Below are 121925 nucleotides of genomic sequence, written 5' to 3' on the forward strand. Positions count from 1 at the left end.
GATTTAACGGGATCGGTATTGGTACAGATCAACGAAGTGCCTTATTCATCCTTTATCCTGTGACAATCATGAGTTCCCGGGAAAAGGAGAAATATTAACTCGCAGCTGGAGCATTTCTGGCAGCGCAGCGGCCTAGCAAAGGCCGGTCCGGGCAGGGGCGCAGGCCGCCGCCCGGCGGAGCCTGAGGCCGCGCCGAGGGCCCGGGGGCAGGCGGTGAAGGCGCCCGGCACCGCAGCTCCAGCCAGCCCAGAGCAGCGGGGCTGCAAGAGGCCTCGCAGCCGACGCGCCCCGGCTCACCGGCCGGGCCGGGCCGGGGGCTCCGAGGCGTTTGGGCCGAGGGACGCCAGCCCGCAGCCCCCCTTCCCGCGCGCCCCCGCCGCCATGTCGCGGCGCCGCGGCGGCCATGTCGCGACGCCGGCTGGCTCTACCGGGCCGGGCCGGGCCGGCTTTCCTGAGGAGGCGGCGGGGAAGGCAGAGCCTGCGGCTGAGTGACAGCAGCCGCGACTTCCTGCGGGCGAGCCGCGGCGGTGCCGGTGCCTCTGTGTGGGAGCTGCGGGGGGTGCGGGCGGGAAGGGGTCCCCGCGGCTGCCCCGGCGCGGGCGGGCGGGCGGGGAGGCAGCGCCGGCAGCGAGGGGAGGAGGCGGCGGCGGCACTGCGGATACTGGGAACCCCCCCCCCCTTCCTCCCCCTTCCTCCATAAGGGAAGGCGAGAGGAGCCGCTGCCGCCGCTGCTGCTCTCCCTGCTCCAGCGACGCAGGTATTTATCCGGCCCCCTCCTCCCCCACAGCCCCCCCGGTTCGGCTCCCGACCCCGCTTCCCTTCGCCGCTCCCTCCCGCGCCTTCCCAGCTGCTCTCCAGCAAGGGCTGGGGCTCGGCTGGGCGCGGAGCCCGGCGGGGGCTGCCCGGCCGGCGGCTCCCCGCGGCGCCCGGGGGGGGATGCTCTGCCTCAGGCCGGCAGCCGCGGCCGAGGGCGCCTCTGCGGCCTCCCGGGGCCCCCGCGCAGCCCTGCCCCGAGCCGGGCAGGCTCCAGAAAGTCCCTTGCGGGGAACCGCTGGGAGGAGGAGGAGGAGGATTTCCCCGGCCTGCCCGGGGGATGCTGCGGCGCTGCCGCCCGCCCCTCCGCGCTCCTCTGCGGTTTAAATTGCCCTGAGACACCCCTGAATGCTGCCAGCAGATACCCGGGGTGCCCTGAAGGGGAAGAGGGGGGAAGAGCTGGGAGACGTTGGAAATAACCGGCTTTAAGCGAGAGTAGAAGCTATTCGGCAGTAAGCGTCGTCGCCATAAACATGCCTTTGTGTTCCGCAGTGAGCGGTCACAAGCTCGCCGGCGGAATTAGAGAGGGTTTTTCCTCAATTACCGCACTGACCTTTGGCGCAGATCTGCCCCCTCCTTCCCTGCCACGGTAGGGATGGGGAAGGGTGGTTCGTTTTTAAACGGGGAGGTGCTACAACTTACCCGAGCCCCAAATCCTTCTGGTGTTACAGAAATCTAGGTTTCTGGTGAAGGGGAGGCAGTCTACAGCTGGATAGAAACACAAGGCTTTGAGCGGGCATTTAATGACTGTCTTTGAAACTCATGGCTCTGTACGATAAACTGCACCGTTATTTCCAAAGTCTAGTAATTAAAATGCTCTATTTATACTTATGTGTTGCTCTTACAAAGATGACATGGTTCAGTATTGCCACGTACAAGTCCCAGAATATTAAAATGTCAGGAATTGATAGCTCTTGAATGGCCAACAGGCAATATTAAAACACCTTATTTCTTTCAGAGTTCTCTGGTAACGGATTTGAGGTTTGTCTCTTTTCTCTTTCTTGCACCATTTTCTTACCTGGGTTTGTTTTGTGTTTACAAGCCTGAAGATGGCTGCTGCTTCTTCCTGCAATGTGGAAGAAGATGAGAGCCTGAAGGGATGTGAACTTTATGTTCAGAAGCACAACATCCAACAGATTCTAAAAGAGTGCATTGTAAATCTTTGCATAGCAAAGCCAGACCGACCCATGAAATTCCTCAGAGAACACTTCGAAAAATTAGAAAAGGTCAGTGATTTTCAGGTGACTTATAGTTTTCTGTTTTTAGACTGAAAAGATGGTTTAAAAAGTTTCAAATATGTTGGTACCTTTTTCCTTTAAAACTTTAAATTAGCAAGCTACTGTTAAAAAAATAGAGGCTATCAGAGAAAAACCCAATCCTTTATTTGCTGATGTATGCTCTAATATTAGATATAATATAGAATTCTTGTGTCTAGCACAAGGATTGTAATTTGTCCTCAGACTGCATTTTTTAAAAATGACACAAAGAGTTAAAAGCATGTTTTGAATTATGATACATAGTGTCCTGAACTCTCATCTGTAGGAAGAACCTGCCTACAGGAGCAAAAGATGCTGTTCCCTTTTCATTTCAATGTCAGGTGATACGGTTTTCTCTTGCCCCTAAAGTTGAATAAAGTTAGGGAACCAGCAAGTTTGGAAAAGCATTGGAACAGTTTGCTGCTTAATTTTACCAGTCTTGCCTGTCTCTCTTGTCTATCCTAGGCTCCTTCCAACAAGAGATGTGTTTAGAGAGACTTCTTATGCCATGACTGTCTGCAAAAGCAGGGTAGAGGAGAAAACATGTTTTAAAACGTTCTCAGCCAAGTCCTCACTGAAATGTATTGATGTCTTTTTTTTGAAACTATCAGGAAGAGTGTGTTGCATGGGCACAACTTTTCTCTAGGGATAGAATTTCTCTCGATAGGCAAATGAGAGCACAGGGCTGCAAGTTGTTAGTTATACGAGACCTCAGTTGATATTAGAGATTTTATTCATGTACTTAAATTAAGAAGAGGATTATTTGCATTCTTGAAGGAAGCACCTGAAGTTTGTAGGCTTAAGATCTAAGTTTCATGTAGTTTAAATATTTTCCTTTTAGAGACAGAATTTTGTAAGGATAGAGCAAGAACAATAATAGTAAGTGAGCAGTACATGCAGGTGATATGTTACAGGTAATATAAACAGTGTATACATCTCTAGTTGTCTGTTTTTCAGATATATTTTTTTTATATAGGCTAGCGTATGCCAAATTTGTGTAGCTATCAAAAACTACAAACGTTATTCTGGAAACTTAAAAAATAAGAACATCTAGAAGACCAAGGAGGGGTAGGAAGTACAATACTTTTTGAATTGTAATGCTCATTATTTAAAAAAAAGAAACAAGCCTTTCAGTTCTGCTAAACTTCTGAAAGCCAAGGCCCATTCCACGAGAATGAAATCTGTTCAATTTCCTTTTTCTGTTCCTACCCTTGAGAAATGATATTTGTTCCTACAGTCTCCTTTTATCTGTCAAAGAAGAGCAGATATCAGTATTCTATACTAGAATATTGATCAGGGTGCAAACATGCAAGCCAATGCCTATCGTGTGTCTCAAAACAAAAGGAGATGTTGAGAAACAGCCAGTCCCAAGACAACAAATTCAGTGAATATCATGCTTCGTATGGAAGGGAGCAATCTTGCCACTAACTGCTGTAGAACAGCCAGAGAGCTAAGCCTTGTGAATCTGCAGACTTTAGGATATTGGAGGAAATCAGTGAGTTTTCAGAGGCTACTTGTAGAATCAAGGTTTAATTATTCAAATTTGGGGGATTTCTGCATTTTGATTGGCTTATAAAGGTAGAGAAATTCTTTCAATATGTTTAATCCCATTTTTAGAAGACTCTTATCAAAGATAGTCCTCTGAAGAATCTTAAATTTGTCTTGATGGAATTGAGAGTTTAATAATTGTTTGTTACAGGTTTTTTTGTATAGGAATGAGCAGTACCTTGATATGACATGCTCATAGTTAGCATGATGCATGTCCATTCATTTTATCTTATATAGGGAGAGGAGCGAAAATGTTTGGGTTTAAGCACAATTTTCTAAACAGAGTCCTGATTTTTTTTTCTGCCAAAGTATGATATTTTGGGTTATTTTCCAAACTCATTAAAATAGACAACAGAGTTTTGCTGAAGAGACCAGCAGAATAACAATGTAGCTATCAAAAAGTCATGTGGGCGGTTCAGAGGTGAACTGAGGGATAGTTCTCAAATAATTAAAAAGGAGCTTATGGAAAATACGTAGAGCTCAATACACAACAACACCAATTTAATGGAGCTACCTCAGAGATGAATTTAAAAAAAGGTATATTTCGTTTTGCTAATTCTTTCTGCATCTCATAAAATATGAAATAAACTCTGAAAAGCAAAATTTATTGTCATATGAAAGGTCAGACAAGATCATAAATACTACCAACCTTACTTTTTCTGATGACATCAGAGTTAAGTTCATTGCCTTCAGCCTGCATCTGTACTGCTAAACGAAAAAGGGCCAGGGACTAACCCCTGACCTCAAGACACTGACTGGCCTCAGTCAGGAGTTCTGAGGGCTAGCGCATTAAGAACAGGTTTGTTATGGAGGGAGCAAAACAGAGCCAGGGAATAAGCTAATACTTAAGAGATGTGGACTGTCTTGGGCTAGTATTCAAGCCTGTGGCTGGGCCCTTTTTTATTTCATACTATAGAAAGAGTCTGAGAGGGGACTTAAAGTGAGAACATGAATAACTACTTGGGAACAAAGTACTAAAGATTAAAGTTTGTTATTTGATTCTGTAATCATGGTTTTCAGTTACTACTTAGGGAAAAGTCAAGGTTGGAAAGAAACTTTTTTTGTATCAAATATCATATTAAAAAACATAACTTTGAAAATAATTGTTAGAAGATCCTTAATAGATGTTTTCCTGTTCGGTTAATACTGTCAGGACCTGCATGTCTTAAGATGAAATTACTTGTTGGGAATCAGCCTAAATTTCTGTATTCTGAAACTGCAGTTAAAAAATCAGTTTTCATATGCAGTGATATACAAACTTCAAAAAGTCGTCCACTCTGATCACATTAACAGTTACTTTGTAAAAATCTTTAACGTTCCATTGAACACGGAACAGATTTGAAAACAGTTTAGGTTATTCTTTTCAATAATTTGTTTTACATTTCCCCGTGACTATACAGAACTTGTTGAGGAGGTGGGGAAAATCTTTGCCTTAATGATATGGCTTTTTTGGAGGGGGGCATATCTATTAGTTTGCTAAGAAACTTTGGAATTATTTTAACAGCTATAATCAAGTCCTATGAACTTGAGAACTAAAGAAAACATAGCAGAAAAAACAGGGAGCCTATCTTTTATATCCAGTTCTTACCTTATGTAAAAGAGTTATCACTAAGAAATTTACAGGCCAAGCCTTACATTTTCAAATATACTGAGACTGAAAAAAGTTTCATTAGTGTCAGGCTATTTAGTGCCATGATTCTGTGAGCAAAGGTGGGGTTGTCCTGCCAAGCTAGGCGATAATTCTGCTCATCAGAAAAATGATTTATTAGTAAGGAGTAGAACTAAAAGAAAATAACACAAAAGGGAAGGAAGGAGTAGGAGCCAATAGTGCATTGTTAGGCATTACCTGATCTTTTGCTGAAGCTACTTTGCATGTACTGTATTTCAGCGCAGTGGCTTTTGTGCCTGGCTGATAGCTGAGCCAGGTAGTCTTTGCTGTACCTTCTGATGTTATTGCTCTCCTGCTCCCTCTTATTGCCCTGTGCACTTATAAGAAAAGATGCGTTATCTGGCGCTATTGAACATAATGCCATGGATTGCTGTGGACTGGCAGTGGTTTTATGGACCCAAGCTGGTGCTGCATGTCTTAAGGTGCCGTCCAGAAAGTAAGTTTTGGAAAACCCTGGGCTTCACTGTTTGGAACTAAATAGTGCAAAATGAGATTATCTGGGTAGCTCCACCTTGTGGTATTAGAGAGAATTGCACATAGACTTGATCTGCAGAAAAGTAAAGGCAGGTTTAAGACTGCTTTACTGTAAACAGTGCTGAAAAGAAAGTCAGTAATACACTGAAAATTTATTCACGGATAGTTAATTATAGTTTATTTAAAACGAAGGGTTTCAGAACCAAAAGTATATGAGCATCAGGCTTTTCTGCAAAAACAGTCTCTAACGGTAATTACATTTTATCAAAAAAAGACCCTTTTCAATCAGTAACTTCCACCAGAGCCAGGCCAGGACAATGAAATTCATTCTTAGAAGAAGTGTAGGTGACTGTTATGTGTGTGCATTCTAGAGTAAGTGTAACTCATTCCTTTAAGATAAGCTGGAGAGAGGTTATGGTTGGGAAGAAAAACCTACAGAGGAAAAGCTATCTAAAAAATGCATTAACAGAGCAGTATGATACAGAAATATTTTTCATATTAACCTTTATCTTTTAAAGCTTGAAAGGCAGCTGGGTGGTGTCTGCTCTGTGGTCAGAAATACTGCTAAAGCATGTGCGAACATACCTGAGCTACCCCAGATGCTGATAGCAGTGAAATGGTGAGAGCACTGGCTGCACTTGCTGTGTGTCTGTGGTTCTGGGTAGGCTTAGGCAGGCTGTACTACTGCCACTTCACTGATACCAGTACCTAAGAGAGCTAGATTGAAATCAGCTCAGGTCGTTCTGTGTGAAGAAGTCATGCCTCTGATTACTGTAGTTGGCCTCAGGCATTGTTATGGTTGTCGACAGCTTTAGATTTGGAACAGATAAAGGAAAAAATAGCTGAATCTTTAAGACCCCTTGAGCAAGCTTTCCAAAACATAGGAGATTTACGGGAAAGGTTTAAGAGAAAGAGTTTGAAAGAGGAAAGAGAACAAAGGTTTTCCTGAGAAATAAAATTGGTTCTAATTGAAACTGTGCTCTTAAGAACTTGTGCAGACACATGAGAGAGTCATTGAACTCCGTTTGCTTTGTGTGTCCTCAAGTACCAATAGCTTTCCAGTCTTCAGAGTCAAAAACTGACAAAAATGGAATGCAGTGATGGAATTTGAAGGGAACTCAGTCATTTTCTTCCTTGACTCCGTCTAGATGTAGTCTTTGTTTCTCATTTCAAGCTATCATGTTTTGCATTCATCAGGATACTTAATCACATGTTAATCTTTAAGCATATAAGTGACTTTAAAGAAACAGGTCCATACTTAGCTTTAAATATATGAATGGAGTGCCTTGTCAAATTGGTGTAAAGTTAAAAATTGTGCTAATCAGTCCCTATCTGATGAGAAAATTCACTAGACCGTAATCAGCTTTGGGAAAGCTTGTTTAAAACCACACTTCTGTTCGGAAGAACAATCTGTTGTGGCCAAATCACTTCATGGACAGCGCTTTCATTTCTCTTTCTCAGAAGTGTCATACTGTTTTTAACACGCCCTTTGTTCAGGACTGTGCCGGTAATAACCAGCGTATTTGAAGTGAAAATCTCTTTCTGTTAGAACCTATTTGATTTCCTAATGGAAAAGTGGCTGTAATTTAAGGAGTAGGATATTGATAGAGAAAATATTTGTATGCACCTGTGTAAAGCTACGGTGCACTACTTTCCTGTGTACTTTGTATAGTTTGGTCACCTTATTCCAAACAGTTAAAACAGCTACAGAGAGGGGTGACAGAGGTTCTGTACGAGGACAGATTGGAATAACTGGGACTCTTAAGGCAGAAAAACGAGGATTAATGGAATGTATGATAGAGGCCTATAAGGTCAGGGAATAGTTGTTCTCCATTTCTCAAACAGAATGACTGGCTACAACCCATTGAAACTGTTGGACCTCAGTTTTTAAGAATAAAAAAAGCCCAAACAGTCATGAAAAACATACTTTCAGGTGCATTGGATTTGCAGACCTCACTGTCAGGACAGTGTCGAGACCCAAATTATGTGCAGATTCTAGAACGAATTAGACACTTCTGGAGGGAACATTCATTGTTAGCTATTAAAGTCGGTGGTTAGAATACAACATCCCTTTTGGGAATGCCCTAAACTATTGGTTATTAGAAGCTGGAAGGATCACTCTGCTTGACAGGTTCCTCTTTCCTGAAATGACCACTAACGCAGATTGGATATAAGGCTAGGCGGACCTTTGATCTCACCTAGCAAAAGAGTTGTTGTGTTGTACAACTGAGAATTTAAATCTTTATTTGGAAAAACTATTGGCAGTGTCATCTGTTTGCAGATGCTTAACATCTGTCGGTTGAAGTACAAACTCATTTCTGAGTAGAATTGTGTACAATAATGTTTATCAGGGCAAACCTCTGAACCTTACACCCTTAACATCTAGCATGTTAAGGGTGTAAGCATCAATTAAAGAATATGTAATGACTTAAAAAGTATTATTTCCTTTTCTGTAGAGAGCCACATGCTCACGTTATTATTTCAAATTCACATGATCTTTGCTTATAGCCAGCTTGCGGATGTTCAGATGCGACTCACCATCATTAAGATTTATAGCACAAGCTCACATCTCTGTGCTGTTAGTTCATTTTGTCTTGTTGAAGACTCAGTAGGATGACAGTATTTTGATTTACAATGAGATAACTATTTTTTTGCCCCTAGAAGTTTTTCTTAAAAAAAAAAAAAAAGAAGAAGAAGAAGAAGTGATAGCTGGAACTCAGGAGAATGCAGAGTAACTTAGGAAGAAAGTATAATGCTTTATGACATTATGTTGGGGAAGAACTTAAGTACACAGGGTCAGTACGGGGGTAATCTACTCAGTTAGCAATACTTACAGTTGATGCTTTTGAAGATGCAGCTACTCCGTTTACCCACTAAAAAACCCTGGTAGCCCTGAAAATATTCAGTGCCTTATCATTCTCTAGATTTTTGACTGTAACTGAAAACCCCTGCTTCTTTTTTAGTCCCAGAATAAGCTGAAGCATGGGCTAGGTATGACTGGTTTTACTACCATGGGTAAGTGTTACCACAAGAAAGATCCTCAGTTTATATGAAAATAATAACACCACCTGTTCATATCACATCAGTGGTGCCTAATCATAGAATAGATGTAGTTTCCTGTTTTTAGCGTCTTCGCACAAGGTAGTGTTACGACTGCCTGCTGAGAATGCCGGCTCAGGTACTGGAACGGCTCTCTGTCATGGGCAGTTGCTGGTAGCCTGGCTACCAGCACTGTCACCACTGACTTTGTAGATAACTATGCCACTACAATTCCTTTTTCAAACTCTTCTTCCTCTCTGTATAGGACTTGATTTAAGCTACAACACCAAAGTAAGGTCCTTGCCTTTAACAGAACAACCTACCCCTCTTCTCTTGATATTAATGGGCCTTTACAGTCAGGAAAAGGTATATCCTTTCAAACACATGTATGTATCTGCCTGTAGCTGACTGCAGCCTTTTCTAACCTCCCGAACAGATTACCAGGACTGTCAGGTGCCTAGCTCTTAAACCAATTTGGGGGCCCTCAAGCCTTGATTCTGTTGGCTGATTTTTCCCCGATTGGAATCTGTGATTCCAGAAGTGGCTGAATATCTAGCCCCAAATTTTTCTCTGTAGATCAGCAAGTTCTTCTCTAATTTAGCTTGCTCTTGAGAAGTCTCTTGGACTACATAACAGCTCACCTCATATAAGGCCAAACTTTAGATTATGGGAGATGAGAAAGTTGTGACCATGCGCCTGCAATTCATCCTAATTCTTTCTCTGTGTTTTGCTGTAGTCAGTGCGTTGGGCAAGGCGTTCTGAGAACTGTTGACCCTTTCAGTTAAGCCAGTTGCTTATCCAAGGCTAGGCAGTAGCTTTTCTCAAAGACACTAAGCTATCTTAAATTATTTCCTTTTATTCCCTTTCATTTGTAGAAGGTACTTTGAGGAGAAGAGCTGGTCAAGCTTTGTCACTCTCCCCGCTGTAATAATTTTAAACTGCGGGGCATGCCAAATAGGAGTGATAGTAAGGAAAAAGGCTATGTAAAAAATGATACAAGTCAAAACGTATTTCCGATATGAGGGTGACTTTTGCTTTTTCTTTTGTTTTTAAGTTAAATAGATGCAATTAGCTACTTCCAAATAATTTTTCATTAATATTATGCTAAATGTAGAAAAAGATGGCTCTTTTATTTTTAAATATCTTCTTTATGCTGAATGAATCCATTTTAATTTGGCACACAGAATGGGGGTTGAAAATGTCCACATGGGCACCAGTAAGACTGGGTGGAGAACTGCAGTTTTCACAGAGGATTTAAGACTATTTCAGAATTGGCTTCATTCCAATTAAGCAAAGAACCTTAGATTTTGAAATTTTTGAATGACAGTGGAACTATTACTTCTCTCTGCGCTCTGCTGCGGTCTGTGACTCCTATGACTGCCTGCTTGGCAGCCTGTGTTGGAGCTGCACCCTGAGAGCTTTGTAAGCTCAAGCTGTTGAGGATCTGTAGCTCCTGGGGAACTCAGCCTGCCAGCTCCAAATAACCCCTAAGCAAGACACCAGGGAACTGAGAAAGTGAGCTATGGGAGACTTGACATCAACATATTTCTGTAGATAGTTTAATTTTGATGTACTAGAAAATTATAATGAAAAAAATATTTAATGAGCTCTGAGCATCCCACCCAAAGGTTAAGCCAAAACATAGATTCTTGTGTGAGCATGCAGTTCAAGTTACTATAGAGCCTTAATTTCACTATATCAGTCAAAGCATAACACACAGAAGTTATTTTAGGTTTCAAAAACAACCGTCTTTCCTGTAACAATGAAATGTATGTGGAGGGAAGGAGGATGAAAGAGGTCAAGAGAGAGGAAGAAGTTATACTCTCTTTCTTAGAACACAGTACAAATTGAACAGAATTTTCTTGAGGAGTGAAAAACGTAGAGCTGTTTCAAAGACAAATTTCCAGTCTGAAATGATGTAGGGAACGCATCCTTGCCTTCAGTAGCATATTTGATCAAAGATACCAGTATGCTTCTAAATGTTAAGGAAGCCTCCACAATGGAAGTATTTTGAGGAGCAAAATGGCATACCGGCATTTATGATTCCCTGTTTACTGATAAGCTCAAGTGTTAACTATCTCTTCCTATGCTCTAATGGTCAATTTCTGCCTCTTACCTGCAATAAGCCTCACTGAGTTAGGTGAAATTTCCCCTGGATTAAGGTACGACTGTGTTACAAGGCTGGGATAAAAAATATTTAGTGAGCGTTGGCAATATATATATCTGGCTATTAAAAACTGTGAAGCAACTTAGGTGTTCTGATTGTTGCTGAAAAAAGCAGCGTAATATTTTTGCATTTTAGTTTAAATTATATGTATCTAGTAGAAATAGAGCTTTTCTGTGGGCGTGTTTCTTCTTATACAAGGTAGGAATACATACATTGTTATTTGGCTTGTATTTTAAAAATCAGAAATGTTGGCTATGGTTCTCTATGATTATGTAAGCTTTTAAGCATCAAAAATAGGGTCTATGTTTTGTAACATAACCTCACTTTATACTGAGGCATATGTAAGAAAGTAGGGAAGAGGTAGCACTGGGCTGAGATACTGCAAGACATGAAGGCTAAGACAAGAAGCGTTAACGTGTTGCAAGAGGTAAAAAGAGGCCAGTAAAGGGATTCAAGAAGGCGAGTGATATAGCCAGAGCTGCAGAAGAATAGGTGGATTTTTGGCAAGAGACTTTTGCCTACACTTGAAATTGGGAATGAACTGACTTGCAGAGAGGCCACAGAGGACGCTAATAGTAATGGAAGGGGTAGATAACTATGAAGTGGATAAATACATTAGTAGGAGGGCGAGGACGCTAAATATATTTCTTAGGGATGCTGTGGAAGAAAAGATGGCATTGAACATCCAGAAGGCAGTGGAACAATAGTTAGGATTGTGTAAAAAGTCTAGGCTTACAAGCCTGAATGATCAAAAGGATAGTAGAGTTGTCTACTGTGACAAAGGCAAGACTGGAAAAGGCATTAAGACCTCCCAGATTTCTCTCGCTTTCAGTGATGGAATTGGTCAGTTCTGTGCTTCCAACAGCATGGAATAGTTTCCCTTTGTTAGTCGTTACAATTCGTAGTGTCAGTCTCCAAAAATGTTGGGATGGTGTTACAGGCCTTCCTATACTGAAAACGTCTCCTCTGGGTCAATTCCAGTGCAAAGAGAGATTTGTTACTTAAGTACGAACTACGCTATTCATCATCTCTGAATAAATAGAAAGTAGAATTCAAGCCTGTCAGTCAGCAAACTTTATGAGCGTGCTTGAAAAAAAGAGAAAATATTTCATTTAGTGTGCACTTTGTGTTGTGACTTTTTTGAGCACAGTGAATAAATTGTAGGGAGCAGAGATAGTGAGCAGTGATATCTAATGGCAGATTTGCTCTTGAAAAGTCTTCTTGAAATGCTGTTATAAAGCTATACAGGGCTTTGGAGCCCTGTCAGGTGTTCCTTAAACTTCAGCGTTGTGAGTTTCCAGACGAAGACAAAGCCTGAAAGGAGAGACTGGGAGAGGAACTACTGAAAATGAATTTCTGTTTGGAAATGCTCCAGCTAACAGAGAAGAAAGCTTCCGAGTCAGGAAGCGTGCTCTTGAGCAGTAGTATGAAAGGAATTGTAAACCTGAAAAATTGCTCCCCATTGTGTCCGCTTCATTTGCAGTATTTGAACTCATTAAAAACACATAAAAATGTTAATCAGGAAAGGAAATGATCCCATACGCTGAAGACACAGCTTGCTAAATTCCTGTGTTTTGTACGCTAGCCTCTTGTAGCACAAATGTCTTAGCCAGAAGTGAACATTCAAAGGATAAATCAGTTACTACAGGTGTATTTATTTATTTTTTTTTAATTTGAGGCGAAGATGGTAGATCTTTTTTCCTTTCTAATTTATGGCTTGAGTACCCTACCCATTGGAGCCAACCATGGCATTCCAGTTTGACAATCCGTCTCCCACAGAGACCACAGGAAAGACTTTTTTACAGCCTTGACTTTAGCTAGCTTTTTGGTCAGTTGCAAGATGATTTTAATAGAAGTAAGATTAGATTATTTATGTGTGAAATAAGGTATTATTACGATATTGCAATGTTGGTTTGTAGATTGTGGATGTGTTGTTATATCATAGTATGGGATCACGGCAATGACTTTGGAGGTTTGACTCAGTTGCCAACACGTAGCCTCTGCTGCCATTTAAGATTCCCTGAGTTATGTGAGATGTCCCCTGCTGGTGATAGATATGACACAGGACTGTGTGAAACCCTTCTGAAAAGGTAGCTGAAAGCCAAGCGAGACCCTAGGTCATCCAAAATGGCACTAGATGCTTAAGTGTGGATGACTGAATCAGACCATACAAGTTTGAGAGCCAAGTCTGCCCTTACTGCACAAGTCAGGAGCAGCTCCACTGAAGCCACTGCAGTTACTGGTATGAAGGAAAGGTTTGGTTTGCCCCTGAAGAGTCATACTGTTTCACAGTTGTCTCAGTTTCTGAGAAGTGCCTCATTTTAAGGTGGACATGATTAGGAAATATGATTTCTGTGCCGTTGTCAATTATCTGTGCCATCTGACTAGAGAGTGAGAAAGCTTGTTGTCATGACAACAAAAGATGGTGAGGTGTTTACTTGAAAGTGAGTTCTGCACAAGCGTTCACATCAAGCTATGTCTGAAGATCAGTGTTTGAAGAACTGTTCTTAAGAGAGTCCATTCCTCCTTTAAAATGTTTGCTATGTTTCCCCAGGATATATGGAAGACGTCTTTTTGAAAGCATAGCCCAGGACATAGTGTACGCTTTTATTTTCAAAAGGCACTCTTTAGTTCAGTAATGGAAATCCTACCTAGACTACAAATAGCGGCATATGGAAAAGCCAGCCAGTCAACTGTCTGCTGTTTATATAAAAGGAGTTTGTAGCGAAGAGACTTCCTTTTAAAATGAATCATATGGTAACTCACTTTTATAATCCTTTGATATCTTTTTGGCTTTGAAAGATATTTGGGTTTAAGAGCATGCTTTGTGATATTAATTTTATCTCTCTGAGCTTTCTTGTATAAATCTGTGCTGGGGCAGAGGAGATTATTAATTCTTTAGAAGTGCCTTTTATACCATGTATACTGAAAAATTAAAGTGTATGTTTGATATTCAAATGGGGCAAGCTATTGGTTTTCTCTATGAGTAAATATACCATGTATAAAAAGAACTATATGAGTGCAAGATACCATTAAATAGTTATCTGATTGCCTCTTGTAGTAGTTGCCTTTTAGTATACTTTCAACTGCTTACTTTCTAGAGAGGTCTTCATTACCTACTTAAGCATATGATGAAGGTGCATTTGGTTGTTTTAACTTAGAGTAAGCAGAGAGTGTTATACTGTCAAAGAGATGCATGAGCTGAAATGTCCAGTAATATTATTTGAATTTCTTTACTCACAGGTTTGGTTTTGATGAATAGGTACTAAATATAATGAAAACAGATCCTTTTATTTTAAATGTTTGTATTTCTGCAAGTGCATAATTGTAATTAAGAAAGCTAGAGGCAGTCAGATAGGAGTTGCATGTGGGGAAGAAGTTGATCAATGCTTAAGGAGGACTTGCAGTTTTTACACAATAGGAAAATCTAGCTGAGTCATTTCTTATATATTCAGTGCTATTAATTGAAATTTGAATTGGAAATGAAGAAGTTTCAATAAAGATTTAGTACATCTGAAGTCAGCTTTGGTTTCTGTTGTACAGCAGCTAGTTCAACTGTGTTGTGGCCCAAGAGTAGTATTATAGTAACTCCCGATTAAAATCAATATTGATAAGAGAGAGAACCTGACACTTTGAGGCAGATCAGGATCTTGAAAAACCAAATCTCTAGTTAGCGCTCTAAACCATATCTCTGTGTTTGTCTCTTAAATATTTCAATAGTCCTTTAACTAAAACAAGAGTATGTAAATTGTTACTTTGAATTATGCAGCATGGGAGATAACTATCTTTTTACTTATTTCAACTAGCAGTAATACGTCAAAGATCGTTATAAAAGGCTGCTTAGGTTAATAACAGGGACAGTGTCAGTGATGGTGCAGAAAGCAACTGGAATAAGACCAGAAGAGACTAGTGGCATGACTGGATTTGTCAGACATTTGTAAACATCAATGGCAAAACATATATTAATCATCTGTTTTTCTTGCAAGCTTAAAAATTGTAGACTTGTGCCAGTTTTCTGTACCACTCTCTTCTAGTGTCATACCTGATGAGTTAACTATAACTCATTTCCTGTGTCAATAAGACCAACTGGCTGTGTTGGTAATTTGCCACACGTCTAGCACTGATACTCCCTCGTCCTTCCTCCTTTACTGGCTCTACTTGTTAGCTCCAACTGTTAGGTCTTACCATAAATTGGTTGTATAAGACAGCAGCCAGCTTCTGGTGTCGCTGTCAAAAGGCTGTTGATTTTATTGGGTGTCTTGAGGCCTTAGGAATACAGACATGACTGCATTTTCTTGCCTGTCGCCTGCAACTTGGCTAATCTGAATTCTCTTAAAAATATTAGGCTTGCTTTGTCAATAGTCAGATAACGGCTGACTATATGAGCATTCATATACATAACCTTGAGGCTATATGAGAGTGAGGGTATGCGTATGAAGATGTAATAGATGACAGCAAACAAATTACTGGACTTCAGCTGCCCAGATCAGTTTGCCTCCCTATGCTGTTCCTGTCTTTCCTGCACATCTACTTCAGTTTCCTGTGTCAGACAAGCTGGGGACTGGACGCATGGTCCATCCCATTTCCATTTCTCCTGCCTTAAGCGTGATCGAGGAAGGCTGGAAGGAACAAGGTAAGAGGGCACCAAAGAGATAGGTGGTGTGGTGAGGTGTGAGCAGGATGCCAAACTGGGAATGAAAAGACAGGCCTTGTTTACTTTGGCTGTTAGACATGGGTGATGCAAAGGGAATTTTACTCCTGTGTGCTTTCCCTAGAGTCCCAGAAGGCTGGAGAATAGGAAATGGGGCTCTGACATAAACTTCCGCTTGCATTGGCCACATGCGTATGAAACCACTAGTAATGCTAAATAGTAGCTTTTTAACATATAACTTGCAGGTTTTGTGCATGAAGATACTATAATTATGAGTAATCTTATTTGTCTCCACTCTTCAAAAGTCAAATAATTCAGTGTATGAATTGACAGAATGTCTTACAACTCTGACATCCTTTCTCTAAGATTTTCTGTACTGTTTCCTGTTCTTACCTCTGTGGGGATTTCCCTTCTTACTGTACTACTCTCTGTGCCATGAGTGGAATTTGGAGAGCAACCTCTCTATTGGCCAGCTGGTACTAAGCCAGCCGTCGTCTTTCATAGCCCTCTGGAGCCTACCTTGGATCTTTTTTGCTTGGAAATTGTCCCATTGATTGTAAATGTGCTAAATGGCAGAAATTCTGGATAGGGAGCCTCTTTGTTCTCTCTGGTGATAGCAGCCGGCAAAGCTGAGCAAGAAGAAGCATATCTGATGTATTGACATGTGACTTCTGGTACGTTCTCTGTACAAAAGACAAAGATATGTACAAAGTCAGTTCCTCTTGCTCTGCAATGCTCAAAGCTTTCAGAAGCCAACTGAGAAAATGACAGCTGTGATGTTGGAGAGTAAGCAGAAAGAGCCTTGTTCTTTTCCCTTCTCAGCCAGGAGCAGCTGCAATGAAATGTCTACAGTTTATAATGCATTGGTTTCCATTACAGGCAAGAAAGAGACGGCCAGGTCAAGTACCAGAGTAATGGTACCTGTACATAGATTGTATTTGATGTTAGTCCTTCCTACTGCTCACATCAAATATTTAATTTTCTTTGGTATGTAAGCATACGTAAGCTGATAAACAGTCATCCAAATGTAGAAATGAAGGGATTGCTGAGTGTCATAAAAAAGGAGTGTGTTAAGTGTATCCAGGAAGTTAGGTATATGGGTAAGGGATGCTTCAGTATCTCTTTTTGCCTTACAGGAAGAATGCAAACAAATACTGGCTCGGCAGAAATCCAGTTCCCAGTCTGATTCTCATGATGATGAGATTTCCCCTCCTCCTCCCAACCCAGTGGTGAAGGCCCGACGCAGGAGAGGGGGAGTCAGTGCAGAGGTGTACACAGAGGAAGATGCTGTTTCTTACGTTAGAAAGGTAATGTGCTGCTCTCTTATCTGATTCTAAGATGTACAAGGCAATCAAGTAACTCGCTCTCGTTTGCTCGTCATTTGGAACGCTTGGAGTCATGGGTCAGGCCGTAGGTAGTGCCCTTGTGCCAGCATGTCCACAGCTTGATCACTTCCCTCTGGCTCAGGTTCCTTTGCTGCCCCCTGGTCTAAGGACTTTCCCCATCTATGTTGCTGCAGCGTTCTGTGTCCTTTCCTTTTTTTGAGATGTGTGTTGCTAAGCCATTTTCCCCTTTAACCATGTGGCTATTTCTCAGTCATTCTGTTGATATTCACAGACCCCTGCAGTTTCTGAGTTTTGGCAGAACCTCACAGTTTCAGCATGTAGCCCTTTTTATTGCTGCGTTTCCTTCTTCTTCCCCCCAAGTCATTTCTAGCTCAGTTTTTCTCCTAACCTAGGTCGTTCACGTTTTCCTAGACAATTCAGATATATGGTTCCCGTGTTGGTTGGGTACTGTTTAACCCAATGGTTATGGGAAGTCTGTTGCCCTAATTTGGGTCATTTTATACGGCCATTGTCTTTGAAGAAATGCCAGCCGTGAATTAGGTATAAATGCAGCACAAATTGGAATATTGCAGTAAAACAAACATTATTGAAACAAGATATTAGAATATAAGAGATACACGAGGGAACTAATGGGAGAGGAGAAATTTGCTCAGAGCTTGCAACTGTTTATTGAGTTGTTCAGTTTGGGACTTGTCTGTGTATGTCATTGGCAAAAATAGAAGCGCTAGCACAGACCAGGGTCTGACATTAGCAAAGCCTCCATCTTTCAGCAGTTGTTAGATCTGCTCCTCGGTTATTGACATGAAAATAAGTGCTTCTTAAAAATAATATGTAAAGTATACATTTGTGAGCCATATGAAATATTTAGGTTCCCTAAAAATGCATTTCAGCTCAAGGAGAATTTTCTCTTTGGAAGCCCGGCATCTAGTTTAACAAGTCCTTTCAAATGGATATTTTGATTGGGTCAGAAGCATTTATTCCGTTTGAATATGATTAATCTTTGGCTTTAAGAAATCATCATCCAGCATCTCCGATGGGACGCTTGCCAACAAATTTTCAGAAGAGCTGTGCGTTTGGTGAGCCTGTGTAGCAATGCTGGCCTTGCTTTTGGAGGCTGAACCCTTTCAAAAAGCTTGATCTGCAAAGTAAAATAGAGCTGACCTCATGCTTAACTACAGTAGAAGTTTGAGCATCCATTTTCATTTAAAAATAAACCATTCTCCGTAAACTAAACGAACTGTACTTACGATCATTGCCATGGGAAGATGCGTAATAAAATGTTCTAAATTTGGTCTCTGTTGCACAAAGAGCTCCCAGGGCATAGCTCCCTCCAAAAGAGGAAATCCCATAAGCAGTAGAACCCATGAATCCTGATTTTCCATGGCACGCTCCTGTATGGATTCTCTGCTGTTTAATAAATGGTGACTAAATGTTGCAATGTAATTTATGCTTCTCGTCTTTAACCACCTATTTCACAAAATATCTAGCTACTTTATATCCTTGCTATTTCTTAATAACTCTGTAGAATTGGTTGCAATTGGCCAAAGGTTTCATAGCTTATTAAAAGAAGGACAAACAGGCATTACAATAGTGTATCTCATATTTCTTTAAGGAGCTAGGCAAGAAATGCGTTTCGTAAGGTTGACAGATTCTACTAATGTGCTTTTGCACATGCCTGGAATAGCTTTAAACCAAAAAGCTTTTTCTTTATGAGAATACATTTTGTCAATCACTGTTTTCTGGCAGAATACTTTTTCCCTTTGCAGTCAGACGTGCTTTTGTCATCTACTTATGTTACAAATTCATTGGCCACTCTGGGGTTTTCTATCCCAAGAAACAAAGAATTAGGAAAGCCTTTCATCCGAAAATCAATTAGGGAAGAGTATTCTTGTGGCAGTTAAAAATGCTTGCAAGTATCCAGTAAATTTTAAAAACACTGTGGTCAAACTATTAATGCCCTGTACTGTTTAAAAAATACTTGCGTGACATTTTAAATGCTGCTTTGAAATACTTAATAGTATCCCTCGTAAAAACTTGTAAAAGAAGGTAGCATTTGTCTCTGTTTAATATGGGCTCATCTGACTCTCCTGAAAATCGATGGCAGTATTCCTTCTTACACCTGCGGGTAACTTTTTTAATGTTCCTAATGGAACCTGAAATTAACAACTGTATTTCCTTTGTTCTTTCAGCAATGATGTCAGTAAGCCCTGGCAGTAGGATTGATAGGCAGGAGTTGATCTAAAGTCAGAAGAAGCAATACAGATCGTAACCTGCGTGTTCTGTGACTGCGGCTGCTATGATTTTAAGTTCCTAGGAACTGACTGGGTTTAAGTAATAATGGGGATGATTTCCTGTCAGGCTGTAGATGCTGTAAGGAGCATAGAACTAGCATTGGGAGATTTTTGCCTCAGTGCTCCATCTTCTGCCATCAGCACGTGAATCCCATGATGTTGCAGATGTGCATTTGTGACAGAGATTTCTGGAATATAGAAATAAAGGGAGACACTAGGAGGACAAATCATGAAACTAATTTTAAATATGTAAAAAACAAGGCAAAGGATGTACTAGACTATTGCAAACCGATGGATTTTTAGATAGTAGCCAGCCAGAAAGGATCACCAGCTTGAAATCAGATTTTGGATAGAAACATATCTGGGTGATAATCCAATTCAAAAGATGCCTTGAAGGGCTGAGCAATAGGATGAATAGTGCTAATGGCAGTGCAATGAGTTATGTCACTTGAGAGAAAATCAAAGTAGATTTAACTTTGTGATCTGCATAAACATCAGGCATGGTTCCATTTTGAAGGAGCACAGAGAAAGATCTCCATGGAGGGTTATTTGATTGCTTCGTTCCTGAAAGTAAAGAAAGCGGTATTTGTCAACGCATCTGACGTAGGCTGTAGTTACCATCTAACAGGAAAAGAATCTTGTTGTAAAGATGATTATCTGCTTGAAGAGAATGTGCAGTGGTTACTTAAGTGTGATATAAAAAACGATCAAGTGATTATCCCTGACTTTACATTTTGATTGGATGCCTGGTTACTGTGATGCCTAGAATCTTTCCTATGTTTCCTGATTCCCTGTCCCAACAGACCCACCTGGATCTCTCCCTCTTGGCTTTCCCTGCTACTGATTGAGACTGAGAAAGGCTGGTCTATACCATGCTATAATCATCCAGAAAAGCAGGAGTTGAATGACTTAATGATTTAGATTATTTACCTATTTAGCTCATCAGGAGTAAGCTGAACAGCTAGGGTATTTTTAACATAGCAAGAGTTCAGGACTGCAAGTCAGTCCACGGTTTGTATGATGCGAGAAAACCCTAAGAATAAGATACTAGCTAAATGCTCATTTTATTTAACTTTGAGGAATTTGAACTTTTAACTAAATTAGATTACATATGTCACTCTAATACAAATATGCGGTTTATACATACAAACTTATTTAGACTTTATTTTGAGTAGACTAAAGATAGCAACAGTCAATACAAGCAGTGTCTGTGAAGCTACAGTTTAACTCTGGGGCTTTTAGGTCTCCACAGTGCAGTATTTTTCCTTAAAATAAATCTAGATCAATTTTTTATTTGTGAGACTTGATTCTCTATCAGTTTCTTCATTTGAGACATCCTTCCTCTGGTTGGATGGGTAATATCTTTCCAGGATGAGGAGAGCAACAAACGCAAGAACAGGAACTGGCCAAGAGAATTGCCCGCATTAAAGAATCCTCTCTTCTTTTCCTTCCTTCCTACTCCCTTTCTCCAAAACACTAACAAAAATTCAAACTAAAGGTGTGTACTCATTCAGAGACCCCTGGGATTTTCTTGGCATAATTCAAAGGTTAAAAACAAGAATAATAAAACATTCAGTTATGCTGCCTCTTGTTCTGTAGGTCAAAAATGCTAAAGCAGAATGAAAAGAGACTAAATCCTTGTTTATATTTTGGAATATAATATATATATTTATATTTTCCTTCTTTGAATTTCCTTTATAGACTTTTTTTTTTTTTTAAATAGAGAGAATGGTTATTTTCTGCAAAAGGACTTAAAACTACCTTTCCATCAGCATATGTAGTAACTGAAATAAGGTAGAAATACTATTTCTTTCACAAGAAAATGTCCATTATCAGACCTTTTTTGTACAGTAATTAAAAAAAAGCAAACATATGTTGACCTTTAAATAGAAGCAAGGTTTATTTAACACGTAATAGTTTTCCTAGGTTTGATTCTGACCAGCCATAATAAAACTATAAAAGAAAACATGTTACTTACGCAGAAGTTAAGAGGCAATGTTCACATTCCTTATTACTAATGTCAAAGAACATCTTTTACAAATCATAACCTTGTTAGAAATTTTTTACATCATCATAAAGTCTCTGATTGGCAGAGCAAGATACTTGACATACACAGAATATTAGTGTCTTTACTAGCATCTTATGAAAATGCTTAGCATCTGTTCAATCTAACATTGCAAAAGTCTGATTAAAAAAAAAAAACTTCACCCACTACCAAAACATACCTCTGAATTTCCGTGTATGTTCTGACCAGACAAATTCACACATAACAGGGCTTTTACCTTCTCCTCAATTAACAAATAAAAATGCCTCTTCATTCTCAAATGCAACTTCTTATTTTTTGCTGTGAAGCTAACGCACAGAATTTTGACCCAGGTGGGCCTCTCAAGAGCTCAGTTCTTTCCACCACCACAACCATTACTGAAATGCTTTATGTATTTAACACATTCTTACTTTTTACCTAGAGAAATTTTGCTCATTCTCTGGTTTCAAGAGTGGGTTGCTTCTGATACTGTTTGGGGAGGGGAAGAGTATGAAAAGTGTTCCCTTCAGTTTGAGAGATTTGAAAGGAGAGTACATAGCTGCCAGTGCCTGCTAATTATTTCCCCTTGTACTGTCAATGGTATTTTATGGATACCCTTCTCTCCGTTCACCCTGGATCTTATATATCTTTTCTGGTTGTCATATTGGGAATATCAAGTCTTACCCTAACATTATCAAAACTGTAATTTATTTCTTTCCTAGTGGCTTTATATTAAATCCTAAATCTGTCTCACTGTTTGAAATCAAGCTGCATCCATCATCTTGAATAATGGATTTTTTTTTTTATAGATTTCAAGATCTGTAAAGAAATACAATCAGACATGTAATTTCCCTTCCTTCTTTTCCCCTACAGGTTATTCCCAAGGACTATAAAACTATGACTGCTCTGGCAAAGGCCATCTCCAAGAACGTGCTCTTTGCTCATCTTGATGACAATGAACGAAGGTATGAGGTGTTTTATGATTTAAAGGATCTTGTAGCTTGACCTGAAGACAAGAAATTGTATTACATTTTAGATTAGAAAGCTCCTCAGGGATCAGAACTGGTCTCATTGATGTGTTTGAAGCCCCCAACGCTCACGATATTATAACAAAAGGTAGAATCACAAGCTAAAAAAGGGAAAGAACAGATTAGAATTATTTAGACACATTAGATGTTTTCAGCAGCTGGTGTCCTGATGAACTTAGTTCTAGGGTACTTATAGAATTGGTTAAAGCAATCTCAGAAGTATTTGTAGCTGTTTCTGAGAACTCAGATTAGACAGGTCAAGTACTGGAAGAGAGGGAAAGAAAAAAATGTGATATCTATAAAGGGATAGAAGAGAATTACAGATAAATCATTTTGCTCTTTGAAAAACTTCTGGAACAAACAAATTACATTTAAGCACCTGAAAGAGACCAAGGAGTTCAGTAACAGCCAGCATGATTTTTCAAAAACTTGAAAATGTCTTTGTATAGCAGAATAGCAAGTCTGGTAGATGGGGAAGGCACAACGGAGGCCGAACAGCTTGTCTTTAATAAGGTTGTTGACGTTAATCCTTATGACAGTTTCTAAACAATCTAGGGAGACATGATTTGAATGAAACCACTGTGCAATCTATGCAAAACTGATTGGATAGCTATACCCAAATAGCAACTATCAATGGTCCATCATTATAATGGAAAGGTATATTAAGGTGGTGTTTGTTTTGGGTCTGATTTTCTTAATTATTTTCATTAATGGTCTCAGTGGTGGCATGGAGTGTGACTGTTGAATTTTTAGATGACAAAGATGAAAAGGATGGCTAAAATATTGGGAGGAGGCAAGACAAGAATTCGGAATTATGTTGACAAATCGGACACGTGATCTAGTAAAAACAGGATGGATTGTTGCTGTGCCAAGCACAGAGAACTATACTTAGGCAGGAAGAACATCTGTATAACTATATCAGAAACAACAGTTTGATAGTTCTTTGAAAAAGGATGCAGAACTTATTGTGGATCACGGTCTGAACATTAAGTCACTAATGTCAAGCTATTGTGAAAAAGGGTAACATTTTACTAGGAGTGACTAAACAGGAGAATATGCAAGACATGAGAAATGATCTTTCCTGTCTGGCTAGCGCTGGAAAGATTTCAACTGGAATACAGTGTTCCATTTTGGGTGCTGCGCTTCAAGAAAAAACAGTTGGAGGAAGTTCAGAGAAGAGCAATGGGAATGATCACAGATATAAACAGCATGACTTCTGAAGAAAGAATGAGATTGGCTGGCCTGCAGAAGAAAAGTCAGGAGCAGAGGGACATGATAATAGCTTATAATTGTGTATGAATAATGGTATATGAAGAGGAAAGGAATAAACTGGTCTCTGTGCCAAGGGTGGGTAGGGTAAAGAACAGCACATTTAAAATACAGTAAGAAAGAGTCAAGTCAGATGCTAGGAAAAACTCTCTGATTGCTTGGGTAGCTTGTGGAATGTCCACCACTTGAGGCCTTTAAGAACAGATTAGACTACTGTCTGCCAAAAATGACATAAGTAGCGTTGGTCCTGCCTTGCAGCAGGGGGATAGACTAAGTGGTGGGGTGAGGTTCTTCCCAACCCTACTTTTCTGTGCTTCTGTGATTACAAAGAGCAAAGATTTTGTCTACGCTGACGTTTTAGTACCGGGTGCGTAGCATCAGCGATGTAGTCCTTTGATGGGACTAATTCTATGCTTTCAGTCAAGCACGTTCTGAAGCATGCAAATTTTGCTCCCTCTTGCAGGCATTTACACACTCTAATTACTTTGAAATCCTTATTGTTATGATATCCCATTAGCATGCAGATTAGTGGAGTAATTGGAAGGGGATTAACTTTACACATTTTTTTTCTAGCTTTTCCACCCACAACAGAGAATTCTTACACAGCACTACTGTAAATCGTAGTTATACCATTGGGATGTTAACATGACAAGCAAGGGAAGGGTAGATTTTCTGGATGGAGAAGGGACGTTTCAGTAATATATCATCAAAATAGGGTGAGAGAGAAAGAGGAAAGGAGAAGTGTGTTTTTCCTGCACTGTTGTTTGTACATCGTGGTCGTGGTCTCTCCTCACCTTTTCCCATGTCTCGTTTACTTCTGTCAATCAGACTATCTTGTTATGGGTACATGTAAGAAGGGAAGGGAAGGGGTATGTACAGTGTCCCATGTGTGTGCTGTAGAAGGGACACAGACTATCTGTTTTTGTAGTCCTCAAACTATTGCTTGGGCGTGTCTGCTATGTCTGCTGTTGAAAGCTTTGGAAGCCTCTTGGTTTCTGGATTCTCCACTGGGCACATCCAGCATTATCCCATCTCCCTTGCTCAGGGACTTGCATAGGTGCTGCGTTCAAACCTGATGACAAGCGTAGCAACCTGTTGCCCACGTTGGAAGAAAAAACCCACTGAAGGACACATGCCTCCTGCTTTTGCAGACAGAATCACAATGAACAAAGAAATTAGTAAATATTACTGAACCCGCTCTCGACATCATGCTATTGCCTTTGTCTGGTCCTGTTTGTCAAGTGTGGAAAAGTCAGCAAGTTGGAGTGTACTGCTGTGATCACTTCCAGTTTGCGTCTGGTTGATGCAGATATGTAGTTCAGCAAATAACTGGTGTATGCCTTTATTTAGGGTTCCCTGCATGCTGTCTTGTTGGAATGGTAGAAAACTTGATGAGGATATTTTGTTTTCTGTGCTGCAGTGGTGCGTTTGTTTGTTTGTTTGTTCCCCCCCCCCCATTTGTAATGGTTGCCTCTTAAACTTCTCTTTCTTCTCTGAAAAGATACTTGCATTAACCTGCTCTATGCCTGTGTAGTTCATGAGACTTATATTGCATTTGCTGTTTAACAACTGTGAAGGTCCTTATGTCTGACATAAGCACTTATTTGTCAAGGCAGTGTGTGATACATTATCTTTATGTCAGATATTCCAGATGGTTGACTAATCACATGAGAAGTCATGCTGAAGTTAAGGTAAATAAGTATCTTTTTGCACTGGTGTCTGAAATAGTTTTATTCAAATTTATATTCACAGTCTTATTTTGGATAGCATCTTTTTGTGGCTTAGAAAGTGTGCTATTTATCACACATGCACATGCACACACACACGCACATGCGCACACACACACACACACACACACACACACACACAGAATCTGATGTAAAATTATGTGGAAAATAACAGTAAAAGAGAAAATGACTTTGTCAGTACTTAAAGCTACAGAGTTGATTTACCCACACAACTATTGTCAAAATGTTCTTTTCAATAGTACCTAGTAAAAGGATAGTGCAGCTCTGAAAAGTGATGTAGCAGTCAACTGTGTTCTTTTGGGTCTTTTTATTGACTTCAGTCTTGATTAAATTCTGGAGTAATGTCCTGGTTTTCTCAAAGTCGGTGGCACAATGCCCATTGTCTTAAGTGGAAACGTGCTTTTAACTGTAAGGGGGCAGTTCTCATTTGCAAAATCAGGAATGCATGGCTTTTAACTGTGTTTATGCACACATGCACCTGATGTATAATTTATGTGTATTCTCCTTTGCCTACAGCTGGTCTGTTTACATGCATGCTGACAACAAAATCTCCAATTTACATTAATGTATCACAGACTCCTTCTCACTAATTCAAAAAACGTTGAGTAAACTGACAGTAAAAAGTTAAAGCGATGCCAGGGCTTCACAAAACCCTTCTGTTACTGGGCTTTAGTAGGGGTAGTTTAACTTTCATTATTTATTAGAATATTGCACATCTAACAAAAACATTGGGCTATAGTAAAAAATTATATGAAAATAATCATAGGCAGGGTGACGTCTGACATCTGAAATCTTTGAGAGCTCGGGGGAAGAGATGGATGTTTTGGGGGTGAAGGGCTTAATTGCAAACTAAATAGAGTTGCAGAGAGTACACTGGAATGTGTCAGTATGCCTATGCTGTGGGCTCATCCCTATTTCTTACCTTGCTATTAGCCCAAACTCAATAACAATCTTCTCACAGAAGCCTCATGCCTGGGGTTATATATATATTAAAAATATGCTTTGACTGGGCTTGCTTTGCTAGTTGGGATGTGTGGTAAAGCTTGACCCTTTCACTTTGTTTCAGGCTTTGATGCATCTACTTTACAGTTAGGATGTATCTAATGCCTGGTAGTTGAGCTTGGTTTCGGTAGTCCTGTTTTATCGTACTGCAGATATGCACACCACATAGGCACGCGTGCTTTAACTCTTCCCTCTCCTCCTCTCCCTGCCCCCACGTGACAACTTACTGGCTGACATATGTTCACATGGGGGTTTTGCCCTTAATTCTGTGTTTCCTCCATACTCCACTTACTTCATGACTTCGCTCAAAAACTCTTAGAAGAGACTGCTTGAAGGGTTTTATTAGCTGGGCAGTTAAGCATGCTGGTTAAACTCAGATGTGAGTGCAGCAAGATTTTTTGGAAGAGCATAGTAGTGTGAAAACATCATGCAGAAGCTGTGGAGGTGAGGATCAAGAGAGCAGTTTTCCAAGGCAGAGAGTACTCTAAAGACCTGCTAGTTATAATCACTGCAAGATCAGCAAATTTGTGCCCACCTGGTCCTGACTTGATGCTCTCAGAAACCTCACGTATATATGCACAGTCCTTCAAAACAGATTCTCGTGGGACAGCTCTGAAGGAGATCCTTGCAATATAGAACAACTTGTGGTACAGATGACAGTGCTGTGCAAGATGTGCACCCAGAAGAACTAGAAATTGTTCTGCAGTCTGTTCAAGGACGAACAGCCTTGAGAGAAGATGTCAATGGAACGAGACCTACAGCTAGGTAAGACGCTTTCGCGCTGACTTTCATTATCCTGGGGAAAGTGCAATGGCAGCATTAACGCTGTGAGGGATTTTTGCATCATAAACATGAGTTTACTTTTTATAGATGATGTTCTTAGCAACACGTTATCTTTAACTTCATTGAGTGCAGAAACCATCTTGTTTCTCAGCTCTGCCTTTCTGCATTGCACCTGTGATCCAAGATGAACTCCTAGTACAAAATACATTAAATAAGCCACTGCAAATCCTTGCTTATGGAATTTGTCCCCTAATAACAAGAACTCAAAGATGCGATTAGACTTGATGGAAGTACATATTTCAGAAAGTGCGTCTTGCTTTGTAATTTGTTCCTCCAAAACGGTGGTGGGAAGTTATACTGTTTATAACCTTCAGACATTGTCTGAGGTGGCCTGTGCTATAGATTCTAATGGCTGAATAAAATGAAGAAGTTCTTTGCTGATCTTGCTTCTCCTGCTCCCAACATGATCTCATGGTTCAGGTCCAGCAGTGCTCCTGTTAGAGCCTGTTAGAGAGTCTGTTAGAGTTCACGTAAACTTTCCTCCTTTTGGTATGTGACGCTTGAGAATTTTGCATATGGGAGAAATTAGCAAGGCAGGGGTGCGTTATATTGATGCCCTCTCCGCTGCTTTATTTTTGTTCAGTCAGCAGGCAGTGAGTGATTTCTATCTATGCAGAGATGGAATTACATCCCTAGCTTTGCAACATTTTATTTCCTGTCCCACTCTTGGATTTCCAGCAGATTAACAACCTCTAAAGCTTCCTAGTTGTGAAATGGTGTGTAAAGTCAGAACTGGTGACAAGGGGCTGGTCTGATTGTCCTAATCTCTTCTAACCTGGCAATATAGCTAGCAAGGATTTTTTATCATTTCAGCATATACTACTGGAATAAAAGCACACACACTTGGCTTTGCCATGATGTCGAATTGTAAGGGGGAAAGAAAGGAGGAGATTTGTTCATTTTCCCTCTGTGGATTAAAAAAAAACAGTTATTTTTTCATCATTTCACTGACAGGATGTTCAATCTTTATGGGACAGAGGCAACCACTGAGAACTCTGGCCTGAAGGGGGAATTGAGAAGGTTCAGAGGTGATCTGCTGCAGGAACAGGAACTGGACCCAGAGCTGACAGTAGCCAAGGAGGAGGAGAGAGAAATTTGACTCAAGCATGACCAGTGGGTGAGAGAACAGGACTGAGAGCAGCAGGACTGTCAGTCTTGACTCCAGGACATCACCAGTGTCTGCCTCTTCTACTGTGAATCGTGAGCCACATCGTGCAGTCCTTGCTCAGAAGCTTAGCGGACTCCTAACCACATTGAAGAAGTAGAACGGGTAGATGTTCACCCTATTTATATGTAAAAGCTATGTAAAACTTGTTCATCAAGGAGTAAAGGGAATAGGTAGCTATTTAACATGCAGTTTCAGTAATTATGACACTCCACAGTTAGCACTTAAGCTAATAGCACAATTTTTACAAGCATTTGTACTTCATTACTTGTGTACAGGCAGCTGCAATGAGCACAATAGCTTTCAAAATACTTTTGTGTATTTTATTACTTGGGTTAATAATAAATTTGTTTGTTTGGACAGTATACTGCTGTGAAAGTGCTTTGGAAAGAAGAGTTAGGAAGCTATTTAATGCTTTTACTAAAATATTGTACTCTTTTGTAAAAAGTCACAAAAAGCAAGCAACAACAAATGACCAAAACAGTAGACAAACTGCAATTTATTGCAGCAGTGCACAGCATTGCATTTAGTCAGGTATTGCCTGGTTGGCAAAGATATGAGAATTAAGGGTATTTTTTTTATTTTCTTTCCTTGTCGGAGCCCAGACCTATTGATTAAAATCGGTTTGCTTGCCCAGTGCAAATGCCAGTCAAGAGTTTTCTCCAGTCGAAAATTCTTACCCTTTTCTCAGCACTCTCCCAAACATATTGAAGGGCACACCCTACGATGATACTGTGGATAGAATTGGAGACAAGACATCTTAATAGTGTTGTAGATATCTTGCCCTTACATTTCAGAAAAATATTTTACTACCTTCCTACAGATATGCTGTAATTAACCTGTGTTCTGCAACATGCTCTGCAGTTTGGGTTGTTTTGTAAGCCATGGTTGGTGGCTGAGTCAGATTTCCTCAGCACTGAGACACAATAACATTCTTAAAATGTATTAAGGGTTGCCACACAGGTGAGATGAATAATTGTGTGCTTGTGTCCCTTGAAGACAAAACTAGCAGTGCAAAACTAGGCTTAAATTGTACAAGATGGATGTACACTAGACACGTGGAATTAATTTCTAATGGTAAGGAGACTTAAATAGATCATAGAATCTATAATTGTTTAGAACAGGTTAGACAAATCTCTTTCAACCAACATAATACAGTTAATCCTCTGATTGAATGACAGAAGTCTCCTGAAGTCTTCTGAAGAACAGAATTCTCTTAGCTCTCTTTCTGTAATCCTTGGATCCTCAGTGGGTGGTGACAATAGTGTATTTACATCAATATTTTATGTATTTGAAGGGTTATTATTACTTCTCACATCTATTTTCTCAGATGGATGAATCTAATCCTCCCCATCTTCCTGTGCAGACCAGGTTTCTCAGACCGCTGACCTCTTTTGTTGTCCTTCTCAGCTTTCTTTAGCTGGTCCACCTCTTTCTTGTTTGTTTACATTTTTCACAGCAATAGGATGTTGTTGACCCCTACTTAGCATGGGATCACTGTAGTCATTGGATTCTTTTCTGTAGAAATGCTGCCTTGGCAGCCAGTCTTCGTGGTGTGTTTGTGCCTTTGATTATTCCTACCCAAATATAACACTTAGCACCTCTGCCTTTATTGACAGTGAATCTATTTTCTCAGACCATTTCTTCAATTTGTAATTGTTCCTAATCCTGTTTTTTGAAGTCCTTGCAGCTCCTTTGCATCTGGGTATTGTCTTCAACTTCAGAAAACGCACCCTTTGTTTCATCATCCAGGTCGTTAATGACTTGGATACTTATTTCAGTATAGGCATAATCTAGTGTGAGAACAGTGGTTTTCCATAGCTAAGAGATGATTTTTAGTTACTGTCCTGTTGATCTCATATTAAAATCTTTTTGAAACTTCTGGTGATTAGTGAATTTCAAGGATATTATTAGTGCTAAAAGCTTTATTTACTTCATAATACCACGTTTTATTAAAACATTGGCTACAGGCCAGCTGGAAAACTTCATATATGTGGAAGAAACCTAAGACGGCCCCATTCAGGAGCAAGATATTTAAGAAATAGGATGCCACAGCTATGACATTGATTACGCATCCTGTATTTTCCTTGCGTTTATAACTTGACCCTTTTGCTAAAAAACAAATATACATAGATGTAGATTTGATATGTGATTCATGCCTACAGTGATGCAGAACAGTGCAAGAAAACTTCCCTTTGCCTGGTACTCCCTTGTTATTTCTATAGTTCCTGGAGTCCACATTGTGCTAAAACCACATGGATGTTTAGGGAGGATGTTTACTCTGCCAGCTGTAAGCTGGCTGCTGCTCAAAACACCTAAGTTAGGAGCTTCCGGATATGAATTTACAATTGATTTAAGCCAAACTAACTCTGAGCTGCTACCAAAAGAGGAAGTAACACAGTTATTGCCATGCCTTGGCTGCACGTTTCTATTGCTGTTCTTGTGCTGGCACTAGCGCTTGTGCGGCCAGGGTTAGCCAGATCTCCCCTGGCCCTGGGTTGGTTTTGAGTCAGATCAGTTCCTTCCACGCACCCCCTACCTGGCTGCAGAAATACTTTCGCTAGCCTAAGGGAGGCAGTGGAAACATGTAGCTGAGAGATGAGGGCAGGCCAGGACCTCCCCTTTTGGCAGCAGCAGCGACTAGAATCAAAATAAGTGAGGGCAAAACTGTTACCTTAAGTTCCCATGGTAGTCAACAGACAAAGTCAGATAATTGAAATAGATGGCATGAATACCCCTATAATGAGTAATTTTGGCCAAGAATGCTCTAAGTATAAAGAGATAAGCCGGTCAGAAGGTGAGAGATGGAAGAGAAAGAATAAGAAGATGTGAGAGAAATTACACAGCAGAGCATGGCAAAGCCAGGAGACAAGAGGGCTTTGGTGACTCAGTGATGTAGTTTCTCCATGTTATATTCTAATTTTTTATATGATCAAAGAATTGAGGACTTCTTCCCTCTCTTTTTTGGAAATAGCAACAGAGAGAGGAGAAGGATGAGAGCATCATCCCAATCTGCTTTGAACAGGGCGCACAGAGGAGCGGGCTGCATTTTGTGAAGGTTTGTAGAGATGTGAGTGTCCAGTTTATGCTTGAAATCTAGGAATTCCCCCCAGCATCCATCCCCCCCCCCCCAGCAAATGGGGGGAATTTGGGTGCAGAAGAAATATGTATATGCAAATTATATATATAATTATATATAAATATATACCTACCTACCTACATATATATATATGTACGTATCATTTAGGGCATAGAGAGAGAGAGAGAGATGCCGCCTCCGAAGTGCTGTCCCTTGATGGTTATTAGTAGCAAGCTTGATCTGATTGTAGTGTACTCCTACATTTAAAATGGATCTGTGGCATTTCTGAGGTCTTGTGAATTGATTTAAATGCTTCACAATTCCGTTCTAAAAATGAAATTTATGAAAGCTGAAAGCAGCAGGTGGCCTGCTTGAAAGAGAATTAATCTTCAGCCCTGCACTGAATCTTTCCTTTTATTAGGGGGTACTGGCATTTTGCATAAGGCTAGTCATCTTTTTTGTTTAAGTAGTAAGTATTAATTTACAAAAGTAAATACTTTTGTTTAAGTAATTGTTTTAGCACACAAACATCAGTGAGGATGAAGTTACTTGATTATGCCTGAAGCCAAATGTAACATGTTTGGTACTAAAGAGACTGGTGCAAAAACTTCTGTGTGAGAGGGACTTTGTTCTGATGCTCAGTCGTATTAGATACTTAGGCTGTCCTTCAAATTCTACTTGTAAGCAACCAGGAAAGAGGAAACTCATCTTTCAAACAAGCCAAAGCATACTAAACAAAAGCTTTCCTTCTCTGGATAATACCAAGGTATTGTGCAGGTAAACTATCTGGCAATCCAGCTTTTCTTTGTGTCTTTTATGCCTTGTTTATGGCCTTGATTCAGCATGGTATTTAAAAGTGCATGTTTAACTGTAAGTGTGAGTTGTTCCATTGGCTATCTGTGGATGTCAAAGGAACTATTCAAGTGTTTAAGTTAAAGCACTTTCAGTCTTGCCGAATTGGAGCTTGCCAATGAGAAATACTACTCAAAACCAGAAAAAGTTAGGGATTTTGGAGACAACAGTCATCTGGCAGCAGAGATGGAAATGAAATCAGTTAGAATTGCCCAGCCATTTGGAAAATAAATGATCCAATTCTCCATTCAAGGGTTAGCAATGAATTTAACACTGACTTTATTTTCCAGTACATCCGTCTCCTTTACCCAAGAAGTATTGTCTTTAATTACCATTGTGGTGCCTGCAGGCAGCAGTCTTTAAATTAGTTATGCAAAGTTCTTCTCTCAGCAGTCATCAGGAGACTGTATCTACTTTACTATCGATCCCTTTACAGCAGTCTGACAGCATACATATTTTGTACAAGAGACCTTTTTGTGATGTCAAAATTTTGGCCTGGTAGATAGGTTATTCTCTTAAACATAACTATAAGCATGCACATTTGGTATTCCTGTATATTTTTATCTTTAGAAACAAATGCTGTCAGTTTGTAGCTTTTTAGAGGTTTGATTTACCCTGAGTGTTTTGTTAGGCCATTTATTTTCCTTATCACAAATACTAATGGCACCATTCCTAATGGGAATTATTTTTAATTCTGTATGAAATAGTGGCTTACATATAGCAATATGTCATCCATTCTGAAAAAGAGGGTTAAAGTGGAGAAATAATTTACCTAATTCCTTTTTAGATCTAAAGACCCTGAGACAAATAAGATTCATGAATACCCATGAAAATATCTTTAGTCTAAACTTATCTTTGTCTCTATATATGTAAAATAGAAAATTAAGACTGTTTACTGCTGAATTTAACAGGCCTGGTAAAATCTTTCTAACAGTCCGGTATATATTACTGTGCGTTTTTGTGCTTCTTTACACAACAGTTAGCTGGCTGTGGTTCTTAAAATGTATTACTCAATATTAAGGCTTTCCAGAATTAAACACAAAGGTTGAGTAAGGGAATATCCGCTCCTCTCAGCAAGTCTTTGTCTTTTGCATCAGAACAGCTGGAAGCTTGTCGGGAGCAGTAATTTGTCTTTGTGCAGGGAAGAGCAATGGTTTATTTCAACTAAAGCTCTTCAAAGTGATGCTTACTTTTTTTTTTTTTTTCTTTCCAGAAAGGTTGTAGGTAACCTGTCAACAGTTACTCCTACTCTAATAAGTCTTGATTAGGTGACTGATCCTCCAACTTTCCACATCTTCCAAAGCCTACGTGTCTTCAAGTGGGAGTATTACCGGTACTGGTACTGGAGGATCAACTGTATGACTAAGTTCCTTAGTTATGCATTTAGAATAGGATCTTTAAAGAGCCTAAAGGAACTAGGTATTCACACTGATTGATATGTAGTGGGAAGTGAGAATTTAACTCCTATTAAGTTCTCTTGAAAATCCCCACCTTATATTCTGAATGTTAGGCCTATAGATTTATATTACAAGATGACATCTGCTTAGCAGCACCACCTTTGGAAAGAAGGAAAGAAATTGACCTAATAACAAATATAATCTATAATAAAATGGCATTTAGTGTTTTTTTTTTTTCTTACAGAAATAGAAGGTTCTGCTTAGCAACCAGATGAAGTTTCTCTGTCATTCCAGTGCACTGAGTGGAAATACTGAGTGTAAGTTAATTTGACTGTGAAGCTTCTAACTCTATTTTAATGAAAAAAAATCTGACAAACCTAAACAATGATTTAGTTCTTGTTTTACAAGTTCCTTACTAAAGGATTTGACCTGAAGTACATTGCATCTTGTGAGGTAACAGCTGGTCTATCATTGTCTTTGGAAAAAAGTAACAGTTGCTAAGATTTCAAGAAACAAAGATGGTCTTTGAATCAATTGGAACAGCTGTAAGAGACTGACACACCATGCACTGTCAGCTGCTAAATTCAGATATTCAGACTGACCGAAACGGAATACTTTAACCCTTTGGCACCATCAGATTCTTTCTCTCTCTCTCTATTTTTTCTAATTCTTCTTCTTCTTCTTTTTTTTTTTTAAGAATGACAGAAAACTGAATTTGTTTTTCATTTTGACATTTACTTTCAGAAAGAAAATTTACCACTTTCTGTTTAGGGTTTTTACTTTTTTTATATATTCAACTTCTACATTATACGCCATATGAAAACAAGTTTGCTGACCGATGGAATTTCCATAGAAAGGTGTAACAAGCTCCTCTGCATGGTGTGTTAATTAGAAAATAGAACATCTCAACATCTTCCGATTTTGAGTGTATTTAGCCTAGCAAAGCAGAATAAAAGGTAGTTTGCTCACGATCTAGAAGAGAAAGGTGATAGCAAAGATCTCTTTAACAGACAGAAGCATGTGGTATCCAAAGCTGGTGGCTGGAGCTGGGCAAATTCAGATTGGAAAAGCTTAGTTTTTGCTTTTTAAAATAATCAGGGAACTGATTCATAATCTAAATTAACTCTGGATGTGGCAGATTTTCCACTGCTTGAAGTCTTCAGATCAAGCTTGGCTCTCCACTGTTGCTAGTTTTCACAGAGGTTTCTTAGATAATCCAGAATATTGTGAGTTTTTTCAAACGTGGCAACATATGAGGTCATGGCAAATTATTTAACTTAGTGAAGAATCAGCACCCCTCACCTGTGAATAAAACCCTCGAAAATATGACTTTTGTATACCTGAATGACAAACTGTTATAGCTTGGGGCCTGACTGTGATTTTTGGATGCCTGAAATAGGCACATATTGGGTATCTTTCTAAACTATTGTTTTAGTTCAATTACAAATCATTGGGTATTATTCAGAAGCCTCTAAATGAAATTCTGTAATCTATGTTAGACAGTATCATGAAGGTTGTTGTTGCTTTCACATCTGTTTATCAGTTGACTCTTACTGCTGCGCATCAGGGCTGATGCCCATGTCAAGTGGTACCCCGAGCCCTCTCCTTAGCTTTTGCAGAGCACTCGCATAACTGCTCCAACAGCCTGATGTCTCAGCACTGCAGGTTGTGTTTCCTTGCACAAGCCGTGCTTGTTGAAACTTGCTCCCTAAGTCATTTGCTTCAGTATTTCCAAGCTAGCGGTGCTTAGCGGTGTCTTCTCATAAAGAGAAAAATTCTTCTGCTAAAATCACATATAATCTTCTTTCTTGTGTCCTGTATTGTGCTTCTAGGCCCTAATCCTGCATCATCTGAGTAACTAAAAGGTTTGCTATTATGATCACTGTTTGCAGGATCAGTTTTATTTTATTCTTCTGTTTGTGGATATGACAGCCTGAAAAAAGTAGATTTGTATCATGACCCCAGAGGATTTGAAAGTGCTTTGCTAACATGAATGAATATCCTAGAAAAAAGGCCAACAAGAATAGAATTATTTTCCAGATGTGATAACTGAGGTAAGTAGAATAAACTGCACAATCTAGAGCCTTAATTCTTCTTAGCAGGAAAGCACTTTACTCTCCTGATAGTCTGTTTTATATTTACAGTTACCATAAGGGCTGTGTAAGGCTAGACCTCCTGACATCCAGCTCTGCGTTTGCAGTGAAACACCATGTTTTTTTTTCATTAAGCCTAATTCCACCCAGGTTTCCACATCTTGGTTTTCATATGTCTGATATTTTGTGAGATCTATTCATCATGAAAAATCTGTTGTATAAGGATTAAAAAGACAAGGAAAAACAACAGAAACAATATATTTACATATTTTCTGAATTCAGTTTTCTCACTTTTTTATTTTTTATTTGAAAGATTTATAAGAAGACTTTACTGCTGCATTTGAAATGTTCATATTTTTTCTCCTGTTCCTTCTCCAATTGATAAACTTTAGTCCAAGTCCTTTTCTAAGAGAGGCACATCCTGATCTTGTGAATGGGAATTACTTTTTTATAGCCAGAAGCAGAGCTTGGCCTTTTGACATCCTAATAATTCCCAGAACAGCCAACTGAACCTTCACCATGATAGAATGGATTTATTATATTAAAATATTGTGGTACTGCCATGATTCCAAGTCCTGGCAGTTTCATCACCGCAGTTGACTTGTGTTCCTTGTGTACAGCTGCTTTCTGCAACATGGTTACAACCTCAATGCAAATTTTTCATTTCTTTTAGAAACGTGATTTAAAATAGTGATTTGGCATGAGTTGTGTTTTGTCCAAGTTTACTTGCTATTCCTTAATGGTTTGTCACAGATCATGTTTCCTCTTTTACTTACTAAATCCTGTATTTTGATTAGAACTTATTTCCAAGAATACGAAATTATTGTTCTATTATTAGAATACACAGCTTGATGCCTTGACAAGCTGAGAATAGCTTTGCAGCGCTTTGCAGGAGCAGTCCTTCCTAATCAAAACTGTCCTTGGGAATGTCAGTCAGTTTACCCTGAACCTTCAATACTTCTGGTACTAAAATATAGCTGAAATAGAGCTGCTCAGGCAATATGTTGTGACATCTGGGACTTACACCTCTCCTTTTCAACTCAACCCACCCTCTGATACTGACAGTGTCATCTCCCAGAGCAGGAGCTTGGGAAACGTGCCTTTTCAATGTCTGATTGCTTGCATACATATCCTAATCGAGTTCTTCATAGGTGTTAATGCGTGCAAAGTTTTCTTCTGCGTGTTGTACCATATTAATTGCATTCATACTCATATGACTCCTCCATATTTAAGTAATAATAAATAATAAGTAACTTGTATTTAGAATAAAATAAATACAGCGCTCCTTAGGACCTTCCTTACGTGCAGGGTTCATTCGCTAGTTTCTAAGTGTTTTCATTTACTGTGCTCTTTGGCTTTGGGACTTCCTTCATCTTATGATTTAGGATTTTAGCCAAATTCAGCACTTGAAATCTGATCTTCACTTTGACTTGTTCAGTGCAGATTTTTTTTAATTTTCTGGGCTATGTCTCATTATGTCATAAAATTTAGATTTCTTTTGCAGCAACTCCTCTTAAAAAATTGCCTGCCAAATACAGTTATTGTGAATGTGAACGATTTGTATTTAGAATAGTTTCATTTTCAAATGCTGTTTTCATAGAAAACAAGGTTTAATTGTGTGGGAACAGTGGAGATTCTTCAAATAGCTCTAATAGGTACAGTTCCTTTCTTCTTTCTAATGCTTAGTTTTATAAATTGGATCAGGACATGAGAGAGACAGTGAGAAAAAGAAAATACAGAGTTTTATCATTCTTAGACTCTAGAACCATATTCCTAATGCCTGTGAATGAACAATTCATGCAAAGCTTACTTAAGAGTTATTTCTACTAAAGATCTCCATGTTTCTTATTTATCGATTTTATTTGTTTTGTTGCTTTGTTTTAGTGCCGTAGTGACACCCTCTGGCAATGGCAGGGCAGCTCTATTTCCATTAGGGAACACTTTCCCAGTTGTTCAGTAAGCTAACTGGGAAAGCTTTGATGTATCCTGTGCTTCCTTCTCTCTTGGAGCTAGTTTGGCTCAAGAGTAAAAATCACATATGTGAGGGTAATCAACATTGTATGCAGATGTGACAGCTAATTGATACAAATTGAAGTACTCTGCAATAAACAATGTTAGTCAGCTTTTTTTTTTTTGGGGGGGGGGTGTTAAATGGCTTGAAAAATCTCCCCTTGTACATAAATTAATTTGTTTACCCCCACTCTGGAGCGTGCTGTTCTCTTCTGGAGTGATGCTTTGAGCAAAGCCTTGCTGGCTTACTGGCAACTGCTCTGGCTGCTGAGAGGCTTGGGGCTTGCACCAGACCAGAGAAGATGGTTCACCAATCTATCCTACCTGAGAAATAAAGTAGATTTTTAAAAATGGAAAAGCTACTGTGAGTTGCTGGTCTGCTGTTAATTTTGTATTTTGCGCTGGTGATGCTTTTCAGTGTGATGTTTTAAATGATGTTGTTATGGGTCACAGAATGCCATCTTCTTGCAGTTGAAAAATTTTCCAGGGATATAGTGAGGAGAAGCAGTAAGCTGCTGAGGCACTTGGGACACACTGAAGTAGGGAGGCTAAAGTTTGGAGAATGGCTGAAGAGGCCTAAGTCCTATTAAAATCAAGGAGATGGAGAATACTTCATGGATTTTTTTATAAGCAACTTTGTGCTTGTCTACAGGGCAAGCTATGATGTAGAACAGAACCGCATGAGGTACCTAAATGATCAAGTCTGGGCAATGCAAACTGCCTAGCTGGGGCAGTGCGAGGATCCATGCAGGGTTATTTACTTGGCATCTCACCAGTGTAAACTAGGCCACATGGAGGTTGGTGCTGCTGGACCCTTTTCAATGCTCAAGCAAAGCTGAAGGCTACGCTGTTAGAAAAACTTCCATTCAGAAGTAAGGAATGGTGGTTTTGAAACAAAAACCTTAACAGACCCTATTGCTCTATCCCACATGGACTGTTCCCCACCTCCAGGGAATGAGCCCTCCCCAGTTCATGGCAGGGATAGAGCTGTCCTGGCCCAGGGTTGGGGTCTCCTGGTGAGGGTGTAGGGACTTCTTAGCCTGTAGATGAAGGGTGCAGGTTTGGCTCAGCTTCTGAAAGCAGCTGTCGTGGTATCTGCCACCTGGGGTCACTGTGTTCAAGGTTATTAAAAAGGAGAAGTATAAAGTAACAAAGAAAATACAAACAGTGAAAAAAAACCCAAACCCAAATCCCTGAGGCTGAATTTTAGATTGCCATAAGTATACAAATTACTTGAAATTTTAATTGTGTATGAAAAACATGAAACTCTGTATTTCAATGCATAACCAGAAATCTGCTCTAAAAAGTTGTAGTTTTGTGTAACGTAAGAGAGAAACTAACACAAGAAAGCACTGTCTCTCATAGACCTTTTCGTATTACAATTTATCTTGGCTCTTCTGCCTGTTGGCTAGCACAGTGTACTACGACTGACTTTAAAGATTTTTGTAGCTGTGTATTTTGTGATTGAAAAACATCCAGTGGTCTTGATGCTGAGCTGCTGAGCTCTACGTCAGAGTCACTGCACATATTTCAGTAGATTTTTTTTTATTTACGCACATGTAAATGTGAGATGATAGGCGAGTCCGGTATATATTCTGAATATGCACCCATCTTGTAGTATTTCTTAAGTGTGCGATTATTTAAACCTTTGTCTCAGTTAACCCCACATGATGTATTATGTTCCAGTGTTACATCTTATAAGCACTTTAGCTGAGTTTTCAAGCTGGCTAGGCTTAAAGTTGTCAAAATATATATTTATTTAAAAACTCCTCAGAAGGTTATGTGGGTGTAATTTTTCTGTAGAGGTGCTACGCTGCGAGAGGGAAAGGACTGGTTGTGCTCTGGGAAAAGAGCAGCTCCAGATGATACAAGGGCTACTTCAAATCCCATTTATCGTCGGAGCAGCGTCGGCAGCGTGTGCTGGTGCGAAGCGGCACGTGCCTAGTGCTCTGTGAGAGCTGCCGGTAACATCAGCCGCACAACTGCTGCCTGGCAGCCTCACGTAGAGGGTCAATGCTAAAGCAATAAGGCACTGAAACCCGTCTTCCACTTTCTTCTGCTCGCAGCTTCTTGTATAAAGAGCTGTGGTTAACCGAAGAATATATTTCTACTGCTGTACCTGGCCACTGGGTGGCCTCCATTACATATGAAGCAGATACGTATGTCTGTGGATTATATCTCTTTTTCTTAGCTAAATATTGCCGAAACTTCTAGGTAATGGGACACAAGATATTTTGTGCTGTTCAGGCTGTGGTTTAGTGTGGAGAATGGGTAAATGGATATTTTGACCCTTTTTTGTCATTAATATTTGGAAGGTGTGTATATAGTTTACTTAATCTCTTTGTTGAGGTATCTTGTGCATTCAGTAGATCAGAAGTACTTTAGTTATAGGTATAGCTGAAGGAGATTAAGTGTGGTGAAAACAGTACTGCACATAGTAACGTTTGCTCTGTGGCTTTTTGCAAATGGAAGTCATACATTCTTTGCAATACAGAGAGATATAGTTTGCTGCGTACTGCAGAATTTCCTTACATAAAACTTGCTCCAGCGCCTTTCCAGAAAGAACTTTGCATTGCCCACACCACCTCTAAATAAAATTATTTATCCTTTTTTTAATTACAGGATCTTTAAAGCATATGTAAGAAACACATTTTGATTTTATGATAACCAGGATTCTTTGGAGTAATTCATTATTTCTGTCATCAGGAGATCAGAATTGGAACATTATGTGTTTGTCTCTTACAGTGAGATACCTCCTCACAGAGGTATCTATCATGTTCCTGTGCACATAATTTGTAGTATATGAAGAATGTAAATTAAAATGTTAGTAAGGATGTGAATGGGGATGAGGTTAGAAAGGCACCATTAATATGCTCGGTAGTGCAAGATAATGCTTCCGATTTTAATTGGCTTTGCTCTTCCTTCGGAATTCAGCTAGTTAAGCGAAATATATGGCACAGCTGATTTCTTTTTACACAAGTGAAAATGCACGGAATGTGCAGTACGGGAGAGAATTGCAGCCGTTTGGGCAAGATAACACCATGTTCAGTGCTGAGACACCAGTCTCCCTGTCGGATCGTGTGAGCATGCCGCACAAAGCGAAACCTAGGGTTCAGTGCCACGACTTGCTGTTGTAGGAACCAGCAGGATGAGTCCTCCCAACATCAAGAAGCAGGAGAGCTACCATAGATTTCGTTACTAGTTTATTAGGCTGGAGATGTGTTGTTAACTGCACTTGTTCTTCTCTGTGGCCTAAGTTCTTTTGAGCACTGTTGAACAGTCCGTAGAAAGCACATGACCGAGTCATCAGTTGGTTGCTGCTAATGGATCAGAGAGAAGATTAAGGCAGAAATGGAAGATCTTTATGGATGTAAGTCAATATTCATTAAAGACATCTAACTGTGTTAAGTCTCAGGAGAAAAGAGAATCCTGGCTATATGATCTGTAGCTCGATGGAAAGATGTACAAGACACCAGTGGATGTTAGTAACTTGATAACTGAAAAGCAAACAGTGGAAAGCTTTGTGAAATGTATTTATAATAATAAAACTTGATGCTTACAAGGGTAAGAAGGGTAAAGTAACTATTACCTGTGTTAACACTTTTTGGATATTCTATGTTTTTGTGATTGATGGATAAAATTACAAAGCAAATACCTGATCCTGTAAGTGGATCTATGCACACAAGCTCCTGTGGTCCTGAGGAGCTCAGTGGACCTCAGTGGGAGCCACTACAAGCAGGAGGATTAATAGTTTTAAATGAGTTCAAAAGAGCTTTTAGTAAAGGAGCTGTGGACTGTAAGCCAAACAACAGAAGATATTGGAAGAAGAGATTTAAGTTGTGCCCTTTAGACAGCTCTTCTGTAAAACTAAGTTAGAAAGTCAGTAATTAGTTTTTACAAATTCCAGGAGCAGTTTAGATTTGGCCACCTTTCAAGTTTACTGAAACTGTCACACAAAATAGAATATGTATCTAATGTGATTGAATTAATGTTGTCTTTGCTATTGAAGTCTGCTTTTGCCTTTCCTTATTTTTGATGATTTAATCTGTAGGAGCGTAGTCTTGCATCAGCACAACACTGCATGGATCCCAAGATAACAGGACTTTAAAAACATGTATTTCCCTAAATGTCATTTTTAAAGTTGCTGTTTTTTCTTTTTTTTTTTTTTTAATGCTTTTGAGGTTTTTTTCCTCTCTGATTCTGCTTCTGGGTAATAAGAGGTGTGAAAAAACAAATCACAATTTAAAAAAGTTATTAAAACAAATTTATAGCAGTTTACTTATCTAAATGCAAATGAGATATAGGATAAGACTCACCTGTGTTTGCTATATATGTTGATTGGCACAGCCTGTCTATTGCGTTTGGAGATTTGGTGATTGGTAGGATTCTGTGGTTATTTTTATTGAAAATTCTGGGTTCAACTCAGTGCATATTTTTAGTTCTTGATTTCTATTACTGATTATAATTTCTGGTCAATTTTGCCTCCTCTTACTACCTCCGTCCCCTGGTATTGACAGCGCTGCCATTCTGCAGCTCTCTCTTAAATTTGCCAGTTTTAAGTTTTAGTCATTTTTTACTTTGCTTCTCCTGCTAGCCCTTGGGCCCACTGCCTTCCATCTCCCCCTGCTTTGTAATTTCTGCTTTATTTCTGGCATCTGACCAATTGCAGGAAAAAAAATCTAGCCCGTGAGTCTAGAGAGGCAGTATAAAATCCATTTTTATCAACATCTGTCAATTAAAATCAGATATTACTAAGCCTTTTTCAAACATACATTGATAATATCGTGTACCATTTTATATATATATTTTATATATATATATATAAACACTTCATATGGCAGATGAGATGTTTCTGTGAGACCATATACATTTAAAAGTACAGAAATAAAATCCATTGATTATACCCCAGTGTTGTCACACTCACTGTGTGTATGTTTATACTTATACACATGTGCAGATAAGTCACTTTTAAGGATGAACTTGTGTAGGAATATCTGATAAGATATGAAATTGAAGCATGAAATCTGGGCTGATCCCTTGAGTTTTGGTTGAAGGCCAGGTGCTGGAAAATGATTTGAGTTCAGATTCAGCCAAAAACCCTTAAGTAAGTTTTTCTGGCAATATTTTTGAGAACAGCTGATCTTTTCACATTTTTTCCATTTGGGTTAAGAGAGTAACCAAGATGCCACTGAAATACTGCTGTTTGCTAACTACTAACTGTTCATTGAAAAAAAAAAAAAAAAAAAGCAACCCATATATGTGGTGCCAAAACTTTGGCATTTTCCTTTGGTGTATCTCAAAACTCTAGGTGATAGATAATGACATTAAGGAGAGTGAGTTGAAGTTAATTGCAAAGCATTGCTTATTAGATTTAAAAGAGATATAATCATAGGGCATTCTAATTTTTTAAGACACTGATTAATATAACAGCTACCTAAAAAAAACTGGCAGTGAATGTGTTTCTAGGGAGTTTGCAGGATTACTGGTTTATGCATTTTCTTTTACAGCCTACACAGTTGGAGATAATTCAGAATCTAACTGTTTAAGAGTAAGCCAAGTATCTAAAATCTTGTGACCATATTTAGGGATGGATGAAATGTTTTGGTTAAAATAGCTCACACTCCCCTACACACGTCCGTGTTCCTGTCCTGTCTTCAGATTGGTGAAAGGAAGAGACAGGGAGGCCTGGGAGATCTCCTTTGTGTTTCTTTTAAGCCATCAGCTGGGTGTTAGTGATCTCCCACGGCCTCTTCCAGTACCCCAACTCCTGTCTTGCATCTTGACCCTTCCCAGTTACTGTATTAATCCACAACTGCATTTTGGCTTAATCATCCCATTAGTTGAAGCTGGAGAAACGCTTTGTGGCAGGTGGCACTGGTGCATTCTGGATTGCATCCAGCATGGTTCTGGGCCATGATAAGTAGTGTTGTCTCCTGACAAGGGCAGAGGAATAGAGGGAAAATGCCAGAAGATGTGGGAAGGATAGCAGTACTTGGAGCTTACGTAGTTTTCCTTGCTGTCCCACTGCTACTGACCTTCCTCAGTTACTGTCAGTCCCTGTCCATATGGCATGTTTGTCTGGATAAAGGCTGTCTTCATCTCTGTTAGGAATGTGCAAAGTATGGAGAGGGCTACTGCAGTTTAAAAATAGCATTTATTAGCAGATAGATTAAAGGCTAAAAAAGGATGTTTGGTGGAACAGTGAGAAAGGCAGTCCCAAGCTACATCTGTAATAATGAAATTTTTACAGTAGTCGTAGATGATCTGTTCCTACAGTGTACCAGGACGTACATTAATACCTATGGGTGTGCCAAGAGGCTGAACTTCACACATCTCCTGAGAGTCGGTAATTCAGCACAACACACGCAGATAGATGGATTCTCCAGCTCTAATTTGCAGACAAAATCTAGGGGGTGCTAGGAAAATTTCTAAAGCGGGCGAAATTAAGCAGGCTTCAGATATATAGGAGATGGATTCTGAAAGCTACCAGTGGCAAAATGGGAGATTGTTTTTGAAGAACAGCTTGTCTCATTCCTGACCCTGCAACCTTCCATGCGAGCCAGGGGGAGAGCTCTGATGCCAATCCAATAGGCATGCTCAGCAGATGTCCAAGTTTCTGTTTTATATCCAGTGATACTAAAGGTTGTTTATAAAGGCAAGACGTTATTGTTTTGAGTGTTTGGCACTGCCTCTCATCTTTTAAAAGTTGAGAGGAACAAATCTGATGAGGTTTCCAGCTATTTCATCTCAGTTACAATAGCGGGCTGTCAGAAATCAGTGTGTCTTCTCTGACAGTTATCCTGCACTTGCTTTACTCTTCGTTGCCGTGTTAGGAAACTGTTTTTTCTTGTTCTTGGGAATACAATCTGAAAGGGCTCTCTTGAATCATTGAGTTCAGTCATCTGATACTGTAGAAAACCAAGTCACATTATCCCTTGGATAACCTGAGTGAAGATATTTTTATATTCCCCAGTTTATTGGGCTACAGTTGTTGGAATGCTGTTCCATAGCACCACTGTTCCCATGGCAAGAGAGCATCTCCTTTCCAGACAAAGTGTTTATATGTGGTGATTCTTCATGCCCTCATTGTCCATTAGTTAAAATAGCTCTTTTTCAGCTCGGAAAAAGCTCCTCCCATCCCAATGTATTTATAAACTACAGTGATATCTTTTCTTCTACTTTATTTTACTGCCCTAAACAATTCAAACTCTTCTTATCTTCCCTTATAAAAGATGGGGTCTCCATTTTGCTGATTATTCCAGAATACCTTTTTAAACATCGCATTCATTCAAGTGGATTTTCTTCTTTTTTTTTTTCAGTTCTGTTTTTGTTTTGTTTTGTGCATGGGTGACTAGAATTGTGCACAATGTTGAAGTGAGATTGTCCATAGAAGTGTTTTTTACAATAGCATTAACACTTACCTTGCTCTGTTGGAAGTGACTCAGTCTATAGTGGTACTACATATTTTTGCCTTTTTCCCAGGCACTTGACAGGGGTGGCTTATAGTCATCCAGTGATTAAATAAATTCTCAGATTGAAGCAGAAATTGTTGTTATAACTTCAACAGGCATGGCCTTTCATGCTAGATTATTGAATTTCATTCCATTTTTTTTTTACTGCAATCATCAAAAGCATCAGTTTTTTTTAGTCTTCTACTCTTTGCAATATCTCCCAATACAACATCTTCAGTTCTTAAGACTGGTCCCTGAAGTATTTTTATTAAAATTACCTCTGGTCTTGTTCTTCCACTTCCAATATGAACTGTTGCTAATCTCCCTTAAATCTTTGCTTTACATGTGTTACAGTTCTTCCTTCTTTCCCATTTTAAGCAGCAATTTATCTCACAGCACTAAACATGCTTCTATGAAGAACTGATTGATTTATTTTGTCTAGAATACAGTTATCCTACCAAATAAAGGGTGTAAACAGATATTGCACTGTGTCTCGTTTTCCAGTTACCTTTATGACTTTCATTATTCTTTCCTTCAAAATTTGTTTTTAAGCTTTGCATCATTGAAGTTAGGCTAATGGACAATCTATAGCTACACAGGTTACCTTGGGATGACATTGATATAGAGCCACCAAAGGAGATGAACAAAGTGCGTTGTAGTTCAGTCTTTTCTTCGTTGATTAATAAAAGGTCAGACATTTAGCAATACGTTCATTAGTTCAAATCAGAAAAGCTATACCTGCATGAAGCTTTCTGAATAAGAATTTCAGCCTGTGGGAGTGTCCAACAGATCTAATTTTCAGCTTCATGAAAACTAACTACTGGGCTATCTCCTCCTGTAAATACTAGTGAGGTAGACATTATTTTTAAAAACCTCCATTTAAATCTCTATTTCTAATTAAAAAATCAAACTGAATGAAGTTTGTGCTTCTCCATTCGTTGCTCTTCAAGCAGGCCACTGAGTTACTTTTCTTAGAATGTCATCTGAAACTTTTCTCTTGATTTCCTCATTATTTTGTATTTTTTGTAATTTTTATATATTTGTGAAATAATTACCTGTGGGGTTCACCATATAAAATATATACTGTGTTGCATTAAGAGTCCATAATGGACTCTTTACACCAGCCAAAAGGACTTACATTTTAAGGGTGAATTTTGGGACTCTTTCAGAATCTTATGGATGACATTAAAATGTAAATTCTGAGCACTGCAGTTGTTGTCACTGTTCAGCGATAGTCCCTTTTGTGAGCATCCCCACAGAGGAAAATACGTTGCAAGAAACAAGACCTCCCTAATTTTTAGAACATCCAATGACAGGCATGTTCTGGACCTAGCCTCCGCTCTGTGGAGACGGTAGTTCTTCAGCCTAGCGGTTCAAGGTTATGCTCATTGAATAACTCTATTTTGGCATTATATTTTCCTGTACAGGACTGTCCTGAAATTACCAGTGCTTCTGAAAACCCAAATGTGGATTTTTGGCGTCTTAATTTTGAAAATCTTGGCTATGAGTTTTATATAGCAATTCTGTTTGTCTCTCGAGAGAACACTTAGCACGAGACCTCATCTGGCTCTAGAAAAGAAACTACAGAGACATTTTGCCTTTATGCTTGTCAGTTTATTAATTATCTTCCTTCCATGTTCCAATTCTTTTACAGTTGGAAACCACTTTGCTTTGTACGCTAAGAAATAAATGCTGCTCAAGAGTGCAGCCATTCTGACATTCTTTGAATTACTAAGAACTTGCATAAGATTTAATGAAATATAAAGTGTTCATATTAATGAGACTTCAGAGACTTCTAAAATGTTTGGAACAGTATTTCACGGGTTGTTTTGCAGTACTCTCTGTAGAGGTCAACTGTGATACGATCACTGAAACCAGTGGCTATAATGTAGCTTTAGGAAACCTGTGTAAAAATAAACCACATCACTTTGATAGACCAGAACAGTAAACAGGAAATTAAGGCAGAACTATCCCACAGAAAACCAATGACATAAGAGAGGTCATTAAAACAAATAATATAAATTAACTTGAGACAGCTATAAGACCTATAAAATGATTAATGTCTGTGGTGACAAGTTAGAGGCATAGAAGTAGATTAAAGATTAAGTTAAAGGTAACAGTGCTAACAGGCCTTTTCCTGTCCAGCAGTTCTAATTGTTCTTGCTTCCTGCAAATTCAGTAGACAGCGCTGTAGATGCAGCCCTGCATTCTGCCCTGAGAGCTGTCACACTGGTAGAATGAAGTTTTTTAAAAAGACTTTGTTCTGTCTTTTCTTCCTTTTTTTTTTCCCTGTTCTTTTTGTTATCCTCTGGGCGCATAGGAAAAAATCAGGGGTAATGCGTAAGCTGCCCCTTTTGAGTTTAGACAGTGTCCTCCACTGGGACGGTAGGTATATGTTGTTCTAAAGGCACTCACACAGCCCAGGGTGGTAACAGTTTACAAAGCAGAGGCCACCAGGAGGCACAGGTAAGGATTGCACATTTCTGTCATTTGCCTTTCTGAAACAGTTGCTCAAAGAACAAGAACAACCTATAGCAATCAGAAAAGCCTAGTCTCTTGAACCATTAAGGCTTAGTTGTAGTGTATCTACTACCTTATTTGCAGAAGGTATTAACACTTGACCTGAAAAGTCAACAAAGGAATCGCCATCTCCCATCTTAATAAATTAAGTTCTATCTTCTCTAATCACTTCCTACAAACAGACAAAGTCATCTGTTTCCTTTTGGCTTAGATCTTGTATACTGTTTGGAGGAAGAAGGTCTACTTTTGTCAGCACCCCTGTTAAATTTATTTGCTTTTCTAGTTCAAGGAAAAAGCCTATAACTCTGAAAGTCATCCAATGCTTTTATTTATTTATTTTGTTCAGTTTGATTGATAAGTCTTTGTTCTAGGTGCACACAAAATTGACCTTAACTACAATAGAAGTAGAAGTGTGCTCTTATTAAAACACTTCCAGAATATCCATGTGTCCCCTTCCTGTGCTTGTCTTCTGTAGGAAGAAACTTGACCTTAGATGAAGCCGCACTGAATTCGAAAGGGCTCTGTGCAAATGATTTTGATGCTCTGTCAGAATCAGTCCATAAATTGTTTCTTGCTTATAAGTTGTTGAGTTTTTTCTAGAGCTGGACGATTACTCAGGTTAGTTTGCTGTATATAACACCATTTCTTTCTCAAGCAAAGATGGAAATGGAGCAGCTAACTTCCACTGAGAGACTCGGGGGTCCTGACTTCCCTTTGTGCCTTAGAAACGTTTCGCCCAGCTCACTGGGCGAAGGGGATCACTTGGAAAAGCAGTAATGTTGCTCTTAGATATCATCAGTGCTGACATGTGCAAATAGTTGCATCCAGCAGTGGTTCATAGTTGTCACCGATTCTTTCTAGCGTAATTAAGAAATTATACTTTAAAAATGATGTTGATCATTTTTCCAAATAATTCATGTAAATGTATGTAGATACACTTGTGTGTATGTACACACACACATATATATTCATTTATTTAATGTTTCATAGGCCATCAAGATTTATTGTCCTTGGTAGTAAATATTGACCTTGGATTTATCTCAGTCAATGTTTACCTCTTAGGCCAATAAATCTCGAGGTTCACCTTAACAGAAGTCAATATCTGCTTAGTGTTCTGCTCCATCATTAATATAAATATTTTAGTGACCTTTGCATGTATTAGTCTATTTTTTAAAGTCAGCCTAGTGTTACAAATCTTATGGCACATTGTTAGTTTGTTTTTCAGATGGGTTTATTCATTTAAGGATTTTTTAATAACGTCTGATATTACTATAGTGTGTGCTATGGCAGAAAGTTTGCAGTGCATTTTTCTAAGGGAATCTCTGCAATGTGAGTGTGCATTGCTATTTCAAATAGGTAGGGAAGTGACCCATAGTATAACATTGTATATTTGACTGTGTGGTTCATCATACATTTATCTACTAGCAGGATATAAGTGTTACTTTGATAGCTTGTTCTTTTCTGAAAAGATAGGCACTGCTCTTTTTTTCAAGACTTTCTTTGTATGAGAAATCTCTGAGACCAAATGTTTGCTTTCCTGTATCTTTCACTGAGTTTAGGGTTAGCAGGGACCTTTAGACCACCTAGTCTGACCTTTTTATCTCCTGCCATTTTTATCTCCTCTGTTTAAGAAACACTTTTTGCCTTCTTCCTCCTTCCCTCTCTTTTGACCATCCCCAACGTGAAAATTGCGTTCTTATTTAGAGTTTCTTTTTAAATTGCATTTGATTTGGTGTGATTGCCCTTTGCACAGCGGTTGGGAATTTACCAGTCTAGATGCAAACTGGAGCGCCCCAAAGCTTGGAGTTTGGCTTTGTGAGTCTCTTTAGACAGCGATAAACAAGCACAAACATTGCCCTTTGCTGCCTCCAAGTTGGCCGTGGTGTATAATTAGACATAAGCAATGCATCTCAATATTATCCCAAGCCATTTGGTCATGGACTCTCTTAGTAGCTGCTGACTCTTCTCCCTCAAAAGTAAGATGCAAAGTGGGCTCCAGTGGCCTACGATCTAGTGCCCCTTTCCCTCTCCATGAGGAACATGCAGAGGAAGCTTGCAGGCTGTGTCCACGAGTCCCAAAACCCTGCCTTTTCCATAAAGCAGCCCAAAGGCAAGATTTTACAGGATCCAGGACAGTTACTTAATTCAGGCACTGAGCTCAAAATTTTCCTTGTTATTATTACTGCATTACAAAGTACATATATAATAGTCTCGATTACATGCCACTTCACAAGCACAGATAAAAGAGATGTTCTTTGTCCCAGAATGCTCTCGCTCTAAATCCCTGCTTCCACAAACCCGTTTTCATTAAATTATTCCTTTTATTACAAGTATGAGCGGTGGCTGTTCACTTGGATGAAAGCTTGCAGGGTTAGACCCTTTGTTAGTCTATAGAAAATGCACTGTGAATGTAGAGAGATTTCTATTATTCATTACAAAGGTGCACAGTCAGGCGGTAGGGGTAAATGGTTTGAAAATGTTATGCTGTGGAGGGTTCAGATCCCTGTCACATGAAACAGCATAAATGTCAGACTGTGGACTTGCGTGAATATTCCTTGAAGAGAACCAAATACAAGGAATTAGTTGTTCTCTTGTCCTAGTTATTCTTTTTAATTGGATTTATTCTAAGCGGGCTTCGATATAGAAATTACTGCTTCATTTCTTGATTTTATTTTGGAATTGCATATCAACACAAAAAGAGCTTGTTTACCCCCCCCCCCCCATTAAGAAGAGTATTTAAATCAGCAGAGATAGGTTTCTTAAACAGTGAGCAAAATCTTCTTTTGACTGTTTTTTTGAACCTAACCTAAATCAGTTCCTTCCTAGTTTACAGGCACTGTTTTCAGATGCCTTTGCTGAAGTGGTTCGTGGATACCAAATGTATCCAGTTAGGATTCAAGGTTCTGTTTGGAAGAATTATACACAGTGCTTTTTTTGCTATCATTGCTTTATATTCAGAAATAAAAGTCAAAGCTGTGTTTGTGTTGAGATAATTTGGTTCGGCCGTATATCAAGTCTTCAGGATAAGGAATTGTGAGGCATTTTTTCTCCCTAAAGTTAACATTTAGAGGCATTTGTATGCTACAGGCCATATTATAAGCTGGTTTATGTGTGAGGCCTGATAGAGCAAGCACAGCGCTTGGCTGTTTTTCTGTGGTGCATGCCTCTAAGTCAGGCTGAAGAGCAGCTTACTGTTGTCAACATTTGATTCATAGAGTTGTGTAAATGGGCAAAAAATTCCTTTCTGTCATGCCAGAGGCCAAATTAAACAGAAATCTGTGAACTGGGAGAGTTACTTGGTTGTGAGGAAACAACATGACTTGCATGATAATGCATTGGTGCGAGTTTTTGCAATTTGTTTTGCACTGAGTTTTTGTCCTGTTTTACGTAATGCCATAAAATACAATTCTTCCTGCTGAAAAACTGCTGTAAACATGATACTAGCAGTAAGGCGAACACAGAGTTACTGGAGACAAGCAAAAAGATGTCTAAACACTGTGTGCAGTAAGGGTGAGTGACCAAAAAAATCTGTGTTAATAATGTTCTACCAGCCTGCCTGAAGAATCCTTCCAGTTCAAACAGGCATTTAAAAAATGCACTGCAGATAGGCAGTAAGGCATATACAATAGCGCTTTTCCCCCTCGCTCATCCTAGCAATGCTAGTGAAAGCCCAGCATAGTTGAGATTTATGGATTTGCTATCACAGTGGACAGATAAAGTGGACCAGCGCACGCTAAATTGCAGAATCTAAAGTTACGCAGCTTTTGTTTTTTAACGTTTGCAGCAGAACGCGAAAGAAATAATTAGATTAGTGACATGTTTACTAGGCAGATTTTAAAAACACAGCAAACTGATAGTAAATTAGTGCTCTGAGGTTAGAAGTAGCAGGTGTTCCTGCCAGTAACATTACGAGGTGTCTTGAAGATGGCTTTGCTGCACATGTTAGTGGTTAGGGAACATTGTGAAAGAAAATGACTAAGAAAGATGGAACAAAGTAGTATAGTTGTGTCTGAATTTATTTTTATATATATATATGAAGAAAGTGTGCCCTCAGGTCTGTATGTGTACATTCTATAGATTTAAACAGCTCTGCATGCTTAAAAAGCTCCCTTTTATTCAAATCTCTCCAAATACGGATCACCTGAGAAAAAATACATGTATCATCTGATCTCATTGATCTTGATTTTCTTGTTCTTTGAATTAGTGAAGCTGTAAAAGAAAAGAATCTGCTTAATTGTGGTATTTTGCTAAAAACTTCCTACAAAAGAAGTATTTATTGTCTAGCGAAATTTTATCTCTAGTTCATTTTTCTAGTGTAAAAGATTCTATCTCAGAAATGCTGTGAATCAGAGATGAAGGAGAGTAATGATAAACTTAGGGAAAACATAAGGAAAATGTGTGGGTGTAGGAGTTTGCACGTGTCTGTGTGCCATAATAGCTATGCAAATATAAAATCAAGTGCTTGTGGACATGTGGTTTTGTGTCAGGCATGGTTTTTATTCATTAGCTTTTTAACACTAGATTTACACAGTTTTAAAAAATAATTCTGACTCCCTCTAGATAACCTTTATCAGCTGTTTTATAATGGTTTCAGTTACTGATCCAGTTATGAACTAAATGGAATCCTGCCCACTAACATGGGTTAAAATATTTTTATTGTATGCAGCTGCTTGATAACTCCAGGTGTGGGAGAGCACAACAAGGATGGAAACTAATTAAGCGAGATGTGGGAGATGGTTGCAACCGTGTGTTGTGTGCGTGTCAGCCAAGGGAGACGCATGTCAAACGCTGGCTGATTAGTTGCAGCATGCGTTTCTCCGACATGCATGAGACATGCTGCTGAGTGACTTGGTGGCTATGGCTCTGCAGAGGCTTGGCTTCGCTCACTGATCACTTCCTAGCTTTTACAGTGGCACACATGTTGGTACACCTATCACATGAATTATCTTAGGAATTTCCTGATATCAAAAATGGTTTTACATGAAGCTGATAAAAACCCCCTCTGACTGCATTTATATTTAGCATATAACCACTAATTATTGCAGTATCCTAATTTTATGATAACAGCAAGGGCTACGTGGCATAAAAAGGAAAAGATTTTAACTTAATACCCGATGCTTCTTATCTTTTATCTGTTTCTGTGCTGATATAGGTGCCAGGCACTGATGCTGTCTTGTGGCACTCAATCCTTTCTTTTAGGTGCCGAAGTTACGCTCCTAAAAATAGTGTGTAGGAGCAGTAAGTATATGAATTGAAGGAATGATCACAATTATCGAATACTATTTAATTTTCACATACTTACAGAGAACTATTTAGAAGTGCATCTTGCAGAGAGTGCAAAAAAGTAAAATGAAAGAAACTAAAATAAATGAAAAGTACATTCCTGCCTAAGTTCCTACAAGCTCAAATAATAGTTTGTTCATGAGCACGCTCTGAGTAGGAAAATTGCATGAATACTTAGAACAAATCTCTCTCTGTCAACAGTTTGCTCATCGTAGAGTTGCAAGAAAATATAAATACATATCATTTCTTTCTCATGAGAGAGTGTCCTCTCCATCTCAATCTCAAAGGCAAAACAAACCATGTTGTTAGTGGTGAGGAGGAGGTATTTCTCTTCGCTGCTTCTCTTTACCGTTCATGTGAACGATTGGGTAACGTGCATAGTATGTCTTTGTTCATATTTACTTATATACATGTGCAGTATAATTTATCATAGTTCCTTATTTAGAATAATGTCCTACATCCTTATATAGGGCTATCCCTAGAGATATGTCCCTGTATCCCTATGTTGAGCATTTACTCAGTGAGGTAACAGAGCAGGATATTTTGTATCTATAACTGCAAATATCTGCGAGCACTTTAAATCTCAGCATACACTAATATATTTTCAAAGAATTTTAGGTGTAGTAACCATGAATTTGGAAACAATGAATAGCCATCTATATCAGTGCCATTTTCAAAGGGCATTTTAAACTGTATTACCTGAATGCAAAAGTAAGGATGACGAGTAACGTAGAGTAACTCTCTAGCTTAATGGGGACAGTCCAGAAGAGGGAGCTTGAAATTAAAGAGTGAATCAATTTTAAAGCACCAGAATAAATTGTTCAAATATGGGAACTTTGTTTTGGTCACCCTTTATCATTGGTGGAATTTCTTTCATATTCATAACAACAGAGATTTGGTTTGGGAGTGGTAATTATTTTAATGTTGTGTTTCTGTCCCGCCAGAATCAATATTCTGTCAGCTATTAAATTAAAATACTTATTTTTTGTTGTGGTATCCATTATTTCTTTTCTAGAATGCTTGAGAAAGAGACAAGTAATTAACTGTGTGGTGGAGGTTACCTGAAAAAAAAGTAAATCATATATACTCATCTGTGACTTACTTATAGGACCATCTTTCTTATCAGTTGGCTCAAATATACTGACCTCGTTTGGGTTGCATTAGAAGTGAATTTGGTCCACTTTGTGTAAAGTACGTGTGTTTTCCTGGTGATAAGCATTTCCCCAGGTCTGTTGTAGAATGCTGATGCATACAAACAATGGCTTTGATTTTGTTACAGTGCCCTTCTATGCTTCTAGTAAGAATGGATTTGGAGCCTTCTCAAAAGAAAAGCTGCCGTATGTTATGCCTGCACCAATTTTGTATTCTTATAGTGTATAACCTCCGTAATTGCCTCTGCCTTTACATTAGAATCCTGTATGTACTGGCTAAGGAATGAGTTTCTAATCATTATCCTATATCTAATAAAGCACAAAGAAGCCTGTACAGTCTAGTATGTGCATTCCTCTGTGTGTATATATATATATATATATATATATATATATATATATATATATATATATATATTTGTTGATCACCATGTGGAAAGTGTATTTTCTTGCCCCAAGTTTATGTCTTTGTTTCTTTGATGTTTTTTATTTTGTTTTTCATTTGGCATTTAATTTTTTTCTCCACCTTGAATCTTAGTTCCAAGATCAAAATCTTGAGAATACTTAAAATCTGAACAGAAACAAACAGATATGATTAACTGAAAGATCATTTTACACTATCTTATTTTGATTTTAACATTTTACTAAGAAAATAAATTTTGAAACAATTTCATAGTGAAAAGTAGATCCTCTGAAAATATCACAGTAGGACATTTAGATGATTTTGAACCTTTAAAATAAACATTTTGAATGAGAAATGATATCAGCCATTTTCCACCAAAACTTTTGGTTCCAGTGAAGTGGTATTTTTCTGCAGAAAAATACGCTGTTACCAAATATCTAAGCAAGGCCTTCTGATATGCCCTGAATTTTATGATGAGAGGTGATATGAGTGATGAGAAGTCAGTATATAGTCTTACTGCAGTTATTTATGCAGAAGTGCATGCCTAGTCATGCATGCATACACACAGAACGTATTTTCTGTGCATTGTGCATGGAGTTTCCTCCAGCTGCCTGCAGGCTTGTGCTCCCCTGCTTCTACTCACTCTGCAGCTGAGCACAGTCGCACTTCATCTCGCCTGCTGAGGGAGGGAAGCTCTGTGCCAAGTAGGGTGGAAGGGGCTTGCGGAGGTCCCTAGTGCAACTTCTTGCTCAGAGCAGGTCCAGGTAGAGCAGGCTGCTCAGGGCCTTGTCCAGGCAAGTTATGAGATTTCCCTCCCTCTTGTGGGCCCCTGTGCCAGTGTTTGACCACCCTCATAGTAAAAACTTTTTTCTCTATGTCAGGTCAGAATTTCCTTTGTTCCCACTTATGCCCGTTGCCTCGCATCCTTCTGCTGTGCACCTCTAAGAAAAGCCCGGCTCAGCCTTCTCTACACCTCCCATTAGGCAGCTGTAGACAGCAGTAAGGTCTCCCCTAACCCTTCTTTTCGCAAGGAATAAACACAGTCCTCCCACCCTCTCTTCTGCTGTCCTGTTGTCCAACCCCTGGACCGTTTTGGTGGCCTCTGCTGGACTTGCTCCAATTTGTCCATGTCTGTCTTGTGCTGAGGAGCCCAAACTGGACATGGTAGCCCAGATGGTGTCTTAAAAGTGCTCAGCAGAGGGAAAGATTCAGTTCGCTCAGCCTACTCACTACAGTCTTATCTCAGTGGACGATGGCAGATAGATTGATTTCCATGGGAAGATCCTTACAGAAACTCTCTGAAAGCTCTTTTTATCATGGTGAAGATGATGCCGACCATTGACTTGTAGACGTGTAAACAGCCTGTAAAGTAAATTGATGCTACGATTGTAAAATTTCATTCAGTTCATTCAGTGTAATAATTTTTGAACCTGTAAAAGGAGTTCATAAAACAATAAAAATGCAAATTCTTCACAGAAATAAAAGATAATTTTTTTATTTCTTTCTGTTTCCTGCGCCTCTTAGCTATGTGGACTAGCGACTTAAGAAATGCTATGGAATTAGACATGGACTTCAGTTTTAACTGACTATTTAGAATGTGTTTTCATGTCCAGTTTCGAAGACTTAATGGTCATTACAGTAAAATTAATATTATGTCTTAATTGTAATAATGACTAAACATCGGCCATTACAGTGAAGTAATTGTATTCTCAATTGGTAATAGCTTTGTATGTTGCTATAATAAATTTGTTGCTGTCCTAACAGGAAAAAAATTAATGGAAGTAGCTGCATAATGTTTTCATTTGGGCTTCAGCATTGACTCTGTTATGTACCATGACACCATGTATTTGATTATAGTAATTGCAAGCTGTGGGCCTTTAATTTTAAATGCCTCTAAAAAGGAATATTTTCTTTTCCCTGTGTGTGAAGTATTGCTTTTATTCTCAGTACTCAGTAAATAATAGTAATTGTTTCTCTGTGGTTTTGGTACTGTACATCAGCAGCGACATGCAACATGCTTCAGAACAGTCTAAATTGAAGCCTTATACTTAGATGGTGTGCACCACATTGCACAGACCCTCACATTTTATTCACTGATAAAGTACTGCATTTATTCCTTTATTACATGGATGTTAATTGAACACAGTTTTATGTCTTGAATTCTGTGCTTCTTTGCTGTAATTGCTAGAACAGTTGTTAGAAAGTCGTTACCTCTTCAGGAAACGAATCATAAGAAAATCTTAGATACACAAGCAAAGAGCCCCCTTGCACCTCCCAAACTTCAGAACTCTTAAAAATAGTACCCAGAGATAAGAGTTTACAGCTAAAGAAAGATGGAGTTACTATCAACCCTGCTTACTAAACTTTAAGGGTATGCAAATGAGAGAGGTTTAAAACACTGAAATCTTCAGGCTAACGCAGTCCTACTCTGAGAAAATGTCCCCTGTCTTTTGTTGAATTACGTCAGAGCAGCTATGTACCTTTTAAACCCATTCTTAACAGTACAGAGGGTTTTGTTAGATAGCAAAACAAGCAGAAGTTTGTATAGTACACATATGGAACGCTTTCTGAGTTTGCCTGCACAATGAAATTGCTCTGATTGAACTCTGACTAATTATAACCTGCAGATAAAACAAGGATTTTCCATTTTTGTCTAACACATATACATTTTGTCTATTCCATTTTTCCTTTGCTGCAATGCATTCAGCACAGCAAGGCCTGGAAAGAAATCTGATTGTGAAACTGATAAATTGTCTTACATAGTTTCCCTATTTTGGCCATTGCCATGGTCTGGTTCGGAAAGTGCTTGGAATCCTCGTTCTCTCGCTTTGTTTTAACAAGCTCTTGTTCTCAGTTGCCCATTGCCAGTACTGTATTACCTACAGCGCACATAATTTTTTTTTTTGTCTATCCTGTATTCTGCGTTGACTCCAAACAGCCTCAGTGTAAAAGCAGATGAGATGATTTATTTTTATCATTTGCTTTTCCTCGTGAGAAGGAGAACCTCTTGGGCCTGCCCTTTCTGCTAACTTCCTCTTAGCATAGTCATTTACATCTTGGCAAACAGGGTGTATAAAATGCTACTGAATCAAATCTGCAAAGTATGTAATTTTTATTTTGCAATCACTGTGACAGATTCTTTGCTGGTATAAATAGCTGCAGTCTCATTGATTGGAGTTCTCCCTTTTTGCACGAAGAGGGAATTGGCTCAGCCTGTACAGGTGTCAAGAAGTCATACGAATGACAGACAACAGAGATCAGGCCCTACAATTTCAGGTCTGATTTGAGTTATTTGCAGTTCTCCTGCACACTTTAGGAAGACACTTTACATGTTAAAACTAGCTGTAAGCCTTTGATATGTTTGACCTTTAAAAAAAAATTCTTTTAAATGTTGATATTTCTTAAGAAGACATAGTATTTTTTGATGGAAGAGATAGAGATTTCATGTCTAAACATATTTCTTGGTTTCACTTTGTTGGACTAGTTAACTGCTCTGGTAACAATCTTTTCCTGCAATTTGTTTTTGGAGGATAATATCAAAAAGTTACAAAAAATTAAATCCCTGTGGAAAATATTAGTAATAGAATCCTGCTAGCCTCTCTGGAGCCAACTGTGGAAATTCATGTACATGAGTCCCACCTGCAGCAATAGTTCCAAGTAAAAAATTGTCCATGATACCTTCTGATTGGAACAAATGTTTGGCTCCAAGGGCCGTGAGCAACTTCTCTGGAAACAGGTAGGGAGGCTGTGAAAAAATTGCAGAGCATATCAAAAGTTTTCCCTCTGGAAAAGTAGAGAAAGAGTCCTCTGAGCACTGATGCTGCACCCGGGAAGCACTGGGTGCACCCAGTGCACCTCTCTGGACTGCAGCCACGTGAAACATCTGCTGAAATACCCGAACTGATGCCCCATGTTCTTCTTCCATCACCTGAATAAGTCCTCTGGAAACATGGCAAATGGTATGTTTTCACTTGAACAAAATAAGGAAATCCCTGTTTACAATTTTCATTACAGCACAATAATAAAAACCCTGGCATAATGTCAAACCCTTTCCATGTCAATTCAGAAGGCAGCGCAGCATTAACACAGTCGGTGTTAACAGTTACGTATCTGGTGTAGAGGCAGAAGACGGAGACTGCATATGTTCTTGGTGGTGCAGCTCAAATAGAGACTATGAAATCATGGTAGTTCAACACTGGGTGAAGACCTAACTAGTGATTTTCCAGCTTTCTGTTTACACTGTATTAAAACCTGCTTGTACTTGACAAAATTTTGGCTGTTAGGAATGTGTATGTGTGTCCGTGCCTAATTATTTGTATGTAACAATGCCTTCAAAACCAACAAATACAACTTTCTACTGTAGCAGAAGTGCAGGAGAAGTTGGCTTCACTCTTTTCTTTATGGTGGGCTGCGTTCAGCACTGTATTTGTAAGAATTTTTTCTACCTTAATGGTCAAAGGAATGTTTTGAATGACTTTGAAACATAAACAAGCAGGTGAATGGTGCAGGATAAAAAATAGCAGATGATAGGCCATATTTTTGGCCCTGCTTATATTATCTATGCCTTTGGTGAGTGCCACTGATTTTATGCAGCCCATTCAGTATTTAACGCCTTGTTTTCTCTACTTACTACAGACCCAGGACAATTGGTGAACTGAATATGGAACATAAGGCATTTATTGAGGAAGGGAAAAAAATGTTTGCTTATTGTAATTTCAGATTTTGGCTCAGCTAGATTGAGAACAAATTTTTCAAATTTTCAACATATTTTGGCATGCTGATCTTTCGAACATTTTTTGTTTTTATTTCGGACAACGCAAAAAAAGGCAATACGAAAAATTTCAGAGTAGATTCTACGCTTAATCTGAATTGAATCAAAAGCCAGATTTCATGTGGTTACCTTAAGCATTTGGTTCATTAGGAGATGATAATTTCCAGAAGGGTGGTTTTCTTTGGTGGTTTTCTTTCTTTCTGTGTGCCCCAATTTTTGGCTGTCAGACTTGTAGGTTGAGTAACTTCGAAGCTGCAAGCTGATCCATATCATTTGAGAGCTGAGTCTGTTTAATGAATCTCAAATTGAGCATCCAAAAGCAGAAACACTCCAACTCATTAATCACTGTGAGAGATCTAGGCCTAATCATGTAAATTAAGAACAATAGTTCCATAATAGAAAAGAAGCATGACTACGTGTTTCCAGAGACCGCCATGATACTATTGGTCACGTATGTTTATGTATCAACAATATACCCTTGTTTCTTTTTGGAAATGTAAATCAACATCACCATGAGTTTGCACATGTGTATATTTATATGTATTTTAGGCTAATATTTGATGACATGTCTTTCAAAGGTCTCTTAAAAATCCAGGGCTTGGTGTAATAAGATGAAGACTTCCCTGAAACACATTACATATGTGATGCTGAGAGGCAGCAGAATATTAGTGTAAAACTGCTGTTTCTGAAAATAGACTTTGAGTTCATTACACCTTCAGCTTAAAGTTTTAATCTATGAGTTCTAAAGTGTTTTTTGGTAAAAGTAAAAAGTGGTGTAGAAACGTAAAACATTTTGGAGAAGGGTGCAGTGCTATGCATAATTTATTGGGCACTCTTTGTACAGTCAATTGTTAAGTTATAAATAAAATACAACCTTAAAACAAAGATTTGCTGACATTGTGGGTAGTTATTTCCTCTATATTTCTATTCCAAAAAAAGTTTCCAAGTTTGAACAAACAGTCACATTTTGGTCTGGTTATTGATATTCACAGTGTCATTTCTATTTTTGGATGTATCACATTGAAAACTTTATTCTGTACCACGGAGAATGCCTTTTCCTCCAGTAAATGTTCCATAGGCTGCAAAACTATTCTTAAAGCACTGCAAAGTGCCTAGGCACAGCAAAGGGGAAATCAGAGGGAAGCAAATGAGGCTCTATGATGCCGAATTGTCAGGTCCTAGAGCTCCTGAAGAACAGTATGACTTGCCTCACTGACGTAACATCCCTCTCTGTACTAGCTCAGTACCTAACATCGTGGCTCTTTCCTCCAGTGCCTCTGAACCGCGGCTCCTGTTGCTTTAGGTTAAGGGCGCGGAGTGTTGGCACAGCAGCCCGCTCTACAGCGTACACCAAACACATGCTTGTTTTCTGCCAACAGAGAACCCTCTCGAACTGGAGAAATTCTGAACCCATTTAGGCTCATTTAAAATGAGCTTAGTGGATGCAAGAATGCAGTCTATAGACTTTTCAGAGTAATTTATTATAGGTCTTTGCATCACTACTCAGGATGGGGTGAGAAAGAGGTCTCCCTGGAAGCTCTGAGTAAGCTTTTTACCAGTGGCAGAGATATTTCCTGAGTGTGGGTAGGGATAACACATGGTGGGCCTGATGAAACAGCAGGAGCAAAGCATACTATCCTAATATGAATCACGGGCTAAGCATCACTTGCAAGCACTCTGGAGCAGCAGGAGATGCCTGGTTTCACATCCCCCAGCTCTCCTACAGTGGTACTGACACAGAGCTGTGTTACTCCGCCTCAGCCCAAGGTGCAGAAACATTCTAGCTACTTAGGAGAAAAAGATACAACCAGTTTGAGCTTATGAGTGAAACATTTCCTAGAACTGAGCCTGAGTAAATTCTGGAACAGCTGAACAGGAAATAAGCTAATAATGGGATTTTAGAATATGCATTTCCCATATAAGGTGCTGTAGCATGGACTTGTTGCTGATCTCCTGGTTATTTTGATGAAAATTTTAGATTCCGTCACTGCTTGAACTCATTTATGATTATGAGGCGTTTGCAGCATTTTATGTCCCAGACCGAAGCGTTTCATCTCGCCTGTATCAAAGGTGGCCCATGGATGGACCATTCCTGGACCAGACCAGGGAAGGGACTTGTTACAGTTCTGCTTTGCTGCCTTTTGTTTGTGTTGGGGATCTGTTTCCTTTAGCCCTTAATATTGATGCATAGGAAGTGGAAGAGAGGTGGGGAGAGGCAGGTTCAGTACAGTGGAGGCTTCTCAAAATCAGTTCCCCCAAACCTGGTGTGGGGAAAGGAAGCCCTGGCTCCACAGAGCCTGCTGTCTCCCTCAGTAAACAAAGGACTGGATTTGGGCAAGTTGCCCAAAGTGTTGGTGCAGGGTGCATTCTCGCCCTTACTGCTCTGCCTGGCCTTTTAAGGATATGTGACAGTATGCTTAAGAGCACAGTAAGGTGTGTAATTCAGCAATGATTAATGAGTACAAGGCTGTTCTGTAGCTTTAGTGTTTCTGTAGCATTGGTCAAATTCCCTTCTCACTAGTAACTCACTAAAGTGTAACTAAGATTTTCAGAGCTTGGGCTCCCCTCCTCTGCACTGTAAGTGTAACCTCTGGCCAGCTCTTATGCTATGTTAATGTAGAGTCATCTACCTTTCCAAATGTACTTTGCATTGTGGAACAGGTTTTGCTTGTAAATGTAAGGCCAGATGTTCAGAAGAGTAGAGCTCCCATTTAGGCATCTAGCAGTTACTGCTGTGACACATACTGATCGCATCTGAAAATCTGAAATCTCTCTGCTTAGAGAATGAAATATTCGGGCTGGCTAGTTTGTGCAGCGCTGTAAGAAGTGTCCTATATGCATATAATTCAGGAGTTCTTTCAAAATAACTTGCGCTGGATCGCTGTCTCACTTAGTTTTAAACCACGGATTGTACCAAACTAGTTATTTTGATTTCTTGCTAAGCAGGGGCTTACTTTCCAGTTACAACTAACATTTTCCTTTTCCTTTTCTGCAAAATCTGTTAATGAAGGCTTAATGAAACAGTGAATGCAAGTCTAAGAAATAAATCTGATTCGTTAACAAATCTTTTTTTCCTTTTCCAGTGACATATTTGATGCCATGTTCCCTGTTACGCACATTGCAGGAGAAACAGTCATTCAACAGGGTAATTTTTCTCCTCTTTTTTTTCCCTTCCATGTTTGCTAAGATTGTACAATTCACATGTCTCCATCTGAGATTTCATCCTCTTTCTTTGCTTAATGAGAAGAACGACTATATTCCAAAAGTGTGTTAAGTACACACTACAGCTATGTCATAAGTTCATTCATGCAAGGACTATCTTTTGCTATACATTTGTAGAAGCATTGGTACATCACCAGGGTTTTGTAGTACCACAGTGAGCCAGATACATATGCTTCTACTTAAAGTGTTCGTTTCTTAAGTAAAGATACTCAGCAAGTAAAGCGCAGCTTAGCATGAGCAGGGGTGGCACAGCCTAGCTGGGAGTAACTAGAGATGGAAAATATTTCTATGGTTGTTGGGACTGTTCAACACCTCATTGTGCTGTATCATAGTTATCACATTTGGCAACTTACCTGCACGCTTGCAGCATGTTGTGGAGGACTTCATTATCCTCAGGATGTATTAAAGCCTCTTGTGTGTTTACACTGAATGAAGTGTTGAATCAATCAAAAGAGATAAATTAATGCAATTGAAAGGTATTAATAGGAAGAAATCCTAGTGATATTTTGATTTATGAAGGAAAATAGGCAAGGGCACTTAAGAATATGAATCTCCTGTTAACTAATCAGGTGTACAGACCTGTGCAAATACGTACAGAATTAAATATGGAGACAGGAACTTACAGTTTAGAAGACCTTCAGGAAGCAATCATCATTTGTATTTTGCTTCTAGGTGATGAGGGAGACAACTTCTATGTGATTGACCAAGGCGAGGTGGATGTAAGTTTTTACTAACTTCATTTGGAAACATGCAAGTATACTTGCACAGTCTAGTATTTATTCTGAATACATGGTAAAAGTTTATGCTCATGATGCTGGCGTACAGCTTGATCCAGCAATATTCTGTGGTTCTGTATCCTTTGTTCTTGACACAGATTTAACGGGTTTGCTCTCATTAGTTGGCTTTTGTTGTGTTAAGTCATTTGTGCATAATTTTATAGTTGACATGCTTTATATCCTAGCTTATTTGTCCTTTCCAAGCAGGAAAATATGGTATCAAAACCAAGCAAATGACATTATCTTTAGAAGTCCAACCACACCTGGAGGTGTGCAGTCTTTGGCAGAGCAGGCCACCATGCTGGAATGCACCCGAGGGTTCAGATGAACCATAAGGAAAATATTTTCTTTAATCAGCTAGCTTAGCTCATGTGCATTTTTTTTTCAAATTGAGATACAGCCTCAGGTAGCTAGTTTCGTCTTAGAAACCTTAATTTGCTTTTAAAATTAGGTCCACGTATACGAACAATGCAGCATATTAAGAAAGCAAGGATTATTTTGTAAGTATAAAGCAAACTGTTAGACCACAAAATGTTTACAGGAGTTTGTGGTGGTTTAATCAGCAAGTCTCTGAAAAGAGGCTTCCTTCTGAACCTGCCTTCCAATTCTTAATCTGTTCACCCCTTATCGTTTTCTTATTGTATGAAACGGACCCTTTTGCAGTTTCCTGTGGTACAAACTTCTCATTTGATTGAATCCTCTAGAAACCGTGTATTATATATCCACAGTTGTCAGGTAGGATGGGCTTGCTCATTAGCGACGTTGGCATTCAGACACCCAGATGCATTTTGTTTGGAGTATTTAAAGAAGAGAGTGATTTATTTTAAATCCAGGCAGGAGGCATACAGTTATTTTAGTGAAAGTTATTTTTTTTAGAAGTCTGTTTGTGTCAGGAGACCGTCTAATTGGTATTGTTGGGAATTGAGAAACCTCACTTGCTGCCTCTGCTTCTGGAAGTTGCTTCTCAGGAAATCCGTCTGACTCATTGTTCCTATCAGGCATACCTCTCAATAGCAAACATTGCCACATCGACAGTGCCAGAAAATAAAAGGGTAGTATTTATAGAACAGTGCTAAAATTTATAGTCTTAAAATAATTCATTAGAGCCCAATGCTGAGTTTAATGACTTCACTGGCTTTGAATCAGATCCACAAACATACGCAAATGCACATATTGAAGTTATAGGTTAATCCTCTTTAAAAATAATCTGTTCTCGCTTGGGACCTTTAGGAAAGTATTCTTCAGTATTTGGCTCAGGGTTGGAGGGGGTCTGGATGACAACAGAAAACGGTCTGCAAAACTCTTGCAATTAGTTGCAAAAAAGAAATCTGCCAAATGTATATATCCCTCTTACACACACAGTGGTGACAAAATGGGGAAAATAAATGCCCAGGGTCTAGCCAGCTTTGTCAAAAGCTTGCAAAACTGTTGCACAACACGGTTTATGGGTTTTCTGTAACTGGTGGTTGCCAGCAGTGACCAAGGTGGCTTGAGAAGCACTTCTTTAGCGTACCGGTTGCTGTATTCTTTGTCAGGTAAAAGGGTGTCTTCGTTTCCTTTCCAGATATATCCTGACATCTATCTCAGAAGTCCCTTCGTTATGTCATGTTAGTTGTGTATAAGAGGTTATTTTTTTTAATGGAAGGTTGAAATTCTTTTGTAAATAATTGTGACCACAGATGGCCCAAGAGGAAACGTGTTTAGATCATTTTTCATTGATGGTCCCTTTAGTTCATGAAAGTGTTATTCAGAATAATCTTATATTTGGTTCCCAGAAAGTTTCAAGGGCCTTGGAAGCTTCTAAGATGAATTTGGGATAAAATTTTAAAAATTAGCACAGTAACTAAATGGCCTCAGACCCGCTGCAATGCAGTTACGTGTAGGCTCTGAAGCTGCATAGATGTTTTTGAAAATTTTGTCTCAAGCCCCTGATTTGACAAGGTACATAAGCATCAGTCTACCTTTAAGCATGTGAGTAATTCTGTTGACTTCAGTAGGACTCATATGTTTAAAGTTAACTGATCTCATGAGTACTTTCCTGAACAGACAGGCTCGCTCACAGTTTTGATAGATGAAGATCAAAGTGTACAGCGCTGTTTTACAGTGTTAGTGTTGAAGGCAGAATTTTTCTTTGTATTCTAAGTAGTTTGCAGTCCTCCAGTCAGTTGTGTGATACAGGCTGTTTTGCAGCCTGCCTTCTTGTAACATGTTTCCTGCCTAGTCTATGAGATTTGCAACAGCAGATTTTCTAGGGAGTAAATGAAGCTGCTTACAATGAAATAACTGTGGTTCGCTGCATAGATCATACCTTCGCTGTCACAAGCATCCTCAACCCCTGTACCCCTAGTCGTTAAAATCAGGTTGTACCTACTAGGAAAATGGTCAAAACGGATAGATCGACAGTAATAATGTCATCCTGACACTTCTCAGGTGTGTGTACAGGCACTTCTCAGTCATGGGCTGTGGGACTTGGGAGATGACATTTTGATTGTGCATATTCCAGTGACAGCCAACCCCCCTGACCCTATAAGCTGCTTGCAGAAGTCTGCATGTGACCAACTCTTACAGCGCTGCCTCTGACACCCCCTTCATTTGTTTGCACCTTACTACTGTTGTTCCCATCTCTTCAGCCAGATACGCTCCTCCCTAAGCCTATTCTACATCTTCAGCCAGAAAACACACTGGTTTCCTTTGCAAGGTGCTGTGGAAGGCACAAGAAATCCAGGAGCAATTTACTACACTTCAGCTACTCCATGGTAACTACAGAAGTTACCTGTGGTAACTCCGTGTGCTGTGAAACATGCAGGGAAGCGAGCCTTTTATTCCCTCCCCACACAAAGTCTGTCCCAGGGCACTTAGTGCCGTGGCTCATGCACAGTAACTTGCTCCTGTGTAAAGCAGCAGCTCCCCGATCCCATAGGTGCGCACTATCATGCTATACGTACTGCTCCCCAGAACAAAGTTCTTCTATTTTCTGGGCAGCAGTGCTAAAATCCTTATTGTCTGAAGAAAATCCAGGCTGCTAGTAAGTGAGCTGCAGTTCATTTAAGCCTTGCCAGATACTTTTCTGGCATGTTTCCACACTTCTCCAAAAAAAAAAAGAGCTACTTGGAGAGTAGACAATTGACCCCGAGACTTTAAGCCTCAAGCCATTTTCTTTCTGCCTAGTTCAGCTGGTGTTGGCAAATGCATTGAGGCCTTTTAACCCCTGGCCACGCTATCTGCTTTCATCATTTCCGTGATCTGCACAGAAGTGGCAGGTGTAACAGGACTATGGATTTGAGGAGCAATTTACTCTGAGAATATCATGACTGATAAACAAACAACTGCATTTTCCATACACATGCAAAGATGCACATAAAGGAGATGGCGACTGCCATCATAAAATTTCCATCCCCTGGAAGAAAGTCAACCAAGCAACTGAAAACGACCAAACCAACAACCAAATCAAAAAATGAAAGTAGCATGCAGTGTTTTGAGTAAAAGAAAAACTAATCACATGTTTTTTACTGTTGGAGTATTGGAATAAATGCCCAAAGGACAAGTAAGAGGATTCTGATGATTTTCTTTAGAAATAATCTGGGCCAAATTTTATGTAAAATTTAATAAAATGTTATTATATTTAAGAATAAGTTATCTTCAATGCTCAGACTGGCTTAGGGTATAAACAAGCACAGTTAGCATATCCATAACAAAGTAACTGTACATTTACCAGTTATTACTACAGACAGCCAAATAAAACGCAATACAATTCATTTGGCAAGCACAGTGCCCAGCTCAGCGTGAACTGTGGGCTAAGGGAGAAAAGCACGCATTTCCATATGTAAAGGAGAGTGTTTTTAATATCACTGCCCTCTGGCAGTGTTGAAGATTTGCAAGTATATGGCAACTGATGTGAAGTCAATCAAAATGGACATCCAAGGAGGTGCTAGTAGCCCTTTTACCTGACTTTAAAGAAACCAGTGTCCTCAAAGAACGCACAGGCTGTAGGAGCTGACCAAGAAAGATTCTTGGCTGCTGGCTGTTATTTTCAGAGACTTTCTTTAGGGTAGCTTGTCATCTGCCTGTATAGTTGCTTAGCTGAAGGGGGAGTAAACCGTCACCTTACTGCTTTGCACTACTTCCTAGGACACCATTGGTAAAGAGGAGATGAGGAAGGAGTAGGTCTGGGAGCAATCTGAGTTTGTTCCTCTCATACACTGGGTACTATAAACCAGGTATGGTTTAGTCCCTGGCCAGAGCAAACACTGGACTGGAAGGGACATTATAACACAATCAGTCACGGTCTTTCTCCTTGACTGCCTAGGGGCAGCACAATAATAGATCGTCCACTCGTTGGAGGAGAATCGTTACCTCATGGTTTGGACCTGCATATGGATAAAGTCTATGCTAGGTAGATAATGGCTTGAGGTTTTATGTCTCAGAGGTCAATTGTCTACCGGAAGCTTTTCTGCTCAGAGAAATGTGAACATATGCCAAAAAGTATTTGGCAAAGCTTAAATTATAGTTTCCAGTAAAGATGTTGAAAGTACCTGCTAAAGTATGTGTCTTGCAAAAATCTCTAATCCATATTTCTAAATATAAAAATGACTTCCTGTTTATTATTTTAATCTTATAACCTCACATTTTTTTACTTTAAAAAGCAGCATCAACTACCCTTCTAAAACAGATGTATTTTTCTTTTTTCTTTTTCTTTTTTTTTTTTTTAGACTCAACAACTTCCTATTCTATTTAATATCACAGCACCTCTTTCCGCAGGCATTTTCAGGTTTTCTTCTTGTAAAACAATAACAGCTAAAATATAGCATACTGAAAATCAAAATTAAAACCTTTCAACATTTTCTTAAATAACCTAACATTTACTGTATTGAGTTATATTTGGAGCTATAAATCAATATTGTGGACGATAGATAAGATTATCTTCTGATTGTAGGTCAAATCTTTTTGAAGCCCTTAGTTGTATATACAGATTGTCGAGTTTGTATAAACAAAATGAAAATTACATTTATGTGATAATAGTGCTGGATTTTGAAACTAGTTCTGTTTTACTGTTAGATTCCATAGGTTGCTTTTTATTTGAATTCCTCTATCATTAATAGAGGGATAATAGAGGAATAATTCTAATTTCAGAAGGATGCTTCTGGAAATTTTAAACAGAACATTTTAAATTATGGTATTTTCAGCTTTGAATTTTTAAAGATTCTCAAGATAATCTTCAAGTTAATATATTTATACAAAGAAAATATTGGCTGTGTTGGAGAAAAATCACCCACATGTAAATACCCGTCCTGTCTAAGACTTGTTTATTTTTCCAGTAACAAATAAGCCTCATCTTCATTTTTAGATAATGAATATTAAGGCTTGAGAAGACACAAAGCACAAATTATTACAAACAGATCCCAGGGAGGGGAGGAGATGTAAGATCTGAAAGTTGCAGTGTCTGGAACAAATTATATTCTCCTTGTAGATCACAAAGTGGCAGCAAAAAAATGCTGAAAGTTAACTTGAAAACAGCGATACAAAATTAAAGACTCAGTAGTAAAAGTAAGTTCAGTCCTACGAAGGTCAGAGTTTTATGATCGTGTCCTGCTTGCTGAATAAATTAGTTATATTACTGTTAGCGTAAGATTACATTTTGCTTCTCTAGACAACCCTGAAGATGAACAAGGCCAAGATACATTCCTAGTAGGTTGAGCACTGTGTGACTCATTGCATTTTCTCTCACAGTTAGCACACATGTATATCACAGCCTATGAGGAAAGGAATTGCTGATGTTCATAGACGATTTCTCCCATTTGCTTCCTAAAAAACTAACAAAGTGAATGAAGTTGTGTGATTTTTAAGCCCACAAAAATTGCAGTGCTCGTACTAAATGACAGAAGACAATGGAAATCTAGAGTACTTCTGATCTGTGGAAAGTAGCAGGTTCTGGTGGCTTTATTCTTCTTCATATTTGGGCGTCAGCGGTTACATGTTCCTTTTCAGCTGCATGAAAGAAGGAGGATCCAACTGTCGTGCAGCTGTGATCAGCAGTTCAAGTAACAACTAGGAATAATTCAGTTGCATACTGGCTACTTTGGTCAGAGTTCACAAACGCCTAAAACTGCATAAGCCAAAACCTCAGCCCAGTATTTTGGGGGATAAAGAAGGAGATCTTCTGAGCTGCTGCCATGTAACATTGGTTTTCATGAGCTGCTCTGAGCCTAAAATAGCTTTACTTCCCACACCTTACAAATAGAACTACTTTCCATTCTCCCATTAAAAAAAAAAAAAGTTTAAAAAGGAATCATAGTGGAGCTGAACTCCCTGCTAAAGGGCAGAATGGCATTGTAATATATCATCCATGCACTTTAACATCATCATGAAGACAAAAGTTTATTGTTGACTTAAGTCATTCCAGAGTATGAACTACAATGGCTTTCCTCTTAAAAAACAATACTTATTCTGTTTTGTCTTCTGGATATTGATAATGGAAATGGTGTTTTATTGGGAGAGTGGATGTTGCCCCCAAAGACTATCAGATTAGTGATTTGGTTTCACTTCAGAGAACTTTAAACCTGACACACTTAGGTTGGGAGAAGGACTATTTGCAAAAAGTGTTTACAAGCTGCATGTCAAAGCAGATTAGCGGCAGTAAAACAACCGTGCAGCAATAAGTGTCTGTCCTTTACTTGCTCTACTTTTGAGTTCCACCAGCTCAATTCTTCTCTTTCAGCTGTAGTCATATTACATATACTACTTTAACAAGAAATATCACCGTATTGCTTAAAAATAGGTGTTGCATTGAGTTTAATCCTCCACTTATAAATGAAACTCTGGTTTATATCCCTTAATGAGACTGTCCTTGCCTCAGCAAGTGATTTTAGAATATCATCTCTTATGCAATAAGAAAATCTGTGTTCTTGAACAAAAGAGTATATAGAAACACATTTTCTTTAGTGCCAAAAATGAGTCAAGGATGCAACAGCAGTTGACATTCAGCATCACAGAATGGTTGAGGGTTGGAAGGGACCTCTGGAGATCATCTAGTCCAACCCCCCTGCTCAAGCAGGGCCCTCTAGAGCATATTTCCCAGGATCACGTCCAGGTGGGTTTTGAATATCTCCAGCGAAGGAGACTCCACTACCTCTCTGGGCAACCTGTTCCAGTGCTCTGTCACCCTCACAGTAAAGAGGTTTTTCCTCATGTTCAGGTGGAACTTCCTGTGTTTCAGTTTCGGCCCATTGCCTCTTGTCCTGTCACCAAGCACCACGGAGAAGAGTCTGGCCCCATCCTCTTGACACCCTCCCTTCAGACACTTGTACACATTGATCAGGTCACCTCTCAGTCTTCTCTTCTCCAGGCTAAACAGGCCCAGCTCTCCCAGCCTTTCTGGAGAGATGCTCCAGTCCCCTTATCATCTTTGTAGCCTTCTCTTCAGCCTCTAGGAGCTGTGCTCTAGGCCTGGCTCTTATCTAGGCCTCTGCCTAGCAGTGACTCACAGGGTGCTTGACCCACCCAATCAAGAGCCACCTGAATCAGAAAGCCCCAACTCCCTCTGACGAGGGCAACCCAGAGAGCTCGTTAGCAGCAGCCACGCCTAGCTAGAACTTCCCAGGAGAAGTTAAGTCAAGGTCCCCTGCAGGAGCCCTTGCCTAGCTCTCCTTTCCTGCTAGCAGCAAGCACTGTCTAGTTCTTCGGGCGTCCCCAGAAAGCCTTCACAACTTCCAACAAGGTTCACAAAAGGCCCAAGCAGAGCCCAGGCACTGCTGCCTCTGTTTGCTGTGCTCTGGGAGCTGTGCTCTAGGCCTGGCTCCTATATAGGCCTCTGCCTAGCAGTGACTCACAGGGTGCTCGACCCACCCAGGATCTGGTTCAAAACTCAATAAAAATCTTTTACTTTCCCCATTGGCCCTAAGACTTTGGCTCAGATTTTTAATGAGGACCTGAATTACTTTACTGTAGCAAACTACTTGGTCCATCCAGTAAAATGCCTCACAGTAAGAGGGCACCCCTACTTTCAAATACACATCTAGCAAGTTCTGCAGTGTATTAGTTGAATCTAAAAAAAATCATAAATGCTCATTAAGTTACCAGCCTTTCAGAATCCTCATTTTATTCATCCATTTTTCCTGTTTTTCCTTCACAAACAGGATGCAGGACTTACAGTACCAGCTGCTTGTTTCACATACCAGCAAAGTGCTTGGGTTTGTCAGGGATTTTTAAAACTTTTCTTGCTTTCAGTTGTTTCATCATGAGGAGAATCAAAAGTAGACTCAATATGCTGTGAGATTTTCTTTTTGCAGTGCCTGTAAAAGCTTGAAAGGAAATGTTGTTACTATTCTCCTACATGTCTTACATGACACTCATTCTACAGTGGAAAAAAAAATTAAGGTACAAACAACTTTTGCAGCCTGAAGTCTTGGCAGTTCTTGGCAGTTCTGCTACTACCTGCCTATTTTGGATTGTTTTTGCCCTTTATTTCAGCCTCTTGATCCTCAGATCCTCCAGTAACACAAAGATCCACAAGTTCATCTGTAGCTGAGCAGTGATACTAATACTGCTCCTTTTCAGCTGTTACAGTCATCCCAGAGGTCTCTCGATCAGCTGAACTGCTCTACGGCCTCATCTAGCTCCTACTGAACTAGCTTTCACTAAGCTCAGCAGGAGCTGGGTCAGATCTTAATTGGATGTTGGGAAGGTAAATTGGGATTGATTTCATCTGTAGTTCATAACATATCTTTTCAGCATAAAACGAAGACAGAAATAAAATTAATACTGATGCTTCTTTGAATTTTGACTCCAGTTCATTTGTTTTGCTCATCATCTTTTCTTGTACCTAGCTTAAACATAGCCTTAGTTTGTATATTTTTAAAATCTGTTTGTCTGTCACTTAGTAATTGGTAGTAGGTCATGATCTCTTCCTTTGCCATAGTTTCCTGCTTAAAATTAGTATACCTGCATTTTTTTGGGTAATATTTCTCTTCATGAACTGCCAAACAAATGGAATTCATTCTAGTTGATTGCTGTTGTGTTTGGTCTGTAACACACTGGGATATATTCTGCATTGGATAAATGCACACAGCCTTTCCTACTCCTTAAACTCACTGTCACATTAACAGAATGAAAAGGGCTTATTGTGTAGGTTTATAGCAGCAAGACTACAAGCAAGCTGCATAATACACAATCCATACTAGTCTTAGAATACACTATTATGTCTCATAAGCTGTATTGTCCATGAATAGAGAGGAAAATTCAGCCCAATGTGAAGCACCTGCGCAAGTCCCCCTTTCTCCCGTGGAGGTTATACATAGCTCGCAAGTGTAAGACTTCTACTCAAATTATATGTCATCCAGGAGAAATGCTGTGATTAGCTGTATCAATCCGTACTGCGTTTTGGGAGGATATGTTACCTAAAAAGGCTATGGGTCAAATATCGCTTCCTAAGTTCTGTAGAACTGATGCATGAGTTAACGACAAAGGTTAATTCTGTCTTCTCAAATCCAAAGCACTTAGTACTCTACACTAAGGCAGAGAGAGATTTCGATAGTTATCCTTACATTGCTATTGGAGGCACAAAGCTTAGAGAAGAAAAAAGTGGTCCTTTTCAGAAGATGTCTCCTTGTTTTGATTGTTTTTCATCATGGCCATAGTGTTTTTCAGCAAACCTCATTACACATATCAACAAATCTCCTTCCTTTCTAGTCTGATAGTGTTAATAAAAAGCCGAAGTTGTGGCAGTTCTGCTTGTCGATTGTCTGAGCCTTGCACACAAGAAGGAAAACTTGATGCCAGTTAACCATGGGAGCTGAAAATTCAGAGAGTAAATACAGTCATTGTACTGAAGCAAGATGACTTGAAATTCTGTCCACAAAGCAGGTTGTTGCCCTCTTTTGTTGCTGACCGAGGAAACTGTTACGCTATTGTTTTCTATCTGCATCTCCAGCATTGACTATTAGAAAGAAAATTACTAATAGCTTTTTAGGTAACTGGCAGTAGGAGGAAAACTGCAAGTCTCCAAATTGTTTTTGCTTCTCTCTCCGCTTTGTGCATTAGGTTTATGTCAATGGAGAGTGGGTCACCAGCATTGGAGAAGGAGGTAGCTTTGGGGAGCTTGCGCTGATCTATGGAACACCCAGGGCTGCTACGGTCAAGGCCAAGACAGATCTCAAACTCTGGGGCATCGACAGAGACAGCTACAGACGCATTTTAATGGTAAGTTTATGGAGAATGACTTGTTCATAGAGCTGATATTTTTTAGTTTCTTTCGTAGTGCCAGAACTGCGCACAGCACTTCTATTCTGTGTTCAAATTACGTTTATGATAGAAAGCTCTGCAGTCTATGTTTCGAAATAAAATAGAGAGTACGTGACAATAACATTATGACACTAAATTAGGTAAACTAAAATAAAAGGTGATAAGATTCAGCAGAAAGATGCCAAGTCAGAAATCCCCTTGAGTAACATTGTTAATAACTATTATACATGAGTAAGTGCTTAGAACTATGAAAACTTCAGGAGGCCTCCATTATCCACTGGAGCTAATGCACATGCTCTCCTTCTTATCATGAACCTCTAAATGTCTTTCAGCACTACCCCTGGCCTGCATAGTCTTTGAACTGGTACTGTAAACTCTTCTAGGCAGGTGATACTAGGGAAATTGTGGTCTGCTAAAAGTCTCAGTGGGACCACGCACTCCATCTCTGCTAGTCAGCGCACAGCCACACATCTGATAGGATGCATAGCCGCGGAGAGTCTTTGCTAACAATTCATGGCTCCACTCCTTTCAAACTCCCCAGTCTCTACAGTAAAGCTCAACAGACCCTCTGGGCATCTGGAGTGTGTGCTAGACTATGGATTTGCTGTCAGTTCTTGAGTAGTGGGCTTATAATGGAAATTTTGGCAGATAATTAACTTTAGCAATGTCTTAACTTTTTTTTTATGACAGCTTGTTTCTGATGTCAGTGTGCATATCTTTTCCTTCTCCATAAAATATTTCTTTCTTCTTGATAATTTACAGACAGAACTTTATTTAAAGCCTCTTTCTCAGTAGGAGTTGACTCTGAAAGCTGCTTTGTTTCATTCAGACCTGGAGGAAACTGTACTATTTCTCAGAGTAATGAAGGAATGTGCATTTTGAGATTGTGCATAGTTCCAACGATGTCATGGATAACAGAAAAATTAGCAAAAGAATTGAGTAGATTTTACATTTGAATAATTAGTTCATATGTGACAGCGTGTAAAAGCAATCTTTATTTATACTATCTGATGACTTTTGGATGTCTTTATGAAATGTTACTGCTTTTCACTCTATATTTCATGGACAGAGTTCTGTACCACAGAGATGAATATCCCAGTTGGCACACTGAGTCTGGGAGAGTCTGTCTGATGGAAATATAGTGTATCCCAGAAGATTCAGGATGGTAGCTCCAAGACAAGATAGAGGTAGAATAATGAGAAGCAGACCATTTTCTCTTTTATGGATAAGCAGGGTGAATAGTTTTTGAATGCTTCCCACTGAAGGGAAGCATGTATTAGTAACTGAAACATTTCTGCAAGATATTTCAAAACCATAGGGCCAGAGAATTTCCTAACAGATTTATGAAGCACACTTAGCTCCTTTATCCTGTGTCCTACATGGAGGCTATGGAGAGGTGTTTAATATAACTGGTGTGATCAACCTGCATATTGCAAGGAAGACTCAAAGGTATCTAAAAGGAATACAGGAGGGAAATAAATGTCTGGACAAGTCACATGTTCATTGGCTTTTTAAGAGTAGCTTCTTATGGATGCCTTTAGTCTTGCTTCTGAAGAATAGGGACAGACTCACAGTCCTAGTAGCCTTGAGGTAATTTGGCTTTCAGCACTGATGAAATTAGTGGTACCTAACGTCATTCAAGCTTGTAAGCTGTTCAGGTTTGGTCATGCATCCATCACCATCTGATAGCAGCCTTCAGAAGATGAGTATCTGATGAAGAAACAGGATTTTGCTATAACGGCTTAAAATCTCACGTGGAAAAGTCTTTTTAATGCTAGCTTTAGCCATATGTACAACTTGAATATTATTTATTGTACTTCTCTTTGATTCTAGTGTAGTGGGTAAGTGGTTTCCAAATGCCTGTGCATATTCTTTGAACCAGTGACAAGGTTCATAGCAAGCAAGCTCATTTTTTGCAGTGAGTGAGAACTTCAACTTAACAACTTAACACTGAGGTTCTCTTCTCTCCCTCTCTCTCTCCCTCTCTCTCTCTTTTTTTTTTTTTTTACAGGTGGGCCATTAAAAATTGGAGGTCTACTGCATTCCATTAGATAGCCGTACAGTGTAATTGTAGTATTCCCAATAGTAAAATAGCAAATATTGCAGGTAGCATGGTGAATTAACTGCTGCAGGAATAGAAAATGTTCAATTTTTAGTGCTGTCCACTGTGATGCAATTTACTCATCCAGACTGTGCTGATTCTGTCATCTTTTCATTTATTTTTAAGTGCAGTGTGAATAGTCTCTTGGCTTTAAGTGGAATGAGACACCTATGTCTCGTGCGTTTATGTGAGAGCAGGTTACAGTTTCTCTCTGCACACTTCTGCAAGCCCAGGATTTAGTTACATCATGTTTCAGTGACTGTGTTTCATACTTGAAAGTATCTGCAGTATTACATGGCTGGTTTTGCTTTACTCAGTTTTTAAAATGCAATGGTGCAAAGCTGCCTTTCAAATCCCAGAAACATTGTTTCCTACTGTTTAGCCTCCAGCCTTATGTTTCCAGAAAGTTGCTGGGTATTTGGGATGTAGAAATACTTCTGCCTTGAAATGAGAGGTAGTACTGTTTAGGATATCTTTTGAAATATATCATTAAGATTAGTTGAAAACTGAGAGGGAGCCGGGCTTTTTTGATTTCCTGTTTGCAAATGCTCTTATCCAAGGGATCAATGATATTTTTCTCCAAAGATAAATTTTCTTTCTGTAGTAAGATAAAGCTACTCCATAACCAATGGTAGGTTTTTCTTTTGTCTGCGTTCCTTCCTGGCCGTGACCAGCCCCATATTTTCTCAGCCTAATGTTGACATTTTATGCAAGCTGTAACTATTTATTTGCAAATGTTTTCTTCAGATCCACGGTTGCCAAAAAGATTTTATCTTGTCATTAAACACTTGACTCTATTTCATAAAAATATCTGTGCTATGATGCTTGCATGTTTCATGCTGTTGCATTTTTTTTGTTTGTTGTGTGTGTGTGTGTGTGTGTGTGTGTGTGCTCGCATACACAAATATACACACGCATATATATATATATGTATGTATGCTATATTTATTTATTTACAATCCCCTGAGTAAGACGAAAAGGAATTTTTGTCTTAGGATTCTCATTTAGTTCTGTTGTTAAAATGCTACTCTCTCGTCTGTGCAACTGGGATTCAAGAGCATCGCAGAGTGGGGAACATCCCAGGGTAGTACAATATTTGTATTCTAAATATAGCAAATACCACAAATACCAGAGAAGCAAATGTCTGTATCCCAACATCAAATTGATCCCCCAGACAGTTCAGTTCCCAGACTGAGGAAATTTGATGTATTACTTTCTTGTAATTTCTTCTATAAGAAGTCCTGATTCAGGATAATTTTGCCACCCTCTAGTTCCCATGGTCAAAGATACCTGGCTCTGAGAGGGGAGTGGCACATTGGATACAATACTTTTTGCCTGTTTCACATCCAGAGTAACCATCCAGCATTAGCTGTTTTGTCAGCTGTACCTTCCGACCTTTGATATGATGTACACAACATCAGCCTTTTTTTTCAGGACTTTAATTCATGTGCTTGGTATGAAGCAGGGCAGGCCAACTTTGCTTATAGAAAGTGAGTTGTATTATTGGGATATAAATAAGGACTAATCGAGGTTAGTCAGTCCCTACTGTTATATCTGATTTTGTTTATGCTTTTTTGGCTTTATTTTACCATCCTTTCACAGCTTTGAATCTGAGAACAAGTTCTTCAACAAGTGCTTTTTACTACTCAGGCAAAGTGAAGTCAGAAGGACTTCATGTTTCCATAATACATAGGTTGCATGGTGGCCAAAACATAAAGCAAATCCAAAGCCTGCATTCCAACTCACATCTGTGCAATATAGCACTGGGGTCTTGCAGGGTATTTTGTTTTCATGTGGCCAGTATGCATTGTTTCAGTAACTCTCTTTTTTCATGCTCCCGTAAGAATGTACATTCTAAGCATCATTCAATATCGGGTTTACCCAGGGATTAGAGGGAGCTGGAGCAGTCCAGAAGGCCATTCCGGCACTTCCTGCCAGCTGCATACCTGCCAGCATAACTCTTTTATTTGAAACTTGAGCCATGCTTTGCCTTTCGGTAGCCATTTGTTTGGCTTCTTGCTAAAGGCGGAGGTTTCTAGGAAAGACCCAATCAACTCCAGCCAGCCCATCTGGACAGTCAAAAAAGAGGGAGCGTGAGAGAAGACAATAGGAAGGCTGGAGGGGCAAAGCAAAGAGGCGAGCAGAGGGGAAGAGAGAGAGAGACCAGACTGGAGGAATGAGAAGAAAGAGTGGAAGAAAACAGAGGAAGTAAAGGAGGGACAGCTGGAAAAATAGATGCACCACTCTAAACTCACGGAAAAGAGATTGGTCCTGTTCAACAAGATCTGTTGCAGTCTCTGTAGCATTCATATTTCACAGCCTGTGTATTGCTTAAGCTAAGCTTAGGGCTTGCCACATTTTAAGCGCTCCTAAACATGGCTTTGAGCTCTTTTCTGGGTAGATTTGGCAAACAAATGGTCTCGTTTCTCCTTGTGACTGTTTCTGGGAGGAACATTGTGGTTTAGGATTTAATGACTCCTCATATTAATGACTCTTCACTGTTAATGGGAACCACTATCTTTAAGAAGCTGAGCTTGTGCATGACAGCTCAGAACTGGCGAGAAGGTGAACAAAGGAAAGTGGGGAGAGGGAGAAGCAGAGACAATTGAAATAAGGAGGTATTAATAGGCTAGAAAAAGCAGAAATAATAAAGACTTTTTAGAACATGCCATCAAGAGCCCTGCCAATACAAAATTATTCTTGTACACTTACTATTGTTTTTATCTGGCTCAAGCAGCAAGATTTCTACTGCTTCCCTTGGGAAACTTCTGCAAGAGAACAAATCTTAAGTTGAGAAAACTTATTTGATATTCATCTTAAATTACATGTTCTTAAGTTTCTCCTATTACTCTGAGTTATGTCAAGTTATGCTATACTAAATTATCCTTTCTTTCTGTGATGTATCCATAGGTGATTATCACTGTCTACTTAAAACTCTCACAACAAATCACACTAGCTATGAACATGACATACCTATCATCCCAGTGCTAAGCTAAACTCTACAGGCTGAAATTGCTTTGCTCCTTCCTTATCAGCTCTCCCCAAGTGCTTTAGTAGATCGTCAGGCCCTGTTCAGTTTGGGGGTGCTTTTCTGGAGTTGCCCAGGCAGAGAGCAGCACTTGAGGTGCGCTCACTTGAGAGCCATGGAGATGAGGCCTGTGAACTTCACTCTCTCTTGATGTTTTTGAGTATAGAGACCAAAATTGCCTTGGCCGTATTCTAGTTGCAGCAGGATGTTGCAAACCAGGTCTCACCTACTGCCTGTAAATCTCTTCAGCTTTGCAAGTTTCTAGTCTTCTTCCTTTCATCAGATATCTGTGCTTTGGATTTTTTTTTCCTTTATATCTCTTAGCTGTATTTTCCAAACAGGAGCTGATTTTGTTATTTTCTACTCCCTTTTCTAACGTCTCTAGGTCCTTTTTTGTTATTTTCCTGTCCTGGCAAGCTTTCTTAATATCTCCCAGTCTGCAGATTTCATTACTGTCTGATTTTCTAGACCATAAAGATGGTCTAGAACCATAAGACCAGACTTCACACATGTCCCACTGAGCATACCGGTTGGCTCTTCTGTGGAAATGACTTGAAGGGTGATAGAGGACACTATGATAGTCTTCATACTCATGGCCTGGGTGAGGTGACTAGACCAAATAAAGCAACAGTAAAAAGTAAATCAGGAGTCTGAGGTGACATTAAGCACATAGGAGGGAATGTTAGGCTGATCAAAATGTGCTCTCTCCCTATTTCATGTGGAAGCAAGGTTGTTAATACCACTGGAAATAAAAATATGCTTTGGTTGTTTGTAAGATTTCTACTGCTGGGTTTTTTCACTTGTATTAGAGCAGTGTTCTCTCTAAATTGCTTCCCCTCACTGCGCTTATGATAGTTATAGCAAGAAAATGAACTAATGTGAACACAAAGCAATGCTCTAGCCCTTGTGAGTGTGTGAGGGTGATCCAAACTCTTTCTTTCTGGAAAAAAAGTTGCACCAATGCGATGCACCCTGGTATGCTGTGAGAATGCAGAGGCAGCTTGGTTGCATGTCTGGGCACCGTTAGCTGGAGGTGTGCGGCCAGGTGCTCATGCCACCCTGGCAGCTGCTGTTGGTGTCCTCCTGGAGCGATGGGAGGTTGGATGGAGCCCTCTTGTAGCTTGGCTCTGGGAGCCATCAGTCAAGCCACGTTGGGTTTCAGTGCAAACGCTGGGAAATGCAATCCTTACCTCTCAGTCACCAGTTCTTCCTTAGACTTTCCATATATCTTTCATCAGGGCATTTGTCCTCACTTACCTTGGTCTGTGGTATCTTTTTGAGACATGGGATGTTTGAGACAGTGAATCTGTGCATTAAGTGGAGTCCCAACCGTAGCTAAGGTTCTAGATACTATCATCATGCATATAATGATAATAGGACATTTAATTAATTCCTTCCATTTCAGTTCAGCTTTCGTACTAGTCTTCACTGTCGATTCCGTCACGTTACACTGGCCTAGTTTAGCCAAGAGCTAACACACCCGTTTTCCTGTAGGAAGTGACGAGCTCTGGCTCTCCAGGCCGGCCAGGAGGCCTAGGATTCTTACCTTCCCCGTTCTCGTCTGCTTCTCTAAATACTCAAAGCTGTGGTCAGGCAACACTTATGGCAACTGATTACTGCTTCTTAAAATTCATCTGTGTCCACAGTCATTTTAAAAGCATTTTCCACATCTGTCCCTGTGTGTCCCAGCCCACCAAACTAAACCGCCAATCTGGTTTTCCACAGCTGTCAATTTTGCTGGTCTGGTTTCCACTCTGGATTGTAGGGAGGAGAGCAGCAACTGCACCGGGTCCAGTTTTCCATTCTTTGTCTCAGAGTGAGCTGTCAGGATTTGGCGTGGCTCACAGAGCCTCCTCCGTTTGAAGTTCATTTTTCCTTTCTGGCATTTCAAATGCTCTCGGGGCCTCCGAGGTTGAGAACCCGGTTTGTCAGACAGCGAGGTCAGACAGGGGTTACCGATGCTATCTCTGGGAGGCGAAGAGTCATCGTCACACTTGGAAATTATGAAAGGGGTGCAGAGGGGGAGACCTCGGTAGCTGGTGCTGCTTCTGATTCAGAGATACCTGGGCAGAGTGGCAGCTTCTGCCAGTGCTGGGACTGTTTGGGAGCAGAGGTAGCCTAGGGGGAAGTGCAAACGATAGCAGCCCCCAGAGGAGAGTGCCTGGCAGCCTCTGCTGATGCTGTTAGAAGCTGAAGCCAACGCCTGTTGAATCTGGTGGAAAGAGTCCCATTTCTTTGGTGGTCACTAGATCAGGCCCCACCTGAACAGTGCACATAGGAAGAGGGACGGAGTTTACTTCTTAGTTATATCACTGCACTTGAATGCAGTAGCCTTGCCCGTTTTTGTACTTCTAGCCTTTCTGTTACCTTGACAGTGGAGGGTGAACTGCAAGTGTTTTTTGTCTCTGGCAGACACTGACGTTTGCTTCTGTCTTGTCTGCCCAGGCTGTAAGTAAATGTCATCTTCATTTCCCCTTTCTACCAAAGATGAGTGTATCATCTTTATGCCGTGCTCCTGCTTTTTAAGTTTGACTAGCAGGCACCAGGCAACCTTCGACAGGATCTCCCCAGGCAGAAGTGCTGTGGGCTGTCACCTAACTGCACGGCATAAACCACATGGGAGCAGCAAGGATCCCTCTTTGGTCCCCCCAGGGAGGTTTTCTTTTCAAGTTATTTGTGTTGCGGCAGCAGGAGTTAAGGATGAGTTATGTTTGTATTGGTAAAATTGCACTGTATTTATTCATAACTCAGTCTCCTTCAAAGAGTGCTTTTGGGGATGGCTGCATACAGTTTCTTTCTGTAGGCATCAAACACTATGCGAGCGTACTTTTTCTCAGTTATCTATCACTCAAAAGGTGTTACTAGATTAGGAATGACTGTGCTGGTGGCTATGCGTATGTGGATGGATTGTGTGCTCCAAATTGCTTAAATCATATTACAATAATAATATGAATAGGTTGCTTAGCAGTAGCAATATATACAGTGCTGTACAAAATATAAACACTTGCATACACACAAACACTTCTAGCGTTAAAAAGGTTTAAATCTAAAAGAATGGGACCCTTGAGGGGGACATTTTAAGTTTTATCCTACTTTGTAATTGTAAATTCCCTTCTAGTAGGGCCTCATTGGTAACAAGATATATATTGAATTAGCTAAACAGTTAATTGATGAAGCTCTGGCTTTAAAATGAGTGTCTGTAAATAATGGACACAATTCATCCTTGGTGTCCAGTAACACCAGTGAAGTCAGTGAAATTACACCAGGGTTGAATTTGATTCCTTCTGCTTATCAGGACTACAACTTGCCCAGACATTTTATGGGGAAACATTTGCCTTAGGCTGTTTATACTGGCTATGCTTAAGATTTGGAAGGGGGGGAAAAAAAAGAGAGCAGCTGTAGGAAGAAATCACAAAAATACTTTGTATAATGTTCCACCTTCTTTCTCTCTCTCCTTCAATAACAGGGCAGCACACTGAGGAAGCGGAAGATGTATGAAGAATTCCTGAGCAAGGTCTCCATTTTGGGTCAGTTGCCCTTTGGACTTGCGTGTTAGTTCCTCTGTTATACATGTTGGCTGGATGGATTTTGGTCTTTGATGGGATGATGAAAGCAGTGGTCAAACAGAAGATCTCACAGTTGCATCATTTGCTAAGGAATGAGAGTGTAAAGGGCCCTTTTTAGGAGTTGTTTTTCTCCTTCCTTAATATGCACCATCCATTTATTTGAAAGGCAAATCTTTCCTGACATACCCGAGCAGGCACGCATGGGTAACTTTTCAGTAGCTGACGCTGAGTAAAAATCACATATGGGTAGAAGATAATAGAGTACAGAGAGATACGAATTGGTCATAAAATGCAGTTACATCCTTCCAGGTGACAACTGAGAAGCTTTTTCCTGCAAGAATACTGTATTTGTGTGTGTTAAGCAAGCTAACCTCACAAATCAAAATGGACTGAATTTTTTTCTCCTGTGTCTTTTACAGCCCCTGTCTCACATTCTTAACACATCTGTTTAGCTTCTTGTCCTTAGATTTTGTTTCCCTTTGATTAATGTGATAGCCACGAAATTTGGACATGTTCTTGATGGCCTTCAGTAGGAAAAACAACAAACCCATAATGCCTGACCAATCAATCACCATTAGGAGAACAAAAACTTCTAATAAGGAGGACAGTGTTAGCCAGTAAAATGAAATGTTGATTCTGTAGGAAATGCATCATGTTTCTACTTGGGCTATTTTTGAAAAACAGTTATAATTTGCTATATAATTAAAGTCTTTATATTTCTATTTAAACAATTTTATTTTCTTATTTATGGTATTCCTCTAGCATTTCGGCTTATGTGCCTCAAATATAAAAATACAAGAGTCTTGGTGAAAATATACTTGACCTCCTGAGAGGTGCCATGCATCACATTTTCAGTTATGTTTGTATGCTAAAAGTAAGGTCAAGTATGTTGCTCACTTAATAATGAAATTTTCATCATTTAAATGCTGTCTTTTATGCCTAATTTAAATCTTCCTAAATGAAGAGCACAAATTATACCAAATTACAAGAAGTATTTAAAGAAAAAAAGGATCTCTGCACCTGCACTAATGAGAAGCAATTACAATAATGAGACATCTCAAAACAATTTCAGAGTAGAAAGGTTATTCAGAGATGAGCGTCCTTAAACATGCAGTTTGCAATGTAATTATATCCTAGTTTATAGTGTGGGTTTTTAATCTCAGTAAAAACGGAGTAAAGACTTCAGATTTGAGCCTTTTTTAAGTACAGAAAACAATATAATGCATCATTTCAGGAAGGTTGAGAATTTAAGTGAAATGTTTAAGGATATATTTCACATGCCTGAAAAGTAGATTACAGCTGGCAAACTGAAAGGTATTTTAGCGATCTCAACGTAGTACTGAGAAATTAACTTCATTTCATACCTTAATATAATGAGAACTTAGTGATTTTTTGATGAATAAACCTCTACCTGTTTCTTATATATTTTTTCTAGGCCTACCAAATGTCTATAGTTAGCTATAAAATTGTAAAAGTAATATTTTCTAATATAAGAATTTTTTAGATATCAATCACTATTTGCAGTGTATCTAACAAAATATGAAAAAATTAACCCTTTAAAGTCTTTCCTCTGGAGCTTAATTAAATGTAAAGCTATGAATCAGTATATACAATTTAGAAATTACAAAAAATGTATGGTTTACTTTATTTAGTCTTTAACTCTGCAACTAAAACTAAAGCTTTAACTCTGCAACTCTAAAACTAAAACTAAGAATTTTGTCATGTAATATCTTCTATATAATGCTCTGTTTGCAAGAACCATTAACCAAAGTATTTGTAGTGGTACAATTCATTTAGACAAAAGAGAGACATTTCGTGACTGGAGCTAGAATTAGCTTTGAATTTTTCACAAAGCCAACTGAAGAAGAAGTTTGAAGAGACTCTTTATTTTCGTTGATAGTTACCGAGCTCTTAAAAAAAAAAAGAGAAAGCCTAATCTAATCTGTATAAAAGTTGTATGCATATTTTTAGTCAATCAGTGCACTTTTTGAATGCTGCATTTACAATATGTTTCTTATGGGCTTGGTGTTTGGTACTACTATTTCTGCAGCAAAGACCACACATGTACTGGGAAAGTGCATTAGTGATTGCAGGTGAGAAAATACTAGAAAAAATTATTTTCCAAAAAGCAACAGAAAATAGCATAAAGATAAGAAGATGTATGTGTGTCAGGCGACTTACCATTAGGACATTGATCACTTTGATCTAGTTTTGTTAGATCCAGTGCACACTTTAGAGTTCAGCCAAAAGGCTTTTTAAATTTTAAATAACAACCTCTTTACCTCCCCACAAGACTTCTAAGTACTGTTTTGGAACAGGAAGAGAAAAATAGAGCTTGAGAGAGCAGGCCAAATCCAGTCTTGATGTCAGCAGTCTCTTGACTTACAGTTGTTCAGAAATTCATAATAAGATAAGTAAGATTCAGCGGAGTAGCACATGAATTTTTAGCCCAACCTCTTAAGGCAGTGAAGGTTATGCCGTTGTGTTATCTGTTTCTTCTAGTATCTTTTAAACCGTTTGCTTCTTTCAGTCAAATCTGATAAAGGGACAGAAGTTCAAATATAAGTCATTGTCTTGAATTCTCATGCAGATGGGTAGGAGAGAGAGATACAGATTAGCACCTCTCCTGTCCCCGGGGGAAGAACAGGTAGAATTCATCCATTAGATGATGCAGTGGGAAGATGCCAACTGGTCAGTGAGCAGCCCTGGACTAGCTACAGCACAGACTATATTTTGCCATGTGGGTATCACAGGAGATTTGTGGTTGCTGCAGGTAGGTGAAAAGGACACAAAGCCAAAGGAAACCAGGCTTCATTCGTTCCATTATTCATAAAACAGTTAATATTTTCTTATGGAAATTTACTTTGAAGTTTTATAGCATTTTCTGTCTAAATGCGGAAATGAAAAGAAAAACAGCTCATGCACTTTAACTGCAGTTCTACTGGCCAATATTGCAAATGAAACAGAGGCGCGACTTTTATACAGCCATATGATGACTGCTCTGATTGCCACTTGCGCTGAGATGAGTTAGCTCTTACCTTCGATGGCGAGTGATTTCAACCTTGGTGGAAGAGTCTTCTCTTGGACTGGCACCTCAGCAGCGCTTATCGAACAGGCTGAGAGTTAACTCTTAACAAAAAGGGAGTAGGACTTGTTCTGACACCTGGTGTGGGACGCGGTAAGAGGTATCCCTCTCAGGTCTCCCGGTCACCGGTATATTAGAACAGCTCCTAGGCTGCTCTAGTTCACTGCAGCATCAGGTCACTAGAGATCCCAGGCTTAGGGAACTGTAGCCAACTTTTCCTGTCCAGTTTTTAAGATTACAAGTTCTAAGATACAATGAATAAATACATTCATCTTTCCAACTGGAGGTTCATGCAAAATGCTTGGATGAAAGAAATGATATTTCTTTTATAACAGAACCAGGCATATCAGAGCTGCCAGTTTAAATAGGAATCTTCAGCCAAAGTTAGGGTCTTTTTATAATAAAGTTTTATGATCTTCAATATTTTAGAGTCCCTGGACAAATGGGAACGTCTGACAGTGGCTGATGCACTGGAACCTGTCCAGTTTGAAGATGGAGAAAAGATTGTCGTGCAGGGAGAGCCTGGAGATGACTTTTTCATTATTACAGAGGTAAGTTTGGCTTCATGAAAAACTGCGTCTTTTCCTGGTAAAGATCAAGGCTTTATATTAAAGTCATTTGGTCTCAGTTTAATCACTTTCCCTTCATCATAAATCTGAAGTAACTCCACTCAAATCAAGAGAATTACTCAAAATTCAAATGAGGTCAATCCCTGGTCCTGTGGAAATGTATGAAGTGAGTGGGACGATCCCTGATCTCCAGGAAAATTGAAGACATTCAGGAATTTGGAGGGGTGTCTAGTGTACTTGCTGTTTGAAGGTTTGTTTTCTCCCTGAGATATTTTTGTTCCAAATAGCCAATACGTTTAACAAGGCTGGCTAGCTACGCAGTGCATTGATCATTGTTCCCAAAGGCACTACTTACAGGGCAAATCACAAGTGAACATTTGTAGACTGTAGCAGGAGACCTGATCTGAAAGTGGATCATTTGTTCCTTTGTTTGGCCTTAAACTCAGTCCAAATGACTGAGCCATATTCTTGTTTACTCTTACACAGGCAGACGGATCTGTCAGGCAGCTGAAAATAATGACATCTTTTGGGGAGATTATGTGACACTTCAGTTCCACCATGTCACTTCTGCAAACAGATGTTGATGGGATTTTTCCTCCCTCTTCTGACATAAATATTTGAATCCTCTGTGTTTTACACAAATACGTAGACACTGTGATACAACAAGTTATAAAAAGGGCTGATAGAAGCTCAGAGTAAGGATAACAAGGAAGCATTAGTGTATGATTGTATATGTATTGAGTTAGGAGCTTTGGGCATATGTTTTTCAGTACCAGCTCTGAGTGTTCATACACAAATATATCGTCTGGGAGTGATCAGCATATGGCTTTTTTGCTTTGTGTGGTGACAGTTCAAGCGCAAATCCCAAGCCAGATGTTGCGTGACCAGCAGCAAGGCAGTGGTGGCACAAGGGCTACTAGATAAACCGAGTCCCTCACTGTGGGACAAAGCAGGTCAAATCAGTGGAATGAAGATGATAACACTGTGTTTGGGATCCAGTTGTATGTCTGTAGAAAACTTCTTGTGGTTCCAAGCCATGACCAGAGTGGTATGTTCTGATTTAGGAAGACAGAGACCGTGCCCCACTAAAACAATGTAAAGGGCTTGTACAACACCCATTCCAAATGACTTAGAGGCCAATAGGTTTTCCTTTGCTTTCTCTTTATCTGTGAATTTTTGGGCAGGCGCCTCTATCCAGGGCAGCCAAAATGTGGTTCATAATCAACATCTGACACTTAAAATTCCATTCTTTTTTTCCTTCTTGAGTGTTGGATGCTGGCACTGAAATACGTATTTGATCTATGAACCTAGTTTCTCTTCTAATGCTCACAAAATTGTCAGTGCGAAGAACTGCACCTGCATATCACAGTCTTTAAATATGTGACAAGCAGTACTGCTTCAAAACAATAAAAGAGTGCCTGAAAAACAAAGAGACTAGATATTAGGTAGGGAGTTTTTTCATTAATAAGATGTTTCGTATATAAGAAGAATTTAGAAAATATAACTCTTCTTTGGATATAAAGATTTTTTATTTCTACTAGGGTTACTAGATGTCCTGTTACTCCTTGCAGCAGCTTGAGACTACAGGAAAACCTGATTTTCTTAGCCATCAAATCCCATGTGGAAAATTGGCAGCTTGCTTAAGAATTACCAACAGCCTTTATTTTCCCTCTTTTGAAGGAACAGCTGTTATGACTTGAGTGGGTAGAAAAGTATTAGCACTGCATGCTGCTTAATCATAAAGAATCTGCCCACCTCACCTTTCCACTTTAAGTCTAGCATGATTTCTCACTTTTGAAATTGCCTATATTTTTCTGCATTAAAGAATGAATATCCAGTATGAACTATTTTTTAGGTGGCAGTAGTATTTACGCCTGCTCAGACGTATTTCAAGGTTCATATTTTAAACCCGATTGCACAGGAGTTTACATCTTTGATGTTAAACTTTTCTGCAGGAGAGGTGATGTGAGCCGCCAGGAACACATTATTTTGCAAACTTTGGTTGAAAGTAATTTTGGCTAGTTTGTTGTCACAATACGTTGAAAAGTCATTAGCTTCTTTCACATATTTTTTGATGTTTGTGACCTTATAATCCAAAACACTGTACAAATGTTGCCAATTTGTTTGGCTGCGATATACACAAAAACCATTTCATGTAGCACCAGAACGCTGTGTCCAATAGTACAGAGCTAAACTTTGCAGCAGAATTTTTGGACAAGATGCTAATTTATTATAAATGATAGTTGTCCATGACATGCCTTAGAAAAATCAGTTGCCAGTTTATAAAGATTTGGTGCACTCACAGAGATCATGAGCATCACAAATACTGGTTCCAAGTGGGATCTTGTGACCTCTATTAAAAAAGGTTCTCTAAGACTCACATGGATTTAAAATTTTTAGCAGAGTTCTGTATGAACTTGATAAATGAATTGCTCGTTCTTGGTTAGCCTGCAATACTACCTTCCTCTGTGACATGGCTTTGCGATGCCAACTCTCTAAGTATGTTGGTCCTGCAGAATGACATAGCCTGCTGATGAATTGACGCCTTCAGGAGTTGCAAACTGAAGTGCAATCGTTAAACTTCATTTTGAAAGGGAGACTTCCAGGCTGGATGATGATCAGAAAAGCAGTTCCTGATTTAAACCAGGAATATCATTCTGGTTAGCATGAACAAGAATATTTAGTCTCATCTTTCTGTCAAGCAAGCACATGCATCTTTTTCCCTTTTTTCTTAGGATAACCTTTTTTTCCTGACATTTCTCTCCTGCCTCCAGTGTTGCACAGATCAGAGTAGGGTACAGGTTATTTGAGGTGCAGGCTGTGTGCATGAAAATACTACAGTGCGCCATGGAGGGAATGGCTGCAGCAGGAGCTCAGCCAAATTATTAGAATAACAGAAAATGTACACAAGGGAGAGCCACAGGAAACCTGGCTCAGAAAGCTGTGTGTGATTTATTTTTTGTTAAAAATCTAGTGACAAAAGTATATCCCTGAGATTCCAGGACAACTGCCGTTTTTCTGCCATCCTATATCTTCATAGGCACCAGCAAGATGTTTGCTTGCAGTAAGTTGTATGCTTCATTTTTCATTTGAATCATAAGCAGTCTCCATCAAGATTTAGTTCTAATATTTAAAAACTGATTTTTTTTCCAGAGATACAATTATTTTAATGTTTTACCATATTTTTTAATTTGCATATGGGAACCGAAATGCTTGTGTCCTTGAAAAAACAAAATAATCACTTTTGTGAAATTGATTTACTGCACTTGAAACTGTTAATTAAAAAAGAAAAAAGAAGTAACCCTGCAGCTTCTGTATTTTCAGATATTTCCAGGTCTTATTTTCCCACTATGCTTTTCACACAACAAACTCAGGCTTTCCCAGACTAGACAGATGTGGAATGTATCTGTTGGATTCCAAGGTCATGGAATTATCCCATATGAGATTCCTGGCACAGAGGTGAAAAACTTTAAGCACCATGAAACAATTGTTGCCATAAAGAATTATATTTTGGCAAGCGTAAATCATAACAGATGTACAGTTTCTAACAAATAAATTTGCAGTTGTATTGTACTCTGCCACACTGTGTACCCAACAGTAGGGAGGATTTATTCATCTGACTTCAGATACAGCAAATATTTTTAGCCAGGATTTTAAAGTGATAGCCTCTTGCAAAGGCATGTAAGCTTTGCAGAGTTAAATATCCTAGAAAATGTTAAGTCCCTTTAACTGAAATGTCATTTGAACAGGGACTGATTCTATTCCCAACCCATTTAGTAAGTGCTTTGCCACTGACTTCAGTTTGAACAGTAGTTCAAACTATTCTAACAGTGCTCTGAAACTGGGAAGAACTGAGTTTTTTGCTGTTGTCTAGGTTACTGAAAAAGATAGCGACAATAGTATTAAAAATAGAGGTTATGATCGTATACCGTGCTGTAAGTTCAGCTTCCAACTTGGCTCAGTGGCACAGCACCTCGAAGACAGTCTGTGACACAGCTGCCAAAAATGCTGGGATCTACAGCCGTGAAGTGCCTTGCTGGGTTTTTCAGCTCCCACCCTTGCCCATGTCAGATCATTTGGATCTACTTGCCATTGTTAAGCACCATATACGGCACACAGTTATTGTCACGGGACTCTGCTGGATATGCTCAGGGAGTCCTTTAATATCAGTTGCACACTGAGAGTTTGCTGTGCCTGCTTGGTTGCTGAACTGCTGCCATATGGCCCTAATACTCCATCAAGTTTGACATGCCTTAAGAAAAATGCACGCACAGACACAAACGTACGCAGGTGTAGGAGGAGAGAGCAGCAAAAGGTTTGGAATAGAGCCCCACTGTGCCTCTGAGGACAGCTTATAACAGGCCTTTGAATGTGCTGTCTGTGGCTTGCATCTCTTCCGAGGACAATCCGGACCAAGCGGTACATAAAGCAAGGAAACAAAACTGCATGAGAAACAAACCTTTCCAATTAGTAGTTGGTCTGGCTGCCCAGCAGTAACATGCAGCAGCCTAAAAATAAAAGACCTAAAAATAGAAGATAATTCACAGGAGAAAACTGAAGGAAAAATGGACCCATTGTATCAAGCAGTTTCACATTAGAATTTTTTTTCTAAAACCTTAAAAAATAAGTTTTAACATTGTAGATTAGTGTTAAATTGCTAGGGGGAGGGGGAGGTTAGTTCCACTTTCCTCTTCAAATCCTTTGTGAAGTGCACTTTGAAAAAGTTTAGGACTTGTCTTCTTTATTATTATTTTGCTGGTTAGGAAGGGAGGCAGAGCCAGGGCCCCTAATTTTTAGTTTTGTCTGTATTATCAGACTCACTGCCATTCTGTGGGCAGAGTGCTACCCATCCTGTGCAAATGTTTCCTCCTCAGTGGGAATAATCCTAATGACACTTTATGAAAGTGAGCAAAAGCCTCGTGTGAAAATATATAAAATACCCATTAGTACTGAAAGCAGGCAATGGGAATTGCAAAATTGGAAAATAACAGAAAATTTTCATTGATCGTGCAGAAATTCCTCAAAACTAATGCACAGAGCTGCCTGATGGACAGAAATGAATCAAATTAATTGGTAATGGTTATTTCTTCAGCACTGTTCTTGCATGATCACATTCAGAAGACTCTTGCACCTGCTGGGGGTTCTTTCCCACTGCTGTTGACATTTCAGGTCAGGGCCACAAACTGGTTCCAGTCTGGGCAGGATCCACTGTGAGTTCTTGTGGCTGCTGAAAGCGTACTTGAGATACTGTCCTGTAGGTGAAATCAGTGTTTCCAACCCTGCCTGACGCTCTTGGCACGCTATGGAGCGTCTCTGCACAAATGCAGTTCAAAGCCCTATTAGGTGGAACAGCGTTTGTAAACTACTTGCACCATGGTAACTTCAGCTAACATAGGAAGATCCTGGGTGTAACTGGGAAGGGTGCTCTGCTCTTTACAAGATTGGGCCTTTTTGTGGGAAAAGTAGACTTGGGTCTTAAATCGCACAACAAGCATCTGAAGATTTATGATTTAAAAGCTCTTTAAGAAAGAAAAGAAAAAAAAGAAAAATAATAGCCCAATTGTTTCCTGCTTTAAATTGTTGCTCTTTGACATTCTAACCCAAGAGAGACCCCTTTGGCACCTACCCCTACAACAGGCAGCAGAACTACAAAGTAAACTTCTTCCGTATGGTTAATGAAGTCACTGCCTTAGGCACACTCTGCTATCACACCTGATAATCTCTTTAAAAACACAATGTGATTAATTATTAATTAGGAAGATGAATGTTGTCTAGAAAAGGAGTTTCAAAGGCTACAATCTGAACTGCTTAGTGTTACATGGATTTTGTTGGTACTGAATATGTTTGTCAAAGGCAGTCTACAGCAGCTCCTAATATACTTAATAAACAAAATATACCTAATAAACAAAGCCAGCAGTACCTAAGGGCTCTGTGCTTTGCTTATTTCTAGCTGCAGAGGAATTAATTCCTGTAGAGCTGTTACAGGAAGGGTAGATTCAGTTTTCTTGATATCACCTAGTTGTGTTCAAGCAATAGCATTTCCACTGGCCCGAAGTTCACCTATGTTCAGGGTGGTATTTATAATATCCAACTGAGGTCAAAGATAGAAAGCCAGGCATGTGATTGTGTGCCATCCTGAACAGGGATGGAGGTAAAGTGCTTTGCTGAGTCAAGGGTTCTAAAATGCAGGCTTAGTCCAGGTCTTACTGAAATTAAGTTCACCTTAACGTTGATTTCAGTGAGCAGTGGATCAAACTGCACAATGCAGACTTAAGCATATCCATCTCTCCTCTGTCAGAAAGGGCCAATGTTTCGTAGAAAGTGACTGGCTGCTCCCCTTCTTCCCACTCAGTGACAGCAGACCTGTCAGTCAACTGCAGCTTTTGGCCCTTCCTTCCTTCTACCGCTTTCCCCAGCCCCACTGATAATCACTGCAGTGCACTCACCTAGGGGAAATTCAGCAAAACCTGAAATCTGAGAAGTGGCCTACAATGGTTCATTTCCATAACAATTTTGTAAAACTCCAGATTAGCCCAAATCTCTGGTCTATTTTAGAACTTTGCAGATTTCATTCCTCTTTTGTGGCAGAAACCAGGACAACTGTATGTAAATTCTATGAGTTGCTATGATCTCAAAGATTGAAGAATAGTGTAGAATAGTTTAAAAATGTGCAGTTAAAAAATATACTGTCAAACCCAGTAATGACTCAATCTTTGGTCCACACTCAGAATTAACTCCTATTGCATCATCCTTCTCTGACAGCATTCTGACCAACTATCTGTTGTATTATGAAAATGAAGGGTAGGAAATGGGTAAGGGTAGGAAGGTAATTCCTTCCTAATGGGTAGGAAAACAATGTGACAGCAGTGTAAACTTCCAACATTGTGTTATGGAAAAAAATTCTCACCTCAGTTGGCACATGCTTGTGGCTTATGTAAACATGTGACCAAATAATTTTGAGAATTATTATTACTGTGGTATATAGTACATAACCTTTTTACCGTCTTATTTTCTCTGAAGTGCTTATCTCTCTGTCTTAAAACACCTTACGCTCTTCACTGCGTTTGTCCTCACTGCACTTGTGTAATGAGGCGCATGGAGCAACCTCCATGTTACCTGTTGCGTTCTGAAGCTTAGGCACAAGACTTACGGCAGTTCTTAATTCCTACTGAAAATAGTCAGTGGGAATTAGGCACCTTGAAGGTCTGGGCTTTTATGGGTTCGCTTGCAGGATGTCTAAGGCAGAGAAGAAATGTTAGCCCTGTGGCCAGATTCCCAAGCTAACAAATCAGCTGATCGTCCTTTTCTCTTTACGCTATATTTTACTACTCAAAAATGATAAGCGTTATTTTCTACTGCAGCTTACGTGGAAGTCATTCTCACTTTGTATTGCTGGCAGAAATTTGTTTATTTCTTCCCTTGTTTTTGTATAATAGTCTTTCACAAATCAAAGATTGGCGAATAATAAAAATCCAGGATTATTTACTGGCTAAAGGAATACTTGCAGTTTCTTTGGCTATGTAGTTCAAAGGATTTGTCTTCTCTTGGAAAGTAGCCCTAGAACTGCTGATCCTTAGCTGTAAAATAAAAATTTTCTCAGGAATGATGCTATCAGCAGTCCCACAGGACTAAAATGGCAGCTGAGGAGTGATATGCTAGCGGATCTTCCAGAACGCTGTGACTGAGAACATTGCTTATGCCAGTATCGGGAGGTATGTAAGGGCTTTTTATGCTATTCTGTATGTCAGTGGGAGATTGGTAAACTTAGGTTGTAAAGCAAAAACAGTAGGAAGATGCAATATAGCAATGCTATTCTCAAAGTTCTCATAAGCTCTCTTTTGCACATGCTATGCCCAGTGCAACAGATTTGTATGAATTTTTCCCCAGTTCCCTTATGACATGACAACTTGTGTAGGAGTCTTCGGTCTCATTCAGCTGTAATTTAAAACATCTGATTTGTAAACCCATAAAATTGAAGTTTATGCTGGGAATACTGACACACCCTGGCCTCTTACCGCTATCGGATATGTGGAAAACTGGGGGAATGTTTGGTGTGCACAGATGTAAAACCAAGTGTTAATAATTGGTAGTTTCATTCTTCATATATACATGCTCTGTTTGAATTTGCACAAAAATCACAGTGGTAGCTGTTAAGATTTTCTTCACGCTCAGAGCAGCCTGTGGCTTTTTATTTAGCTGGTACATGCTTTAAGGTGTCGTTTATACTGTGACTCTTCTCTCCTTAGTCTTGTTCAGTAGCACCATACTACACTAGAAGCAGTGGAGGCTCCCAGGTAATGAAATATCTTTCTAGGTGAGTAAAGATGGCCGCATCGGCTGTTTACCCCTCAAGGTTTTCAGGAGGTTCTCAGGATTCTTACCAACTCTTTTGGCATTGAAGATTCAGCTCACAAGCCCTGATTCAGACTACTTACTGAACATGACCAAGAACATTATGGCCCCAGGCACATTACATCTACACTAAAATTAAAGGCATCTGCACTCAGGAGCTAGGAGTTCTGTCCTTAGGCTCACCTGAGTAACATGTCTCTGTGTTTACACAAAAATACTGCGATATAAACAACTGGAAACATACTGATGTCCTACCTGGTGGAAGAAAACTGGAGAATTTCCTAACCTCTGGTAAAGTTCATCCCTTTCTCTGGGTCATGTTAAAACTATCTCTTACTGGGATGGCTTTTATCCTTGCTCTGCAAAGATACTGTTGAGATTTTTACAGATTTACTGAAAGAATATGCCCCCGAGGGCTCGGCCGTTAGCTTTATAGTGCAGATTTTGTGGAATGTGCAAGGCTGTCTCTGCAAATTCTTCAGGAAGAGACAATTTGGAGGGAACGTTTTTTTTCTTCTGATTTTCAGAATCACAAAATTCAGTCCTTTGAATGAACAAGATTCACCGAGAGGACTTAAAGAAAACAACCTCTGAGTTGCTTTCCTTGAGGGATTTTCTTTATCTCCGTGACATACTCCCTTCTCTTCACAGTTTGCTCAAAGTTTTATTTGTTGCTCAGAAGCTATTGCCCTAGCTGGCCGCAGCTGCTAGCCCAGCCCTGGTCACAGCATTAGTTATGAGACTTTAATTATGATGTCTGTCTCCGACTTTTGCTTGGTCTGGTTACTTCAGTATCTACAGAATGTTTTCACAAAGAAGCAGATGGTGGTAGGAGTAATTGGGCCGTAAAACAACATTAACAACTAAAAACGATTTTCACCAGAAAGGATTTTGTGGGTAGGGTGAAGGAGGTTCAGCACTGTTTTCTTGTTTTCTCTCTCTTGCATTCAACACTGCCCATTCTGTAGGTGGTAGCATTCTGCACTGTCTGCTTCCAAGACATGATAACTGTAAGGTCAGTCACAAATATGAACAGTTGATGAATAACCCATTATAGAGTCACTTTTATGTTGACTCAGTGGACATTTCCTGGCTTCAGAGAGAGTAAAGATAATGGCTAGCTTTGTAGAAAGAAAGAATCTCTAAAATGCAACATTTTTTTTCCTTTGTGACTTTTATTGCTTTGTACACTGACATGTCTGAGGGAGGAAAACAGTGCATTGTTGCCAATAATCCACAGCGTTTGGCACAGACAGTCTTTAAAATCTGGCACCAGGATGAATATTAATTCAGTTGTTTTCCCACAGAAGCTACTGATTAGTCAAGGCCAAGTATCACTGAGATGATTCATTAAAATCCAGCATCTGAGACCACCTTTACTGAGTGGGTCTGCTTTTTATCACCACTACAACAGGTAGACTGAATATGTCAAAAAAAAAGAGGGGCAAGTAAAATTTTAGACCAATGTAAAGATAAAAGTGCAAATAGACCCCAAAAGCCAGGCAGTGGTGCAACCACTTTGCAGCTTTCTGCCAGCAGCACCTGGGCATTAAGCCAGATTAACTAGCCGTGGAGGATTACACCCCAGGCGAAGGGGCTCCTCCCGTGACTGAGAGTGGTATCATTACCCCTGTGTCACCATCTCCTTGCTGCCAGGCTGGGAAGTATGTCCCAGGCTTCCCAGTCCCAGCTGGCAAGGGGTATAATGTGAAAGATGCCTGGGAGTAGCGTGGCACAGAGTCTGGGAAGCCCAGAGGCCGCCCTGGCATCCTCCCCTCCGTGCTGCTCCCAGGGCTTTGCGACTCCTGGTGCAGTCTGGAGCCCCCTAACACGTGGGTGTGCGGGTGTCAGATACCTGCATGATCACACCTGATGTTAGCTCTGGTGCTGTGGCTCAAGGGCAACATTTTGAAGTCAGAAGACTATAAAGCTCAACTTTTTGATTCTGAAGAGCCTTTCAACAAAAGAGGGTTTAACAAAAATTCCCAAATTTGTATTCTTTGTGAGGAGTGGGACTTATTCATGAGAGAGAACTCTGAGCAGAAACACTTGAGTGTTGTAGGCATCTCTTCATACGAGCATGAGGCAGATTGCAATTGATACAGTGTATTTTGCTTCTTTTGGCTTTGCACTAAGTTTACAGGTCTCTCTCAGCCTGAATCTTGTCTTATTCCATCTAATAATAACACTTCTTTTGCTTCGCGGGGAGTACATTTGGGTATAGCATAGGTTTAATGCAGACTGCATCAAGGAAACGCTGAAGGGGAAGATTGTCTCAGATACTGTGATAGGAGGATGAACAAAATGATCTAAAAGGTCTTCCCATGTCAAATGTCTATGATTTTAAATAGTAAATGATCAAGCAAAGGCATTTCCGGGTGGTTAATGACTGGCTGGGCGTAGTCATGTCTGGGCCTTAACCCTGGCCTCTTGTATATCCCTAGGAAATGCCCTGTGGCTCAGTTGTTTCTGCTGTTTTAAGCTACACTTGGTTTATGATTGATTGCCATTTTTAAAAGTACCTTTATGTTTTGGGCTATTTTGGTGACTATTCTAGACAGCTTTGTGCCTCTCTTTCTTGGGTGTGGATGTTGTTTCTAAGCTGATATATATGCACCTGGACAGCAGAAGTGGTGGAAGTTTAGAAATACATGCAGTAGTCTTATGCAGGTGTGGTATAAGTGCTATACACAGCAAACTGCATGTTACTTGATATCAAGCTTGGCTGTACGGCTAATGTATAGGATTTGTGCCAGATTAATTTGCTTTCCACCTTTGCTAGGTTGCAGTGTGCATTAGTGTTGTTGAGAATTGTGGCCGATAAGAATACTAGGCATTCATATTAAAACGTTAGACTGATTATGTAACGATAATCATATATATTGTCACTCCAGTTGTTTCGGTATAAAGGCACTTTCTGAACCACTGTTTTCTCTCCAGAAGATTATATGGGAATCACGATGTTCCCATTATTACTGTAAAGCTGCCTTTTGAGCTCATTTGACATTGTGCTGTTGAATCCCAAGGTGCTGGCTTGCTGAAAATCTGCTGAACTCAGTGGCACTCAAAATTTCTGGAGTCCCACCCAAATTAAAAAAAAGGAATATGTAAACGTTGCGTATTTGTTTTTAAAAACTGTCAGTAGCTGCCATTTTTGACTTAGGCATAGTCTTGTCTTGCCACTGTAATCCACAGTGAACCCTAATGGATGAAGAAAAGAATTCACTAGCTAGAGATGACCTAATCAAACAACAATCACTTTTTCAGATAATGCAAACTCAAAGGTTTTTTTTTTGTAGACCTTACTCGCATAAATAATAACAGGCACATCATAAATGGTAGTTACAAAAGTAAAGTTTGCAGAACTGGACCAAATTTGTTAGAGGTTTCGCGTCAAAGACAGGCAAACTGATTTAAGAAGAGGAAGGTGAAACATGAGCTGACAGATCTTAGCAGGTCTGTAAGATTCACTAGAAAATCACTATTTCCAGGATTTTTGTAGCATCAAGAGCTATAGCTTTTGGCATTCCTTAATTTAAGCTAATGATTTGGAGACACTCTGTGAATGGCTTAATCATTTGCATTATCCAGGAAGCAGGCAGATATGATAAAATCAGGTGCTAGAATTGTTGTAACTATGGCAGTGTAAGAACATTGCCCAGACAGCATTTGTTGATAAGTAAATAGTGTCTTTTATTAGGTATATCTGGAGAAAAAGACAAGTTGAAGAAAGGCTTGTGTGCCCAGGAGCCTTTCTCCGTTTTCTAGCTATACTAGGTGGTCTAATAAAAAAACAAAAAACCTTGCACAAACTTTGTCTTGCCTACAATTAAATAAAATACTCTCAGAATCATACTATGTGAAAGACCTTTTAATTCATTTCAGATCTGCTACAGCTCCCATTAAAACCAGTAGGAGTCTTTACATTGAGTCCAATGTGATTTCATATATGTACAGGAACGGTTCCATACCACTTCACAGCTTCTTCCTTAGTCTTTTGCAGTTAACTTAGCAAAGATTTAATAGCAACGTATAACGAGGGCTTGTGTTACTGAGAAGTGAGGAGAAACTTATCTTTTGATTGTGTGAATTATGCAGTGTGTGGATTAAAGTGATAAAGAGCAAAGGTATGCTCATAATAGCAATTGATAGAGTTAATAGCAATAGCAGATGGATAGGCCTGACCTTGTTCATCTCTGATTCTATAGACTGCTTTGCTCTTCTCTAGTGGATTGTGCAAAGGAAAAGAAAATAGGCTAGAAAAAGCTCAAACCTAGGATAGAAATGTAACATTTGGAGGGCATAGGGAAAAAACTGTCTTCCCTGCTGTTCTTTAAGAAAGTAAATAAATAAATAAGAATTGGAAATAGAAATAGTAACTTCTTGCCTATAAAAATCAAAATTCATGTCTATAAGAGTTAGAAATGTATTTTGTATACCTAGCGCATCAAGAGGATGTAGAAATTGTCATTACATACAATCATTACATACAACTATGACAGAATAAATACACATTTTTCACTTCTTAATAGTAATAAATGTCTCTTATTATAGAGGGAGCCTCACTATATTTTTTACTATTTGCTGTCTCTAAGATGAGAGGTTAAACCAGTGAAAAGGGAACATCGACAAGATTGACTTTTAAACCAAAAAGTTAGAAAAACAGTGCTCAATTTCCCTTTCCACCTACTGTCCCTACTAAACTGCCGTACTGTACTTTACAGCCCATCCTACCAGAGTGGTGACAAGGATCCATGACTGGCTGGCACATTTTGCCTTGTTGTACCGCCCTGGAATACGTAATCCCATCTGATCCACAGAGCTTCCGCTACTGAAATAGAGGAAGAATTACAGCCTTGTTACCACCTTGTTGAACACCTGTCTTTTTTAGCTAGGCTACTTAGGCCAACTCCTGGCCCCAGGATTCACGCATACATATAAAAATAGGTCTCCTGGAGCAATTCATGCTCATAAGGACATGCAGGATCAGGCCTAGAAATGGTAATGTTGATCCAGATGGGCTACTGTGTTTAACACTAGGATGTCTAACTCCTCCATACGGTCTGATAGTTTAAAAGTGAAACATCTGTCAAAATCTCATTACGTGGGAGAGGATGGGAGCTCGTGGATTATAAAACTTAATTTATTTGTTACATCTTAAATTATGGTACCATATCCAGGCTATAAATTTTTACAATACAAACTGCTGATGCATTTGAAAGAAATGAATAAATCCTCTGCGCCCGTGACATTTTGCAGAGGGAGTGGACAGGTGCATGGGGTGAGGATGGGAGGTAGGTGGTGATGGCACGTTGCTTTTGGAGCTGCTACTCTTGTTGTTTTTGCAATAAGATGCCTGTATTTACTTGGAGGAGAGGAGAGAAGGTTAATGATATCAGTTCCTGGGAATACACACACTCCTCAGTGACTGAAAGGGAATATTCCTGGATCTACAGGATCATCATTTCACTCCCAAATGTCTGCTAGGAGAAGGACATGCCTATCTGCTTGCAGTTTCATATCCTCACAAAGTGCTGATTTATTAAATGGTGTCAAACTTCTTCACAGTGCTTGAGCCTGTGCTCTGAAGGTTTTGCTCCGAGGTGTAGGAGGCTGAAATAACCATCAATGTACAAGACGCTTTTTAAAATAGAGCAGCACTAAGTAGCCTGATCCTGCAAATCTAGGCTTATACAGCTTATTCCACTGAGACTGATCCTGCCAAGTTCTGTATGCCACTGAAGAGGAGATCTTTCCCACTGAGAACAAATGCTTTTAGGAGGTGAGAGAGAGCCATCTGAATCCCTACTAGATAATAGCCATACCTCCCAGGACAGGGCTCATATTTATTCAGTCATATCATTTATATGTGGTCAGGTTTGCTAAAGCACGGAAAGAATAGAAAGCTCAAAAACTATTAGAAAGATATGACAAGTAAACTGAAATGGAATATAGCCATGAAACTGGCAGTGGGAGCAAGGGTAGGGGTTAGCACCCGATTCGTTTAGTTTGACTTCATTAAATATATGGATAATTCTTCATTAAGTATATGGATAATAAGTGGTGGTGTCTTTATTATTCTATTTTTGCCTCGGTTACACTGTTCACGTACAATCGGACTTCTCCTCTAATGCAGTTAGAACAGTGTTGGCTTCCAGAGGTAAGATTCATGAAGTGAAGGTGATACAGACAGATAATTATAAATACGTCTTCTTTGTTTAATGGTGTGGACAGTCTTCCCGTGAAGGTCACTCTGACAATACTCCAGGATGTACTTCTGGAGTTGGCGACTTTTGCAATGCGAGGCCAAACTGCGTAATCAGTTCTTACATCTGGGTGCTTGATGTCAGGGTTTCAGGAAACTTCTTTTGCTCCGTGATAGACCTGTTCTCACTGGGCAACGGGAAAAGCCTATGTGACTGTTAAAACAAGAGTGGAAAAATATGTATCTGGAATATGCATTGCTTTATCCTGCCAAGCTAAGTGTTTATTGTGGAGGCCAGACACATCTGTCCTTCTCCAACAGATATCATGGTGTTTCTTGGATTAAAAAGGCCGACCGTAGTGGAACAGTGGAAGAAATTGCTTCAGAAAACTTGACTTATTGAAGTCCTGTATCATATGGACCCTGTCAAAAAATATTAGCCACAATAAAAGCTGACACTAGAGGAGATGAAAGCAATATTGCTTTATATTGTGATTATCTCTGCGGCATCATGCTCAGGATGGGCAGTGGGGAATTGCCTCCTTTATGTGTTTGACCTGGGTGGTCAATGTGATTGCTTTGGGGATTTTTTTGTTTTATATAATAAAACATCTGTAATAAAAGTTTAAAAAACAGTTTTGGGAAAGAGAATGGAGACACAGATGAACAGACAGCTATTTGAGTCAAGGGGTTAGGTTTTTGCCAGGCTCCAGATGGGGACTGAGGGGACAACAGGGGCTGGAAGTGATTTTGAAGCTGATTCTGTCTACACTGCACAAGCAATAAGAACAGCATCAGTTTAGGCCTGTGAGCTGCACCTGATCTGAAGTTTGGCAAGACAGAGATTGATACGGTCATTATTCCCTACGTGAGATATTCCAAGAATGCTGCTTATGTATGAATGTTTATTCTGAAAACTGTTGCAGTAAGTGTGAATAACAAAACTCATTACTCTACCTTTGCATTTTTGACCCCTTGCAGATTTACTGGAAGATCTTGGAAAACAGCAGCTTTGGCTAAAAAATTTACTTATATCAAGGATAAGGAATTTTTGCTGGAAACTTAACAGGCACCGAATCACTTTCTCACATTCAGTCCTCTTTTGAGTTACTTCTGTGGATAGCCTTACACTTGCTGCAGACAATTTTATGTGCATGATCATGTTTTAATAGTAAAGAAAAAAAAAGACCAAAACCAACTTCCCCCGTCATGTTTGGTTTATCTTTGAACAACTGGAAACTGATCTTGTACTGTGCTCTCTCAGCTCAGGTGCCCTTGCTTATGCAAGTTGTGCCTAACACACATTTCTGAATCTTAGGCCATCAGCTTTCTGGCATTTTGATAGTGAAAGCTTTGAAGCCAAGAAGAGTTTTGTCATTGTTTTCAAATGGACCAGGATTTGCAGCCCTGATGTTTATTCAGGATTTTTGTAGTAATGATATGGCATATAGCTAATGGGGTGGAACAGTAAATTTTCGTGACCATTGTAACGTGTTGGCAGTTTGATATCTAGTAGTTTATACTAAGCACAGGTTACTCGTAATGGGCAAACGGAGAAGATATAACTTTCAGTGTGTCAAATTAATTTGATAAACATCCAACTGCATATAAAAATCATCAGATGCTTAGCATGTATCAAACAAAACTTGCACATTATTTGAGTTTCGGGTCTGGTTGTTGGCATGATCAGAAATAAGATTTACCTCTTCATTTGTATAACATGTAAAGGTAGCAGTTATAGCTTAACCTAGTTTCCAGCAATTCATGAAGTGTATGGGCTTAAAAATAGCCCTGTTATGAAATAGGATGTGATATGAATGAAACAGTATCACAGCGTCTTGGTAGTGCTTGTTCAGAAGAAAGCAAACTAGGATAATTTACTATGTTACACTGGATATTCTACTGCTGTTGGTCATTTCTGCCCCCTGCCTGCCCCCCCATCCTTGAAAAGGAAGAATCCGACCCAAAGTAGCCTGGCGTTGCCGTTCAGATTTGAAACTCAATGACAATGTTTAGGAATCTACAGGGTGTATTTAAACACAATGCAAAGGGGAAAGGGAGGGTTCTGCAGGGTGCTGAGCGCCTTTTTACTGCATTGAAGCCAAGGTGTTTGAAGGTACTCAGCATCTCCTCAAGCCCTCCAGCCATCACCTGGGGCACACAAACTTCTCTCTGCCCAAGGAGGCTGCAGAGTGCTTGCAGCTGGCTGATCTGCGCTCAGTACTCTGCCCTGGAGGGAGGGTTTTGCTCCAGCTTAGAGTGATGCTGATGTGGCTGTAGGTGCTGAGGGCAGAGGAGCCAAGCAGTGGAAGATGCTGTGTGCTGGGATGCCCTGTGGTATTTTCCAGTGGCTGGCATCAGTCTTCCAAGTACAGGAGACGTCACTGAGTCTTCTGCCCTTCCCGGTTGTGGTTGGGGCAGGTTCAGCCCCACAGGCATTACTTTCCAAACCAAAAATCTTAAACAAACATTATTGATGCTCTCCGATTACACTTAAATACTTCCTTTATTCCTGCACTCTTCTTGCAGCATTAGCGTCAGGCTTTTTACAAAAAATGGCTCTCTACTCTATTTGTTAGCTTTTAAAAAGTCTTATTAATTTCAGTTAAAAATCAAAATACATTAACATTTTGCCTCTGCCTGTGCTTTTGGTTTGGACTCTGAAGATAATTTCATATGTTATTGTCTTTGGGTTTTTTTGCAGAAAAGCAGATACCTTCTGTATCTACAAAAAGTTTATGCCACAAATAATTTAAGGGTTCCTCCAGGTTAGAATATTTCTGTATGTAAAACCTCTTTGAAGGTTTAAATAGAGTGTTACTGAGTTTTGACAAGTATTAGCATGTGCCAAGTACTGCAGTTATTAACGGTAATGTAGACAAGACACATTCCATCTCTCAAGCGACTGACTCACAGGTGTCCAGATCACTAAAGGCCACGAGCAGGCAAAGCCACTAAAAAAAACAACCCTCTGTTGCGGCAAGCATTAAAAGCTCCCTTTATCAACAATCTCAGCCAGAGATCCAGTGAATGATCCGGTTAGGAATAAACTCTAGTCACTATCTCACAAAATTATATCCCAAGACAATGACTGGGAAAATTACCTTTTGGTTCCTCATGATGCAAATCTTTTCTGTATCTCTTGTAAGGTTCTACATCCACTCATAATATACTTTTAAACCATATTAATTAATGCATTTACACACATGATGTGCATTATTTAAATAGTGGATGTGGAGTTCTATCCTGTTCCTTTTGACTTTTGTGGGAGCAGAATCTGTCTGCATCCAAACAGTGCTGCATTCGTAAAAGTGAAATCAATATTGCTGTACTGATGTGTTTTTTTAATTCCTTATTTCCTTTCATTCATATGTGAGAAAATGACTGAGATTGTTGCTTCTCTTTTAGCAGAACTGACGGATTGTGACAGATGTCCTGCAAGAGGGAATACTCTGGATTCGATACTTTTTAATGGCATAACTTGTTTAAGCAAAGCAAGCTAACTTTCTACGCTTTTGTTCCCAGGGAACAGCTTCAGTTCTTCAGCGCAGATCTGATAATGAGGAGTACGTAGAAGTTGGAAGACTTGGTCCATCAGATTATTTTGGTAAGAAAATTCAAGGTGATAAAAGCATGGTTCAGAAAGACAGGCAAATGGAATTGATAAAAGTAGTTACTCTCTCAATTGGTTTTCTGCTCTTTAATGAACAAGGAGGTTATGCATAGGTCAGCTTCTGCTTTCAGCAGTATGGAGAGATTTCACTGAAGCTGAAACTATTCCTTGGTTTACACCAGTGTAACTGACAGGAGACAGATCCGGAATCAGCAAAACATTCTGAATACGTTTGTTTTCAAAGGCATTTTACACGCATGCATTATGCATGTGTAATGCATTTGTTCTGTCAACAGAATTATGTAAAGTGTCTATCAAGATAAATATAAAAGAATATATTTTACAGTCAAAGCAACTGTATGGTGACTAGAATATACACCCTTCCAAAAACGAAGCACAGAATGTGTGACAGCATATTTATCCCTGTTTCCAGGTGAGATAGCATTATTGCTCAATCGGCCCCGGGCTGCTACAGTGGTGGCACGTGGACCCCTGAAGTGTGTAAAGCTAGATCGTCCCCGCTTTGAACGAGTGCTCGGTCCTTGTTCTGAAATCCTCAAGAGAAACATTCAGAGATACAACAGTTTCATTTCGCTCACTGTCTAAATGATTCCTTTTGGATAGCTGCCTTTGTGTGACCTTGTGCACTTAAATTTGCGCTGTGCAGCTCCATAGCTTTATGAAGGAAAAAAAAGTGTGCATTTTATGTGTGTTTTTCTGTTTATGTCATGCACTGGATGTCAGTTCAAATCTTATGTATCATTTAAGCAGGAAGACAACTGTTTGGATAAGACTAGCTTTGGGGAACTGTTCATGGAAGATTAGGCTTTTGGCTTGCAGGCAAGATTTTTACCTATTGCTGGATCAAATAGCTTAAACTGTGTTTTTAACTATTTAAAATACATACGAATTTCTATTTCCTCATTATTTTACACTTTCTTTAAAGTTGGTCTTATTCACCTTTTGTCAAGCTCCTTGGATAAAGTTATGTCCCTCTGCCTGTCACTTTTAAAAGACTTTTCACTGATTATGTACTGGAAGTTTCTGAAATCCCACACGGTTACTGACAGTTGCATGGTTTAAAAGGGAAGGTTAGAGGAAGGTTTTGATCATTCCAATATGTCAAGGAGAAGTAAGGCTTTTGGTCATTTTGTTTGTGGCTTAGATACAGGGGGCCATGTTCCTCCCTGTTGCAAGCCTGTCCAAGTTGGGTTTGTGACATTGAGGATATACTAAGCCAAACAGTCTGCTCCAGTTCAGTCTTCTAGGAGAAGATTTCAAGGGATTATGTTTTGTAAGAATTTTAATGGAGCCTTGAGGACCTTAAGTTCTTTATCCTCAGCTTTTTAAAATGAGAGTTTGCATTAGATCCCTTAAAAGTCAACGGGAACTCTCTGCTGAATTAAATGGGGTCTGAAGCACATTCTTCTGTACCAGGGTGTCTTCAGCCACTTCTCTGAATATTGTATGAAATGCTGAAGAGATGGTGCCGGCTGCACATCAGAGGCATCAACAGCAGTTTGATAGGACCCTTTTTGCATAAGGTCCATTTAATTAAATTTATATGCCTTTGTTTTTGTATATGCCCTGGTTTTTCTGAAAGGCAAATATATGCATCAAAATGATGTCCCTCTTCCAAAAGACATGCATTGCATAAGAAAAAGTACCAGGATCTTGCAAAAAATTCCTAGTGCCTAGACTCCTCCATGTGTGTGCACTTGTATTGACATTGGTTGCTGCCCTATGGAGACAGCGGGCTCCTCTTGAATGGAGCTTTTTGCAGGTCCAGGCCTTACTCTGTTGTGCAGCCCTCAAGGATAGGATCATTTTGATTATTCTTTGGGGAAACTTTTCCTTTGAAGGAAAACTACTACTTTGCTTGCAGAGCAGCAAAGCGCTGCATTTCAGCTACCCCAAATAGCACTGCCCACTTCTCGTTTGTGGCAAAACTATATTCTTTATGATAACATTCTTTATCTGAATGAATAAGAGCTTTCCGTACCTTTTACATGCCAAAATTTATGTAACGAAATAAGGCAGCAATCTTCCATTTGAAACTAGAGGTGTTAGGTTAAGAACATGGCTAAAATAACTCATACTGACATGTAATGTGCTCTCTTCTTTGGAACTGACAAAAACTGTCTTGGGACTTTGCTATTGACCCCCACCAAGAGGGCTCTTGGGTCCCAGTATTCTAGTATCTGCCCACGAGAGAGGTCTTTACACAGCTAACTGCTTCTCAGCTTCAGAATCCAAGTCCTCTCATCACTTGGAGCTGCTTAATTTATTTCAGCATGTTGTCAGTGGTCTTTCCAATGTATATTAGTTGCTACTATTTATTATGATTATGTTATGCTTCTTGCATGTGTTGTTAAATATGAACTTTCACATTTTTCAGCCTTGCAATTTGAAGACAAACATTTATATAGACACCCCGAGTATATATACATACACACACACACACACACACACGTATATATGTGTGTGTGTATATATATATAAAATGTATGCACATTTGCAAAACTCATGATTTGCTTCACTGTTTTTATATTCTCTTGTGCAATTTAAAAAAAAAAAGTTTTAAAAGTTCTAAGTCACTCATGTATGCTATTTTACCTATTGCATTTCTGTTGCTGCATTGGTAAAAACTTGCAAGTGTTTGGCATAATACGCAAGAAACATTTTATTGTTGAACACCAAGTGTCAGCCTCACTGTTTAGAAAGTTACTTGGGCACACACAGAGAACAGATTCTTTGCTATAGACCTTTATAGATCATGGAAAATACCTTTGAATTATGGTTCTGTTATGAGCAATCTCAAGAAAACTGTAACCATTTAACATCAGGATTCCTATGCTTGAAGTGGAACAAAATGATATTCTTGACAATTTAAAGATAATTGTAATATTTGCAGTGGATGATGGGACAGAATTACAGTATGAATAAAATTGTTCTACATTATATGTTGCTGTTGTGGGTTTATTAATAACGGAAGTCTGTATGAATAGAAGTCGTATTCTATTTAAAATCTGCATATCATAAAAAGTTTGAACTCTATTGAAAATAATCAGATGCAAAGGGACAAAAAATAGGCCAAGAATCCTAGTGCTATATATAGTAATGGAAACCAATCTGTTTTTCTGGAGAATTAGCATGGAGAGAGAAATTCTTATGTTTAAATGTAACCATATATGTCTCTATGAAGAAGCAGGGGTTCAAGGTGTCTCTAGGATCTCCATGTTATTGTTTCAAAATCAGTTTAGCAAGGAATTTAAGCACATGTGGAACATGAAGTATTTGAGCTGTCTCACTGATTTTAGGAACCCTGTGCAGAGCTTTGAAACCCGCAGGAGCACTGATGCAGTCTGTCGCATAGATAGCTGGCAGAGCAGGGAAGAACGGGCTCATTCCTTCCTGAAAGGCAAATGCTGTTCCTGTTTTCCCCAGTGTTGTACACAAAGCCCAGGCCCCATCCCCCCTGGGGCTTTGTCCCAGTCGTTCCTCTCGACATTCAGCCGCGTGTACCTTTTTAGAAGTGCAGCTTCCTTAGGACTGAAACCCAAAGCCAGCTTTGGTGCCTGTGGACTTCTGACAAGCAGATGGCTGCAATTTACTCTGTTGCTGCCATGGCTTCTGTTGGTGCAATGGGCTGGCGAACAAGAACTAAATTCAGGACAAATGTCAATGAAGACAAGACCTCCCAAGGAACCACTTGTGTATCATGCATCTGGATGAATCAGGATTGACAGACTGGAGGAGTCTGACTTCTTGCTGAGAGAGAGGTTTTTAGTATGTCATTAGTGCCACTCACCACCTGTTGTGTCAAGTGGAGCCCTGGGTGGCCACAGAAGGAGGCACACTGTGGTCCCAGCTTGCCTCCTGCACCTGAGCAATTGCTCCGGGCAGCATGTGGGGCTCATGGCTCGCTCCATGCAGCTTCTCCGCAGTGGCCTCTTGGGTGGCTCCCTGCATCTCAGGGCTGTCCAGCTTTCCTTTTCTGGAGTGTGTTATTTTTCCCCCTTTGCTATGATTCAGGCAGGAAGGACTCATCTTTCCTGAGAATTACTCACTTTATGTAGTAATCAAAAGTGACCACTCTCTCTGAGGTCCTTCCAGAAGGGCATTACCAGCCCACACTCCCCAGAAGAAGTGCATCTCACCACTCCTCATTGTCATTCTTTTTTTGGTTGGTTTTAATTGTATCACAGCCATTTCAGGACTCCAGGACAAAAGTGAAGACTTTTTTTTAATGGAAACTAATTGTACCTTTAGAGTTTTTTTACAGCACCCATATGGCTGACCATGCTTTAGGGTGTGGAGCAGATCAGTGTAAGAAGTCTTAAACACTCCTACTGCTTTGTGGCAATGGGTGCCTAAAATTGAATCAGCCCTTTGAATCCTCAGTCCTCAAGCAAGCACAGCCTAACACTGTGTTACCCATTCATTTGCTGGTGGAAGCCAAGAGCTGCTGAAAAGAAGAAAATAATTGCAAGGCATGTTGGTTTGTTTGGCTGTTGATTGCTTTTGTTTTTCTTGCGGTAAGTGGCCTTGCTTCAGAAGTGGAGTCACCTTGCTAAGGGTTAAATTCCTTCTGCTGAGAAGGTTGCACAAGGTCTGTGCATCACATTCAGTTTTGAGGTCTTGAATGGTGCATAAATCCTTTCACTGGCCCATTTATAGAGGAGATCAGATTTGTTCTTTGTGCACGTTTCCATGTAGCAGCAGAAAGAGATAGTACTATCTTGTGCAGAGGTAAAACCATGATGATCACATTAAAAGGAGCCCAGGATCTTACTGCCTCCTGTTTACTGCAGTGTTATATGAATATACAGTCACTGCAACTGCAGTATTGTCCTGAAGGACTGTTGCGGGTGGATAGAAGTTAGCAGGGTAGGAAGTTTTTATTGTTACACCATTGACCCAATGAGCATTAATTGGTTTGAAAGATCACACTTTATATTTCAAAGACCAGCTCACCTTCTGAGAATTATCTCCTCTTACATGCCCAGCCATGTCTTTTTTTTATTGTTTTTAATGATTTAGCAGCTCTGACTGTATCTTATTTCTCCCTTCTTCAAATGCACTCACCTGCTCAGACACTCATAGGGATATTTCCACAGCCAGAGTGACTTTGATAGGTCCTACTTTCCTCTGGAGAAGGAGAATATATTTAGATATCAGTGTATGCGTAGCCTTGAAACTATGAGAAGGCATTGGCTTGAACGCTCCTCCTCCTCCTTTCCTGTGGCTGTTGGCTGTTTGGCAGAGTTTTATCTGGGGTGCAGCACTTACACAACAGGCTGGCCTGCTCTCAGAAAAAGCTGCCTGGCCAAAGGAGCTGGCATCTGCAGCCATCTGGTATTTTTGGGAGGGCTGAGGATGTTTTGTGCTTGATCATACTCCAATACCAGAGTGATTCTCCTGATGATACCTAAAAATCTGGATTCAGCCTTTGCACTTTGCCTAGGAAAGCAAAGCAGAGCATGAATGGCTTGTTGGACATACGCTGACTCCCGTCTCAGGACTGCTTGGGTAACTATCTGGGGGCTTCAGTCCCTCCTGGCTATGCTTTAACCTTTGCTTTCATGTTGTTCTCTGCAAAGTAATGTGAAGAATCTCTGCTGCATAGACACACGTGTCCCCATGCTCCTGTGCTTTTGCAAGTTAAAGTGTCCAGAGTTCTCTTTAAAAAGTCATGAGTTTTCATGGAGGAAAAAAGTAATCATTTTACCCAAGACGACTGCTGCTATTCCAGTATAAACCGTCTCCAAACATGGAACAACAGCGTGCCATTTGGTTCCATGGGCCAGCAAAGCAGAATGAATTGGCAGATGCTGCACTTCTACATGATCTCTAGTAGCCAGGCTGTTAGAACAGTGCCCTTCTTTATTTACGGTTTTGGTTCAAATTGAAAAGATCTGATTTCCCGAAAAAAGTGCCCCTAACTGAAGCTTCAGCCCCGATCTGTTTAACTGAGCTTGGCGTGGTAAGGAATTGCTGGGTGCGTTCACGTGGCCCTTGGTGGGTGCTAACAGTCTCCGCTCGGCTTTTGCACGAACTCACTGTTGGACACACAACATATAGACTGATGATGAGGTAGGGATTTTCTCACCACTGCCTGCTGTTACTGGCTCTATGGATGTTCATACTGCTGGCTCTAGGGAAATCAAGCCTTTCTGGGAAGTGGCTACTCCCTATCCTCTTTATACAGAAAATGTATTGTTATTATTTGAAAGCACTTTTGTATTGCTCTTAGACTACAAGTATGGCGATTGTTCAATTAGAAGACATCATGGTGCATAGCAGTGAAATACGACGTACAGTACCATGCAGTATGTATTTTCCAGATAAACTGTGAAAATGGTGAAATGGATCTGCAAAGTGTGGGTACAATAGCTGCTTTACATTCCTTCATATGTGTGGAATTTGTACGCGCCACAGAGTGACTCTGTTTTGTTGCCATGTGTTTAAGATAATCTGATGATTAGTCGTATTTCTGGCAGTTTTCATTTTCTCAGTTGTATCTGTGGCCCAAGCACAAAGTAGCAGAGACTTCAGATCGAACATGGCTATGAATTAGCGCTGGCTAAGCCCTCCCACAGTTTATTTCCACTACGACAGAGAGAGAGAACAGACTTAACCGTTGAAAAACACAAGAGATTCTTTCTCCTTCTCATCCAGGGGCGGCTCAAGCAATTTGCCAGAGAGAGGTATTTGGCCACAATAGCAGACTATGGATCATTTGATCGAGACTTTCCAGCTTCGAGGTTTATCTGCTCCGGACCCCACCCTGCCCTGGAACCTGCAACCCGAAACGGGCAGCAGCGGTGCAGCGCAGAGCCTCGCCATGCGTCACGGCTCGCCGCTCAGCTCGCGTCACAATGCCTGCAAGCGTTGCTGCCAAAAAATAATCCACCTCTGCTGCGTGCCAGCTCCTCCAGATATTGAAAAGTCCCGTAATCAGGAGGAAGGAATCATGTCCTCGTGCGCAGTTTGTATTGATCTTGGCGAGGCTGACGAAGCTATCTGGGAAAGCAATAGAGCTGCTCCTGTGGCTGGCAAGCCTGCGAGTTACCACTAACAGCCACCAGCAGCATCACACGCTCTGCTCCGCCTGACATGAACGCTCAGATGTGTCCAGCACATGTTACGATGGGCCAATGTGGGACAAATTACCATGAGATGGCAGGATGGTTCATGTCCTTGACACGTATCCAGTAAAGCATCACACCCTCTCCTATTGCCTGTGTTGCTGGCTCCTAGCCCAGGAATAGCTTTTAATGAAGTAAGAGAAATACAGAATTAACTGAGGAGGGCTTTTTAAAACTTGCATTTTAAGGGGGCAGGAGAAGGTACCAAAGTCGCCAGCGGTTCCCAAGGAGCATGAGAACGAGCCCAACAAAGGCGCTCTTGTACGAGTGAGGAGATGCCGCAGAACCTGTGTCTGGATGAAAGTTGCCCTATCAAAATAGCCATAAACAAACCCGCCTCCTCGGCTACAGAAAAGCTGTTGTGCCAGGAGCATATTAAATTGTATATGCTTTTTCTCAAGGCAAAAGAATTGCAGCAGTGACGGCAGCTGTGTGTGCTGGAGCTGAGCCACTGTATTCAACTAATGAAGGCCTTGCTGAGGACGGGGTGGGGGAAGGACTGCAGATGAATGTATTATTCAGAGAGACCCACACTGAAATAATCTACCGGCACTTGGGATATGCGGTAGGAAAAAAAAAGTGAGTGCCCAGTCACTGACGGCTAACGTCTTTGCCAGAGGGCAGCACAGGTGATGGGCCGAATCGCTTCCCAGGCTGGAAGCTTCAGCCCGGTGGGTATTGCTGTTTACGGGATGAAGCACGACGCTTTTTTTTCTTCTGCGTGTTTCCCTGGAGAGGTTCAGTCTAAACCTCTCGCAGCAGAGCTGGGCTGCTGCTGAAGGGTCTGCCCAGCGCGGGCGCAGCGCGTGGGCTACCCGCGAGCGGGGCCTGAAAGCAGCGAGCAGCAGGGGAGCCGCGGGGCAACCCCGTCCTCCGTGACCGAGTTCTGCTGACAGCTGCCTGCTCACAGATGTCGTGGGTAAGCAGGAAAAAAGTGGCCTCATTCATGCAGCGAAGATCGTCTGGGCCCTTTTCTCCCCAGGCGAGGTGCCGGCTGCCTAGCTGGCTCCCGGGCCCTGGGGGGAAAGGTGAAGGTGCAGCCGCTTTGGGATTCGCCGAGCGCCACCCTGCAGCCACCGCTTGGCTTCCGCAGCGCTCCGCGCCGGGGCTCAGGAGGGATCGCTCTGCCCTCCACAGCCCTCCAAATGTGGGCACGGGGTGAACAACAACAGAGTGGGATTTCATCTCCATTCACACTGTCTCAGCCGCCTGTGCAATGAATCTTGCTACCAGCGTTAGGAGCTCATTGCTAGGCTGGGAGGAGGGTCTTTGAGTTTCCTTTCTGCCCGCGCTTTCCTCCCAACTCCTTGGACTATTAAAGGCCCAAGCCTGAACGTTGCAGCCCCTGCACGGAGGAGACACATACGTAGCACCCATGTGTGCCCGGCTCAGCCAGAGATCTTCTTGGAGTATGGTGAGCATCTCAAATCTTTTTCCCCCTTGTGTCATAATTTCAATGTAAGCAAAGGTGAGCCGTGGGTAAAGAGTATGGGATAATTCCCATTCATCCCCCAGTTTAGAAACTTCAAGAAGAGTACGGTGCTTTCCTTCTTAACTCAGGAGCATGCAGCTCACATAGATCTTCCATAGGAGGGAGCAAAATAACACAGAATAAATTCAGAAAGGACAATTTCTCTGAAAACACCTTCCAGGTGCCTCATCAAAAATCAGTTATCCTCAGGCCATGTAGTTCAAACGCTGCAGCCAGGAGACGGGATGGAAGAGCCTGACACACATTTCAGATTAAACTCAGTCCCTGCAGCTGTCCCATTCTTTAAGGCAGAAGAGGAAATTTATGGCTCTCGTGCAATGCGAGCAATGTCCTGTGAGTGCCCACAAGGTAAATGCCCTTCTGTGTTTGAATCCATTCTACATTTGAAGTCGTTGTGCAGGTCAGGCTAACATGATTCAGTGAACGAAAACCCATCTTGGTTGCTCTTTAAGCAGATTACAGCAGATTAGCTGACTAATCTGTATGGAATCCTCTCTCCAACAATTTCAAACTGTAAACAAATCCAGCCACTTTTATAGTGTGGATAAATATTGACTACGGATTAGATTAGGATTAACTTCAAATGATATTTGCAACAATGGTTTTATTTTACGACTTACTACCTTTAGTAATGTAAAAGCTCTTGAAAGAAACATGCCTTCAACAAAGCGTGAGTTTCAGGCAGATCAGCTGTACAATAGTAGGTAACAGAGTACATACACAAACGGAAATTAAATACTTTATCGCCTAGAGATGAGGGAAGCTGCCAGTAAGAAGACGAGCTACCAGTACAGAGTACAACTGACAGATTATCACAACGTGGTAGTAAAATCTTCTCCAAAGGATCTGACTTAATGTTAGTACCTTACAGCTGTTACTCACAGTTGTTTTCTTAGATGCGGAAAAAAATTGTATATGATTTGCAAGCAAAGGGCATTTGATGGATGTTATTTAATATTCTGAGTTGTCACCCACCGAGGATGTTCAGCATGAGTGAATTTGTCCCTGCTTGTGGCCCGGTGACTTCTAAGAGAGGAGGCAGCCTTTGCGACCAGGCGGTTCGTCTTCCCCAAGATCTGGGGTTTTCATCCTATCTGCAGCCATACAGGGAGATCTGAGATGCACCAAGTCAATGCTTAAGACCCCGTCGCTGACTCCAGCAGGATCCCTGCGAGCCCGTGATTTGGCCATCGGAAAGCTCCTACGTTTGATTCCCAAATTTAAAATGTAGCCAGGGAGGTGAGGGGTGGGAATCCCTGGTATTATCACAGAGCTTGGCAGCGGAGGGGAGAGGAAGGACTGCTTGCTGTGAAACGCCGTCAGGAGCTGAACCCGCCGTCGCGCAGCCAGGCGGGCGGCCTGGCGCGCGGCGAAGCGGGAGGAGACGGGGCCGCAGGCTGCGGGGCCAGCCGCAAAGCTCGTCCCTTCGACAGCCACCGAGCCAAAGGCCGCTTTTGAAGAAGCACCTCCAAAACGCAGCGCCGGCCGTGTTTGGCAGCACATCCCACTCCAGATGCCCCGCGGAGCCGGCACCGGCCCGCCTGGCCCTCGGGCCGCGGTTTCCAGGCCGGCCCGCGCCGGCACCGCCGCGCTGCGGCGAGCAAAGCCGCCCTCGCACGCCTCTCGATGGGACGTGGGCAGTGTTGTGTCTACCAGGCTAGCACAGGAATGCTCAGTTTACAAGACCACGGCTTTTTAGGAAGCCGGAAAGAAGTTAAACAGCCTTTCCAGATGGAAGATTGTCCCTTTCCACCCTTTGTACAGTTCGGGTAGCTTCACTCTCCTATAAAGAGACGATCTGTTTAATATAAGAGATTTCCAAAGTCTTAGCAAATGAGTATCCGAGAACTGGCTTCTGATGTGGTTTATGTTCTTTCTGATAGATTTGGGTTATGGGAATGCTGGTTACATAGGCAGGGAGTGATTCATGCTGAAACCGTCCGGGTGCCATCTGATCCACGCTGTCCACCCGAAGGTAGAGGAGGCTGCTGCGTGTGTTGTATTAGTGCTTCCAGTTTCAGCTGGTCAGTGATAAGTTAAAATTGCAGAAAAATTGCTACAACACAGGAAAGGAGAAGGCTGCATTTTACAGCAGAGGCAGTTCCTACCAGAACAATATTTACACAGCAAGCCATTGTTTTTTACAGTGACGTCTCGAGACCTCACACTGGAGCGCTCTGTGTAAGGAGCTGTACCAGCACCTTAGAAAAAGCAGGTCTCCATGAAGTGCGTCTGGTCTGTATTTGATGAGAACAGAGCAGCGCAGACAGTGACTGGTTGCTCTGTGTTTATTGCCCAGCTCAGAACTGCCTTGAAAAAATCCCATCCTTCCTGCCCTGACTTCAGTTTTGCCTCGGTAGCGCTTGCAGGACGAAGCCCTTGAACATTTACAGATGGGAGAAAGAAGTGTGGGGAGAAATAGCGTTCTCCTCTACGTTTTTCCCTTTGGTCAAGCCTTTTGAAATCCTATTGGCATCCAAAGAACCTGAAATCAAGTAAAAGGGCAGAGCATGGTTTCTGAAACCGCTGGGAAAAATCCGAAAGGGAGCTGCTCTGAAGGGAAAGACCACCGTCCTCCAGCTCAGATGTGGTGCCTGATGTCCATGTCCCAACAGGGGAGCTGCACTGCGGAGGGAGGAGAGACACCCTGCGTCCAGCAGAGCAAAGCAATGCTGCACAAGAGAGCAAGCGTCCGTGGCGTGGCTGGCCGAGCCTGGGCCTCGCCACCGCAGAGGCTGAGAAACCTTTGAGAGCGAGGAGGTGGGTGCTGCACGCCCTGCAGCACGTGTCCTCGCTGATGCTTGTCCCGGGGCGGGCGAGGTGGGATACTCCTCGTCAGAATAAGCCCATTCCCCTTGGGCTTTCAAAACTTCTCCAGGACCTCTGAGAGCAGGGTTAGGCTGTGAGCCAAGAGCTTCGCTGCAGCACATACCTTTGCTGCCACGTAATAAGCAGAAGACTCAAGGCTACTATTTTTGTTTGTAGGTTTTTCCCCCTCTGTTACTCATATTTCTATCATGCATAAAACCAGAAGGAAACTTGGTATGTCCCCTTTTTTATCAAATCTGTAGTAGACTTATGGGGGTTCCTTGACCGTTCAATTTGTTGTTGTCAAAATCATTTCAGTCACCAGGGATCACAAATGCAGGAATCAAGAAAAAGCCCTGGAGATGGTGTATGAGGCTGCTGGCGCTGGAGCAGCGGCCGCAGCCACGGGGCAGCTGGGGCATGCCCTCGGCCTGCCTCCTCCCCTGGTGTCCGGGGGGCTCCAAGTTGGGCACGTGGCCCTCGGGGGATGCGGGCACACTGGGTCTGAGCCATACGGCCTTGGAGTGGCTCCCTAATGCCCGTGTGTCCTTTCGCCGTGAAGTCACCCTGCTCAGGGCCCGCTCGGCTCGAGCAGCCGGTGTGTTGCCGGCCGCGTACCTGCGGCGTTAGTAAACCCAGCTTTGCCTGCAACCATTTACACTGTTGCACAGAGTATAAAACCTCTCTGATTAGGAGCGAAAACAGCGGGCAGGAGGAGGGACGCGTATCTTCTCGGATTCCTCATGACTGCGTCCCTTTTTGCATATCGCCAGTTTGTGGCCTTGGGTGAGGAATAATCCGCAGCTAAACGTTCAACAAACGAAGCCTCACTGGGCTGGCAAAAGGAGGGCCGAAGAATAGCGCTAGCAACTCCTTCCTTAGATAACACGGGGTGCTTTCAAGATTTACTGCCTTTATCCCCATTTATTGCCAGCCTGAATGTTTCAATTATCTTTTTATGTTTTGGCATTTCCCTAACAAGTAATGTTATTTTGTTGCTTCTGTTTCAGCAGAGACAGAAAGGGCCTTGTTTTCCAAACACGACACGCATACATTGAAAAGCGAGCGGACAATCCCAAAGCGTATTTGGTCTGCCTTAGTGATTTGGAAGGTTATTAACCGACCTCTGTCTCATCACCTTAGCCCCATAAATCTCGTGAAGTCTCCATTCTTAGCCTTTTAGAAATGAATCCTGTTTCTTCTGCAATGGACTCATGATTTTATTGCCGACCTTACCAACTAATTCCCATATTTCATTCAGTCTGAGTTTCTTAGAAGTTAACTCACTCCCTAGCTTGACTTTCTTGTGGCAAATTCAGCCTTGGCGTAACTCCATCAATAGCAAGGAGTTACATCAGCACTGATTTTTGGCCCACGGTTTCTACTTTTTGAATCTGCTAGTATCTCCCCTGCAAGCGAGAACACATTAACATGCCTTTCTGATGTTTCTGAACTTCTCATGAAGATCTCATGAAAACATCCATACATCTCTCCAGTGGCCCTTCTGGTGACCCTCCGCTACCCGTTACGCTCTGAAACCCCGCTCCACCTCCGAACAGGCTGTCGCAGAACGGCACTCACAGCTCTGGCTCGCAACGGCACCACGCAGGGATTTCCATGAGGCAGGATTAGGGTGTGAACTGAGGGAGGATTATCTGTGTCTGGACTCCACACGGAGACGTACAAAATTAGATTATTAAAGGGAAGAAAAGCAGAAATACAAACCGATGAGAACTTGCCTTCTGTTGCTGCCAAATATGATCCTTTGGCATTAGCAGATTAATCTAAAAAAGTTCTGGCCTCTGGTTTTTAATCTGTTTCGGGTCCCACCCATCGTTACAGACGAGGCTGCCAGCCGACCTGCACGTGCGCACCTCCAAAGGTGTATGAGGGCCAGGTGTCCCCCGCTGGGGCTGCTCATGTCTCATGGGCTCCTGCGGCGTGGTGATAGCCGGCATCGCCTTGCCTTTGGCCTGGAGTGGCAGTGGCAGGGCGTTTTCAGCAGGAACGGGTGAATTTAAGCTCTGCCTTTGTCCTGCCTTTGCAGCAGGTGAGAAAAGGGCAATAGCCTGCAGCAGGCAGGAGGCTGCTGGGGCGCCTTCAGCAGCAGCAGCCGGCGGGGAGCACGGGTTGTTTGGTGCATGGCATGGGTGATTCAGCGTACAGCACAGGTTATGTGGTGCACAGCAAGGATTATTTGGTGTACAGCACAGGTTATTTGGCGTATGGCATGAGTTACTCGGCATACGGCAAACCCAGCCAACCCGCACACCGCCCGTTACCCAGCATTTGCGAGACTCTCAGATGTGTCCTAGGCAAGACGTGTTTGTCCACATCCAATACACGCTCTTGCAAATAGCATCACAACAACCTGTGGGAGCCAAAATGCTTCTTTTTTAACAGCAGAAATACGCATGAAACTTAGTTCCCAGGACAGCGTGATCAAAGGAATATATTTTGGCCAAAGGGTGCGAATGGATCAAATCCTCACCTCCACGCCGGGCTGCGTGGCGCACGGAGCGCGGCACAGGTACGGTGAGGGTTGCCTGCTGAACAGGGCTCGCCGTGAGCTGCTGCTAAACTCATTTTTAATGGAGCATTTTCGATTATTTCCTATTCACTTGATACACCACCAAAATAGATCCAGTTCTCCCCTGTTTTAGCCTCTGCTAAAACCCTCAGACCACATCTTCTCCTATAACAAAAAGTATGTGGAATTGGCTAAAAAAGAAACATTCCTGTTCTCACAACACTTGAAAAAAAAAAATCACTCCTTTCCTAGAGAAAAAAATAGCACTTCTAAGACTTTATAAAACTGCTTCTGTCCAGAGGGCTCCTGAGTCAGATCAGCTTTGGCCCTTAACCATTGCTTTGCCAAGCCTCATTGTAAATTATTAATCATCCAAAAATAGCTGCTGAAAATAGAGGCTAAAGGGAAGGCTTGATAACAGCAATGAGTATGACATAATTTATTTTGATCTGACTGAAAGTCGCGCCTGGAGCCTGCAGCCGAAAGCCTGGTCTTTAAGAATCCAGGGCAGGACAAGGGCACGATAAAACCGTGGGGCTGCCAACAGAAAACCGAGCGCGAGGCAGGGGAAAGCGCTGTGCCCTGCTGGGGGGGGGACAAGGAGCAGGACGCACTTATTAGACTCAATAAATAACCGTGGAAGGGAGAAGAATAGGGGGAGAGAGAAATCCTGCAAACCAGCTGAACTTGCAAATGTTTTTGGCATGAACTCACGAGGGCAACTGCAAAGCTCGACACCCACCAGCACACTCATGTAACTGCCACCCTGTGTGGACGTCCTAGATATATATAACTGTATATATATATAAAAGAATGAGCTTGCAAAGGGGATTTCCTGGCTGCTAAAGCCAGAGCAGGAAGCCTTGTGGGCCACGTTACCGCCTGCAGGAGTTCAGCAGAAGACCCAGGGATGGTTAACGGCAGATGCTGAGAGAGAGAGATGCATGTTGGGGGGGGAGAGCTGGAAGAAGCACATTTCTGCCGCGGCGCGGTGCGTCCACGCAGGCTCCCTGGCCCCGGGCAGCCCGGGGAAGGGGCAGCCGGCGGGTGCCGCGTGGGTGCCCCTGCTGCGGCCCCTGCCTCCCGCTTGTGGGGGGACGTCGGGAAACCACACCCGGGTGGAGATGCCTGGAGAGAGAAGGACATTTTGATGTGAAGGGGTTTTTTCTTCTTGTTTTTTTTCTTTTTTTTCCCAAGTTGCTTTTCTTTGAGAGGCTTTGTGGACAGTGTGGGCAGAGCCAAGTGGAAGGAATTTAAAGGGAGAAGCCAGTTCAAGGTCACAGCCTGATACGCGAATATAAACCAAACGATGGCTAATGGTACAAAGCAGATCCCCGGAGCCAAGCCGGGATCGCAGACGCGAGGTGCAGTAAAGGCCTTCAGCAGAAAGGAGTCTGATGCTGTTATGGCTCTGGTAAATGAAACCTGGAGGTCTGGGTTGCTTTTCTCCTCTTCCACGTGCGATGACTTCAGTGCCATTTCACTCTTCCCTGGCACCTGCTTCTTTTTTCTTCATTCATAGCTAAATTAGAAAACAACCATCAGAAGGAAGGAAGACCAGACCACAAGAAATTGTAACTGAGTCGCGTATGGTTTCTTGGCTCCCATGTGCATGGCCAGGTTTTGTTCTCATACTGTTTTTATCCTAGGGACACACCAGACACAGACTTCTCATTTGCTTCTTATGCTTTCTACCATGCTTCGGCAAAGCTTCCCACGGCTCGAGGAGCCTTTCACGAGGCCGGTACATGCGGGGTCGAAGTCACAGCTCTGGGAATGCAGAGTTACAATCTTCAGGAGACTTAGCTACGCGGATATTTTCAAAATGGCTTGAAAGTTAATTTGGGAGAGAAGGAAACGTGTTCCCTGTGGAAGCTGGCCAGGCGGGCAGTGCTGCAAACTGCATTTCCTTGGCCACAACCCGTGCACAAGCACAGCGAGTGCCACTGGGACAAGCCATTCCTGTGCAGCTGGTGGGACTGCCCTCTCTTTGAGGAGACCACCACATACCTCTTTGCGTCTCCCAGCCAAAGCAGGCAATGTTTTACGGGGGAAGTTTTTCTGGCATGACCATACGTACGCTAGAAATTGGACTGAGACCACGAAGTTCACTGCAGGTCAGAGCTGCATTTCGAAGCAGTGACGTAGAAGTTAAAGGCTCCATAGATGCTTCCCAGTCTCTTGAGCCATCTGGCTCCCTATCGCTATTTTATCTTTCTCAAATGCTGCAAATGCCAAGGCCTTGTTCTGGCGTAATGGCATTTCAAATTAAATCGACAGCCAGTTTGAGTTACGCAACCACGAAGCAAAGAAACGCAAGACGCAATGCAGAAAGTCCCTCCCAGCCCAAGTTTTCTGATGGTATTTATGGGGGTAGATGGCTCTGGGGCGTCGGAGGCAATTCCAGATGGACAGGAAAGCAGCAGTGATACAGCCAACCCTTTCAAGGGTGGGACTGGGCCATACAGCGACCTGCTGGGGAAGATGTGGTTATGAGATCAGAGAGTGCCTGGGGAAAGTCAGCTGAGAGGTGTGGGAACCCAGCAGGCTGCTAGCAACGTGATGCTGAGATCACCATGAGATGGAAAGGGTGGGGTAACACACGCTCCAAGAGTTGAAACGCTTACTTCACGCTGAGGAAAGAAGCAGGCCCATCCTGATGAAGTCAACAGACTACTCCGCGCTTGAGGTTAGTCCTGCTCTTCAGTGCTGGGCTGAATCTGGGCTGTGCTTGCACCCTGCCTCTGCATCCCTCAGAACGCCAGGCTTGAGTAAGACCACACAGACACCGCACACCTCCAGAGGGAAGTGATTAAGCCGTGAATAAGACCCACCAGCTGCTGTATTTGAGTGTGTGCATACACACTCAAGTATGGCAGGAAACCAAACCTTCGGCCAAGGCAGCCTGGGACCGAAAGGGAGACCTCCATGAAGGACCAGGACAGCAAGCCCAAGACTAAAAGCATGGGCAATGGAAACAGATACCACACTAGCACGGATATTTGAATTTTTACATCTCAGTTATAAACAAAGGTGGATAGAGGGGTAGTTTTGAAATCCTTCTCATTAAGTAATGTCCCCCCCCATTTCAACGGCAGTTGAGCACACACACCTCTTGCGCACCTTTGGGAATTTCTGCCCAGCTTCATTAGCGGCCTACGAACATAGGGGCTTTTGGTAGAAGCCTACGATAGCCGAACTCAGATTCGGCCTTTCCCGGTTTCTGAATGGCTTGCACACCTGGCCACAGAATATTTCAAAAGTCTTTGGTAACTGCAGTAGAAGACTAATTCCCCAAAAAGTTTTATCGCTGACTTCAGTAAAACCCAGGCTTTACCCAGGGTGTTGTTAAGGGCACAGGGCACATGTTTTCCCAGGGGCTTTGAACTCAGACAACACTTCCACCAGCTGCACTTGACGTCTGCTTTTACAGTAAAAGTGGAGGAGGTTTTTCAAATGGCATCAATCCCTAATCTGGCCTTTTCCACTTCCACAGTAGCCACTACGAGCGGTTGGAGTTAGAACGGCAGCATCTGCCACCCGCAGGCCTCCAAGTGCTGCCGAGAGGCCAGACGTGCCCCGGCTGGACGAGCAGCCCCTTGCTCCCTGGGCTGTCGGGGTGTAGCGGAGCATCGGCGCTGGCTGCGGCGGTCCTCTTCTCTGGCCTCCACAGAAGATGGAAAGAGACAGGAAAGCTGCGGAGAAAGTGGGAGAAAGCGAAGGGGCGGGGGAGATCTGGCAAGCCCGGACAGGGAAAAGAAAGGGCAGGGACAAGGGAAAAACGCAAGGAGAGAAGGGAAGAAAGAAAAACTCATAGAGAAGGACGGGGAGATAATAAAAACCCGTAACACA

At 40.7% G+C, this 121925-nt stretch overlaps 1 protein-coding gene and 1 long non-coding RNA gene across 3 annotated transcripts; both read left to right on the forward strand.

The window, feature by feature from the left end:
* Positions 1-386: 386 nt before the first annotated feature.
* On the forward strand, positions 387-107053 carry PRKAR1B (protein kinase cAMP-dependent type I regulatory subunit beta). 2 transcript variants are annotated; one of them, XM_068909058.1, is made up of 11 exons: positions 387-533; positions 1856-2039; positions 16754-16924; positions 22151-22242; positions 62423-62484; positions 63234-63280; positions 73373-73531; positions 82169-82229; positions 85783-85904; positions 104005-104086; positions 104526-107053. In XM_068909058.1, exons 2-11 carry the CDS (start codon positions 1863-1865, stop codon positions 104696-104698), a joined length of 1146 nt encoding a protein of 381 aa, XP_068765159.1. In that variant the 5' UTR covers positions 387-533; positions 1856-1862; the 3' UTR covers positions 104699-107053. The 2 variants fall into 2 exon arrangements, with proteins under 2 accessions (XP_068765159.1, XP_068765158.1); XM_068909057.1 differs by lacking the exon at positions 387-533 and adding an exon at positions 604-757.
* LOC138061117 (uncharacterized) lies at positions 28299-54417 on the forward strand. The gene is made up of 3 exons (XR_011134762.1): positions 28299-28437; positions 33905-33977; positions 54297-54417. It is a non-coding gene; the product is annotated as an uncharacterized lncRNA (long non-coding RNA).
* Positions 107054-121925: the final 14872 nt, after the last annotated feature.

This window comes from Struthio camelus, chromosome 15 (genome assembly GCF_040807025.1).
Source record: "Struthio camelus isolate bStrCam1 chromosome 15, bStrCam1.hap1, whole genome shotgun sequence".
Lineage (NCBI taxonomy): Eukaryota > Metazoa > Chordata > Aves > Struthioniformes > Struthionidae > Struthio > Struthio camelus.

Bases quoted from the DNA above. Each gene is read 5' to 3' on its own strand.
- PRKAR1B (XM_068909058.1), top strand. From the start codon at position 1,863: ATGGCTGCTGCTTCTTCCTGCAATGTGGAAGAAGATGAGAGCCTGAAG. The intron at 63,281-73,372 runs GTAAGTTTTTAC...TTTGTGCATTAG, and splicing joins TTGACCAAGGCGAGGTGGAT to GTTTATGTCAATGGAGAGTG. The intron at 85,905-104,004 runs GTAAGTTTGGCT...TTTTGTTCCCAG, and splicing joins ACTTTTTCATTATTACAGAG to GGAACAGCTTCAGTTCTTCA.